The 118041-nt window shown below is 36.5% G+C and overlaps 3 protein-coding genes across 11 annotated transcripts; 2 read left to right on the forward strand and 1 right to left on the reverse strand.

The window, feature by feature from the left end:
- The first annotated feature begins 10163 nt into the window (after positions 1-10163).
- Positions 10164-70914, forward strand: CNGB3 (cyclic nucleotide gated channel subunit beta 3). Its single transcript, XM_071449452.1, has 18 exons — positions 10164-10282; positions 12670-12748; positions 22280-22391; positions 36960-37114; positions 38555-38770; positions 39747-39955; positions 41785-41835; positions 43819-43905; positions 45529-45593; positions 49075-49197; positions 56286-56427; positions 58332-58491; positions 58849-58946; positions 59981-60064; positions 61915-62033; positions 66428-66574; positions 69135-69315; positions 70443-70914. The coding sequence occupies exons 1-18, from the start codon at positions 10175-10177 to the stop codon at positions 70671-70673; spliced, it is 2367 nt and encodes a 788-aa protein (XP_071305553.1). The 5' UTR covers positions 10164-10174; the 3' UTR covers positions 70674-70914.
- A 2772-nt stretch (positions 70915-73686) lies between these two features.
- CPNE3 (copine 3) lies at positions 73687-103582 on the reverse strand. 5 transcript variants are annotated; one of them, XM_071421644.1, is made up of 18 exons: positions 102654-102794; positions 99938-99996; positions 95384-95476; positions 93110-93249; positions 92271-92450; positions 91035-91109; positions 90546-90617; positions 89682-89765; positions 88008-88097; positions 84587-84685; positions 83366-83452; positions 82730-82789; positions 81607-81740; positions 81127-81181; positions 80974-81025; positions 80208-80341; positions 77889-78125; positions 73687-76505 (listed from the first exon to the last, which is right to left on the reverse strand). In XM_071421644.1, the coding sequence occupies exons 4-18, from the start codon at positions 93239-93241 to the stop codon at positions 76395-76397; spliced, it is 1602 nt and encodes a 533-aa protein (XP_071277745.1). In that variant the 5' UTR covers positions 93242-93249; positions 95384-95476; positions 99938-99996; positions 102654-102794; the 3' UTR covers positions 73687-76394. The 5 variants fall into 5 exon arrangements, with proteins under 5 accessions (XP_071277745.1, XP_071277743.1, XP_071277744.1 ...); XM_071421642.1 differs by lacking the exon at positions 95384-95476; XM_071421643.1 differs by lacking the exons at positions 95384-95476; positions 102654-102794 and adding an exon at positions 100504-102431.
- On the forward strand, positions 102583-117055 carry RMDN1 (regulator of microtubule dynamics 1). Of its 5 annotated transcripts, none has more exons than XM_071421647.1 (10): positions 102583-103062; positions 103700-103811; positions 106498-106585; positions 107526-107685; positions 109003-109092; positions 109749-109804; positions 111861-111948; positions 113506-113536; positions 114724-114857; positions 116855-117055. In XM_071421647.1, the coding sequence occupies exons 1-10, from the start codon at positions 102598-102600 to the stop codon at positions 116891-116893; spliced, it is 1263 nt and encodes a 420-aa protein (XP_071277748.1). In that variant the 5' UTR covers positions 102583-102597; the 3' UTR covers positions 116894-117055. The 5 variants fall into 5 exon arrangements, with proteins under 5 accessions (XP_071277748.1, XP_071277749.1, XP_071277750.1 ...); XM_071421648.1 differs by lacking the exon at positions 116855-117055 and adding an exon at positions 114139-114256 and having other exon boundaries at positions 114724-114859; XM_071421649.1 differs by lacking the exon at positions 116855-117055 and adding an exon at positions 114145-114256 and having other exon boundaries at positions 114724-114859.
- Positions 117056-118041: the final 986 nt, after the last annotated feature.

The following is a 118041-nucleotide window of genomic DNA, read 5'->3' on the forward strand; positions in this document are numbered from 1 at the left end:
GCAAAATGGAAAAAGAAAGAAAGAAAGAAAGAAAGAAAGAAAGAAAGAAAGAAAGAAAGAAAGAAAGAAAGAAAGAAAGAAAGAAAGAAAGAAAGAAAGAAAGAAAATTCAGATCACTGTGCAAGTAAAAATTAATAACTGTATGGCTGATAACATGACTCATGGGTTTTCTGGGTTGACACTAAGTTGGGGATGAAAAGGGGGGAAGTTTTGTTAATCTAGTGAAGAAACATGTTTCTCACAATACAAAGGTGTTGAGGATGCAAAAACATGGGTAACTGGAGGCATGAGTAGATGCCATCCTCCGTGTTCTTCTTATACACACATGAGGGAAGTAGAAGAATGGGACTACCCTGGAGCTCACAGTTTCTAGTCCCTCTTATCAGTCAGGTGCCCTTAAAAATATGAGGTCTTTGCTAAAGACCAAACAGAGATTTATAAACCAACAGGAAAGTTATAACTAAGAACTTTTCCAGGATTTAATCTGAAGGAAAAGCAACTATTGCCCTGCTGTTTTATAACTGGAAAAGCTATAATTTTAAAGAGAAATATAAATCTTCTCTCTCCCTGATAAAATTTACTGCTCTTCATAAACTGCTTAATCATGAACTTACTAGTGCTTTTGATTAATGGCTGGGGAGAGAAAAAAAGTCATATTTTATCTGAATAAGAAATGGCAGTTTTGTAGCAGTTAGAACCATAACCAAGCTAAATCTATAACAGAAAGGAAATGGCTTCTTTCCAGCTTGTACAGCACTGATTGAGCTTTTACATACTAAATAAATCTATTTGCCTAAACTGCAAGAACTTTCATTTTTTCCAAGAACAATCTTAAACGTGATATCAAATATATTAGCAAAGCCTACTGCAGAAGGGGAGAAAAGATGTGCTCTATTTTATTCCTCTAAATTCTTCAGGTGTTCTTTAAAAGTTTTTTGTCCTTAAATAGAAGTACTAGTGACTTAGAAAAGTAAATATTTTGCTGCATTTTACCACCAAACATGCTATATCACCTTTAGAATCTCTTTACCTAGGTTTCTGTCCAGCACACACTACTGCAGTCTAAGAACATTCACGTATAACTCATAACATTTAAGACACAGTTTTTCAAAGACTTATGGACATGGTGAACTTTAAAGAGAAAACTAATTACATCACTTTTTTTTTCATTTACAACTTCAGTGAAGGAATTCACCTTTTTTAGATATACCCATATGCACATATCCCAGAAGAACAGAATCAAAAACTATGATAGATGATGGCAAGCAGAAAAATCACTCGGGCAATAACTGTCTTTCACAACTGTTATATTCCCACAAGAACCATTCCAGTGGTACACAGGAACACAGGAGACAGAGTGGTGTTTCAAATGGGTGCAAGCTTACTTCAGCACATTGAGTTAATGAAAGTTAAGCTACCCTCTCCTTAAATTATCTGACTGCTGTGTAGAGGTAACCTTAAAACTAATGAAAGATGCTTTTGGGGAGAGGTGGGAATATTGAGGTTAAAGAGATAATGAACTAAAATGAAGAGAAATCAGGTAAGTTTTAAAATATTGTTGTGGTTAGCAGGCCCCAATAGATGTAGAATTTTCTTATCTGCGGGATGGAAATGTCAAATATTGATGAATTATATTTCATTAGGAGAGGATGTGCAAGTAACAACCTATCAATTTAAAATTTCCAAGTAAAGAACACCTTTTCATTCACATTGCCCCCAAAATATATTATTAAATGGGAATATGTATTCTTCATAGCATTACCTAAACAGAAGTAAACCCCTTCCTGCAAACATAAAGTGAATAGAATAGGTCAACCAAGCCAATAAAGGACTTTTTTTTGGCCATGCAATACCCTTTTCAAATCTATCTCACTGTATTATGAGAGTGTCTCTAGCAACACTAGCCTCTACTACTTCCCTTGGAGCTGATCACATTTTACCAGAAGTATAATCAATGTTATACTTGCAAAAGAGAGGTGCAGGAAAAACTAGAAATGGAGCCTGGCTTACTTATGGAGTCATTGCTCTTCTGCCTTTTATTACTAAATCAAATGAGTTGCTAAATCAAGTTCATCATTAACACCAGACCCTCTTGAACTGCAGGCCAGTCAGGTCATGATTACTCTAGAGTCAAGGCTTATTAAAAGATATTTCCATTTGATTTTCACTCCTACAAGGTTTTTGTGTTTTATCCAGTAAGTAGAAATGAAATTATTTATACAAAATCTCCCATCTTTACAGGGGAAGTTACCAGTCTGCTCTATGCCTCCCAAATGATGGAAGTGCAGGGCTAACACTTGCTCTGGCTCTCCTTTCTGATCTTTGTGTTATAATAGAAACAGCAGACTTTGAAGATATTTATTTTCATCTTTACCAAAGGTCAGCCGAGTATTATGGAAGAGTGGGAATTGTGAATATGAATCCCTTTTTGTCAGAGGTCAAAACCAAAGACAAGTCCTGGATTTAAGCATAAGATAGAATTCACAAGATAATTGCACTAAAATATTCTCACTTCTCCCTTTCAAAAAAAGATGAGAAGAGAAAGCAGAAGCCAGTACAGAACTCGGAACAGTTTAATTATCTTAGACACTACTTTTCTGAGCCAAGCTATACTTACACAAAGAGTTAATATTTCCTAATGTGAATGTTTTCATAATGCACTATCTCATTAGAGGAAACTGGAGTGTTAAATACCATTAGCAATGAATTAAAAATTAGAATTCCTATTCCTTCCACCAGAGGTTTCCCCATCCAAACAACTTATTTGTCAAGCATGACAACTCTAGAAGTTGACAAAAAAAGGGCTAGAATTTTAAAAAGTATGCATTAGTCTTGATCTCTTCATGACAGGGAAAGCCTCCTCAGACAGTAATTACTTTTAAGGAGAGGAAAGTACACACAGGAAAAATGCAAATATTTGATGGACTGACTGAAACTGAGCTAAGTCCCAGTTCAATGCTTAATCAATTGTACCAAACTACTTCCATGTTTAAGGTGCTAGGGTTCTTTCTCTGCTAAGGCACTGTTTTTGCAGTACAAACTGCAGTTTGCAGTTTGTTACCATGTTGTTGACTAGATGAGGTAGCTTGTGCTGGTGGCATGCTTTAAATATTTATGTTAGCAGAAACAGAAGGCTTAGCACAACTGCAGAGGGAATAGGATGCTCTGAGGGTACATAGAAAATATGATGCTTTTAGAGGAATACATTACACACTTCTGAGAGTTTTTCTTCTTTTGATAGCATGATGAATTTCATCTTTCCAGAAGAGATGCAATTTATAACCAAGTTTCTATTTCCATTTCCCTCAGATAGAAGTGTTAACATACACAAGTGTTAATATTGCTGGCATGAAAGACCCTAAGTGTATAATCCTCTATTCCTCCCCTCCCCACAGTGATCATTTGCTTGCAAGACAGTACAGTGGCCACAGATGTTTTTCCCCCACACTTATTTCTGCTCTTCACCACAGGTACCTGTCTTGCACCTCTGGGTCCTTTTTCATCTAAATCAAGCTATCTCCACAGTCCCTCTTCAAGAAAGTATGTCGAGCTCTTATAACTAAAGTAATTGAGAAGTAGTCTTAAGAAAAAAAAATAGGGGACTGCATCACTTAAGTTGTCACATTTGCTTCTGTTTCTTAAAACTCTCATTTTTATTAGAAAAGGAATTTTCAAAAGCCCTCAGATATTGAACATGAAATTACAATTCTATCCTGATCACCTTCAGATATTTTTCAGTGTAAGAAACTATTTCTTTCTCTCTTCTCCCCACCCCCACTTTACTCCTATAAGAGAATATAATTGCAAAATGTTGAGATGATATTGGACAGAAACCTGGCATCAAGAATGAGATTATGTACTGCAATTATTCTGAGCAAAATTATTTCTTATTTCATTGGTTTGATTTGTTTTTTGTGTTCTGTTGGTCGGTTTGTTGGCTGTGGATTTTTGATTTTATGTTGTGATTTTTTTTAAAGAAAAAATGCCTTTTTTTATTGGGGGCTCATTTTCACCTCATATTAGATGGTTCTGAATTCCAAAATGAAGGATTTGGACTTCAATCTTATCAAAATTTGAGATCCAGGTATTCAAGAATATCTCTTCTTCTCATGTACAATGAAGTTTCCTTTTCCTGATGCACTCACACATGTGAAAGACAAACTCACCCAATATTTTGTTAGAGTTTTACTTAAGTGAATTAAATTCTTTTCTACCACTCTATCATCCTTGTTATCCATGGATAAAAGAAGCACTGATTTACATAAGAGAAGCAATGATCAGTGGTTAAATAAGTGAATGACAACCTACTAGAGTGGTGTGAAATCATAGTTTAATGCATAAATATAGTTACTAGAGAATAACCCTTGCATTTTTCTTTTGAGTATAAAATACGTGAAAAGCAGTGGTTCTGAAACCAACATCACAATATCAATTTTTTTAACTGTAAGAAGCATTCCAGATTAATGCTATTTTATAAGGCTTGAAAACAAAGCATCAGAAACACATTTTTGGAAGTCTTGACATTTTTCTGAAATTTTTGACAGCCTATTATTTTAGTGTGTGCTTGCACAGTTCAGAGACCTTACTGCTCTTCCTAGGAAGCAGTAATTTCAGGGAAAATAATTTTACCAAAGTGACTCAGTTTTCTAGCTCTTGATGTAAGTACCCTTCAGCAAAAAAAAACTACTTGTCCAGTAATTTTCAGTAAAAGTTTTTAAATTTGTTGCAAAGGCAGTCCATGCAGCTCCACACTGAAATGCTGGCTCAAGTCCAGGAGTCAGACCTTTCAAAGAAAAGCTTGTCTCTCCTCCCTGCTTTCCTCCTGAGCTTCCAACTGAAGACATTCAGCAAAGGAGCCCTTGTCAACTTCCCTACGGTAAACAGGTGCACTGTGTATTCACCAAAAAAATTTAGCAGTACAGAATGATGTTTGAACTCATCTCACATTGTTGTTGTTAGACAATGGTTTCTTGTACAGTTTCTAACACTGTTTAATTCTGTACCTATAACATCATGGCATGGTTTCAGCAGAGGCCAGTCTTCATTTTCCTTTGGGAAAACCACACCAGGCACTGTCTTCAGCAGGCATTTTTGTTTGTTCCGTGGTAAACACCCTTTTGTCGGTAAAACACTCTCTTGTGTACACTTTTATTCATGTTGTTGTGGTTATTGCAAATTATAAGCAAATTGTGATTCCATGTTCTACTCTCTCATAGTGTTTCATCCACTATTGGATGGGAAGAAAGGGGGACAGCTTGGGTGGGTCTGAAGTTCCCACTGGGTTTTAAACCAGCATAAGCATATTTTTAAAAACTCTAGCTCTTGAACTTCGTATTTTGAACTACTTCAGTTTCCCTTGAAGTGCCTTACACACAGAGGGTTTCCCCTGGGAAATATCCAGCAGACCACATACAGGCAATTTCCCATCTAAATGTTGTGATAGAGAATTTATTTCCTTTTATAGCAATCTATTGTTCTTCATAGAGATGAAAAATAGGAAAAGAAAGGTGACTGTGACCCCAGCAGAATAAAGGTACTAAATGGCTGAATATGGCATGAGACCACTCTATTTTAGGTTTTGTTTGCTTCTGACATGAGAGTGACCTCTCTCACATCCCAAACAAGTACTGTGTACCCATGAAGGTACTTGAGGAGACCCTAACTTGCTGGTTTGAGATTATGTGGTCTTCGTGGAGGGTCTGCAGGACTCCTCATTCTTTCAGTGATACAGCCCAGGCTGAGAATCCTCCAAGTAGTTTTTGCAGCTACCTTTCTGGAGGGTCTGTTCCTTTTTGGCTTTAGGTTCAGAGACTAATTTTGAATACTCATTTAAGTGAGACACTTTTGAGCTCTAGCTTAGCAGATAAAGCTTTCTCATGTGATGAGTCACATTTTAGGCAGTGACAATGATGTTACTAAAGAAATCCTGCCCATAAGGACATGTAAGAAATACAGACATAAACATCTATTTATGGTGCCTGGGTTTTTTGTTTTTGCTCTGAGGAAAAAGAGATGCCAAAAAAGACAGGAAAAAAGCCAGACATGCTAGGGAAAGTGTACCTTCTACTAGGAGACAAGAACCTTTCCTCAGCCTGCAGATGAATATCATAACTAAACATAAAGAGGTTTGCATTTTTCTTCTGTCTTAAATCCCACTCCTTTAACTCACGTGTCACTTTCATCAAAAGAGGTCACTAGCAAAAAGTGGCATCAGCCATTATAATTTTGGCAGGCTGACAGTCCATTTTGTCACCTCCTACAACCCACACATCACATTACAGCATAATTCCATGATCATACTCGAAGCTAGCCAGGATCTGCTGCATACTCTAGAAAATGAGCCTTTAGGATATGGTTCTCAACTCTACTAAGTAATTTTATATAGAGGACTGTGAAAAGGAATAGGAAATAACAACATTTTGTCTCTTTTCAGAATATTGCCGAAGAAGTGTTTTGATCTCTTCTTTGCTGTAAGCTGAATAAATCCTATCAGAATTAAAAAAAAAAAATGAATTTAAAAGGAAAGTCTGCATTCATTGAAGTCCAACAATCAAGATTATTACAAATTTTCAGATTCCTCCAGACCATAAGACTTATTATTGCCTCAAACTTAGGATTCAGAAGATTTGTGGCAGCATATAAACTGCAACATATGAAAAGCCTTATGAATCAGTGCAAAATTAGATATATTAAAATGGTGAAGGAATTATCCTGTAAGAAATCTTTTTAATTTCTTTAAATACCTCACTGAATACCAAAGTTGTAATACATACATCTGGCCATGACTGTGATAATATTCCTAAGGAAATAGATTTCCCTTGAAAGCATGAATTCATTTTCTTTATTAAGGTAGAGTTAGTTAGAAGATATTATCACCTCTGTTTGAAAAAGAAGACAATAAGTAGATATGAACAATCTGAACTTCAAAAACAATTTTAATCTGAGGAAAAAATAAACAAAGTCTTTTAACAAAACCCCAGCATTAAGGAAGGCAGATAAATTACTGTTACAATTTTCAATAACTCACAGAAATAGTAAAAATTTTCAAATATTTCACTCTGAAGAAACAAAAATTATGAAAAGTCCAAGATTCAGCTTTTTTCTATTATTACAGAGCTCTAAAGAAAGATGTGCTACTCTTAGCTGTCAATATCCTTAAATCACAAAGATAAACTGAAGAAAGATACCTACAAAAAACATCTACACACTACATTTTGCATCTAAAGAATACCTGAGCAGAAGTGAAACCCAGGCATTGGTCTTTTTAAAATGTTACACATGACTTAATACAAAATAAAGATTCCAAGTGATATCTATTGATCTGTACATTCAAACAAATGGAGCAAATGACACTACCTTTGGAGGAATGAAAATCAGTCCATGGAATTCAATCTATGCCTATTAACTACACTGGGAGTTAAATCTGTGCTCACAGTGCTTTCAAACATTTTATTACAAGTTCCAGGCAAGAAAAGACCAATAATAACCAAACCAAACCACCTCAGGAAATAGTCCTGAAAAAAAGGAATCTCTTCCAATTACCAACTCTCCTAATTATTCAGAAAAAGAAGTCACGTTTCCTTTTGTATATTCTTATGATTTAAGTACTGCTCTCTTTAAGACTGAAAATAAAATCCTTTGAATAAGAATCTTATCAAAAGTTTGAAAAGCTAATGCATATGTCACATTTTTTACTGGAAAACAAATATGTCCTTGAAGAAAAAAAAAAAAAGGATAGGAGGTAAATCAATAATAGATATAGGATGTAGTCATCCTATAGCTAAAGAATACATGAGGGAGGCTTGAAATCCCTGTACCCTCTGGGGTTTACCATAAATACAGCACCTAGTAAGCCCTGGCCAAAGCCAATGTAGCTAAGAAGCTAACTGCACACAGTCTATCTTCTTTTCTGCTGCACTCTTAATCTTCTTACTTAACAGTGCATCACAGTGCTCAATTCACTGATGTGCTTTTAGTATGTTCAAAACGTGGTAAAAATACCTAAATGGCCATTGCACATAGAAAAAAAATGGATACATTGAAGCAGATCAGTCATTTTACTGGGGTCAGACATGAATTTGTACGTCTATTGGTATCAAAATACAAGTTTTGTTGTAATCTGCTTATTCTTTACAAAATCAGATCATATGAAGGGGTTTTGAACACTTGTTTAATTAGTCACAGACTAAGCAAATCTAACATTCATTAACTGTGGATGTCCATAGTATGCACATATTCCCAATGGCACTTTCCTTTTAATGTCTGCTGCATCCCTTTTTCAGGCCTCTTAATTATAAAATATAAATTATATGCCAGCATAAACACTATATTTACAAAAAGCATTTGAACACATTGCTTCACATTTTTAAAAGAGATGACTGGTGATAATTTTGCAGAAATTCGTGAGAGATACATATTTCTTATGAGAGATTACATATGAATGCTACATATTTTCATTGCATTATGGTTTTTTATGCAGAACTTTACCATTTTTAATAAACAAGGAACAAAACAACCCATTCTAAAAGATTTTAGAAATTAATATTTTTTTTAATGAGAAAATGATTACTCCCAAAAAGGCTCAGTATTCAAATATGGTTTGGATGCGGCTATTGTTTAAATTTACCTGAATTGGTCAATTTAATTCACTGAAATTTCACAAAAGAAATTTCAAAAAATAACTTGTTGTCTAAGATTCTTCTGCTATGGCGCGATGTAAAAATTCACATCCAGAAGAAAAGCTACCTATTGTCCAGACCTGCGTGAATAAGTGAAAATACTGTAGATATTAATTTATAATTTACTTGCTCAAACACTAATTTTAAAAACAATGTGAAAGATTAGCAAGAATTGCATAGCTTTTAAAGTAAATCAGGTCATAGAGGCAAATAAAAAGGGGAGGTTCTGAGATCTTGCTGTATCTAACAAGTATGAATTAATCATGCCCAGGGGGAGGTTCCCAGTTACAAAACTGAAGTCTGGCCAACTATTACAAGGTTTGCTTCATAAGTTTCATTGGAAGGAAAAAATTTGCAATCTAATAAACATTTTTGGTTCATTCTTACAGTTACTATGTTAGAATAAGGATTAAAAACCTTCCTTGCCAGATGATAAACTCCAAGGAGGGACATTTTCAATACTTCAATGTAATTGCTAAATATGTCATTTAAAGGATAAATCAGAGGAGTAGGTTTCTGTAGTTCTTGAAGCCTTGATGATCAGCACAAATCAATTGTTATCTGTTAGCTCAAATTCAAAGCTCAAAGTGAAGGTATAGACTAGTAATACATAAAGTGAAATTAAGGATAAAAAGGGACAATTAATTTGTAAAGATCCTTGCCAACAGGAGCTTAATCTATATGGCATTAGAGATACTTGAAACTGAATTTACCTATAAACTAAACCATACCTGAATTATATAGGATGACCCAAAGCCTATAGAATCTCAATACCATGTTGCAGTTATAAACTATGTTTTACTAATTTATAGGATATTCACTCGCCTAACACTTATTCTCATCAAAATTCTAAGACACCAAAAATTGTATTGCCTGTAAGCACATTAGAAAATGAAGGACAAATTTTTTTTCCATGTTTTCAAATAAGAAGAATGAGACAAGGTATAAAGTTGCCAAAACAACTCCCAAGAGAAGAACTTTTATTGTCATTCACTTAAAAATAAGCTCAGGACTGCAAAGAAATTGAACCTTTTGAGACATCAGGTATTGTATTGTAGGTTATTTATTAATTAAATATTTTCATTTCCTGGTTAAACTACAGATATGATGACAACTTAAAACCTTATCTCTAAACATAAATTAAATGCTTAATATCCAATACATAAAAGATTAGAAACTGGTTTATTCTAAAAAGAAAAAAAAAAGTCACTCTCCTCTGACGTCTTGCATGAAAAGTGGAACTGTATATGGTGTAATGGTTAAGACTAAAAATAACTTACAAATAACTTACTCGACAAGATAAAAAGAAAAAGGGCTAATGTTGACCAAAAAAATGTCACTGAAATAGACTGTGCAAGAAATTTCTCTAAGGCACTAATCAGACCTAAACCTGATTAACTGTCTAATTGGCTTGATTACTGATGGCAAGAAAACGTGCTATAAACCTGTTCATGGTAAAAGACCCATAGAGGCTTCAGGGGAGCTGAAGAGGCAAGATGTTTAGAAAACTAAAATCAGTATTTTCTAGACCAAAATTAGCACCTGAGATAGCAGATTGCAAGAATGAAGGTGCCCCTCCACCACCAAAGGCATCAACAGGCCAGGTATGGTTTTTCTTGTCTATTACAGACTCATTAATAGTGTATTTTTGTTTAGAATGTATTTATGCAAGTAAATACCAAAGGTTAGAATTTCAAATATAGTTACTGAATATGGTATCAATCTTTATTTAGAAAAATGAAATAAATTTCTTTATTCTCCTATACCCTACCATCTTTTCTTTATGAAGAAAATACACTTTTCTCCTTTTGAAAGCTGCTTTCCAAATAGGGATAACCTGAAATAGTACAGGCTTATGAGAGGTCGTGATCAACATTGCAAATGGAGAATTAGAGATACAGGTACTGCTGCTTTACATATGATGATATATTTTATGCATCTTGTTTCCTTCTGGCAGGAAATGTCAGTGTGTCCTTTCTGAATATTAGAATGTCATGCAGGTATATATCAGCCTGCTTCCTGATAAACACTGGAAAGACAAAGTAATTTAGTAGCTTTTTAAAGAAATCCTTTTTTCAGCTTGGTTTTGATAATGTAAATCTTCTTGGAAAAATAAAGTCATGTTAGTCTACAGTCTATATTTTTATAAACTATTTCTTCACCATAAAAATTAATTCATTGTTTTCTATTTAATAATGAAACATTTTAAACAGGAGCAAAATGATAAGTACTTTTTCTCTCATTGCCTTTGAACCTTTATCTTTTCCTAATAATTTCCAAAAAACATTTTTGCTTTTTCCAACTTGACATAATCAAAACTTTGCAAGACAAAATGACAGCAATTTATGGCTTCACCAAATAATTATGGAAGTGACAAAGGTTCTTTAATATCAGCCTGATATTAATCATTCAGACTATTAATCATTCACGCCTATTGAAACAGTCAAAACCTATCCATTATAAAGTTAATTTTAAGTAAGTTGGCGTATCCATACTGTCATCCACAAAAAAAGGGCAAAAATGTCTATGTTCAATAACCTTTATATACTGCAGATCTACAGGCATTGTTCATGCTTTTATAGTTCAGTATTCTTCTGTCAATAAAATAATGTTTTGAAAGAAGAAAGCTCCTGGATGTCGAAAGGTTAGTTCTGTGCAGACTGATACCTCACTTGGCAAGGTACTTCAGTAAAACAGATCTATTTAGGTTTCACTGGAGACAAGGATTAGTCTTTTGGTGAGAATAATTTCGTACATCAGCACAACATTCAGGTTGTATCATCAGCCTACGCACTTCAAAACTCTGCTAAAATGGAGGCACATGAATGGATTAGGGATTAAGACATTTCTTGCCTGCATGGAGATGCCATCTAAAGAGTAAAGAAGAAAGAGAAGAAAGTACATAATATCTGGTAAATGGTTACTATACTGATTAATGCACTAATTTATGTACTTATACTATTAGGAGGGAGCCTGAAACAAAGAAAACAACTTTTACAACAAAATATCATGCAAAAGCCTTGAGTGTGTACAGACCTTGCATACTCAAAGATTGGAATTTTAATATACTTACATATAAATATGTATATAAAATTTATAATTAGTTCTCTATACATATGTATATTAGAACTTCAGTGCCTGATTCTTCGAATAAAAACAGACAGGAAAACACAAATATTTTCATAGGAAAAAAAACCACAAAAAACCAAACCAATTTATTCTCAGAAACACAAACAAAAAGAAGGTCACTAACCTAGGAAAGGAAAAGAAAAAAAAGTGCATGAAGATCTGAAAGATGTTAATGTCACATAATTTTTCCATATGCTGATACAACCCACCACTACTAATAATCATGCTGCACACAGGGAAAAATCATTCTACATGGGATAGCAAATGCTGATGGGCTTGATTAACACAATGCTGTTACATAGTATTGTGAAGGCCTAGGACTCCCCATGCACATCTCACTCCTTCCTCCAAAGGCCACTCTGTTAAAACTGAGATGAGTCAAGGTATAGGTACACAAGGATTTGGTCAATGGATCTAAGTCAGCAAGTGTGGGAGGAAGTTAATTTTTTGCAGTGAAAGTTGATACCATCTCAGTATTTTGTAGAGATTGAGATGTGTCATTGTGTTAAGGTAGCTCAAAATATGCCAGGTGTGTTAGCCCAACAGAAGGTTCAGGCAGAATCATGACTAACTCAGAGATGCACATTGGCTTGTGAGAGACAGCACTGAACAAGACAACTCTGCAAACTCTAAGCTGAGCAGCTGGGTTTGCACCAAGGATGTGAAGATTCCAGTGTTTGATTTCAATATCCATCACAAGTCCTTTGGCAAATCCATCTGCAAATAGACAGAACACCCAGGAACAATGGTCAATGTGTGGCAGCTTAATCAAATTCCTACAAAAATGTTGCAGACATCAAACTACCCTTATCATTCTGAACAATGACAATCTACAGTGTCTAATCTTGTGTATTTTTTTAAGGATGAAAATAAAACAACAAACGAGCCACAGAAAGCAGAGGCCAATAGTAAAGCAGCAGAGCCTAAACCAAAGCAACAAGGTCAGTAATTTATGAGTTTTCAAAGATTATTGGGACAGAGTATATGTATTCTCTATAGGATTGTAAATGAAACTGTTGTTTTCCAAGTGCTCTGGCAGGAGCTCTTATTTTTCCTTTGGGGGAGAAATTAAGATCTCTGAATTGTCATTGACCCCAGGCCAATGATTTGTTACAAATATAGGAACAGCGTCCAACAATAACAAACGGGAACAAGCTTTCAAGCACACAGTGCCTTCATGAGCTTGCCCCTTCTGATCAGCTAGTCTAGGAAGCTCTATGTGCTCTTACTGCAGTTTGGCTCCTTAAAAATCTTAAAATAAAGGTATTTAGTGGCTTAGAGAAAAAAAACCAAAAAAGACCATATTTTTAATGTCTCTTTTAGTCACTCTTCTCACCAGAAGAGGTACCAGAAAATAAAGAGGTACAAGAAAAGATAAGACAGACTTTTAACTATCTGACATTCAAGTATTTCACTGAACAGCCATTACAAACTTAAAAACAAAACAAAACAAAACAAAACAAACAAACAAAAAAACCCCGATAAAATACATCAAAATAATTTTAAAAAAAAGCAATGCTGTTATAAATATTTGCCATCCCTGTTCAGAAGCTATTCAGGACTGGTACTCAGGAACCTAGAACTCAGGGCAGTAAAACGAGGTAATTTTCTGCCTAAGCAGCCGGTTTCTGGAGACAGAGGCCACTGGCCATGGATATCCTGCCCCCCTCTTCCCCCACCTCCAGCAGCCAAGCCTGTTTTGTGCATACCAGAGCCTGAATGAGTGCTTATACCAGCTACCAAAATAAAGATTCAGGATGGGTGAAGCACCAAACACTGCTGGGCCATATCCCCCCCTCCCTCCGTCACAGCATGAGTGGTGCAGCCCTTTCCTTTTCCATCCTCCACTTCTGGAGAAAAACAGAGTCCAGTCTTCCTGTCACCTCATGCTTTTCCTTTAGGAGAGCAGCTCATGTTCATGTTCATTTCACTGAAGCAGCAAAGCAAAGACTGAGGAATCTCCAGCTTTTTGTGATAAAAAATAACTAAGAGTGAAGCAACTGGAAAAAGATTATAAGGAAACTTTCATAAACCTTACTTGTGTTTGTGTAATCATAGCAAGTGTCACAATTTGTTTCCTCATGTAATGAAACTTTAGACAAAGTCCATTTAATGCAATTGTCTTGTTATATAATGGCTGTAGCATGAAATTAAGAGAAAACAAAGTCTGACCTGAATTAATTGTAGCAGCAATGGAAAAAACCAAATTTGATATTTGGCTTTTATAGCAACACTAAATCACAGATACTACCTCATGACAGAATCGAGTATCAGTACAGAAATTTTTTTTGTTTCCCATAAAAACTTAATCTAATTTTACAGATAAATATAACTAATTTAGATATATTTTGGCATAATCAACTACTTTTTTTCCTTCTAAAATATAAGTGGTGGTATAGTAGCAACTACACCATTAGTTACTTCAGGAAATTTTAATAACAGGGTTAGGGTCCATGTGTTTTGGGGAATATTTTTAAATCTACCATTCTTATGGAAGGTACTTCAAATCTCATTTTCAAACAGCTGCGACAAGACATGAAGAGTATAATTAAATAGATAGACAATGACTATACAAGCCAGAAAATTTACAGGGACCACACCTCAGGAGAAACTTATGATTTTCACCACTCTGAATGTAAGTCCCTATCAGCTGAGCCAAATAAGGAACTTCTTTATCTCTGGACAGAAAATGGAAGCTAATCTAAAGCAGTTCACAGGAGGGTCCAGATAAATTTCTGCAAAATTTTGTGAACATTGTGTCAGACTCAAAATTGTGTGATAATCTTCTGGAAGAAGAAAATAAGAATTTGTGTGGGTAAGCAGAGGATGAGAGACTAGAGAAAGCATTTTATGCTGTATGTACAAATTTGGAGTACAGCCAGAGCTCCAACAACATTAGTTAAGGCAGATCAGCTAAATGGAGAACTTCAAATGTGTTAGAGAAAAGTCTTTCCAAGGCCTCTTGTTACTTTCTCTGGTGTAATCAAAATAAAATAGACCAGAAAAACCTGTAATCATAGTATCAGTTTGCAATTCCATAGTGCTAAATGCAAATCAACAGACTGAGTAGAGCTTATCTTCACCCCCTTCTTTTCGCATCACCAAAACCAGCCATTACCTTTTTCCTTTCTCTAACTATTTCACAAAGCACCACAATGTTTCCAGCACACATGAGAATCCAACAGGAGGTACTATTGTAGCCTGCTTGATTAAAACTTGGCCACTTAGGTCAGCCAGGAACCCCTGGTAATTTGGCTTCTTTGTTGAATACTCATTGCCCTATTTCTGCCTCCTCAGTTGCCCTCTCTCTCACTAACTTTCTTTATGATTAATTCTTTGCGTAATTACTTCACTCTGTAATTAATTCTCTGTGCTTAGTCAGTTTGTTCCATAATGGATTCATTTTTTTTATTTATTCCCTGCATTTTTTTGTGTACTTAACAAGGTGTGATTCACCTAATTACAGGTTCTCCGTGATATTGAATCCAATTGCTATAATTTCTTTGCATATTTATCATGTCCCATAATTGACTGGATATACAAATGCTTCCCTTGTTTTACGTGCTGCTGTTCAATAGCTCTGTTGGTGCTCTCTTTAGAAGGACATATCCAGCTTCCACCTGCTAGCTGCTGACTGCATTATCATTCTGTTTTATAATTTCTTTCCTTCTCCTGACATATAATTCCAGTTTGATTCTTTTCAACTACATTTTAGTATTTCTCTGAAGTCTGTCCTCATCTTTACATTTTTCCCTTACTAGAAACTTGACTGCTTCCAATATTTTGGGTTTTGATCTTCTACTAAATCAACAAGTGTGGATGCCAGCCGGTCAGGGAGAGAGAAACGGCAATTGTTTCTCACAGTGCCTTGTGAGGATTTTTAGGGAGTTGTAGCAATGTGATAAACTTCTTAGTATAAATAATCTACAGGTGGTGTTTTCCCACCTTGTTTTTCTGTTCTTCTCAAGGACTGTTTGTGAGAAAGATGTTTTTTATTAACTAGCCAATCAAGTGGAATTATCATATCACTCTATAAAAACCAAAGAATCTTTTGTTAAAAACCCTTCTTTTCTCCTCTTGCTTTGGGTCTCTCATCTGTTCTTGTGTCATTCTTGGCTCAAGGTAGACAAACAACTGTCTCAAAGATGTTTTCTAAAGTCACAGTCACATTTATTCAGCTTTTACTAAAATGCACATTGGCATTGCTTTGTTCTTGGTAGGACTTGAGTGGGAAAGCTAAAGTAAAACTACCACAGGTATTTCTATACATGCTGGAATTGTGCTTCTACTCTCTTTGGGGAGATTACCATGTTAATGTTCAGTGATATTTAGTATATTCAGAGCCTAGAGGCTTGGAAAGTATCTCAAGTGAGCAGTGCAGCCCCACAGAGGAAGGGCTGCTCAAAAAGAACTTCAATTCACTCTAGACTCCCTCTTCTGTTCAGGTACTTGAGGAACTGTCACTTTTCCACTAAGAAGACAAGTAAGAGCAGAAGCTGTTGGTAGCTGTCCCCTCTGATCTATTAGCCTACCTGTTACACCTTGCCTCTTTCATAATAAGAGGGTTCAAACCCATATCTCTCCCACTCTCGTAGAGCTACCTAACTACCTGTGTAAAACCTAGGCTAGAGAGCAGTGGGAGGAAGTTCCATAGCCTTCCTAGCCTCTAGGCCTTCGTACAGAAAAGAAAGCAAAACCCTATGGAATCCGAGAAATTGGAATGGAGCATGTAACTGACCTACACATGGATCATGGAATGAACCTAGAAGTTAAACAAAACAGTAACCATGCAGGAAGAATGAAAGACTTTTATTTCAGTATGTATTTATATTACAATTGTTGAATCTTTTAAAAAGGGGGTAAAAAACCCTCCCAACATGTATTTGACCCTATCGCAAATAAATAAGGCCCAGAGCCAAGAGGAGAGGCTTGATCACTAGCTGATATAAAGAATATGATTTCTCTTCCTTCCTGGCAATAGAAATAAAGAAGATGTACTTATTGAGGGTACCAAAATCTTGGCTAATTCTGGTTAATTAGGTACCAACTAACTCTGCATGGACTACAACTGAGTTAAAACTCTGAGAAGGGTGAATTGAATTAAACATGAAATCTTGCTAAAACCTTTGTTTGGCTTGTTATGAATTTGACTCTTAAATTGCCCTTAAGCAGCAAGACAAGACCTGTCCTGTAACACCAGGAAATCCAGACTTAAAGAAGGGGTTTTTATTTCAAAAAATACAAATGAAGTACGTGATTTTATAAGCTGCAGCCCAATAGACTGAACCTGCCAATCCATAGAGACTTTGAAATAATTTTATTCCTTGTCACCTTATCCTTTATGCTCATCACTGGTACTCATTACTGGAAAACAGGCAGCTGCTACTATTTCCATAAAATAATATAAAGAATAAAATATTTTTTCAAAGATTACCAAGGACTTGAATATGTTTAATCAGCTTTATTCACTTCTGCTGGTGTGAAGTCTTTTAACTCCTCTCAGATCTTCATTTCTCACAGGAGTGACATGTCTAAATGTTAGGAAAACAAACTCAACTTCTTCATACAATCTTTCTTTCATAGAAAATAAACTCAAATAATATTTTGTTAGCCACTGAAGTTGAGGGTTAAGACAGACCTACTTACTGATCTTTTATTTCACCCTTGTTGATTTCTGAACTTTTTTTCCCTGTACATAGCATTTGTTCAAGAAATGTTACTTCAAGAAATGCCATGCTTGCAGCACCATTTCACTGCTCTAATTTTTCGTATCAGAAGAAGAAGATTACAAAGGTGTGCATTTTCTAATGTCAGACCTGAATTCTTTTCTCTCCCTCATCCACTGATTTTCTGTGTTGTTATTCTCTCTTGAGATCTTTGGGACCCTATAGCCATTTTTAGATATTTTGGATAGCTCAAGAGCACCTCCGTGAGGCAAGAACAATCAGGCAAATGACTAACTATGTCACAAGCCTTACATGGAATTTGTAGACTGGTTCTCTTGTTTCCATTCCATTGCTCCAAATGCCAAGTCTTTACTCCAGCTATTCAAGACAACCTGCTCTCTATGCTACGTTGCAGGCAATACCACTTAAAAGCCAATCTGAGACTTCTAACATATTTTGAAATGTCTAACACTTTGCAAAAAAGAGGAAATGTCAAAAAAATCACTGATTTTAAGTGCTTAAAATTATGTTTCTAAGGTAGATAATACGTCACTGCTAAAAAGAACAGATTACTCAAACATTAGTCACTCTGCCTCCTACTAGCAGACTCTAACCATGTCTTTATACACCTTTTCCTGTTTCAAACAATGTTGTCTACCCTCAAGTGTTTCCATGAACCATTAAAATTGGCACCATTGATTGTATAATAAATTAATTTTATTAAATTAATGTTTTCATTCAGGCATGTTGCAGTTTAACCCCAGCAAGCAACCAAGCCCCACACAGCCTCTTACTAACTCTCTGACCAGCAGAACTGGGGAAAGAATCAGAAGGATAAAAGCTAGAAAATTTGTGGGTTGAGGTACTTTATCAGTTTATTAGGAAAGGCAAAAGCCATGCACACAGGCACAGCAAAACAAGGAATTAATTCAATTCCCATTGACAGCCATCTCCAGGAAAGCAGGGTTCCAGTCATGTGCAACAGTTACTCGGGAAGTTGGATACAATCACTCCCAACTTCCTTCCTACTTCTTTCCCCTAGTTTATATACTCAGCATGGTTAGTATATAAAGTATCATATGGCCTGGAATATCTCTTTGGTCAGTTAGGGTCAGCTGTTCCATCTATGTCTTTCACAGGCTTCCATGCATCCCCAGTCTCCTCACCCCTGTACAAGCCCTGCCTAGAAATAACAAAAACACCTCTGTATTATCAGCCCTGTGTTCAGCCCAGATCCAGCACCAGCCACTGGCGAAAATTAACTCTGCTCCAGCTGAAACCAGCACAGAGCACAAACATCAAGCTACACAAAGTTTTCAAGTAACCATCAAATATATATTCAACAGAAGAAATCTAAAGTATTCCTTTATCTTTGTCTTTTTGTCTACCATGATTAATTCTCTTCTGTGTTTCTGCCAAGTATTGGAAACCAGGTCAAGATAGTTCAGGCCAATCAGATTTGCAGGATTATTTTTCATTACTGAAGGAACAAAAAAGACCAACATTAAATGTTCTTTAAATCAACATTGCTTACACTAATCCTGGTAATAAACATCAGAAATGAGTGGTAACATTTACAACTGTATTACATACATAGCAACTCAACTATAATTAGTACTACACTATCATTATGCAACCATATAGTAGTTTTTAAGCAACAGTGTGTTTTAAAATGACCATATTTTTGTAAAAGTTACAAAGAAGTTAACAGTAGAAGGAAGTATTTGACCATATATATTTAATTAATATGAAATAGACATTATGTGTGGGTGTTCTGATGGAAATATTGCTTCCATAGATGAAAAAGAAGATAAAAGTGAGTCAATGCTTTGTGAATCACCCTATAAAACTATATATTGTGGATTCAAAGTTAAATAAGATTATGTCAGTTGATGATTAAGTTGAACTAAAATGTGCTTTTGAGCAGGCAAAAGAAGAAGCTCAGGAAACTCTTGCTTTTTATGTTAGTTACTGCTAGCCATGACAAGTTCTACATTTATGTATATCCAACCAGTAGAGATGGGAGGGGAAGCATAGATGTGATACTGGTCAGACTGCTAGAGCTAGACAGTGGAGCTGGCTGGGAATTCTAGGAAAGAAATTCTTCCCTTCCTGAACTATAGCAAAGCAAAAGCACTTTTTCTGTTTTGCACTCAAACTGCCACTATCCAGCTGCTGACATTTATTCATATCTTAATAACTAAAAACTTACCTAAGAGAGGTAAACAAATGGGTTTTATAAATTGCATCTTGTTCCTTGCTCCTTGAGGTCCTAGGCAGATCACTGGTATGATAAGGTTTCAGTGGGTTTATAAATTTAATCAGATTTATTTGGAGGGATTCTATTAAACAGTGTTTTTTCCACAAAGTGATACTTCCACAGCTGTCACTTTCCCCTTCCATCTTAAAATAGAACCAGCAATATTTATCCCAATACAGTTTTAAAATACATTATCCTTACAGGAAGGCCAAATATTTAGAATGTGTGGACACCAGTGGGCTTCATTCCTCAACTCCCACCACTAATGCATTGGGAACTTCATCCACCTCTATGCCAGTACAATGGGAATGCAAATAATTCAGAAAAACTCAAACCCATTATTTTGTTGAGTCAGCATGGATCTGAAGGTTTTCAAAAATTGCATTCATTGTTGGTGCCTTGGTAAGATTCTGCCTTTTTTCTCACTCAGGATTTCACTACCATGACCAAAGTTATGCAAAACTGTCCTGCAAACCTGCCACCTACCTGCTGGATCATTATCTATTCTGGAAACCAACAGCTGTAGTCTAATTTTTCCTTAAAATGAAAACAGTTGTAGTCTAATTTTTCCTTAAAATGCCCACACTCTTATTAAGGACATTCCTTTGGGCGTGGTTTCAAGAGTTAGAAGACTACAAGCTAGATTCAAGAGTTAGAAGAGCAATGGGTTTATTTTTTTTTTTAATATGTGACTATGCAGGCAGCCCTCTCAATTTCACACAGAAAGGAAAAATTAAAATTTGACACACAGCTATTAGTGGTGCTAGGCCCTGACGTTCTAATATTAATGCAAATAAGCCCTGCTAGAAATTTATTAATCTTTGTATGTAAAAATTTGGAATATTCATGGGATTGAAACGTTTTCCTTCAGTCTGGATGCAATCAGCATTTAATGGTCAGTGTGGGTTCAGACGTCAGACTGAATACCTTGAGAATATCTATCAAGCTCAGAAGTTGTTATCCTCTGTATGGGAGTGTTTGTGTGCAAGCACCATGTATTTTTACTGTGTGCTTTTTGTTTCTCATACATGTTGTCATTCCAAAGATGAATTTTCTTATTCAGGAGCCTGTTACACTAAAGAGTGTAACTACACCAGCATTTTGTTTCAATGAAGAATGCTCTTCTAACAAAACCCTCTTGATTGTCCCCTGATTTTCTCTATTTTTCTCCCCAAAAAAATCCCAAAACCCTTTAGGATCTCATAACAGGTTTGGTTTTATTCCTTTAGAATAAAACCAAACCAGAAAAATAACTCCATGAGTCAAACTACTTTATTCAAGCTGTTTATTGACATTAATTTCAGTGGATCACAATATACTTAATTTGAAATTTATCTGCCAGATATGCCAGACAAATGTCTGACAGATATAAATTCAATGCCATTCTTTCAGCACCATTTCACTGCTCTAATTGTTCATATCAGATTGTAGCCTACAGATACAGCTAGGAGTAACTACTATAACAAGGAAAATTCCCAAAGTGAGGTAATTACAGAAATGTTGAGATTACCTTTGCTGTCACTCTTGATTGAGTACTTGGCTTTTTGGATTGTGGAGACAAGGCAGAGAGAACTGGTAAACTACAAACCATGAATTCAAAAGGGAGCAGAAACTGCAACAAGTGCTGGAATTTTTTGCTTCTCTTCAAGGAATAACTCTCTAAATATGGAGTTTAACTATCAGGAAAGTAACTTTATACTATCCATGTAAAATATTCAAATTTTGATTTTCTTTGAGCTGTTCTCAAACTTAAAATATAGCACATACCATACACAGGCTCTTGATTTATTTGTTGCTATGTTTTGCTGCCAAGTTTTTCCTCTATCATCATATTTGTGAAGGCTGAGCTTGTTCCTCCATTATGAAAAGTGTCAGACTGATGAGAGCTATCACATTATTTTTCAACATGAAAGTTTAAAAGACATGGGACTAATTATAAGAAAGCATCATTTAAGGCCACTCAAATGGCAAGAGACCATGCCATTTGCTTCAAACTCTACAGACTTCCTGCTTAGATGACTTGAAAAAAGTTACTAGTAACAGAAATGAAGAAATAGACTAGACAAATGTACTGTCATGGCAGCAGAAGCATCATCTTTGATGCAGTACAAACACTGAAGCATAGATAATTTTATTAGCATTTCTATTCATAAGAAAATTAGCTACACTTCACTTTTCTTCCTGCATTTCTTAAGGCATTTCTGGACACATCTATCTGTCCTCTACCTTGCTGCATCACTTCTTGTCCCTCATAAATACAGAAGAGCTCTGAACTGACCATTGTTGAGCAGGTTATTGATGAATCTATTTAAAAACCACAAGTAAATTACATATTCTAAAAGGTGAACTTATCATAAACATGCAGTTACAGTTAGCAATGAAACAGATTTATGCAGGATACTTTTCAGAGGTCAGGTCCCAGAAGTTGTGTCTTTTAGTGCTTATCTACTGAAGAAATAATGTCAGACAGACTGTGATTCCTTCAAAAGTATTACTATAATAATTATTTTAAATTTCATTTTTTAAAATTAAAACCTTTTTTCTAGATACAGAATCTGCAAAAGCACCTGAGCCTTCAAAACCTGAAAAATCAACTGAACCAGCTAAGACAACTCAACAGGAAGAGCATGAACTCAAAGATGGGAAAGAAGATGCTAAGTGAGTAAATTCAATTAAAAAATTTGAAGATTCTATCTGGCATCCTGACTTAACATTTCTGTGTGCCATATATCTGTTCTTTAAAAGTTCCTCCTGTAAGGATCTGAAGAGCTTTATTTCAATTTCAAGGTAGCATATATATGAGGCATCTGTTTGTTATGTGCTTTTGATAGTTTGTTGTGTACATCATCCTAAATTGCAGAAATGAGGAAAAGGATTTTCTCAACTACAGTTATATGCAAATTTTAGCAGTGCTGCTGTTTCATTATTACTATATCTTAGCAAAAAAGAAAGTCCCAGAATGCTGCCCTGAATAACTGGAATGTTTGTCACATCATTTCAACTTGAAACTTTTTACCCTGCACATTTTTTTCCTGAGCTATGACATTAAATCAGCATTAGTCTCCACAATTAGAAGATTAGTACTATCTCTTGTTGAGAAGAGACAAACAAATGAAACAGTAGTATTCCTTCAGGGGAGAATCTAGGGTCATTCAACCTTTGTAAGAAGTTGAGGTGACTGTTTTGTGAAAATAAAAATAAATATGAAGTCTGGAAAACAATAAGCTTTGAATAGTTTATAGTAATTTCAGAAGCAGAGATTCATAGATTCATGGAATCATAGAATTCCTTGGGTTGGTAGGGACATTTAAAGGTCATCAAGTCCAACCCCTGTGTAATGAGCAGGGACAGCTATAAGTGGATCAGGTTGCTCAAAGCCCCATCCCAGCTGGCCTTGAATGTTTCCAGGGATGGGGCATCCACCACCTCTGCCTAACAGGTGCCAGTGTTCCACCAGTCACACTGTTAAAAATTTCTAGTCTAAATCTGCCCTCTCTATGTTTAAAAATGTTAAATCTTGTAATGTCACAAACGCTCCTAAAATGTTTGCCCGCATCTTTTTTACAGGCCCCCTTCAAATACTAAAAGGCTACCAATAAGGTCTCCCTGAAGCTTTCTCTTCCCCAGGCTGACAAACCTCAACTCTCTCAGCCTTTTCTCATAGGAGAAGTGCCCCAGACTTCTGATCATATTTTTGGCTCTCCTTTATTCCTGCAGATTACACCACCCAGCTTGGTGTCATCTGCAAACTTGCTGAGTGTGCCCTTGAAGACACTCTCTGTGTCTGTGGAAAATAAAGGTCTTGATAGAACAGCTCAGGCTGGGAGGCTTCTCCAGCAGGAAAGAGGTCCAAACTCTTGCTGAAAATATTTAGACATTAGACCCAACTCCCAGGTTAGATCAAGGCACCCAAAACTTTTTTCAGTATAATTGTGAATCTCTATCACCAAGAATGGAGCTCCATGGTTTCTCTGGGCAATCTGGTCCACCCTTTGACCACCCTTATTAAGAAAACTAAATGCAATTAAATTTTCCTTTGTTTTGACTTGCTTCTTTTGCCTCTCATACTCTTGCTGTGCACCTCTGGTGTTCTTTGTAAATCAGAATGATTAGTTAGCCCTCATTACTTACTAGAACACAGTATGGATTCATGCTCAATTTGTTGTCCACCAGGACCCCCAGATCCTTTTATGCAAAGCTGTTATCTAGTCAGTCAACTCTAAGCCTTTACTCTCATATGGCCCATTGCTATGCATCATGAAGTTTCTGCCTTTTGAGATCACTTTGAGTGGAGAAAAACTGATAGACTCAATACAGAAGCAGGTAAAAAATCCTCCTGCTTGTTTTTGCCTTCTATTATTTTGATTGTCCTAATGACACAAATAAAAATCTTTTCCTGACACGGAGTAAATTAACTACATACTTCCTCCCCCTCCCTATTCCAGACTTCATGTCTGGAAATAATCAAGCAAAATGCTACTGCACATACCTTTATAAAATAATAGATGCAATTAAAAATAACTCTGACTAGAAAGAATGGCAAAGTTATAAATAACTTACTTCAATGTGAATCAGTAGGTCAAAAATGACAACCTAGATAAGAATCTCCTTATTTTTGTCATCATACAATATGTTATTCAATGCTTACAGTTCCACTGGTAAATCTTGTAACCATGGTTAACATAATTATGTGCTTATGAAACAAAAGGGTATGTTTCTTATTAGTAGAAACAAAATCTGTCTGTTAAAAGAAAATTTAAAAATATTTACATTAAACATTGCTTTCTCAGAGGTGTTCTGACTCAGTGTCACATGTCTATCCAGATATACCTAGTCGGTCTAATTTGAACAACAGCTTCTAAAAATACAGTAAATATTTGATAAAGTCTACTGCCAAAACAGTTACTCACTAAATTCTGCAGTAGAGTCTGGAAGTCATGGCACTGGTGTCGTTGCACTGGCATGAAACCAAACAACAGATCTGTTGTATGACTGTCAGAGTTGAAGGGAGAATGATTTTTAAAATGTGCATTTGAGAGAATTTAATTCATTACTTCTTAAGATTCATGGAATTCTATTAAGACACCATTCCTTATCAAGGTAACTGCCTTATTGAGTCTATGAGTTCAAATTTGCTCACTAGAATATTTTTAGGGAAATCAACCACCTTTATCACATCTAGAAAAGCTGAGAATTTGAGTCAAATAGATACATGTGATCTACAAATGTGTAGTAAATGAAACATGCTCAAACCACTGTCTGGCACTGAGGCCAACTAAAACTATAAAATATGCCTCCTGAAGAGTTTGGTCGTTGCTAATTTTTAGGTATTTCCATACCTGGGAGTTATTTGGAACAGTGCTAGTTTTATTAGTCAAAGCCATTTCAAGGACTGTTAGGACAGTCAGGATAGTCAACTAAGGGTCCAATTGTCCAAGAGTTTTCTCTATTACTGTTTAATCCATGTTTGGATACTTCTCAAATACAGATTAGTAACGAGTGCTACCCCTTGGGCAACACCAAGCTGTGTGGTGCAGCCTACAAACTGGAGGGAATGGATGCCATCCAGAGGGACCTTGACAGGCTGGAGAGGCTGGCCTACACAAACCACACGGAGATCAAAAAGACCAAGTGCAATGTTCTGCACATGGGTCACACTAATTACCCCACCCGTACAGCCTGCATGATGAACAGATTGAGAGCAGACCTGCAGAGAAGGACTTGGAGATATATTGGTGAATGAAAAATCAGCTGTGGGATGGCAGTGTGTACTCAGAGAGTGAACTGTATCCCAGGCTGCATCAAAAAAAGTGTGGCCAGCATGTTAAGGAAGGTGATTCATCCTTGTCTACTCCAGCCTGCTGAGATTCCACCAGAAGTGCTGCACCCAGCTCTGGAGTCCTCAGAACAGGAGAGACATTGACCTGGTCTCGAGAGAGCCACAAAAATAATCAGAGAGGTGGAGCACCTCTCCTATGAGGAAAGGTTATGAGAATTGTGATTTTTTCTTGCAATTCTACAGGGGGTGATGATTTTAAAGAAGGCAGATTTAGACTAGATATAAGGATGAAATTTTTTATGATGAGAGTGGTAAAACACTGGTTTGTCAGAGAAGTTGTGGATGTCCCATTGTTGGAAGTTGTTCCAGTTCAGGTTGGACATGGCTCTGAGCAACTTGATCTATTGGACAATGTCCCTGTCCAAAGCAGATGGGATGGATTAAATGATCTTTAAAGTCTATTGAATATCAAACAACACTATGATATTGTTATGGAAATCAAGATTGGCAAAATCACCAGTAGAATTTTCTTAACTGAAATTTTATACTTTGCCCAGATGTATTTTAGGTTTCTGTAAGGAGTTCACTGGGAGGAGAGGAGATAAGAGCCAAGATAACCCCAGCACAAACATGTTCTTACCACCAAGGTTCAGCCTCACAGGGTCTGAACACAGCAAGCACAGCAGGATCCTAGCAACAGGCTCCATCAACAAGGCCAAGTGGTGGACCAGGTTTAGAGTCCATCCAGGGAGTCCAGTCAGGAGAAAAAAGGGTCAGAGACAGGGCTGGAGACAAGGCTACATGACAGGTCCAAAGTCTGTCTGGGAGACAGGACCAGAGACAGAGCTGGAGGTAGACACACCTAAACATTGCCCAGGCAGTGACCAAAGCCTGACCTGAAGTGGACAACAAAGATCCACGGGCACAGACTGTGGGTGGAAGTCCCACTGGGAGTCCCAGGGCAATTAATTTGTGTAGATTATTTTTTTATGCTAATTATCTTTCAAGAGTCAAAGTTTAATCAAAAGTCACCTGATTTGCAAGAAATAATCAGTATGGCCATATGCCTGAGTAATATAGATAATGAAATAAGGTTCATGGATATTTTTTTTTTCACAAATCATATGCATCCAGAGCTCATCAACTTTCATGGAAAATTTAATAGAAAAGTTTTCACCGTATCTGCTGTTACTGTGACATTTAATTCTTTAAAATACATCTGTGCAAGCTCAGATATATAGAATAAGGAAGTGGGGAAGGAAGGCAATTTTACTGTTTGGAGCAGCACATTTTTTAATTTCCTCTAAAAGAGCAAATTTTTTTTGCTTGCTTGCTAAGTGAATGAAAACTTTGTCAAATCCTGCATTTGCTCCTAAAAATTCCCATAGAAATTTTTTGTCCACAAAAAAAAAAAGAAAAAATAAAAAAAAAGAAAAAAAAAACCAACAATCTTCCTTTCCCCCTCAGTACATCCTCATTTATAAAATACTCCAATACATGGTGATGGACATTAATAAAGAGTAGACAGACACAGCACTGGTCTCAGCCACCTGAACACTATGTCTGAAAGAAGAAATCCACAAGAATGGATGATGTACCAAGCACTGAATTACAGCCTAGTGACTGAAACATTTAATATCTGTTTCCTAATGGTTTGGATAGAATTGCACACAAATTGGCTCTGTCTGCCAATTTATTTTTTCCCCCCCTGTATCTTTATTGATAATGTAACAGAGCAACAGATAATTTTCATTAATAGCTAATTGTTGAGCAATAATAACCTCTGGAAGGGTGGGCTAGGACTACCCTGTCTCTTCACAGCAAGAAATAAGGGAGCAGAAGAACACTCAGCACCTCATTTGCACTCTAATAGAAGACAGGGGAGCCTTATTAACAAGAAACTAGCACAAAGCTTCCAGGTATGAGGCAAAGTTTCGTCAAGTCCTGTAAAAGATAGAGTGTGGAAGAAGGTAAACAAAGCACCTGAGAGTAGAGATCAGAGGAAATGGAAGGACAAAAAGAGCTTCTGTGACCTCTTCTCTCCTCTGTGTCTTTTTAAAGCCTTTAAGCCCTGTTGAATTTGTAAGAGTATTTCATCTTCCCAGATTACCAAAGAGATTACAATGTACTATTTATACTAAGGCAGTACACTGAAACCCCAGTCAATGATCATGAGCCCTGCCATGCAAAATCCTGCATAAAATAATAATAATCCATATTTGGAGGCTAAATAGTCAAGACCACAGAAAGGAAAAACTTGCAGTAGGTTACTGGGACTTTCTATGCTTTTAGATTTTATCTCAAAATCTTACCCATTCTCAGTTATGTTTAGAGAGGAACAAAACATTATATCTGATATGCCACCTTCAGAATATAGCTATTACAAACAAAATATAAAAATAAAATATAAAATGCATTAAATACATTTTAATAAAATATTAAACTTATTTTTAAAATATCATTCCCACCCAGAAAGCATACTCATCTGTTTTTGCTTTTTCAAACAAGAAAGAAACACAGCTTTTTCAACAAGCAGAAACACAGCTTTCAACGTTTTCAAAAAAAAGGAATTCCTGTACTGCAAGCTTGCATATGACCATGGATGGTTCAGGCAAACTGAACTTAATGCTTGTGGTTTGCCATTTTCAAAGCCACGTCCTATTATTTAATAGTCCTTTATAAAGATTTTTTTTCCCCTCTTTAATTTGCCTAATAGCAAGAAAAGAAAACAAAACAAAGATTAAGAGGCAATTTGCTACATGGTGCATAGCCAGGTTAATAAAGAGAACTCCTGCTGGTAGCATGTTCTTAGTGAGTAATGCACTTCATTTACCTCAATAGCCTTGAAAAAGAAAATTACTGTGCTTATTAGTGCTTGCTATCCACTAGTTACAACACATCAATTCACCCAGTAGATGCACCTTAGAGAAACTATGTCCTACCACAAGTATAAAGTCTCAGCACATTAGTGAAACAGACCCAGTATCAACCCTCTGCAGAGTCTCCAGAAATCCTTGATTACTGTAGGAACGCCAGGGATGTACCAAAACGACACTCATGGCAATAATCTCCAGTCACATTTAGATGAAGTAAAACAAGGCCAATGCTGGGCCTTACAGAAAATCCCAGCTTAAACACAGTTCCAAGTACATTTTATGGAGAGGCTAATACATTTCCTTATTTGTTTTCAGCTAATCATTGCAGTACCTAAAATGGTAAACAGATAGAATGCATCTAATATATTTATTAAGCCTGACTGAAAATACATTAATGTGTTAAAAAATAAAATACTTTTCTTAGCACTTATGTTCCCTCTGCTTAGGCTTTTTTTTTTCAGAGCCTTTTACTTCTTGGACTTAAGTTTCTGAAATTACTACATTGAGAACCTGCAAATTAAATAGAAAGGTGATGGTGTGCTGTCTGTACCAAAATGGATTAGACTTGCTGTAATCTTTGGTGAGATGTATTTTCCCAGAGCCTTTAAATTCTATCCAATCTGCAGGATGCAGTTACCCTTGTTATTTAATTTCACTCACTCTGCATGGCAATCAAGTAGGTAGCCTGAAATTAAAAAGTAGTGAATTTAGCTGTTCTTCATTGAAGAATAAATGAAGTGAGGAAAGGATAAGAATGTCATTATGCAGACTGAAATGCAGGATTTTTTTACCCTTGCACTGTTTCAAATCATATGCTCATAATATTCATACATCTTTATTGCTAACTGTATCAATGGAATAAATTGGGGTTTTTTGAATATGTAACAAAGTAAGGGTATTATTTGTCATAATTTGCTGCTGATTGATTTCTTTGGTTACAGGCAATTTCTGTGCATTTTGTGTAAATCCTCCATTCACTTAGTATTTTTTAAAGCAAGAAACATTTTTGTAAAAAGATAAATTATAATTTATTCGAAATTTTATCTCTGCTATTATATGTTGAGTCATTTTCAGGGAAAAAAGCAAAGCAATGAGCATTGGGATACATACACTACTATGTGTAATATAAAACATTTTTATTTAAATTGCATTTGTAACAAACATTTGCAAATATATCAAGGCTTTTATTGATAAATCTAAGAGTGATATAAATCTAAAACATAATGCTTTTCATTTAGTAAAAGAAAACATTATTACTTCATGGTAAGTATAAGTCTTCATGCTTATGTTTAATCTTGTTCAACATATTTTATTAAAACACCCTGTCTCCAGTTATTTACTCTTTTTCCAAATCTTAGTAATTTAGGATGAAAACATCCCTAGTTGTACAGCCCAAGAGAGGAACAGAGGAAACAGTGACAGGTGGAGATATGAGGGTCAGATGAGAAGTCAGACACATCTGGCAGCCCAGGTTTATTCAGTACCCTGGGTAAATGATGCCCAGGAGGAGAAGTGGGATGAGCAGGGTCTGCAGGGAGCACACCTGCTTTGCTGCTGCATTTGGGAAGGAATGTGCCAGGGTCTTGCAGAAGGGGAAAGGATGGGCTTTAATAGCAGTGATTGGAAGTCATCTCAGAGGAATAAGTTCTTTCTCTCTGAGTTTCTGTGTGATCCTGGGAAAGGTACCTGTAGTCAGCTCCTACACAGGTTTCTGTACAGCAGTTTACCCTAGATTTGCAACAAAGATGGTCACACCAAGGTGATTTTATATAATTAGCATGGGCAACAATGGAAGTTTGAGAACACACTCTTAATTATATAATTAAATAACATTCTTAGTCATCATACAATTATTACCCTTATATCAAATCCTTTTTGTTTGGAAAAAAAATAAATTTAAAAAGGAAAATATTAAAATGTGCATATGGAAAAAAAGTGAGATAAAAGAGAAGGGCCCTTAAATTTTACCCCATGTTCAAAATGCATAAGACAAATTGTACCAAGAGATTTACATTGAGGAAAAAGAAATTATAAAATGAAGCTAGTGAAGCACAGAAATAAATTCTTTAGGAAAATTATGGAATAGACATGACTAGCCAAGACATATTTAAGAAAAGGTTAGATAAGAATATTTCAGGTGTACCTCATCCTGCTTTGAGCTGTGATGACAGGACATCTCAAACATCTCTAGAGCCTTATGGTTGTATGATTATTTTAGGGACTCCATGAAGACAGATGACAAATGAAAGCATGTATTGGAAATTAAGTTTTTCAAATTTGAGACTTTTTTCCTACCTTTGAAAACATTCACAGTGGGAAATTTTATGGCATTTTTATTTTAGTTTTTAATTCCCTGCATATTAAGAAAAACTTAAAGATAGAAAATAGGATGTGTTTGTGTTGTGCTCATGAACTCTGTACAAACATGTACTTTGATTAAATTATTTTAAAAAGTCATAAATTAAAGACTTATGTAAATAAGATATGTGTTTGTATTTAAATGCTAAAATGTTAAACATTCCTGATAAATGGCAGATGCCCCAGTCAGATTTAATTACTTACAGATAAGAAAGCCCCAATGACACAACAGCACCATATAAGGAAATAAATGAGAATTACTTCTTTAGATTATTATACCTTTGCTCTAAAGCAATTAGTATTAGAAATTATTCTGTCCTTATTTCTCACATCATAATAAATAGTGCAATTAAAAAGCAGTATATCACCTGTTACCTTAAGGAAAGGTGATTTTTTTCACAGCTAATTGAGTCTTTCAACATCCCTACTACTTTCTTTTTACTTCTTTTGTAGTTCCTACGGCAGAATTTTTAATTAAAATAAAGTCTTATTCACATTTCAATCTGGTACCTCAGTGAGAGTTCCATGTGTTCAGCATTGAGACAGACTTCTCCTTAGAGAGTACTGTAAAGAAGATTAGAGGATTCACAGATTGTTGAGACTAAATAACTAGGAGGATTGTCAGAGAAGCTGCTGTGAAACAAAATTTAGCTAAAAACCAGGAATCTCTGCAGCCCAGATTATGAGATTTCAGTCTGCATTGCATCAAGAAGTTTATTCTGAGTTCAATAACAGTAGATAAATCTGAAAGATAGTGCCTTCCTTGAACACTGTTGCTTCCATGTATGTTTTGCTTTATGAACACAACACAAGGTCTGGGAAATGGATGATCTATGCATTTTTTTTCAAGAACATTTGCTTAGGGCCCAAACAAGCATGATCTCTGTACAAAGATTCTGAACTAAGGGAAAATCATGCATTCCAATGGAAAGATTTTCTTATATGTTTTCTGCATGAAGCTCATAAATGCCTATGGCCCATTCTTGCTTATATATACATTAAACCAAAACCAACACAAATATTATGGTATCACTATGTTTAAATAAATGAAACACATAATAAAATACATAGTAAGACAAAGGAACAGAACATCAGTTTAAAATAAAATTTTGTTGTGAAGAACAACTCAATCCTAAAATGAAGTTAAATAAAAATGTGATTTATTCTGTTTTATTGCAAAGAAAAGTCAATATAATGCCAGTATTTTAAAAACGCAGCAAATAGAAAAGGACATAATCTTCTGTATCAGTAAAGATGGGTCTTTATCAGACACTTTCCCTTGCTAGGAGTTGTTCAGATTTGATATTAGGAAAGAAAAGTCATCAGTGAAAGAGTGGAAAAGCTTTGGAATAAAATGCCCAGGCAAGTGTCTGGATGTGGCACTTGGTTTAGGGATAACTGTGATGGTGCTGGGTTGACCATTGGACTACATGATCTTGAAGTTCTCTTCCGACTTTGATGATTCTGTGATTAAAGGAAAACATGATGGTTCAGAGGAAGACACTTGTTTCAAGACAGTTAAGGAAAATTACAATTTAATTAAGAGCTTTTTGAAAGTCCATGGAATCTAATGTGTGAACAGCTTGTTCCAAGACTTTAAGATAATCTATGTATCTTAGAAACTTACTTTCTTAGCACTTGAGGTGTTAAGATATTTGGAAGAAGAAGTAGATGGTAAATATACAGGTTAAGTCACATATCCACTTCCCAAACCTTTATATATTTCAGGATTTTTTGCTGAAAAGGATTTCATGTTAGACTGCATACATTCTTTTGCTTTCTTGGGAATCACAGCCTACAACAGTCTTCATGATCTTAGCTAATATAATCTTGAAGTCTATCACACTTCTTTCAACTGCTCCTCAGTCATAATGAAAGCTGCCTAAAATTCTGGTAATTAAAGACTTGGAAACTTTCTTCATACGTTTAACTCATGATAATTCACTGTTACTCTATTCACATTTATTCTTCTCACAATAATTTTTCTCAGCTCAAATACCTATTTTCCCATGATTCAGCACCAATTTTGATCTTGTAGACAGTGATCTTATTATGTCTCAATCTGTTTTTTTGTCCTTTTCAAAGTCATGTTCCCAGTAACCTTGGCCAATCTAAGAGACTTTCTCGTGTCTTAGATGATGGGAATGCACCTTTTGAGTATAGTTGGTCAGAATAATTTTCACATTGGGCTATATTCCAATGTTAATATTTACTAACTTGGCAGTATGTAATATGCATTCTACAGTTATATGTGCATCAGTGTTTTTCATAGCCAGATTATGTATGGCTCATACACAACTTCCCTTTGACTAAACACTTGGACATTTATCCTTTTGTCACCTGCAACTGATGATCTCAGCATTTACAAATGAAATTCTTACAATTTGATTCTAAGTACATGTCTGTAGTATGGGGCATTAGATTTGTCCTCATTTCTATTACTTGGACTAAATAACTCAAATTTTCCTGCATAGGAATCCTTCCTACTTTTTAATCTTCCAAATGCAATGTCCTATTAAACATCATTAGTACACAACTAGATTTTGTAGCAAAATCATGAAGGGGACTATTAAAGCTCACTCCTAAAATCCTGTCAGCATCCTGTGCAGATAAAGGAGAAAAATAGTCTCTCTGCACAGGCAATTCAGAGCAGAAACCTATCTCAGTCATTCTGAACCTCTCCTCAGGGAAGCCTTCTTTGGGCTATAAAGACAGTATAATAAAAATAGGGGAATTTAGCTTTTTGGAATACCTCTATTGCTGTACCAAGCAAGTGACTAATATGTTAGATTTTTTCTATTACTAGTTTTCCTAGTAATTTAGGATGACCGATCTTAGGCTTGGAACTCAGGGCTTCTACAGCATTACTCACACTGGGATTGTCAGCAAAAATTGGGCATGTATTTTTGAATCAATAAATTTCATGATACTTGCAAATACACTTTTCTGTCTCTCTAAAATCTTTCTCATCTGTGCCATCATGTTTTGTGTATTATCATATCCTTCTGAAAACTGATTATCTGAATCAGAGTTTCTCCCTAATTTATTCAGAAAAGACTTTTTTTTTTCAAGACACAGATTGTAAATGCAATCACAAATCACAACATCAGAACTCAATAAAAGCATTGAAAGCTCTATTGCAGGACCAAGAACTCTATTTCCCTGTAATTAGAAAGTTTCTTAGGTGCTGCAAAAAAAAATAGGTTTATAACTGAAATCCTCAAAAAGTATTATGGATATTTTCCAGGCAGCATACATTTATGAAATACATTTTCTCAGGGGTCACCAGGTAGATTAAATGTGAAATTGAACTCAGGTATTTGGTGTTCATAGCCAGAAACAGAGAGGAATTAAAACCCCAGATTGCAACTTAGAAAAGGGCAAGCCTTCTGAACTATTGCATTTCTTATCACTGTTTATTTGAACTTTTAATACAGAAAACTTTCCAGCCACAGTCCTTAACAGCAGTTGCATACATTAGTATACTCAATACAGTATTTCCGTAGCCTATTTCAAGGTGATATTCTTTAACTATACTATAGGTGTCTAAATCTTCTCTTGTGGCTTGGGGAGAATAAAGGCACTGCAATTTTATCACTGAACAAACAAGTTTAAATCTACAAGTAACAAAAATAAAATCTAGAAGTGAAAAATATCAGAAAACTACATTATTATTATACTTCTCATGTTACATATATTGCTATCATTAAACAAAATATGTTTGAGATAGTAACAAGACTGTGTGCATAGTACATGAGTTGCCATCCTGATTTTCATTTCCTAGGCCACATGAAGTTACTTGTACAGTTCCACTCTGCAAAGGACTACAGGGAGAGTTAGTAATACAGACCTAGGCCTATTGTAACATACTGCACAAAGGTCAAAGATAAGATGAGACAGAAGGAGTCAAGTTTAATTAAAAGTAATTTAGTGAAGTTTAAATGGGCTTCAATTGCCCAGGCAATTTAAAGTGCACCCCCACACAAAGTACATATACAATAAACATCCTCAAATTAGCAGTGTTCAACATGCAGTCTCTTCCATCTGTATTAACCCAAGAAAATTTAAAGTAAGCATCTCGTTACAAGAAAATAATGGAGTAGGAGGTAATGCAAGCCAAATGAGAAGTAGGGCAAGGAAAATCAATTTCTCATCAACTGCAGGGCAAATAACTTTAGACTAAGTCACATAGATTCTAATCAGTACCAAATGGAAACATGGCTCCTCTGTGCTACATTGTACCAAATTCATGATAGAGGAGATTTTAACTTTTGTTGGAAAATCTGTGAAATAAGAGGAGAATCTCAAGCAATTTGTAGCTCATTCCTAGAAAGAAGTTAGTAGGGGCCTTGGTCATGACACTTGTGGTAAGGGTACCTAACTATAAGATAGGTAATAACCTGAGCAAACACAGCAACAGCAAAGACTAAGAACTATTTTAAATTCTTTGCATAGAAGCAAAAAATGAATTGTGAGATGTTAGCTCAAAACCAGAAATGTCATTACATTACAGATGGCCTAAGCAAAGGGACAATGTGACACAAAAGGAACTGTGATGAGATTACAAAATGTATCAGAACTGTTTTGATTAATCTCCTGTCTGAGGAGTTTTAATAGACAATATACAAGGCTTAAGATAGAGGAATGACAAGCATATAATTCCAAACTTTTGCTTCTGTTTCTAAATGGAGCATATCTCAACTTTATCCAATGGTTTTATTGCTGAGGGATTTTTATATGCTTAAATTATACTTCCTTGGGCTCTGTGATTTGTGTTGTGTCTCCAGAAAACTGCTTCTCAAAAAGCTTGACGCATCCCACTCTGACACTCTCCTTTTTTAGCTACAGCTCCTTCTGTTAGAAATTTCAAAGTAGGTTTAGATTTTGAGGAGACACCGTGTTTATTCAAAGAGCACTTTTGCAGCAGTGTTCATTTCTTCCCTACCCAAGGTACTGTCATACCACTTTTCCCCTACTCACATTTGGGAAGATTTTCTCAAGAATCTGGGCATTTCAAGCATATGTCACTTTTGATCTGCTGCTACTCTTGCTGTAGCCATATCCCTGTGGTACTTGAGAGAGTTGAAAAACTGTTAAGGAAGAAAGAACCATTTCCTGCTGTAGCTCCTATATTGGGCATAGCTTTCAGAATTTCCATACAGGGTGGCAACTGTGACCTGTGGCAAATGGGAGAAGACCTCAAGCTGCCTTGTGTCAGTCACAGCCATTTCCAACCATCTCTGACATCCATGCATCACATCAGCTGTGAAGGATTGAGTCAAGGATACAGAAAAAGAATCCCATGTCCTGGTCTCTACATGGAGGAAGTCCAAATGTGTGGCCCAGCTGCCAGCTGAGTTGCACTCAAAAACAACCCCAGTGTGCAAAATCAGACAGTAGCAAATAATCAAGGATGAAATTTCAAGAATAAGCACTGAAGAGTTGATCAAGAATCACTTTCACCTGGATGTTATATTCGACTGCCCAGCATGCATAAAACCTAATGAAAACATTAGTTTCAGTGCAGAGTATGAGTCTGCAAGTGTTTGAAAATCAATAGTTCTCAGGTTTGAACAAATGCTGTGAGTGCTGCAGTATCAGCTTAGTGTTACTGTGACCCTGAGCAAACTCTTAACAGAAAAAGAAGAAACCTCAGCAAGAAGACCAGTATTTTGTTTCCACTGAAAACAGATGCAATTGTTTTTTACCTCATGTAAGCTATAACAAACCATAAAAATCATAGATGAAACAAATTTTCCCAACATTAGAAAGTGTAAAGTAAGCATAAGTCCCTCCTCCTCCACCTGCATTTCCTGTCCTCACTAGGATATTGCCATATCACAATGAGCACATTTTTATACACAGATGTGAAGAGGATGCTGTGTAACTTAGTGAACACATCAGGAAAACTCTAGGCCTTACACAGCCACAGTAGAACTTGGTGAAAAGCATCAGTGGGAAGCCATCAGTGCAGCAGGCTAAACAGGGTACCCTGACCTCTGCTTGAAATACAGACTGCTGCTGACATGAGCAGGAGGAACGAGCAGGTAACTTTGGTTTCCACTTAGCATGAATGAAGTGATATGAATGAACACTGTGCTCACTAAAGATCCAATCTCAATGCCTGAATTCAGTTCAGAAATAGAATTACCACTGTTTCCTCCCATTGATTTCCAGTACATTAAGCCTTTTTCCCCCTTTTGTTTTAACCAGTGCACAGAAGCCAGCACGTCCGGGCCCCCAAACAAATGAGTACGCTGATGCCCAGCTTCAAGAGATTGTCAAGAAATTGCGTGAAAGGGCAAACGTCTATAAGGAAAAGCTGAATGACCCAGTGATATCTTCACCCGAAGCAAGTCCTCCAACTTGTAAGTGCTCTAGAAATAGCTGTGCATTTGCTCAGTTTAAAACTGAAAATAATTTTGTAGTAACAGAAAATACGGTGATAACTTTTTTATAAGTATAGTGTGTTTATCCACTGGAAAGGATCACTTTGTGCCCTATGAAGTCAATTTATCCCTATTTCTCTACAGTAAGCCATAATCCTAATGTACAATTTCCCTTTGAATGAGATCATTGAAGAATTTGGGGAAAAAGCTTGTAGAGGCAGTATCTAGAATCATTAATGTCAATAAGTTTTCTGTATTTTGAAATAGCTCCCAGAGATGTTTATTCATGAAGATGAATCTGAAACATATGAAGAAACATATATCTTATGAGTGGATGTTAGTCACTTTGATATGAGATCTTCTGTGTAAATAAAGTAAATAAAATTTTAGTCTTGACAGAAATCTGGACACACTGAAGACTTTAAGTCCATGCTTTAAATACAGCAAACTCATCTGATATTAATCAATCATTGACTTTTGACAAAATATGAAATATAAATCAATTTTTCTCCTTTTCAAAGGAAAGTTTGACTTTCCACAAAGAAATGGGTGTGGTGGGTTTATGGTCTGGAACTTTTTAGTAGCTGTTCTTTGTGTATGTGGTTTTTAAAAAGCTGTAAAAATGGTCCCTGAAGAATAATTAACTATATCAACTGATAAAGGAATTGTTTTCCTAAATTGTATATTTGCTGATCTACATCTTTTGTTCTCTTTGTAGAACTTATGAACTTTATTTCCTAACTTATTATAGATCCAGTTTGTCATTTTACTGCTAAGACTGTGTATCTTAATCAGAGGTAAAGTCACCAGAATTAATAGGAAACACATGCAAACAAGATTATCCAGCTCAAAGATGGAAGAACTGGGTTCAAAAGAGTGCTTCAAGACTTTTATAAGCCTAGAAATGTAGACTTATAAAAGGCTATAAATGTAGGCTATAAAACCACAGGCTTCCCACTAGTTTCACCTGCCACATCTTGCATATCAGCTCTCAGGAGAGGGGAGAGATCAGCCCATGACACAGCTGTCTTTTCTTATCTCCATCCTCATTGCATTCATTCTTTGCAACAGTCATGTAAAGAGAAATGCTCAGTTGTGTTAATGAATGTTAAATTATGAATTAACAGTTTTATTGTCAGTTTTATAAAAGGTATAACTTGTAAGCAATGTCCAGGGAAATTCAGCAATATAGATATTGCACTCTGAACCTAAGTTCAGGATAGCAGATGTACATGTTTATACCAGTAGTGATTTTATTCTTCAAGTGGTTTTCTATGTATTTAATATAATGAATTTAGTCACTGCCCAGTATTTTTAGAAGATATTTTAACATGATGAGGCTTATCTTCATGTTAAAACAGGGTGAATTAATTGAGCCATTATTAAAATGCCTATGTTTTTGCTAATCTATGTGTCTAGCACCAAAGAAGCCTCCACCCCCAGCAAAAGATGACAAAAAAGATGAAAAAAAAGATGAAAAAAAAGATGAAAAAAAAGATGAAAAGAAAGAGGAGGCAGAAGCAAAGCCAGAGGAGGATCATTACTGTGATATGCTGTGCTGTAAATTCAAAAAACCTCCACTGAAAAAATACATGGAGTATATGAAGCTACCAGATACCATTGACTCATACACAGGTAAATTTAAAGCTGTGTGATAGAATGGGGTAAAGTCATATTGAAGTGACCTGGCATTACATGGTGGCTTACACAGGCTCACACCTGTGAGGCACCATAAGATACACATTCCAGTTTGCAACTCCCAAGGACACAGAGGTCCTGTCCTAAACAACATTTATTCCAAACAGGGAAAATTAACATCAATTTTAAAGATGGTGTGCAAAAAAGTATAATGCAAACTGACAAGAATTAGAACCCAAGCCTTCTGTTTCTTGATCTGGAATTTGTACCATTCATTAGGGCCAAATGTGGAATTTGCAAGCAACCCAAACATGAGAAGAGATGAAAATCTTGACTCCATGTTTCAGAAGGCTGATTTATTATTTTATTATATATATTATATTAAAAGAAAATTATATATTAAAACTATACTAAAAGAATAGAAGAAAGGATTTCATCAGAAGGCTCAAAAGGAATAGAAAAGAATGATAATAAAATCTTGTGACTGACCAGAGTCCAAGACAGCTAGACTGTGATTGGCTATTAATTAAAAACAACCACATGAGACCAATCAAAGATGCACCAGTTGCATTCCACAGCAGTAGATTATTATTGTTTACATTTCATTTCTGAGGCCTCTCAGCTTCTCAGGAGAAAATATCCTAGCAAAATAATTTTTCATAAAATATGTCCGTGACAGCCAAATAATTATTTTATCAGTTATAACGAGCAAGATACAATATCTTATATGCAATAATTATATTTGATCATATAAGTTTCTTTAGGTGCACTGAATATCTCTCCTTTTTGAAAATTCCTTGTGTGACTCCTCTTTCCAAGCTATATCACTTTAGCAGCATTCCAGTTGCAGAAGGGAGAATGGTAGGTTGATCTGGGCTGAAGCATTCCCAGAGGCTGCAGCAGAATGAAGGTGTCTAAAACATGGCAACAGGCTCCAGGTTCACACCTCTCTGCTCAATGCTCTTCCTTGCAGATCGCCGTTACGTGGCGTGGCTCATGCTCGTGACAATCGCCTATAACTGGAACTGCTGGTTCATTCCCCTGCGCTACGTGTTCCCGTACCAAACCCCCAGTAACACCATATACTGGTTTGCCATTGATGTCATCTGTGACATCTGCTACCTGTGCGACTTGATCATTTTCCAGCCCCGAGTGCGGTTTATCAAAGGGGGAGATATAATAGTAAGTATTGGAAGTGGGACTTCCAGGGGAAGTAGTTCATCCAGGCTGACACTTCTTTTTTATCACTATGTCAAATCTATCTAACTTTTTCTATCTGTCAAAGGGTACATATATTTTTCATCACTGACCTTCCATTCTAGACTGGCATTCCATTATCCTGTGTGGGAAGAAACATATCCATTACCTGAATTCTTAAAAATTAAAAAAACCTCAAGATTTCAGATTTGAAAGTAACAGATGAGAACAGCTGAAACAGACATACAGCTCTAAACAGATTCCTCACTGGAATCAGTGGTCATATGTACTTGTACATATATTTATATGCACAAATTTGTAAGTTTTTGTGAAACTTTCACCTATTTGCCTTGTACCAGAATCACAGTTGAAGACAGGGCTTATTCTGCTAGGGTTGGACAGAATATGTATGCTTTGTAACAGATATTGACATGGTGGTTTCATTTTTTTCCAAAATCAGAACAAATCCCTGTAATTTTAGGATACTTTGAAAATAACTTATGTGAGATAATCTCTTTTGGGGAAATAAGTATGTTCAATTTTGATTCTTGCTACAATTTTTGTGTTATCTTTTTATAGAGAAATGTAAAATAAAATTTTAAACAGGTACCTGAAAGTTTGTCTTTAATCTACCAAAGGCTATCTAGAATGTTAACTTTTCTTTATTCTTCCCTGCTTTTGATTCTTTGACATCTTATAGAGAAAAAGATACCTAATTCAGAAAAAAAAAGTTTTGATTAGTTCGACCTGACTTTACTGGGCCCAACAGACAGAAAATTCAAAATTATATATCTTCAAATCTAATTTGGAACTAGCTTTACCTCAGTGCTTTTACAAAAAAAAATATACATTGTACATATACGATATTACTGATACCTTTACAGACCAAGCTGTGCAAATATCATTTCAATAGGTATTAAATGCAGTGCAGTGGAATGTATTTTTCCACACTAAGACATTCAGTAACTAGATTTGCCTAAATCCACAGAACTCAATTTTTATGAACAAAGTTAAAACTCTAAACTATGAAGCTCAGCTTGTATTTCCCTTGAAGCTGTTTCTACAGTTCACAGATTTTAGTGCACAGAAACCATCTCCTGCCTCATGTCTTGCATTTAGTTTAATGTTTAAAGGGATAATAGTGACAGTTGGAATGGAAATATGATTAAGATTTTAAAGTTATTTTTAAAGTTTCCCTGATATAAACACAGAAAGTACAATAATAGATAAATTTCTTTATATACTTGTGATTATCCTTTCTTATTATTATATTAGCATCAGTTCCCATGAAGAACAAATTAAAAATAAAAAGCTAATCATTAGTAATGAATGCAGTGTTGATTACTGTAATGCTAGTAATGCTAGCATGTTAATGTTAGCTTTCAAGGAGCTAATTTTGTACAGCACCATTTGAAACACTCTTTGAGTTTTTCTTGGAATCACTGCAGATAAATGCATTTTTTGCCAGGAAATTGAAGGGGTTGGGTTGAACATGAAGTCATACAGATGTCTTGAGAGGGAAGTTTTGTGGAAAAAATGTAATGTACTTTTCTAGACCAACACCCAGATTGGAAAAAATCAGACAAACCCCAACTTTCATTTTTTCAAGTGATTCTAATAAAATCTGATCTAATGTAAGCTGTACTAATAACAGTACTTCTTCTCAGAAATACATACAGATATTTCTCCATTCATACTTTTAGACCATCATTAATTTAACTCTCATCACCACTACTGTACTGTGGAGTAGCAGAGGCTCATCCTTGACATTTTGATCTTGACTATACCCTTTTCTCCTTTCATTATCACTGTAGTCAGACAGAGCAGAAACAGAGAAATTCTACCGCAGCTCTATGAAGTTTCGGGTAAGTAGAACCTGTGTTACTGATGCCAATATGAACGTCTGGCTGTTCACAGGATATTTTTTTTTCATTCACTGAAAACCACTGTTGGTTTAAGAATATCACCAGGAAACATTGGCTCAATGGCATATAATGTAATGGCATATAATGAAACAATGGCTCACCAGCTGAAGACTGACATCTGCATAAACAGTGTTTAACTGGAAGAGACAATATTTATAAATGCAATTTTAAATATTATTTTGGAATTTTAATAAATTAATAGAATAGAATTTGATTAGTTTTTGAGAGGTCATCCCAGTACACTAAAGACAATAGCCAGAGATTTGTTTAAAAAAATTAAAACTCCTGAAGAGAGATGATAACTATTCTGTAAACTCTTTTGAAGTACCTCATTGTAACGAACGTTTCATAACTCACAGGAGTCACAAATTCAAACTAAGATTTTTTATGCTCATGGCACTTTGTAAAAACAAAGATGCATTTGATTTAGGAAAATTCTTAATGTTGCTTCTAAATGTTGGGGTTATCTGTCAGTGGAAGATAGGTAATTTATTGAACTCCTGATGAACTTACAGCTCTGTTGCTATAAGCACACATGTCAGTCATTGCCCTCTCCTCCTCTCTACTTTTGCACCGGCGTTGTTCAGAGTTATTTTTTTTCTCAGCGACTGTGGTATCATTACATAAATACTTGATATTAAGCTATCCAAAAGTGCAGGATATACACCATACAGTCAAAGTGGATTTGTAGGGGTTTATTTTAAGTTCACACTTGAGGTATGTTTAGGGCTCTTGATTTCTGAAAAAACTAATGTGAGTTTTCTCATGACACGCAAGATATAGATATAACGTGGGAATTTGTCATATGATTAAGTACTAATTAGCAGTTACTGATATTAATGCACTTTTGACTAAATTTTCCCTCCTCTTAGACATATGTCTGAGTGGAAAAGAAAGAGAGACCATAAGAGGTTGTTTCTCTCAATCAGTTTTTTGGTTTGCTTTGCACACTGTTCAGATATTAATTGCTTCTTACCTGCATGGAATAAAAGGTCAGAGCTGCAGGCTGGCTGCTGCCAACACAATTTACACCCCTCAGAGCAAAGGCATTTCTGATTCAGTGAGATGAAGCCCAGAGTTCCACATCCTTCTCTTCCAAGCAATAACAGCAACAAAGCAAGGTATCCCAAGATCTCTAAAAAGGAAAAGATAAATTTGCCACAGCTTTCCTTCTCTATCTTAGGAAAGAATAAAGATACACATAAGAAGAGTAATCACATAGTTGATGGACTGCAGGGAGATGTTGAAAATCTTTGTGGTATGGGAAGAAGCAGCATGAAAATTTGATAGAAGAAAAAAAACTGCAAACCAACCAACTAACCAAACAAATAAAACAAAAAAAAAAAAAAAGGAAACAAAAAAAAAAAACCAACTCAGTCAAATTTATTATCTTACGATGAATATAAACCTGTTGTTTGGAACACATGCCTTCTGCAGGTTGCAAGCAGGAAATCTAACTCATTGTGCTCCCTCAAATTGCTTTAGGCAGCCTTGTTCTAAAAGCTTTTAAGAAGGACCTTTAAGAAGTGCTTTTAAGAAGTGTTTTAAAGGACTTTTAAGAAGTGCTTGTGTAGTGGCCTCCCCACCTGCAGTCACCAGCTCCATGCCAAACATTTTAGTCTGATCAGAACTACAACTGAAAAAACAGAATGTATAATAATCAGATATATGAGATATTGTTAATAATCCACATGAAACAGATTAAAATCTCAGGCACAGGGGACTCAAAAGCAGGGCAGAGCCAAGCTGTTGGTGTTTTCAAGGAGATAATCTTACCTGCCAGTAACTAGGAAGCTACAGGCTTAGCATGCTGACTCTTCAAATATTATCACAGTCATGATTCAGTCTAAGCAGGCTTTTGACAGCAAATAAATTCATCATGATTACTATGAAGTTTAAATTGACCTCTCTGCTCTTTAACAGCTTGATGTGATATCAGTGTTTCCATTTGACATTTTATACTTCTTCTTTGGATTTAATCCAGCACTTCGAGCAAACAGGATGCTAAAGGTAAGATCTGTGTTAGTGATGGATTGCTAACCATGCCTAGATGTTTTTGCAATGCAACAGAAATTTTTTTATAATATTTAGGAATATGAAATTTAGAAACTGTAAAATATCTTCAGGCTAAGGTACAACATAACTTAATAAAGAAAGAAAAAATACAGGGCATAGTCTAGCCAAATTAAGTCCTCATTTTCTTATTTTTCTTCTGACCTTATTATTTCCTAATATTAAAAAGTATTTTTTGATTAAAGTTATTTTTCACATTATTGAAATTAGATCAATCTCAAATAACCTGTTTAGTTTTCAAAGATTTAAAAAAAAAATCACTAAGTAATGCCAATGTACCTTCCCCTTGTGTTGCTTATGTCAGGTGTTTAAAAACATAGGAGGTAATTTTGAGGACAAAAACTATACACAGAATACCTATCAAGCACAAACTAACTTTTGTTATCAATTACAAAGACCTTGGAGCTGTGTAATGAAAGGTCTGAGAAGGGATTAGAACACAGGCCACTGTGTGGCTAAATGCATATGTCTGCACATAATCAACATGTTGACAAAGAATTGGCTTTCACTTAAAGCTGGGGGAATACAGAACTCTGACAATAAAGCAAAGGTGTTCTTCATTTTGCTATTCAATAAAACTTCAAAAATTTCTTAAATCAGAACCAAAATAACATGAAAGAGTGAAAAGTTAAATAGTACCTTGTATTAGGCAACCAGCTGTGTATTGAACAAAAACAAAGGAAAAAGCTACATGCAATCACTAATGATCAACTGCAAATGCTAAACAGGAATAATTTGATACAGCTGCCATTGATACAGAGTATCCTCTAGTGTGGGGCTGTTGATACATATGATCCCTTAAGGAAAGTTACTGGAATTTCAGGAAGAGAAAAAATCATGTAATTCTTTGTGATCATGTTGCCCATGAAATTATATATGTACGAGGAAGTAGAAGTTGTTCACTGAAGTACTCTGACCCAAACAGCAAGGTTATTTCTGCAATCACTCAACACCCAGAAAAACACTTGACTCAAATTTATCTTTGTTTTTCAGCTCGTATTTTTGTTAAGTGTTTGCCATGGTTTAGGAATAGTGTTCTCCAATTTAGTACTCCCACTAAAACTGCATGCCTGGTCCCTCTCCACCTTCAACTGGAGGCACAAAAGGCAATGATCAGGTTGAGATAAGAACAATTTACTGGAAACAACAATGAGACAAGAAAATGACCACTAACAACAACATTGCTAATGACGACAGAGGGTGTAAGAAAAGAAATTATTCCCATGGAAAAACTCCCCAATAATAAACAATACCAGACAGCTCCCTCTGCTGGATTTTCTCAACAGAGAGGTGCACCTTTCTTCCCTAGAAGAAACAGTCCCTTTATCCCACTCAGCAATGACCTGAGATTGTATAGAATAACATGAGTCCTAGCCATGCCCCTCCCAGCTACTGCAAAAATTAACCCTGTCCTGGCCAGAAACAATATTTATAGAAATTTTGATTGCTGAAAAATCCATTTTCAAAATGTGTATGTGAATTAATGCCAGTACTGTTATAAAAAAAAAAATGTGTACTGAAAAATAATGATTGGATTACTTTCATTTGTTTTCCACTCAGCATAACACGTTCTTTGAGTTTAATGATCGTTTGGAAGCTATTATGGAAAAAGCATACATCTACAGGTATGTGCTGATAAAACTCAAGTAGCATGCAAAGCCTGGCACAGAATGAATTTCAAATGATTTCATGAGTTGTCAGTTAAGCATTGGGTGAAATATGATACATCTTTAACTGTTCCATTTAAAGTTGTTTTTTTTTTAATATCTGCCTTTATGGTAATCATTAAAATAATATATATATATATAAGGCCTCACTTATGTATGAAATCTAGCTCAGTTCAGCTGGCCTGCTTCTGGCAAAATTTTCACCAAACTGAGGCTTCTGCCAAAATTTAATTGATCAGAAGTTTCAGAAAGTTTGTTTACTGAAAGAGCTAAAGAACACTTTCTTTAGATTGCTAATAGTGGTTCCAAATCCTCAGAAGCTGTTTATTTGTACTTAATAGGAGTTATGAGCCTGGGCCTGTGTCAACATTTTTCTTCAAACATGCTCTCCCCGTGAACCTGGCATGTACAGAAACTTGATCCTCCACTGCATTGACTACAGCTGGAATGAGGATCAATTCAGCACAGTTCACAAACAGTGATTGTAACTGTAGGCTGCTGAACTGTGTTCTCACCTTCTGCATTGACAGAAAGAATTTTGGATCCAACTCAAGTAGTCCAGGGACACAGCTATGGCAAGATTCATAGGCCCCTCAGCTGCCAGTGATGCCGCTAAGGTCCAAGGAACCCATCTGCTTTGTTATCATTATTGTCAATGTCATCAGCACTGGTTTACCTTGCATAATTCCTACACCAACAAATCCTTTTTCCTATGCTAGTTCTGGGGCATGTATTGCTCCTGTTTTCTGGTGCTGTAGAAATATGTTGGTTACCATCTTATTTCATTTCAGAGAGTATTGCACTTATACAGCACACTTGATATTAATACATTCCAACAAGATATTTTATGAGATTTAAAAACAAGCTAAAGTTCAAAAGAAGGTTCAAATATCTGCTCTTTCATTTTTCCACGTACCTATGAAATAAAACAAAACTTAAAAGTTTGAAAGTTCTACTAAAATAGTTTTGATATGCTGACCCTCACAAAATTTATTCTTATATTTACCTCTCTTTTTGCTTATGGAAGATTCTGTTGTGGTTTGATTTGGGTTTTCCTTGGTTTGGTGTGGTTTTTGATTTTTTAAAAATTATTTTGGTTCAAGAGAGGACTGAATTTCCACAAGATAAAGAAATTTCTTGTCAGTTTCTGAATCTCTGCCCTCTTCAGTTTCTTATTTCATTTTTTTTAAAAATGGGCCTTCATCTGCTTATGGTATTTAACTTGTTCTAATATTGATAAGCTTTAAAATTAGTAGTTTTAAAATTAATTATTTTCCATATTATATTCTTTGCTTTTTGGAGTCATAATTCAATATTTTTTCTGTATTTCCTGTAACATTTGCAGCGAGTATTGACAGATACAGTATATATAATATAGATAACATATAATAATATAGACAATTCTGCATCAAGTAATTAGTTTTTATATAACAATACTGTTATAAGTACATGGATTTCAAAGAACTGGGAACAAATTTAAAACTCATTTTCACCCAAATAAAGTTTTTCAAGGGACAGAGTTTCACACTATTATGAAAATATGGAATGGGAGATGAAGATTCAAAGGAGAAGTTGTAAAGGGGATGTGTATATCCTCAAGCTAGACCAGCTTTGAAGGATGTGATATTTATATACATGTCAAAAACAGGAAAGGTGCTCGTTTTGAAAGGCTGAGACACACAGAGCAAGATCTCACTGGTCCTGTAAAATGCATGCAGTAGCAGAGCCAGCTACTCTGCCCTGTCAGAGATTTTTTTTAGCATGATATTGGTTAAGAACTACAACTGTGTTTGCTGCTTGTGTCTTTGCTTCCTGGCCAAAGGCCCACTCAGATTTTCAGTATTAAATCACTTGCAGAATGTAAACTCTAGAATCTAAATATTTCAAAATGAATCTATTTTCTAATTCATACTTCAGAAAACACTGACTCCCGATTTTCTCATTGACAAATGGAGAACAGAGGTAGTTTTACAGAAGACTACAAGCAGGAGCTAAAAATCTTTAAAACCCCCAGTCTTTTTGTGCAAACGACTGCATCTAATTTTAATGTGACAATCATGCTTTGGTCTGAGATTGGTATAACCACACTTTGAGCAACAAGGCACCAATTAACTAGATAATATCAAACTAAGCTTCTACAGCAAGGGGGATTCCTTCCTCAAACTAATTAGTTTGAGTTTGTAGAAATAGAGCTAGTATGAGTTATTTACATCTTCTCATTGTGATATATTCAACATATGTCTGGAGAAATATAACACAGCAGAGGTTTCTGGAATCTTCACTCAAACCTCAGGAGTCCACTTTCATGGATTCAAACTTGAACAGAAGACCTAGCATGGACAATATTGCAACATTACAAGATCACAACAGCTCTCTGCTGTTCTCTGTAGCTTGCAATCCTAAACAGAGCTGTCCTAGAAGCACACCAACTGTTAAACAGAGAAATAGCATTCATTTGTGAGCATCATAAAGAAGAATAATATGATTAGGTAGATTATCTAATGGCAGGGAAAGGCCAAGGAGGGCATAAAAAGTTACCTGAAGAAGCACCAAAGGAGTGCTTCATGAAGTAACCACACAGATATTAGCTCCCATTACCTTTGTTTATAGATCCAACTCAGTTAAATCTTATTAAATTCTCATCAAAGCACTTAATCAGTTATTCTGTACTGCATAATGCATTGAATTCTAGCTGTAGCAGGTAAACCTATGAACTACCAGTCTGTGTTTAGGCAAGTCCTGCCCTTTTCCTTCTTATTTATCCCCTGCTTGTATGAATATTTCAATAGCTAAATCCAGGAGACATTTCTTTTGATCCCCATGCTCTGAACAGAGGTTATACAATGAGATCATTATTGTGTTAAACAGAAAGCTGCTTGGTGCTTAATCATTGGTATTCTTCAAAGCACTGGCCATAAGCATAAGAACTGGGATTAGGAGTGATATAACTCCTGCTGTAGCAACTAAATCATACTGTTTAGAGGATCTACTGCAGGTTTTATACTACAGGTCTTGTAAAGCAGCTCATTTCTGACCTCAGACATTTCTTGGCTTTAGTTCACAAGTTTAGAGCCTATCTTGGATAGAGTCTGGGAAACACATTATTTTTTACCGTGTACCCTCATTAATATAGCTTCAAATTTCTGGAAATATTCATAGCCATTTAAAGAAGTGGACTATTAACTCCTCAGGGAACCATAATTTAAAAATTACCCCATGTCAAATATTCTAGGGAAGATATTTATTTGACCTTGGACAGATGTGAGAGATGGGTAACTGCCAGCTATTTTTTCATAGACTCAATACAGGTGGGGAGCTACTTACCACAGGCTTAACATCAGTACTGTTAATCCAAAAAAAGTAATGGGTTCTATATTAAAAAAAAAAAAAAAGAAGGAAAAATTTAAGTTGTTTTACAGGAATCTGTTAACTTTTATAGGGTCATTCGAACAACTGGATACTTGCTGTTTATCTTGCACATTAATGCATGCCTCTATTATTGGGCTTCAGACTATGAAGGAATTGGCAGCACTAGATGGGTGTATGATGGCGAAGGAAACATGTAAGTCCTTGTCTTTTGCAAGAGATTTTTTTTATTTTGCTCATTCCTGCCTCCCCATCCTTCTCCCATGCCACTGCTTACTTTTTAAGTGCTTGGATAGCAAATTTTCAGTATCATGACTGCTGATAAGCAGCTTTCAATACTAACATCTATTTGGAGGGTAGGGGCAGTATATAATCAGTTCACCACTTTCAGCTTTTATAGGTTTATGAGTCAGTGCTAAGTGCTGACTTAATTAAACATTTAGAAAGCAACAAGGGTCATAAATTAAACTTACTGGTTGCATATGCACATGGGAACTGTTAGAAGGATTGTATAGCAATTCCTCAAAGGAAACACAGGGAGAGTTAGGGAGTTTTCTTGCTGCCACACAGCATTAAAGTGTCATTAAAGTGCAACATTTTAGTCCCTCTACTCACCCTCGATGGTGATTAGTCTGAAAAAATTCCACCAGCTCTCTCTGATCTTTTGAGAAGGTCATGCTTAAACATGTGGCAGAGTGTCTTCAGAAGAAACAACGATTTTGGCACAATTTTCCACAAACTCCTTGTGACAGCACTGGTTGGGTGCAAAGTAAGGACCATTTATCAGGAAGATGGAGAAGATGTAAGAGAAAAAAGCAAAGTCAAAATATTTTCTTTGTGTAGTTCTGCAAAGATATATATTAGGTCCAGTTGTATGAACATTCGTTTCTTTCAAAGGCTATAATATAAAGCCACAGAAGTTCAATTTGTTCTTTGATTACACTCCTTGCAAAACCACATATAGTATCCTAATGCTGTCATAAACTGCCCTCTAAACAACTTTTCACCCTTCTCTTGGACATGTGCTCCTCTTGTTTGTAGTTTTGTTAGACTTCACAAGTTCGGTGTCAAGTCACTATCTTGAAGAGCAAAACAGACTCTTGGTAAATCAGCACTGATTTTTCATACATAGGGTTATCTCTTGGAAAAAAAAAAAGACATATTTGAAGTTTACACACACCATTAAAATACACAGCTTGAGTGCTGCAGTCAGACATGTGCAAGCAGGATCGTGGAGCTTAGTGGAACCATTTAAGTAAGTGAAGCTATAGATGGGTGTTTATTTGCAGGATTGAGGTTTCCAGAAATCTGACAAGAAAAATGCAGAAGCAATTTCCATTATAGCTATTTTTTTTAATGTGATTCTTAGGAATACTTGTCTCATACACGAAAAGTAAGGTACATAAGAATAAGAAACGTGTAAACTCTGAAAGTAGAGAGTCTTCAAGTTTTTAATGCTACTTCAGAACAGCCTAGAGAACAGGCAAGAAAGAATTACCTGTTTTTCACAGACAAAAATATTGCACATTTTTCTCAGAAAAACAATTGATCAAAATTATTTACTGGCTTTACTACAGACAATGCCTTGTGTGTTCACAGTGGCCAGTTTTTTTGACATTTTGTGCTACTTTTTCCATGAGGAGACAAAAAAAAGTTCTCAAATGAAGTCACACTGCAATCACATGGAATTTAGAGCAGATTTGTTATAAAGAGTGACAATAAAATGATAATTCAAGTTCTGCATTAAACTGAGATTCTTAAATAAAATGCATGTTTGGATATCCAAATAGCCAAATGCAAGAAAAACATTGATCTGTTGGAATGAGTCCAGATGAAACCACTAAATTAATCCCAGGGCTGGAGCACCTCTCCTGTGAAGACAGGCTGGGGAAGTTGGGACTGTTCAGCCTGGAGGAGAGAAGGCATGGGGGGAACTCATAGCACCTTCCAGTACCTAAAGGGGAGCCTACAAGGAGGCAGCACAGGGAATTTTTACAAGGGCGTGCAGAGATAGAACAAGGGGGAATGGCTTTAACTGAAAAAGGACACATTTAAATTAGATATTAGGAAGAAATTCCTTACCATAAGGGGGGTAAGGAACTGGAACATATTGCTCAGAGAGGCTGTGGACTCTCAATACATGAAGGTGCTCAAGGCCAGGCTGGATGGGGCTTTGAGCAACCTGATTTAGTGGAAGGTGTCCCTCCTCATGGTAGGAGGGTTGGAACTGAATAATATTTAAGGTCCCTTCCAACCCAAACCATTCAATGGTTCTATGATATATCCATCTAAACCTCATTAAGACATTAATCCACTTCATTTTGATAATTGTTTGGTGAGTATATGACTTTATTCTTTTGCCTGTATCTAAGTCATACTGGAATATATAATGCCATGAACATAGAACCCCAAAGAGTATCCTACAATGAGCTGCATTTCATAAAATATAGCTTCGTATTCCACTAACAGCAAATGCTGACTGTGTAAAATAGTCATTGCCTCAGAGAATTAGGCATGACATAAAATCTAATCATCAAATGTTTGAGGATTTTTTCACACACAGAAGCATCATGTGAACATTAGTTATAATTAAAGATGTAAGTGAATTTAAGCTTATCAGACAAGATACTTCTAGGTATATTCATTTATTAGGCAAGCAGATATAAGAACAATTTTTCAGGAAAAGTGACAAGTACTGCAGCATATATTATGGCACAGCAGTGAACTTATAATTTTTCTTTCACAGAGCATTCAGGGTTGACAATATTTGAACTCAAATATGCCAGTAGACTCACAAAGAATGGGAACATATTCAGAAATACTATTAGGGATACATAGCTACTTAGCTAATTTTGAAAAATGATGGTAAGCAGTTTGACAAGTAAACCAAAATTCTAGCTGTCTCAGATTACACTGATGCACAGAATATGATCTGGCGCTGATTTAGTGGCCCTAATGCTTTATGTGGAATCCCTGCTTTGTGCATAAAATATTGCTAGTTATGGCCAAAACCAGTTCTTAATAATGTCAACACTCCTAGGATGTTTTTTTCCCTTTTCCAATCTAAAAATAATTAACAGACAGTAGTTCCCATTATTAGTTTGATTACATACATATTTCTGAACAGGCACACTAGCTGGTGAACTAAATCTATAACTAACAGCTATACACAACACTCAAACCACAAGCAAAATTATCAAAGTAGCTCTTCTGTAAATTTCTGCAAGCTCTATTCTTTGCTGGCTTTTGTCCAGGCTGTAAAGTGCTAGTGTCGGTCCAAGATTTGAGCTCTTTTGCATAGCAGCTTCCAGTCAAAGCCTTTGACTTGAGATGTAAAATGCAGCCAACTTTACCTCCCTGCAACACACCCAAATTAGCCACACAGGGTGTTTCCAGCAGTAAAAGCGCACAGCTTGAGTTAAGCAAGACCTCAGTCTCTCCTAATGCAGATGCACAGCAACAGCAGAGCATAGAGCCTATGCAAGTACAGTAGCAGATAGTGAAAAGATCTCTTAAGTGGACAATTCCAACTATATGTGTTTATTTACAATCTAATTTAACTACCTAAGTAAAAGATCAATCTCCCTAATTCCTAAGGAAAATGCACAAATCTTTCCCCTTTCAGGGATTCAAGGCAATGTCGTTGTTCTGAATTATTCCAAGGAAGTATCTCTCTTTCATCACTGTTCACAGAGAAATTAAAACTAGGCAGCTGAAATTCTCATCCAAACCCTCCAGGTCAGCAGTTAGTTTAGGCAAAACAAATAAGTTCACTTTGCTCATGGTGTACTTCTGCTGTTTGCAAGAAGTTTGCAAAATTATTTGGCAAATTTAAGACATCTATTTGCATCCCAATGTTGTTTCTCTGTAGCATGCTGCCTTCCTGTTCTGGGCACAGACTTAGTGGATATCTCTAAGTCCCAGAAAATGGTCACTGTAAGTGTCTAGAACAAATCCACTCCTTTGGTATGCATTGCCCAATGCACAGTGAGACTGGCAAATCTTGAAATATGTCTCGTGGGTTTCAGCTGTGCATTGCTCTTGCAATAGGTCTGATGTGTCACGATCTCAGTGCTTGCTATGCAAAGACGGTTTTGTGCCTCCAGGCAAGCTGTGAATGCACAGCCCAACTCATATGTTAGACTTTCAGACTTTCACCTTTACTTACTTTTTTAAGTAACTACTTTGTAGTTTGCCCCGCTGTGCCTGAGATCGTCAGACCCACAGGCACCTGATGAACACATCACTCTAGAAGAGGTACCAAGAAGGAGGCCATTAGTTTATAAAGGCTGCTGCTTTTCTCTGCTTAAACCCATCCTGGCTGTAATCTGAGAGGAGTCAAACATGATAGTCCTGAAACAATGCTTCCCTGGGCTGAAATGAATATGTGAATATCACCTTAAAAGTTGAGAGACACATGTACAAGGACTTGATTTACCTGCGCTAACCAAAACCATGACAGAAGTTTAGTGCACTCTGAAATGGACTTTTCTGACAAAGATATTTCTATTGACATAATATTACAAGTTATCTTATTTGCAGTGTTTCTGAATGTTTTCATACCTAGGATTTTTTTTTAAGGAAAATCTAGTACTTTGATTGCCTGAAGGATAAACATACTCTCTATGATGTGCAGAGGAAAAAATCCCTTTCTTGTCTCATGGCTGCTGTTTACTTCAACAGTAATTTTATAGCAGGCTGGTAAGCTGTGTAGTGAACAGTGAGTGTTTCCAGACACATGCTGGTAGGAAGCAGAGCTGCTAATACTGTTGAAATAGGAGTTGTTTTTTCTGGCTTTCCTCAAACAAAATTTACAATCTCATTTCCCCCCTTCTTAGGGAAGAAAAAAGCTGATCTGTATTTCAACTGTGCAACTTCCATTTCAGATTAAAATAAAAACAAAAAATGCATAAATTGAGAAAACCTGTTCCAAAGAGATAGAGAATATTGTGTATCTTACCAATAGAAAGTTTCTTTTGAAGCAAAATCACAGAAGAATACAGTATATTAACTAAATCTTAGGAAAGGGTAGAAAGATATAAAAACACTTGCACATTTTGGACATACAACACTGCAAAGAAGAATGTGACCCCTAAATTCTTCTGAGGAGCTACTTTCATTCTTTGTAGACATTCCCAGAATAAAGATTATATTGTCTGTCATGGTGGAGTTTGCAAACTTGGCACACAGAGCCATTGAGGGTGAGTGATTTCCTTAATTACTTTTTTTTCCTAAAGTACCACAGAAATATTGTTAATTTCTTTACTTTTATATTACCCAATTATACATGTTTCAAGCACCACAGCATTCTCAGTTATGGCAAATCAATATATTAATATGTTTTACATAATTACACTCAGCCAAACTAGAAGCATCATTTTATGCTTAAATCTGTAATTCTTCCAAAATGGACCTCAGTCTTTTTCTTATTATTTGTTTATGCTACAGAAGTCTAAGAAAAAGCTGCCACTTATGCATACTTTGCTGGAAACATGCATATGTGATTTTTTTTATCCAAGTGAAAATATTATTGTGGCACAATCGAGCAGTTCATTTTGCATCCCTAACAAGCAAAAATGTTAAGATGGAAGATATGCAATGAATTTTTGTATTTAAGGACTCTGAATGAAAATGGCCAGTTCTGACTGCTAACATCTAAAACTAGAAAACTATGGTAAAAGTGATCATTGTTACTGCATTTTCTTAGTCTGCAACCAAGTATAAAAGGGGCTTTGTAGTGAAAAGCAGATATCAATTACTTGGTAAAGGCTTGTATTTTGGGTGAAAAACTTGAAAACACTTTCAAGTGATTTAAGAAAAAAAAAAACTTCATTGGAATTGGTTGTTTTTGCGAGTTTATTTTCTCATATTTGCACGAAACAGACCTTGCAGCTGTATTATTACATGAGCCTCATATTATGGTGTAGTTCATACCTTACAAAGAGAGGAGTCTGAAATAGACCTAATGTCTGCAAGCAGACCAGGTGTCCTCAGGTTCAGAGCAGGCATGAGAAGAGGCACATGAGACTTTCTATTTCAAAACAAACTTATCTCCAAAAGTATTTGTTCTGTGTCTTAGTGCTGGGGGTGGGGGGGATTGTTTGGGGTTTTTTAAATTATTATTTAAAATGCAATAGAATTCAACTCACATAAGGAATCATCGTTGCTTCAGAAGCAGTAGTCACAGCTAAAGTAATAGAAAATACCACTTTATAATTAAGGAATAAGAAGTTCCATTCCTAATCATCAGCAAAGATGAAGTCTGATTATCCAGAAACTTGGGAAGTCACATTCTAATTAATAGCAGGCTTTTAAAAATACATCTAAACCAGTCACTTGTTTGCTCAGAAAAGAAGGAAATTATAGCATTCTCACAACAATGATTTGAACTAGTTATTCCCCACTGCAGTGCTGCATTGCTTGCAGTTACCATGTTCTAGAAAGTGATTTAAACCAGAATTTTAGAGATGCCAAGGCACTTTTTTAAAGCATTCTGTTCAGGTCCTTCGCTCTTTTCATAAACTTGTAGTAGAAATAGACGACTTGAAGGCAAAAGGCTCTGTAGTGAAAAAGGCATGAAAGATTTTGTTAAGGTGACAGAAGGAGTTGTGGAGATGAGCAGCTAGGAGATATTAACAGAGGAGTCAACCTTTCAGTGCTGAATTAGTGGTTTGGAGAAGGTGAATTAACACACAGCTTGTGGAAATATATAACTTTTTAGGCATAACCCAGAGGTTGAGCCAATGAAGGGTGCTCAGACGCAGAGTGGGAGGAAGACCAGCAGAACAAATGGAGTAAAAATGGACACAAGAAGAGTGGTATTGCATTTGTCATTCTCACCATAGGGCTTTACACTGGTGTCCTCACACTAAAGAAAGGGACCTTCAGGTGTTTGAGCACCTATTATGCTGCTACAGAGAGCTTCTGGGAAGTCTCCCACACTTTTACACTGCTTTTGACCATCTTCACTGGTAGCATTCTAACACTGTAATGTCCATCTTGGCTATTTTGTACACAAATCTTCTTTAATGCTACCTAGAATTACTAGAGAACAGTAAATTATAGCTGCATGCCCCATTCATTCTTATTTTGCTGTGAGTGAGGATATTCAACTCAACCTGGCCTATGTAATTGTATCATTTATAGATTCACAACCCTTTATAAAATGCTGAAAGTCTTTTGGACTGAAAAGCATCACTGAAAGGCCCAACTCAGGCAGGCATATGCTTAACTTCAAACACATAAGTAGCTGCAGTCTAACAAAAATGCTCTTTGTATCCACAGGTACCTGAGGTGTTACTACTGGGCAGTTCGGAGCTTAATCACCATCGGTGGCCTTGCAGAGCCACAAACGCTGTTTGAGATCATTTTTCAACTGCTGAATTATTTCATGGGTGTCTTTGTCTTCTCCAGCTTGATTGGTCAGGTACATAAAAAAATCAATAACAAGTTAGACTCCAATTACTGTAATGTAGTGATAATATATTCAATTTAATGGACTTTAGTTCTGAGAAAAAGTTTAGTTTCCATCCTCTATTTTAACATCAAACATACTTATTTTTCTGATAAATACACGTGTTTAATCAGTTCCCTGTTTTGCAGCTCTTTTGCACACAAGCTGATTAAAAGCCAAGACTCTGCAGGACACAGATGACTCTTGAAACTATGTTAATTCCTTTTTTTTTCCCTTACTCACAGCCAAAGAGACAAATCCTTGACATTCACATTATACTGTTAAATCTGAAATAAAAATTGTGATTGTTGAATAAGTCATGTTTAGTACTACTCCTGATAGGATTCTGCTAATTGAAATCCCATTATTTTTGTTAAACTAGACCTCTGGTCTCTTCCACAAATGATAATATATTTGTCAACCTGAAAATTAACTGGTTTTCATTTCTCTTGCTTCCCATTTGGCAGGAGGGAACTTAAAAAGCCCATAGCACAGCAAATCAGTTATATTTCCAAATGAACATAACTGAAATATTTCTGGTTTGTAACTATTAAACTTGGGCTTTAGATCATAGGTTTTAAAACACATTGCCTACAGAAAAATAAATGCTGAGGTGTCTGAGTGAGACTGTGCCTTATCCGTTTCTGTAGAAACCATTCTAGACTTTTTGATTTCTCCATGCCTGTTATAAAATTAATAATTTTAAAAAAACTAAATTAAAACTGAAATGTAATTCTTATTTTGAATACAGCATTTGAAAAGTTCAATCAAGCAGCTAGAGATTGCATATGTCTCTTGCTCTCCAGAACTGCAAGAAGGGGTCGCTGTCACTGAAGAGACTCTTCCTTATAGGATTTAAAATTCCCCCATAAACCACAATTACCAAAAATAAAACAATACATACATATAAAATATTTCTTCTGGAAAACAACTTAAGCTTCGGAGCTTGCATATTTATAACTTTTCCCCGAATTGTTGTAACTATCAATGAAGGCCTCATTTCCCCAAGAAGATTCTACAGATGACTTTTTGTAACCAGTGGAGTCATGTGTAGTCTCAAACTTTAAACCTTAACACACAAGCTGCTTCATTGCAGTTTGTTGGTTATAATTTCTGTTTACAAAGAACCCTTGAAATTATTGAGTTATTTCTGCTTTAGCACACGTGCCTAAAAATTCTTATTCCCATTACAATCAATTGCATCTCTGTAATAAAGAGCAAAATTGAGCCCATGGCACATTAATCCTTGGCAGCTGCCACATGAAGCCATTCCAACTAAAATCACTAAAATCACACAACTAAAATCACATCTGAATACTTATTCTTTTGAAGAAGGAACATCTATGAACATTAACTCATCCACTTTCTAAAAACTGAATCACATTTGAGTTGAAATGTTAAATGATGTTCCTGCACTAAAAACTTTAAGGTCACCTTTCAGCTCTCAGAGCTTAGGACTGATGTCAGCTATTTAACAGTGGCACAATCTTAGTTTTAATGGTGTCAGATGATACTGTTACAGAAATTCAGCCCAGTTTTCTTTGCTTCTAAGTTGCATTCGCATTGCATGCCAAATACAGAGTAGCTTTACTATGGATTTTTAAGAAAAGTATTATCTATCATTTTCAACCATGTCCAAAAATACAAGACAGAAGTATAAGCTAAAACCCAGAAACAATTCCTCTAAAAGCATGTTACAATCAGACAATCAGATTAAATCTGCAATGTTTCTGAAAAAGCAGAAGAAGCACCTATTCAAAACATGCAGCCAAATGCATAATTTTTTGAAAAAAGCACTATATTTCATAAGTTGCTGACAAAATAAAATCAAGACTATTTTTTCTGAAATGTGTGGTAACAACAATTGATGTTTGCAGATGAGAGACGTAATTGGAGCAGCAACAGCAGGGCAGAACTACTTCCGTTCCTGTGTGGACAACACTGTCTCCTATATGAACACCTATTCTATTCCAAAATTGGTGCAGAATCGTGTTCGAACGTGGTATGAATACACATGGGACTCTCAGGGAATGCTGGGTGAGGATTTCCAGTTTCTTAGCATGCCTCAGTGAGAATGGTTGTACAGATACAGATATAGGGTGAAATTCACATTTCTCCTTTTCTGAATTGCATGTGGGAAGTGAGAGGAGGCTGCTCAACTTATTTTGGAAAAGAAAGAAACCACAAGGCAATATGATTCTTAATACTCTACAAACTCTATTCATTACTACAATGCTTTGGTAATAATTTTAGACAAGATTTATTAAGCATCTTAGTAAAAGGATATTAGCTGCTTCCTCACTTGAACTCATAAGTGTTAGAATAACTCCATTAAGTTATTTTTGCTCATTTTTGTGGACATTCCTAAATTTGTCTTTTTTTTTTTTTTCCCAGATGAATCAGAATTACTGGAGCAGATGCCAACCAAAATGCACTTAGCTGTTGCAATTGATGTGAACTTTGCCATTGTCAACAAAGTGGACTTATTCAAAGCAAGTAGTTTTACAAGAGAATACAGAAATATGTGGTATTCCATACAGAAACTTTGTTTTGTGCATCTTGAAACTCTTAAGTACATGTTAGTATGCAAGGCAAAATAAATCAAAGAAATATCTCAGGAATGGAGACATCAGAACAAACCCAAGTGCCTGCATTTGGATTTCTTTTTGTCGAGGCAGTGATCTCAAAAGAAACAAATGAGATTAGAACAAAGTCCTGTTATGACCACATCCTATAGCTGATGGTAGGGTCATCAGACTGTCAGTGAGTTTAGAGTATAACCCATCTCAACAGTCAGAGAACAATCTAATTTTTGACACAGTCACCTTGCTGTGACCACCCAGGTCTGCCTAAGAGATCACCCATGCTCTGTGTTCTGTCAATGTAACATTGGTGTAGAGAAAGTTGCATCATAGTCAGTTTTTGTGCAAAGGAGCTTTCTCTTTACTTACCATGGTCGTTTTCCAGAGCTACACTTTAAATGTGTACTTAAAATTGGATTTCTGGGAAAAAAACAAGGAGACCCTAAGTTTTTAGAAGTACAGACAGAAAATTTTCTGGTTAGAATATTTGTAAGAAATCACATGATACAGCTATATAAGAATTACATGGCTGTACATTTTTTTCTACATCTGCTGAAGACATAGAATTTATAGATTCATATGAGCATTTGACAGAATCTGTTGTTTTCCCCTGGACTGGTTTAAAAAAAATCCCATAACATCCCCATAAAAGACATATAAAGCTCTGAATATAACACTAACTGAGCTTCCTCAGAAAATCTAGATGTACAGAAACTCACTTTATAAAAAAAATGGAAATATGTTCAACCCATAGAGAGCTTCATCAGTATTTGAAACAACAACTCTTTCAGTTCTTTCTCAGCTCTAGTAGCTGATCTTTATGATGTTTTGAGTTTGCATTCCAATCAGGAAATCTCTGGGTTATTCCTGTATTGTTGGCTTTTGAGGCACTAATAATCACTTTTAATACTGAATTAGCAGAGTGATCAACTCTATTTTAACAGGGCTGTGATACCCAGATGATATATGACATGCTGCTAAGGTTGAAATCCATTGTATATTTACCTGGTGACTTTGTCTGCAAAAAGGTGAGAATTCTTGTTTTATTCAAATAAGAATTATATTATGTGTTTTAGAAAAAGAGTTCAGACATCGGTCAACAATGTCCTTTAAATAAACCTAATCCTGACTGAATTAGAAAGCATAAAATTAATTAAGCTACTCTGTGTAATAACAACAAATATGCTCTCAAATTTCAATCTAGAACAAGACAATATGAATTTTATTACTTACATTACCAACCATGAAATTATAGTAATATGGGAAAGTATTTAATGTAAATATGGTTTATCTAATGATACCTCATGAAATTTTAATATTTAAAATGGATCAAACATAATGTTTCTATACTTCTATGCATATAAACCCAGCCTACGGGTCTCAGCCTATGATGCTTTGTCTGTGCTTCATTTGTGTACTCAGACACACTTAAGTAGAATTATTTAAGAATGTAGAAAATACATTCCATAGAGCTCCTTCGAGCAGGATCTGCTCTGCCTTCACTCACAGCTCTGAGCCATCTCCAGGTTTCCAGCTGATTGCTGTCACATTGTCTCTTAGCAAAGATGTCTATCTTGTCTCAGCTTTTTGGCTTAAACCTGGCCAGACAGGTAGTTCACAGATAAATATCTCAGCCTCTGACCAGGGAGCCCACGTCTCTTTCCAGGAGGCATTTAAACACAGGGCAAAGTCAGATGCAATCAAAGCTTGGGGGGATGAATAGTAATCCATACTACTACTGCTCTGGCAAGTGACCACAGGTCCCACCACCTACACAAGTGACCATCAGAACCCCTTAACTTGTCTTTAGCAGTTCTGGTCCAACATGCCCACTAAGGTCCTGCTCCATCCCAGAGTTAAGCATACAATCCTCCCCCAAAATGCTGGGCTAGCTTCACTGACTCAACTGTGCAGAAGTTAAACATTTGTGAATACACTGAAGGATCAAGTGTGTCCCTTCAAAGACCAATCCAAGAACTGCTGTTGGCTAAGAAGGGTGGAAGAGTAGTTTGGTGTGTTGCTTATACAGTGCACAGCATAAAAAGATTTTAGACTACAGCTGGGACTCTGACACAACAGAGGGAATAAAGGACAGCAACAGATTCAATGCCTTGATACTGCAGTCTGATGCAAACAGTTCTTCACAAAGACAGGTTATGAGAAATTGAACTATCAACTTATTGCTGCTTGATTCAGAGCTAAAAGTCCTCTCATTTGTATAAGTCTACTATGTGACCAACTGTCACCCTGGTTTTTTAAGATTTTCTAAGCTTTCTGATGTTGACATTCTTGTAGTGAACTTTTTCACACACTTTCTGTAAATAACTCTTTGTTTCGCATTCCTTTATGGAAGAGGAGAAAGTTGATAGACTGTTGGTTTGAGCAGTGTCATTGGAGAGGTGTCACTGTCACCCTCCAATCCACTGTCACTTTTGGAAAACTATAAATGTTAGAGTCAGAAAATAAACTTCCCTCTTTTCTTCACCTTGAGAACAGCAGTGTGAGCTTGTGTTCTTTCGTGTCCTATAGTGACAACCAACAACCATAGCAATCTTATTAATGCTGCAACATGAAGTAGGGAATGTTGGAACCACCTTCCCCCTGGATGTATATCAGTCTCACCCTATTCACCAAGGAGATATTGCATGCAAGCTTGGAGCACCAAGTGACAGGAAGTGCAAATCCCTTCATTTTCAGTCCTGGCTCTATGGCTTCTGCTTTTTCACTTTTAAAACTAAATTGCCGCTTTGCCTCATGATAGTGGTACACCCTCTGCTCATGAGAGAGTAGAAAGATATTTAAAGAAGAACCTGTAATACAATTCTAATAACAAAAACCATTGCTAAAACATGGGCTCCTCATGTGTTTGTATACCCAGGGAGAGATTGGCAGAGAGATGTACATCATCAAACAGGGTGAAGTTCAAGTCCTTGGAGGCCCTGATGGTACCAAAGTCCTGGTTACTCTAAGAGCAGGAGCTGTATTTGGGGAGATCAGGTAGGTCCATCACAGTTTTGAATACTTTTTTTAGAGCTTGCCAAATAATCAGTGATTGTTTAACTTCTCTGTGGTAAGTGTGACAGTGGGGAGGCTAGAAAGTGGGTAGGATCAACAAAGAGCCCACTGAGCAAGGAGATGCATGTAAGTGAAGGAAAATCTAAGTGAAGCACCAGTGATTAAAAGGGTAAGATCTGAGACCAGTGTTTTGATCAGTGCACACAGGGATATAGAGACAAATTTCTTCTTTAGCATTTTAAAGATTTAACACATCTCTCTGTTATACTGTCTGCAATACAGGAGGACCAAATGTATTTTATTGCCTGTATAATAAGACTAGGTGCCTTTAAACGACAGATGGCAAAGATAAAAATTAATCTCCAACAAAATAGATAGAAAAATCTAAAATAGCAATTAAAATAGTTAATTTAAGAGCTGATTAAATTGCAGAAAATCAGACAACCCAATTTGAAAAAGTATTCATTTAAAAGCATACAAGACAAGAAAAAAGGTGGATAGACCAGATTTTTTTGTCTGAATTTATCTGGATGAGAATTTTTTGCTGGTGGCTACAAATGGTTTTTATATTCTGCATGTACTTTCTATGCAAAATCCATTAACTTGTATGTGCTAAGTTCCCCAGTTAGCCAATCAAGTGCTAATTTTTAGGCATTGCATCCCTCTGCTGGGGATGGCCCAAGGAAAAGTAATAAAATAAATGTGCTGCTGCATGTGATAAACTGGATCCTTGGTTTCTTCCAGCTGCCTTCCTGTTATTGTTAATGCTCTTGCTGGTAGTTTTAATCTGCTTTTTGAAAAGCAATAATCAGCTCTGGTCCAGGTTTAATTTGTCCTCTAGTTGTGTCTCCCTTTGTATTAGGGGAAACATTCCTGTTTATCCAGTGATGTGAGTACAGAACTTGCTTAGACCTCAAGTGGAAAACATCTGATATATCTCAGTTACAGAACTTGTTCATTAAGTGGGAAAGTGAAATTATATTAGTTCTTGGAGAAGGTTATTTGGGAGGCATTTCTCTGTGTGACAATATAATTACCTGAGCAAAGCGTCCAAACAAAAGGCTGTATTGTAAGTTATGCAGAAAGACTGAGAATGAACCCATCAATAAGGGCTGACTAATGAAAAGACAGAAGAAAAGCTAAAGCAGCCCCCATATGTAACACACACGTGGTTCTCAATTATTTATTAGTCTGGTATTTGAAGTGAGAACTTTGTATTTTAAACTGAGAAATGATAACTGTTGGTTTCAAAACACGGAAGGGACTTTTACACTTTTGATCTAACACAGGTGAGCGCTTGTTTCCATGAGAGAACCACACAATGACCTTTAAAGATTCATTTCCCTGTACGTGTTACTCTTTGCATAATTGCCAATATGGCCAGCAAAACCCTCAGCAATGCTATAACACTACACTTCTAGTCTTGTTTTATTCATCTCTGACCTACTGCAGCAGCAAACCCATCCAAACATGTGTAATTTGCATATAAAACATCAGGCAGTGGATAAACTCAAGGAGAAAAATCCACAGCAACTGGCAGACATGATGCACTAAGCTTATCAGTAGAGATATGCTCTTCCTAGTGGCAAGGTGCTAGAAAATAATGAGTTTGTATTGTGCCTTTCTATATAATTTTTTTCAAGGTCTTCTGAATAGAGGCAAATGGAAAGGAATATTCTTTAATGGATTACGTACTACTTTTTCTAGGACATCCAAGTTTTCCTCTCACTTTATAAAGGTTATAACCTGATATCAGGCTGATTTCCTTCTGATTTCCAAGTCAAGATTTATTTGGAGAAATATGTCAGCTTCCTTCTGAATGGTTTAGGTATATGATTTATATGCTATTGCTATTTAATCTCACTCTGTTCAAAATGCATGTCAACGATGCTTAAAATTCTCCAGGAGCAAAGGAATTGAAGAAAATAAAACCTGTTTATTTCCAAAAATTCTCTGAATTATACTAGAAAGCCAATATAAGAGTAACAACCAAACAGGTCCCTTGACAATTTCATCCTTGAAAATTATTACAGAAAGGGATTAAGTAATGGGAGTTCCAATTAACATTTTACCCTCATTGCTATATCTATACTTTCCTGTATAGATATCAGTTTGGGGACATAAAATAATTTCAGAATCAGAAGCAAACAGATTGTTGTCTTAATGAGAGCCCATCAGCAAAGACAATTCAGAACAAGAGAAATTCAGTTATAAAAGCATTTCACTAGCCCAGAGAAAGTTGTACTTGAAGCCAGATGTCCTCATTCATCCATTTACTGGTATTTCCTATCAGAAAATGTAAATTCTGGAAAAACTAAAACATTTCTCCATTTTATGTAAATTTTTGACAGGAAGATCTCTAAATGTTTGATCTCAGCATCAGCTTTCAGTTGTTTTGTAATTTTAAACTTTATGTAAAAAATCCAAACTACAGGGACTATTTAGTTTTGTGAAAGATGTTTTCCAGTACTTTGGTCCAGGATTTCCCTCAAAGTAGTAGCTGCTATTTTTCATAGTCTCTGCCCTTTGGAGTTTGACATCCTTATCAGAAGCAAGATCCAGATCTCTTTCCCTTTCCTGACTTAGCAGTTCTCCTCATATGCACATAGGTGCCCAGCTGAGCTGCCACAACCCTGTGCATGTTCAGCTGATAAAACAAGCCATTCCCCAATTTCTATTAACAACAGCTTCCCACAGAGATCAGCTATAAAAACAATAGATAAGCTGAGTCATCACTTTGACAACTTTATAGCTTGAAATTTAATTTGCTACCATAAGAATTCTAAGGTTATCAACTTCTACTATTATTAGAGCATTTGACACTCAAAACTGGAGTGAAAACTGTGAGGTAAAAAAGCAAATTTTGTGATTAATATAGATATTGCATTAACAAGAACCCCTGCAAGGCAAACGTATCTGTTTTAAAAAATTTGGTCATGTAACTCTTCACACACTAACCAAACCAGATTGAATGCTGAAGTACCATAACTTTGTCCTTAGTCAAAGATGATTCTGTTTGAACAAAGACTGCCTTACTTCTAAAATTCACCTCACAACATCACCATAATGAAAAAGCTGATCTCTTTAGTCCCTGTCTACCTTGATAAAATGAGCTTTCTGTTAGGAAAGCCTAAAAATGATTGTTCAATGACTTGTTGAGAAGTGATTCATCAGAGCTCAAAAGGTATTTGCAATTTTCTTTAGCAGATTTTCCTATTGTGCAAAGAGTTTTATTCTATCTCAAGAATCATAGAGAATTGTTTAAAAAGAAGATGATAAACTGCATTTTCAGCTTCAGTCCATGTATTGATTGCTGTCTTGAGTTGCAGAAAAGCACACTGTGGGCATGTAAAACTAGCCTTGCACACACAGTTGCAGAGGTCTCCTACTATCCTTTATAAATTAAATATATTATCTATATGATTCAATACTTAGAAATATGTTTTATAACTATCTTTAATATTAAAACAAATATATATCCTTTATTATTACTTCAGATGGGTATTGATTCCTGTTTACTGGGGTCCAGAATATCTTTTTTTAATTACTTTTAAATTTAGATAAACCTAAATGCTCTCTAAAAATATTAATTCACTGGGAAATCTTTAAAGGAAAAATTTTGGGGTAGATCTTGAATAAAGTGATAGAGCAATTTTAGAACTAAAAACAAAATGCAAATTCTCTTACTTGCCAGCAGAGCTGACAAGTGAAGTCTCTTTAATTGCTTGGTGCAGGATGAAGAATTTATTTTTATTTGTACATCTAATTCTTTCTTACATGTCCTACCTCCAGCCAACTGCTGCTAGCTAAACAGGCTTAATATCTTTTTTGTTCAAAACAAAATAGCCTTCTTTTTCTGGCAGACACATTTGTAACTGTCAGCCTGAAAGACCTTCCTAAACTGTATAGTTCATTGCCAACATTTAAATGTGAGATGAGGTATGTGAGAAAACCAAAAACAAGAGTCCCGCAGAAGTTATTCACTCAGGAAAAAAATCCTTGGGGGAAAATCACTCATTCATTGTAAATAATGCTGCTCTAGTACTGATGCAAATAATTTTCAGCAATAAAACTGAGGAAATGCCAAGTTCACATAAGAACTAAAGCAAGTGCAGTTTGAACTGTGGGTATCTCTATTAGCAAAACTTTTCACAGTCTTTAGCATCCAGTCCTTAGCATCCACCCGTGACAATTTACCTTCCTGAGATGGAATTTCTAATCCCAACTGCACAGGGCCTTTACAGAACACTGGACAGAACAGCCAGCTCCATGAGCTTTACAAGGACTTTAGTGGAGAAGCACCAGCAGAGAGATTCCTCACTAGCCAAGGAACACTGTGACTGATGGTGCTTATTTTGTGTTTATTTTCATTCCAGCCTACTGGCTGCGGGCGGAGGAAATCGAAGGACTGCCAACGTGGTGGCTCATGGTTTTGCCAACCTTTTTATTCTGGACAAGAAAACACTCAATGAAATCTTGGTGAACTATCCTGACTCAGAAAAACTTCTCATGAAGAAAGCAAAGTATGTCCTAACAACAGTTTTTAAATCATACCATTTAGCTGCAAGGTGGACAGTTGTGACTTCTAGACGATTTGCATTCCTTTCTTGGAAAATAACAGTTGTAAACACATTTGCTATTAGGGGTCAGATTTGCCTGGTAGTTTCTAGTTGAAAGCATGGTCTTGGAAGGAATCCCAAGGATTGTGGAAATGTGGTAAGTAGAATGAAATCCTCAATATAGTTGCCTTATGCATTATATTTAAGGTAAAATTACAAAAAAAAATAGGAGATAGGGACATCTATCAGGACACCTTCTTACATCAAGAAAGAAACCGCAGGACAGACATTGGTTAAGGAATAGGTTTTCAAAGATGCAACAAAACAATTAATTCTACAGATATGCTTCTGTAGAATTAATTCTACAGATATGCTTCAATGCATCCACAGACTTGAATGCATTTCCAAAACCTTAAGCAGCAGTTAGGAATGGATTGAAAGTAAGGCCTGACAAGATGGAACTACACAGATTAGATACCTGTGCATTTCATTCAAAAGCATTCCAAAATGGGATTTCAAACCAAGATTGCTTTTCACCTTCCTTTGGCTGTAGCTTGCTAGGATCATCATTTTCGCAGCTTTGAAAATGCAAAGTATTGTCAGATTTTGTCATAAAATTATGACAAAATGAGTACCTTGCTACCTTGTAAAAGATCCAAATATTTGAAACAGTTTGTCATTATTAGTATACTTCAGCACCCCTAGTGGTCTTTACTGTTGTCTTTACTGTTGTCTCAAATTGCTGTCGAAGGTTGGAAGGTTGGTCGCAGACTTGAAATTCCCCCAGAGAAGACTAAACATAGCACAGGAGAGACATTTTGTTTTTCAGAAGTGCTAGCAAATGGCTGCATTCATCATGTTGTAACAGCCCAGGTAGTCAAACAACAGTATCTTGAGAATCATGATGCCCCTGAGGAACAAGGAAACCAGACAAAGAATGGGCTGACTGCTCAATTTTCAAAACTAGCATTAACAGGTAGAAAAGGGGAACAAATACATGGACCAGTGATCCCTAGCATTAATCATTCCTGACTTTTCTCCAGCTTCTATCTAAACAGTAGTATGACCTTGTTAGTCCTTTCTCTCTGTCCCACACTGCCTCTTCTCTTTCTTGCCCACCCTAGGTATATTCTGCCCATCCATTAAATTCTGCTTCCTCCAGACAACCTTTCTCAATGGTGGAGCTTAATCATACACCTTTTGTATCTGCACTGCCATTTGAGCTCAAAGACCTCTCTAGATACCAGACTAAAAACAAGATATTCTGTTTAATTTTAAAGATATGCAGTACCTGCCCTGTGCAGGAGGCCATGTTCCCTACCAGTCAAGGCATCCACAAATTCTGCCAAAACTAGACACAAAGAGGAATTTGTGCACTGTTTTCATAAAGATTGTGGTTATGCTCAGTTTTGGAATGAAGTTACCAGTTGCTCTGCCCTGGAAGGTTTCCATTAAAGTTCTTTTTGGCCATCTGACACCCTTAAAATAAGGGATCCTTGAAATAAACTGAAAGGATTTATTCAAGAAAGAAATTTGTTCTATTATCACCTGCCCAATAACTCCTGTATGTTTTTTGCATAATAAAGCATTCAAGCTACTAAAGTATATCTTTTTATAATTTGTGACAATGAAATTAAAAAAAAAAAAAAGTAAAAAAAGTAAGTAAACCCTTCACTTCTGAAATTCCCAATGTACAAGATGCTGGAGAAAATGATAGTATTATGGGATTTACTATACAGACTGCAAATATAGTCTTCACTCACAAAGAGCCTTAAGTCAGAGCTTTTGCAAGGATAGAAAAGTGGCCTTGAAACCTATACAGTAATCTAATAGAAACTGAAAGCATGGGAACCCTCTGCTTTTTACTGGTCCCATCTATCTCAGATCTTTCATCTAATCTTTACCCTCATTATTCATTCTCAGTTCTTGTCATTATGGCTGCAAATCAGTACAGCTACAGAATGGTGTGAAAACCTAGTCTGCCACAAGGCTAGCAGTAGTGTTTGTATTGTCAGGGTGTCTTCTTCTACTGAAGAGGACCAAAACCAAGTACCACTGTCTGACCTGACCTATGAGAGATGAGCCACATTGGAAGTTAGTTTGGTAAAGTATTTCCTCCAAAAGTACCAACTGGAGTCCTGGTGGAACACCAAATGCTCCCTGGATTTGCATCCAGAAGACCAGATAAGAAACTGCCATCTCAGGATGGGGCACCCATCCCCCTCCACACCTCTTCTTTCCTTATCTTTCTCTTTGATCTCTTTTGTGACACCTTAATTTGAGCCAGCCCTTCTTTATACTCCAGGATATAGGTAAGCAACTCCAGATTTGAACACTTGCCTCCATCTCTACCAGAGCCTAGGGCAAAACCTTTACTGTTTCCAATTTTGCTCTTGTCACTTGACTTGGGAACCAAATAAGAGCCATCAGATCTTCAATACCATAAATGTGGTATTCCAGCTTTGCAGGAACTTTACTCAGTTTCACAGCACCACTGTGTGTTCTTATCCACTGCTTTCTCCAGGGTGCTGCTGAAGCAGAAGGGGAAACCTCCTCCAGGACCACCAGTGCAACAACCACGGGGCTTGGCCAGTCTCTTTGGGCAGAAACAGGAAACTCCGAAATTGTTTAAAGCAATGCTTGGAGGAAAAGGAAAAGAAGGCCTTGCTAAGCTGCTGCAGCTGAAGAAACAACAAGAAACTCAGGTAAAGCCACAGAAAACATAGTAGAATCTACTCAGAGGGCTTGGGCAAACAGTGTAGATGAAAATTCAGCCTTTCTGCAATCAACAGCAAAAACTCCCAGTAGCTGAGATATAACCACTTTCCCTAATCTCTGTAAACACTAATTCTAAAATTTGTCTTGATCTTTCTGAACCTGGACTTTATGCAGACCAGAGAAAACAAAAGCAAGGAAAAAAAGCAAGCAAACAAAAAATCCTGTAAGAAAGTAAGGATAAATGGATTTTACAAAGGTCTTAAGGGCATCTGATCTTCTAATTTTATGCAAACAACAGTAAATACAGAAATACCCAAACACAGTAATCTGATCCAGCTGACTCGGGCACATGGCGAACTTTCCAACTCACGGTCAGATCTCTGGTTGTTAAAAATCCTGAAGAAAAAAAATATAAAGTGTAGCCCACACAGCTAAAACTGATTACATCTCTAATATCTTGCACTTATGAGAAAACTATTGTTGTTACTGATGAAAAATAATTCCCACATAATACTCTGTTCTGAGAAATGTTAATGTTAATAAGAACCTGCTCACTTCTACATATTTACCCAAAGGTGGTAGGATTATTTTCTTTATAGCTGAAATAGCTGTGGTTATATTTAAGTTAAATAAAGAACTTTGCACTTTGCTCACACCAATGACTATAACAGTATGATTGGAGGAGAAATACTGCTCATTTTAGTGTGTATTTGTGAACTTATCAGCAAATAGGCTTCGCCAAGGAATGGGGGCAGTGTGAAGTATGTTAAGGTTTACATAACGCTCTTTCTTTCTCCACTAGTTTAAAGACATAAAGGAAGGAGAGACCTAAGGGTTCTATGCCCCAAAACAAGTCTGTTTCATCCCCCTATATTAGTAAGAAGCACATATTTTTAATATCCACAAGTGTTTTCTAGGTTTTATACTGATATTCTGATTCGGAAATTGCATTTTTCATTTAGAAACCAATTCTCAGCATCTGAATAGAAGTTTACATGTGTTGCATACCATTAATACAGTTGTCATGCTGTGCCTGTCCATGGCACGTGCAGAATAGAACTACTTCCTGAATTTCTTTTGCAGTATTGGAAAACATTAAACTTCTTGTTTCTAGGAAACTAAAGCTGAAACAGAGACCAAGCCTAAAGAAGAGAAGAAACCTGTGGAGCCTGCAGCCCCCTCTGCACCCCCTGCTAAAAAGGAAAAGCCACAGACAGATGCTAAGCCTGCAGTTATGCAGAGAACAACGAGTAAGGAGTCTCTGATCATTAGTATGACACCATCCCCCAGAGCAGGAGAAGGAGAGATTCTTAAAGTTGAAATTAAAGAGAAAGAAAAGAAATAGATGGTGCTGTGGGGCGTGGCCCCATCTATTTGTCTTGCTACATTCAGAGGCCTGGCCGGACTTTGCTTTTGGGTATAGAATATAAAAGTAGAGGCTACGTGTGAGAAAAATCTACACCAGCTCCTCGTCTTCCTGCCCTCCTCTCCTGGCACAACTGCACAAATTATTTATATTCTTAACCATGACACTGAAGAGAGAACTTTTGGTGTACTAGAAATTACGGCTCAGATTGTATTTCACGACCACTTATTTCTTGTTTTATTCATGCTCTCCCTTTTCTCTTACTCTGTCTTGTTCCTACTTCTCCTCTTCCCTCTCCTCTTTATCCTTGCTTTCTTCCTGTTGTTCTTGTTGCTCAGTTTGCTCTTAGCTTTTGTGTGTATTCTTTTCTGTTTTCTCTTCTGCCTCCCCATAGTTATCCTTTTCCTTGCTGCTGCCCTACTGTTGCTAAGGTTCCTTATGTTTCTCTCTATCCTTCTCCCTCCTCCCCTTATACTTCTAATCAGTGACCTGGGTTTGTGACCAGCATGGCTCAGAGCAGACAGCAGCTGCTATGTGTTGGGATGTTTTACCTTGGGACAGAGGGCAACATAACAAAACCATTGTGAAAAAATAAATCCCCAAATCTGCAATAGGGAAGCAGATTATAGAATTATTGCCAGCCCTCTGAAAGCATAAACATCTGCTTCAGCTGCCTTTGATTCTGACAAATTAACATGGGAAAGAGTTCACCCTCCAGATGTGACATATAATTTTGGGCTGCTGATTTACTTGCTTGATCTTGTCAAGGGGTTGGGCATGCTCTCTGTTACATCTCATCAAGTAAGCACTTGATAGAGCTGTCTGAAGAACCTTGGTATCTAAACAAGCTACTTCAAAAATAAAGGCTATTTTATAAAAAGCAGGATTTACACTTTCTGGCTCTGCATTGCAAAGTTGCAACCAATGCTCCAGTTGTTCATCTACATCATAGACTAATGGTGCAAAGAGAAACCTGTGTCTCCATGTCTTAGCTACATCACATTTGTGAATTTCATGGGTGCCACAGCTGGGGGATACAGTCTCCCATGCAGGAGCTCCCACACTGCCAACCTTCTACATCGACTCATCAGTCTCAGATGCAGTATTAAAACACAAAAGCTTGAAGCTGTGTTTTAAGATAAACTCCCAACTACATTATTTTCTTCTATGGGTTTGCATCTCCTCTCTCTCCCAATCCCCTTTCAGATACCACTGGATGAACAGTTTTGTAAACAAAAAACATTATGCAGAGGCCAAGCCAAGAAGTGAAAAAGCAGGCTTCACAGCTCCCTGGCTGACCAGCCAACCAAGGCACCATGCCAAAATAAAACACTCACTTTGCAGGCAATGTATGACCCTACAGGCTATGCATTCTGTAGGCCTGTTCTTCAAAGCCTTTCAACTTCTGTAATCACAGGCAAAACTGGAAGCCTAACCAGAATCAGTGGGAAGTTTGCCCAAGTAAAAGCTGGATGAGTGAATTCCATATGTTGCATATTCCACAATCCTCTGATGAGACCCAAACCATAATCTCTTTCAAAAGAAAGTTCTGCTGCATTAGCAGTGAGGTGAAGGTTCAACTGCTTTGTGGAAAGAACCATCTTTTTGTATGCAGCTTGTTATTTGATATGTATAAAAAAATGACATCACAAAGAGGGAGAAAATTTTAAATTGTTTCATAAAGAATTATTCATCTATTGCACATCCAGGACTGTCTCAATGAAATCTCAAGATTAGAAATACTGCTGAACTGTTCCATGAATGAGACCTTCTATGAATAATAATACTCTATGAATTGCAATATGTAGTTTCACATCCTTTTTTTTTTTGAGAGAGTTGTCAAAGCAGTATGGAAGGGGGAAAATATTCCCCATATTTTAGCATTTTTATATGAACGAGTAAAGCTCACTCTCATTGAAAAGAGTCGATTCCCTTCTGCCTACACAAATGCTACCAGGTAATTTTGAACGTTTTCTCTGAGCGCATATTTAAGTTCATCAATCACACACTGACATAAATTACAAAGTAAAGGCTGAGACTGCAGCACCAAGTGCTTCACTGCAGTGACAGAGCTTCCCACAAATTGCTGCTTTGCTACAAGCTCAGGTTTGCAGAAAAGTTTGACAGTTCTGTCTGCAAGACTACTACTTATACATAGCTCTTGAGTTCCTTAGACCCAAAAGAAATTAGGGGAGGTATCAGTGCAAAAGACAGTGGCCACACATAAAGAACATCCATCTGGTTTTCTGTAACATCCTACTTTTCTATTGTTGGGGTACTTTCCTCTTCCCACAATTTCTCAGTTCTCAGGGTTGGCAGGCACAAGAAGACTGCACAAATCGAAGTTGCAACTATTTGTATGCATACATCTTACAAGATGTAAGATGCAATAAATTCTTTCAGGAACTAATTCTACCCTGTAGATTCTTGATTAGTGAAGAAGCAGAATGAATTACTCTGGTGCACTTAGAAGATGCAGTTTCCAGTGTCATAGTTGTCTCTGTGTGGCATCACATTCCACTGCAACACTGGCTCCTGTATCTTAGTGTCCTAATTCAGTCCCTCAGACTTGACTACACTTGAATGTAAAGAAACTGAAGGGTAGAGTAGGATAATGTATTTGAAAACTACAAATAACCTTCTCTCTATGCCCCTCTAACTAAAATGTAGAGATTGTTCTGGGAAAAGAATTTTTGGAAAACCTGATAATAATTGTATGAAATAACATGCATGGGAGAACTCTAATGTGGCACAGAACATCAGTCACAGTTAAAACTCTCCAACTTCAGAATATCTTCTGGCTAGAAGCCTGTTTATGATACTTATGAAGAATGAAATGCAGAGTCATTACCACTAGAGTGGAAAGGCATTTTTTTTCCTCTCCCTTTTATACTTGTTATAAATCCGTGGCATACTCACCATAGGAATCACAAAAGCAGGATTTAGCATTACACAGGATATGCTGAATACAAAAGTACCACAGAACAGTATATTGAAATGATAATTTTAATGCAGAGGTATTGTAAATCATTTAACTTCATCAGAACTGAAATACATATAAAAGTAAAAAATTCTGGTTACAGGTGAGCTCTCTGTTGTGCATATGTATATATTATGACCAATACATGGCAAAAAGCATCTGATGACAAAGACTGCCATACATCACTTTTATCACAAGGTGGTGCCAGTGACCTACGAGCACACTCACTTTACAAAACTTGGACAATATTTTGCTTTGTCACCCGCAAGCTATTAGGGCATTTTTCACATGGAAATATAAACAAAAAATGGCAAAACAGCACAGTAACTCCCCTTCCCCTTGACTCACAATCTGCTGCATTTCTTCATCCAGAATATCACTTCAGCCTACCCTGGAAGTTTTCAACAGGCATTAGCTGCACATCTCTACGTTATACCAGGTCCTGTCTAAAACATTTAATTTACAAAGAATAGGGCACACTGAGAATTAGGTGTTGTTGATATGCTATTTAACTCCCTAAGCTTGAGGAACAGGGAGCAATTCTCTAATAAAAGAAAATGAAATCTCTACTGTACAAACTCAGAATTTATGTATAGAATACAGACAAAACAACAGGTTTTCTTTTACATGCAGCAGATACTTAGTATAATAATACATACTAACACATTTAAATGCACTTCCATGGCAACTTAAAACAGAATTGGTAACACATAACCCGGGTGCAGCATTTTATCTTTGGCAGACAGCTCAGAGGAACTTCAGTAGTATCCCGTACTTCTATCAGTAGTACTCCTATCATCCACTACAATCAATGCAGACAAAGTATTAGTATTGCATCCAGTTCTCTCTGTACATGAAGCAGATAGCTGTGAAACAGTTTACTCTTCCAAAATAATTCACTCTCAATTTGCAGCAGTGTGATTTAGGTTTATTATAGTAACTTCCTTGATCTCAATATTTTGAGTTGCATATCTGATATGACACTTCATTGTAATTTATACATAAAGTAGTAACGGATTTTCACTACACTGATAAAAAGATGATTACAGATTTTTTTTAACATAAATATATGAATTATATTTTTAAAAAAGAAAGAGCTTGGCTTAACATGAAAAACTCTCATCCTTAACATTTCACTACTTGATAGCATTTAGGATCCCCTTCCACCAAGAAAAATGGAGTGGAGACAATATATCCATTCATGATTGATTGATAAATGTCAGCTACAAAGCATTTGGTATGTCTTGTGCAAGATAATAGATATATCCTTCACCCATCAATGTTAATGTGAATTCAGACTTTCTACAGGATTATACATGTAAAACAAACAAAAAAAAACCCAACAAAAAACAAACCAAACCAAACCAAACCAAAAAAGCAGCACACTATGCAGCTCCAGCAGCTAAAAGTCAAATACACTATGACCTGGTGAAATCTTGAGTGTCCATGTGTGCTAAATTTAGCAGGAGCCCACTCTGTTCTTACATACTACAGCCAGACCATCCACATGAGATAAGTTGGATGTCTAACTCTAAACCACTTCAAAGGTGAAACTGCAAAATTAATGTTCAAGATTGGCATTCCAGAAGTGATAAATGTGACCTTTCCATCCACTTATGTTACACACAGTGACAGGCTCGGAGGGGATCCTCAGCAAGCAGTATGCAGCTGGAGGTCAAGAAACCTTCATTTATCCACTAAGCAAACACATGATTTACATTTGGTATAAAAGGTGAAGGGAAAACTCAAGCCAAGTAAATCAGAAATTGTTTGCCCTAGAGAAATGCAGTATGATTATAGGATTAGGGCTTGAGAGACTTGACTTTCTTGAGTCTTCCTAAAAGGAGAGAAAAAGGGAATATCAGGTTTTTTGTCGGCACTTTTCATTAGTGGGCTCATGGAAAAGCAGCATGACTCAAAATATGACAAAAGTAAATACAAGTAGCCACTTTGAAGGACTTTACCTCAAAATATGCAGTTCTAAATCAGAGAAAACTTTTAAAGTAAAAACCAAATTCCTACTTCACAAAAAGCCCTTTAAAGATCAATAGTCATGACTGTTTTATGGGGGGGATAGAACCCCAAAACAAAACCCTTACCAAAATAAATCTGGAATTTCCATTTTCCAGTACACTGCACATTGGAACACATCTTACAGCCTTTACAGTAGTAGCCTCATAGGCCAGTACTACTATTCTGAGATGTCAGAGGTTTACCTTGATTGACCCTAGTTATTCCCATACTATCTTAAGAGAAGGCATAGTATAAAATAATATATATTTTAATGACTTCTTTGGCTTATGTTCACACCGCCCTGAATCCCAGGCATTGCCCAAAGGCACTGAAGTGACAAACATGAAGCAGCTGTGCAAGGAGGGCCTTCACACTCTGTGGCACTTGTCTGAATATGAAACACCTGTATCAAAATTTTGTTATGGTGGCTTAATAGAAACTCTTCTTTCCACTCTTTTCAAAATCAAATGCATCCATGTAAGCACTCTCTCTCAAATCAACATGAAACTTAAATACCATTACAATTTTGGCCCTTAAAAGGCACACTTGGCAAAGTGATTTGTAGGCAAAGTGATTTGTAGGCAAAAGCTAACATCTGACATTATGATACAGAGGCATGTGTACACATATACAGAAGTATATAAAGAACCAAAGTCTGTAGATCAGCAAGTAAAGCAAGCACAAAGTCTTTCCTCTGGTCAGCCCACTCATTTTGCAGCAGGATTCTTAGGAGGCTGAAGTTTGTAGGTGCTGAAGTAGTTCACCACTTGCTGAGGGACTTCTGCCAGGACACACTGAGCCAGAGCTTCTCTGGGAGACTTATAAAAAAAGAACACCAAGCTTCAGTTTCCACCAACTGCTAATGAAGATTCTAAGGCAAGTAATAAGCACCTCCTCTAGAAGGGCAATTTAAAGTCTGACATTTTACAGAGGATTTACACAGTGCCCTTGTGTGACAGACAGATGGAAGCTTTCCTCTTACCTTCTCACTCCTGTTACCATGAATCAGATGGCTGTCTTGTGCCACTGAAGTAACAGGAGCTGAGTAAAGGGCTGCCATGTCTGAAGACACCTTTTGTCATGTGAAATACGCAGTGCAGATATCAGACTTCAGCCATGTAAACATACTTCCACTACCTACTTAAGATGACCCTTCAGGGATTTGTCTAAATCCTCTGCAATCTTTTGTACCAAGTCTCATCCACAATAACTGTACTTCTATGGAGCAGCTCTTCTGCAGATACTGTTTTTACTGTAAGACTAAGTATCCATAAGAAAAAAAATCTCTTTTTCTAGAAACTGAAAGCATTTGAATATATTTATAATATATAATATTATACTGAGCAATGACCCTAGTTAATCTACATCCAAGTGCATTACTTGATTAGCATATTCTGTTTTGATTTTGCTCTTTCCCATTTCAGTTTGCCTGAGTTACTCAGATTAAACTCAGAATTTGTATTAAAAGTAAAAATATAAAAGCAAAATAAGAAGTTGTAAGGAGTATTATTAACAAGTTAATACTAAGACATGAAACAAAATTAGAATATATATTAGGATGGAAATAAAAATATTGATCTTATTCGCCCATCCTGAGGAAATTTTGGTGGTTTTTAAGTCAACTATTTTCAACATTATGAGGCTTAAAATTTGACTTCCATTGGCCTACACATACATTATTGGATTTTACAGAAATTAAAAAATACCAGGACTTTATTGTTTCACCACCTTTTTTAGGTATTGACTTTTATGAAAATGAAAACTATCACCACTACTGTGGCCACACAGAGTTTCTACTGATTTTGACCTCCCTGATTATGATTTAGCCTTGAATTTTAATACTGCACTAAATCGTGAGACTAATCCACATTCATAAAAGGGCATCCACAATAAAAAGAAAAATTACCATAAGAAAGAAGTAATAGTAAGTTTTTCCTCACGAATAAAAAAAAACCCAACCATTTGCTTAATCAAGTCTGAGGGAGTTTTACAAGGTCATTCAGGTGCAGAAACTAGCCAGAAATGCAGTGCTGGAACTAGAAACTGAGGGATTTGGGCTTTTTTTTAGCATTTGATAAAGACTTGTCTTAAGAGTACATATTGGATACACCACACAAAAGCTTAGGACTAGATGCAGGACATCCTAGCAAGCCCAGCATACCTCTACAATATTTATTAAGCATATCAGTAAGATTACTTACATTTTGGAACTTCCTGAATGGCACAAATTGGACAATGTCTCTGACAGCTGGTTCTCCCGACGAGGACCTAAGAACTCCATCATCACCATCGAGGAACTCCATGGCATCAAAGTCTGCTCCTCCCACACCAACAATGATAATGGACATGGGCAACTTTGAGGCATTAACTATGGCAGTTCGAGTCTGATCAAGGTCTGTTATCACACCATCCGTTATGATCAGAAGTATAAAGTATTGCTGTCAAACCAATAAACACTGTGTTATGACAAAGAAATAGCAAACATTTAGCCATGTACACTTAGAAAAACCCACATACAGATACACATACAAACCCACAACACTACACAGTGCTGTCACTTTGGCATGTCTAGTGTGCTCACTGAATTTTACAATCAAACGTCTAATTTGTGGTCAGGCTTCATCTGCACAGTCTGAAAAAACTTGTAAGGACAACATAATCTTTTAAAAAAAGGTGTCAATAAACAGCCACCATCCAAAACTCCAGTGGTATCACCCTTCTTTCCTCTAAAATCCCCAGACAAACCAACAATTAACCTATTTTGCCATTATTTGTTCTGGGATAGAAGGCAGTTTACTGAGGTTCTGGAAAGGTAACCCCTTTGAAATTTGTACTTTTTTCTTTTCTGGTCTATCAATACTTTTATGAAACACTACCCTTTACTTCATTTATTGTATCCAGAAAGTCCTAAATCACACCTTTCAGTGTTGAAACACACAGCCATTTTCAAATTCCTCCAATCATGTTTTCTAGCTGCTTCATGAAGTTAATTATCAAGGTGTCTTTGTAGTACATCAGTAAATTAATTAATTACCACCTGAGTTGCTTCCACTATTCTGTCGGGGCTTCTAAAAGTTGGCATCCTAGTTTCTGTTCTGGATTGGAGCACCAAAAATGAGCTAGAAGTACCAAGTCTGGAAATTATCAAATGCTTTTTGAATTTCCAGTCTTCCCTCACTTCATTTCATATGATTACTGAATAGCATAAATTCAAGTCCCAAAGATACTCCCAGTAGTCTTGCAAGTCTCTCTTCACTTCTTTCCTTCCCATCTGCCTTTATCTGCCTTCAAATAATTGTTCTTCCCTCATCTTGTCTGTTCAGGTATCACCTTTTTTCCCTGCTTTCTGCTAGTCTGTTCCCCCACATCAGCAAGAATCTATAAAGCAGTTATGACCACAGAAAGCTATAAGCAACTGTAGCAGGACAGCACATCACACTGGATTTACTTCTCTCTTCTAATACTTCCTCTATACAGGAAAAAAAATCAGCATCAGAATCAAAAACCAACCCCAAATGACTATGATATGTATTAAATGTCAAGGTAGCAAATTGTCTTCAATATATCCTTTCAGGCAGGAAAAACAAATCTCTTGCTAGGCATACTACATAAAAGTTAAAAAAAACCAAACAAAAACAAAACCAACAAGAGGTTTGCTCCTTTCCTAAGATATAGACATACATACATATACATATATTTACATATACATATATTTATTTTTTTACAGCTACTAGTGAAAGACTACCAAGGTTAAACCTTAGCAGCCTCATGGCATATGAAAATCCATAACTCTTTTTCAAATTGGTTTCTACAGATAAATCTACATTTAAAATAGCTAATTTTATTTCCTGATTTTACATGACGTCAAATACATTTGTATTTGTCATCAGTGATTTAGGATTTTGTGAACTTCCACACATTATCAACATGACTGAATACTCAAGACTTGGTCTTCAGAATTTCTATTTTAAATATGGTCAACAACTCATGTATAAAATTTTAACATGGAAGAGGGCACAGCCCATACAGCACCTAAACCTTTATAGTGCAGTTAATTATCTGTGTTGGTACCTAGGTGTCAGGAGCTATACCATCCACTTCTTCACTACCTTAGTTAATCTTCTCTCCCATCTAATGTGAAACAAGGGCCAGTTGAACTTTTTTCTCAGCTGAGGTTAAATCACTCTCTTAGATATAAGGGCCTAAATTAGACTTTAGCAACTGTATAGCACTGCAAGAGCTTTCAATAGAAGATACCATAAAGGTGTTGTGTACTTTTAAGTTTCTATTTCAAATCTGAAGAGTTTATTTAGTTAATTGATTAAGAGGACTGTTATGTATAATCTGCAAAAAAACCCTAGTTTTTCTCTTGTTTTAAGGGTAACAAGCATTTATTCACAAGGTAAAGGGCCAACTGTCAAATAAATACACTCACAAATTTAAAAGAGAAAAAAAGTATTTATAAACAAGAAGGAAAATAAAAAAGTAGAGAAACATAGAGAGTACCATAAAGAACTTACAGATGCTGTTTGCTGCTGAGTAGCTGCAGCAGCAAATCTTGCCACATGATTTATAATTGGAGAAAAATTTGTTGGTCCATATAACTTCACTTGAGGAAGACAGGCTCGATATGCATCAACAATGCCTTGTATCCCTAGAGAACAGAAACAGATCTTTCATTTTTTTTATATTAGATTTAGGGTATTTTGAAGCACCTGATTTTTCTAAAGCTGTATAAATCAGTTACTTGAGGTGATTACGCAAAGATTTAAAACAAACCATGGTGGGAAAAAAAACCCATGAGTGATGGAAGCTTTCAGTTTGACCAACGCCTAAGGCACATACATAACATGATTTGCCTTGTGTGAACAGACAGGCCAAATATTCTATGCTCAAGGGTGTGAAACAACTACAGCAACTCTCTTCACCTGGCAGCTTGTGGTGGTTGGTAGTCTGATCAGAGAGGCCGCACTGAACAGGCATTAGCAGCAGCACATTCAAACCAGACAACTCCACACCAGCAGCAAAGCAGCATAAAGTATCTTGGCAGCACAAGAGAACTGTTCCCAGCCTTGTGTTTAAACCACTTCTTTAACAAATCATTACAGAAGACAGATGCAATGCTATTTCTCCTAAATAAGAAATTGGTTGTAAAATTTTTCCTGCTACAGGACTAAATGAATTAATTAATTACAACAACCAGTTTCAGTTCACTTTTCAAGTGTCTTGATGTTGTCAACTTAGGTATTTTATTCTCTAGGTCTGATGTTACTTTCTCAGACTTACCATTACAGAATGGGTTTGAAGGATTAAAATTTATTGGAAATTCATGAGATACCTGTGAAGACACAGAAAACATAGTCAGGACTGCATATACAATCTCCTCCTGAAGTAAGTGCTTTCAGCTGTCTTAGGTAGTACATTTACACATTCCATTACCTGAAAGGAGGGAGGAATTTGTGCACCAAATCCAAAGGCTGGAAACATCTTATCTCTAAAGAAGCATTTTTAAAGAAAACAAAGTCAGTGCCTTCCATTAAAAGCTGCCATAGTTCAGTAAGTGTAGTTATCAGTGCTGCTTTTCATCATTAAAAGTGTTATTTAAGGGGCAAAATTAAACAGAAGTTCCTCACTGTAATTGTTTCTGGGACCAAAAGTAGTCTTTAACACTGAACTGGCAAGAATGCAAGCAGATATTTAAATCAATGCTGCTCTTTTCATCAATTATGAAAAGCCCTGCTGGTCTGCAGTAGATACAAACTTATACTTGCAATTACATGATGGTATTTTAGTTCTATAACTTAGCTCACAAGTTTCATTCCAGTATATCTACAGGCATATTCAACACTGGTTTAAAAAGCTACCATAAGTGTCTATACATGTCTAAAAACATGATCCAAATAAAAATCTAACACTTACGTATCATAATCCTGAATGACCATCCCGACAGACCAAATGGCTGTTAGGTATTCATTAACTCCATTAGGGCTGAGGTAATGCAGAGAGTCCGGAGAGCGAGGGTCTCCATTGGAGCCTGTAAAATCTATCCCCACCTGCCAAATGCAGCATTCATATCTCATTGCTCTTAAAGGTTAAGTTATGCTTCTTAACTCTGGCAAAGCCAAAGTGAAAACCATGAAAGAGTAGTAAACAGGACATCTACAAATCTAACAGGCACAGTACTTGGATGCAGGTTTCTTGGAATAGTAACACTCTTCAAACAATGTCACAACAAAACCCTCAAAAGCTCTGCATCTCTCCAGAAGGGCCAAAATTACTTTCATCTGAATCACAGAATGGTTTGGCTTGGAAGAGGCCTTCAAGATCATCTAGCTCCAACCTCCCTGCCATGGGCAAAGAAGCTTTCACATGACCAGGTTGCTGAAAGCCCCATCCAACCTGATCTTGAACACTTTCAGAGACGGGGCATCTACAGCTTTTCTGGGCATGCTGTCAGGTTTTCACTGTGTTTACTTTCAGTTACTATTCACAGCAGTTCTTCAAAATCTGGTGAATTAATTTCATTCTGTATTATGATACACACACACCCCTTTCTTCTCAGAAGTACAACTAGTCAGGCTCCACAGAAGCCTAGAGAGCTCTTTCTCTGACTTCAACAGGTCTCCTTTGCTTTGGTGATGAAGCATGTTAATAAGGTGAAGATATCATACTGTTAGTTGTGATGCATTTGGTTCACAAATTACATAACTTAAGGGTTCTAACCCATATGATGATCTCTGTGTGTTGCTTTCAAAGAACAGTAAATTTCTCATTGGTCTCCATCCACACAACTTAGCTAGTTCCTAATGAACATAACCAGAGATTCAGAACCATTTTCCAAGAGTAAAGACTATTTTTTTCTTGAAGCAAGAACAGACTAGAAGCACTCTGGCAAAATAGCTTCCTGCTCCATGCTACAGAACAAAAACAAAGTTGACAAGAAAAAAAAATACAATAATCAAATAAACCACACAGCCAATCAATTCTATACTTCAATTTGCTCCAAAACTCAAAAAGTATTCATATAAATGATTTAACTTACGGTGAAATTCAGCTGACACCCACCCATGATGTAATCAAGGAATGTGCACTCTACAATAATCTAAAAATAGAAGACACAAATTTTGGTTTTTTCAATGGGAGAAAACCCAGCCAATGTTATTGTAGCAACTTCTAAGGTTCCAAATATGTTGTCTTTACCCATTAAAAGCATTAGTTTTGCCCTAGAGCTATCCCACCCACCCACTGTAACCAGGATATTTGCAACACATGCTACCATACAGTCAGTATGACCACATGACAGTATCAGAATCAGGCCTTTAACAAAACTACAGACATACACCAAAGCAGCTCCAAAACAACTTTCATTTATAAAATAACACATTATGACAGAGTTTTTTACTTTGCCATAAAACAGTGATTTGGGAAATGCATTGGTTCAGAAATTACTTAAATCAGTAAACCACTTTTCTCTTCAAGATAAAGGGACAAGGGAGAACAGCTGTAATTCAGCTCTCAATTTGTCTTCTTGTACGAATCAGTGTCCCTTAAATATTTACTGTATGTGGAACTTTTAGACATTTTAAAGTTTCTTACAATTTGAGGATGAAGATTATTAAATGAGAGTTGTTACGCCTTAACACTTAAAACCAGAATCATTCCAGAATATATTACTGACCTCACAATGTTTAACGCTCACAATGCCAGAGTTTTTATAGTTCTTTTTCTTCTGTCTTTTCTTTTCATTGATGCACTCAAATTCAACCTGCATGAATGCAAACAAATCCAACAAAAATATTATAATATCATTATCATTTATGCAACAGGTTTAATTATCTTTTATTTCAGAACTGATACTTTGGGCTTATATTAAAAATGTAGTTCATTTCATAATACAGCAAAATTAAACCCAGCCTGCCCAATATCAGCAAGGAAAAAACATATTCTCAAGACAGAACCCAAAAGTCTATAAACACATTTGTTTTGACAAATGTATTTCAAACAGAGAAAGAAATTCTGTACCATTTTCCCTCCGAGGATTCTGCTAACAGCTCTCTTTTTGGTAAAGACATAGCAATTCAAACAAAGCATCAGTGTTCCAGAAGCTGTGGCTGGAATTATTATTATTTTTATTATTTAGTATAAATACAACACTCAAAATATTAGGAAAGTACAAGCATGCACTCTTGTTTATAGATCCCAGTATTTTTAATGCAGAAATAGTTCTGGAGGTTTTACAGGTCTAAAGGAAAATATGGCAAAACATCTTGATAACACATCTATCCATAAAGCAAATACTTTTATGTTGTATTTGCTATGCCAACTTTTGTCTTCAACATGCAAACCCTGCCTATTAAAAGGTTTGGAAACTATTATAGTTCATAAGATCAGGAAGGGTAGCATCATTTTAGGAAAAAGCCACCTAATGTAACATAGCTGCATTTTTGTGCACTGTTGTAAATACTGAATTTTCTCATATTCGCTGAAGTATACATAATAGTTAATAAGTGCCACATTTTAAAATAAATTTAAATTAAATAATATTTGAAAAAAATACTACAAGCTTTGGTCTTTTAACTGTAGTTAAATTTGTGCTGCATTCTGTCTTTTGACAATACAGTGGTTTTTTATTTCTGTATTTTTATGATTAGTGAATTTTTTTTTGTGGTGATGGTGGGGCATTTAGATACATAATAATAAACTGTAACCAAGATATTAATCCTAGGAAAATGGATGAACAATGCAAATGCTGTTTCAGCCTCAACTGCAGTAGCAGTGTCAAGGTGTAGCCTAGCCCAACTTGGAGGTCACCTGTGGCCAGGTGATCCAGGTTTTGCTGCAATATGAATGAAACAGCTTATCAAGAACACCCAGGCAGCTTAGACTGTGTAACACTTACAGGTGATGACCGAGATGCTTCCTTCAGTTTTGACAACGTTGTTTGAAAACTTCCTATGAGATCGTGAGACCCGTCACTATCATAATCATAGCATTCAACCTAAAATGCAGCATTACTTACTGTTAGTAACAGAAATGGCCCTACAAAAACAATGAACACTGAAATGGCAAACCTGAACATCCCAAATATTCCTGTATCTTTTATATACAGAGTTTTTCTTGCATTGAAGTTTTAGAACTGCATAGGGTTGCACTTAAAAAACATTAAAATTGGGTAGATGCCAATGCACTCAGTCTTGAATCTAATCTTCTACTCAAGTGAAGGAGAGATGAGAATACTAAGTAGTGTCAGGTCTTACATGAGCAAGTAACATCAATTATATTGAAGAACTATGTTTTGAGAGTGATGGGGTGTTGGGAAGAGTAGGAAAACAAGACAGGGTTTTTTACATTCATCATGAATCTGAGCATCCAGCTAAAAATTTAGTAAATCAGTTATGTAAGCAATCCCAAGAGTTTTAGCAACACTTTTATGTTACTTCATTAATCCTTAAAATAACACAGAATTCATAAGCATATGAAGGTTCAGCCCTAAAGCTAGAAACAATATATGATTTTTTATTTTTTAAGATTAGAAAATTAAACAGTGGATCTGTTAAACTTTGATCTACACTTCATGGATCTGAATGTCAACTAAAAATCTCTTTTCTTACAGTGAGAGTTGAATTATAAGCTTTATTATTTAATCAATGCACTCTTCTAACAGCCCAATCTGCCAAACAAGGCAGAAGTGAAAAACAATTGTTTTTTTTCTCTTTGAAAACATGATCAATCTGCCTTTCTACATAAAAAGCTGGTTATTTATCTATAAAAGCTTATGTTCATTTCATCCACTTCTGATATTTTATTTCAATTCAGCAACACAGACATGAGAGCTAACTTAATCAAACACACATAAAAACATACTAAAATAATTTAATAATGATGATGATAAATAGAAACAATAATAAATCAAGAGTCAAGTAGGTATCCCACATTACTTGGAATCAAAATGCAAACTTCGAGAAAAATGTTCAGAGTATGTATGGCTTAAACTGAACAGCTATTTGCATGCCCATCTTTCAAGTCAAAAATATTGTAACTTACATTCAAGAATCAATTTAACTGATTACTTGAGCATTTCAGATAGAAATAAAAAAGCAAAACAAACAACTTCAACATACACTTGAGTTTCTGAAAGAAATTAAATTTCTGACAACAAACAGGAATATTGAAGTACAAAACATGATGTGTAGATTGGAAGTTCTACTGCACAGAACATACCTCTATCTTGCAGTTTGCACTACTACAATATTTTGAATTCACTAATAAATAAAAAAATGCATGCACATGCACTAAATAGCACCTTAAATTATGCAGGCAGCCAAAGAACCAACAGGCTAATTAATGTTCATGCCAGATGCTATGTAAATTCTTCTGAATGTCATAAATTATGCCAATCAAATACTCAGTGAAGTGCTTCAGTAGCTAAAATTTAAAATTGAACATATTTCCTGACCCAATAGTTCTGATACCTGCTAGCACAGTTAGTAAATGTATCTCCTTTTTATTTCAAAGGCATAAAAATTTGTCTTTGCTTGATATGTTTGACTATTTAAGCCAATTTTTAATATTTATTCCAGACAAGAGAGAAGCATTTCCTTTTTTTTCCATATATGCCCTCCTGGACATGCCATAGCAGTAGGGAACAATGTGATTTAACATATTTTTCCCAGCAGAATTAGGCATGCATGCTCCAGCTGAAAGACTCACATTTGAGACAGAAAAACTTCACCGACTGCAAACACACTCACATGGAACATAACCATGAATCCAGAAGATAAAGGATCAACTTGGTTTGTGCACTGCTGGGTCTACACAAACTAAGCCTTTAAAGAGGTGAAAAGCCACTCATAGAAAAATTGCTGGTTTTACTTACTATGCCAAACAGCCCATTACACATGCAACTGTGTGCATATAAAAGTGTTAAAGGCATTGTTTAATTTTTCAATAACATTCCATAATACAATCCTGACTACATTTTAATGTTTGAAGTGATAGGTCCTGCATTTCTAAGTTAAGGTATAATCAAACTGCCTGTCTGCAAGTCTGTAACTATTCCTAGTCAAGTCTATTTCCTCTGGATAAAAACCTGCACTTCCCAGGTAAGATTTCAAAAAACAGACTTTATTAAAATGATGATAGAGCTGAGAATAACTCTTCAGAGATACATTTAGATCAATGGTCTATAGCTTTAGTATGGCTGTTTAGTGAAAAGGAGAAATATATTAATAGTATATGGAGATGTAAGAGCTGTCACAGCTCTTTTGGGGACAAGGGAAGCTGAAAAGGAATGAGATGGAAAAAACACAGAAGCAGCAAGAGAAGAAGGTTCTGGGCTTGTAAAGTTGTTCATTAGTCTCCTCTATAAATATGTATTTAAATCCATTCAGGCACTGGTAACACCCAGATCCCCGTGGCTGTTAAGGATTTTCCAGGACTGCCTCAAATCATATGACTAATACCCATTTCATGCAAATCATGCTCTAAGTTTTCCTTCCCAAAGGAAGAACATCAAACATATAGCAGTTTGCTGCATTTGGGTTTTCAGGGGTCTTTTTCAAATGCTAAAATACCAGGTTTCTAACATGATCATAATAGCTTATAAATGGCATTTTGATCGGCTGTTTAGCTTCAGTTCCACCCCTAAAGGGAATTCCTAAAGAAAAATATTCAATAGCTAAACACAATTTATTCAAGATAAAATTGGAAAATAGAAAATATTAAAGCCCTAGTAGAAGTATTACCTCACAGGTTTGATTTACTTTCTGACAGAAAATTCAGTTTTATATGAAGAGGAAAAGTTGCTTAAACTGATATTCACAGGTTATACCTGACCCACATCTGTTAGCTAGTATATTAAATGTAATTTATCAGGCAGTATATTAAAAATTTCATTAATGTTACCTGTTGCACCAATAACAAAGTACTACAAGACCCATCACATAGAACAAAGCATATTCTAGCCTTTAACATGCTTCTTTCACTGCACAGTATCTTTAACACCAGCAGTATTAGCTGATGCCATGCTAGAACTGTACAATAAAAATAAGAAACTGCATTGGACATTTCAAAGATACTTGTGTTCAATTGGTTTCCCAGATTTTCAAAGACCAGCTTCTACCACATAATGCATGACAAAATGTGCAGGGTTTTCCTCTTTTCCCCTAAAACATCTATCTGTGCCTTTCAAATAAGAAACCTAATATTTTCAATTAAATTTGAAACAAAAAACCTGCAGTAACTAGAATAACACATCTTCCCCTTGTTACATATTTTAACTTTTAATGCATTAATTTATACACACATTTAATATATGTTACCTTGATTGACTTATCCATGTCACTGTAACACAGAGAATTGAGAGAGATTTTAAAGGGCCTCCAAACAGGATTCAGGTTGTTTTTAATAACCTGTTGGGAAAAAAAAGGCAGAACACCATTGTTCACAGGGGTGGAAAGCAGTCATCATGATGGATCATACCTTCACACCATGATTTTTGTATGCAAACAACAATTGACTAATGCTGCTGTCAATGCACTCTAAATCCCAATACACAGGATATAAATCAAACTACTCTTAACATGCTATTGTTCAAAAAGAGATTAGTCTCTTTCAGCTCCATTTTTGCTAGACTTCCCTATCACCTACTTATATCCTTCAGCTACTGCACTGTAAAAAGTTAAGTTTATCATTACAGAAATAAGATACTGGTTGCTTTCTTTTAATAATCACACATATATACATACACATTTAAAGCCATGCATTACCAAAAACGTGTGTAAAAACATTACATTAGAATTTCTGAGTACATCAGTGCTAAAGAGATTACAACACACTCCCACATATTATTTATTCTGAAATGTCATTTATGGAAATATGCTCTCAAATAAAAGACATTCATGGTGTAGTAAAGCAAGAACAGTGCATGAGGATAAAAGGCCTCTCAAGTAAAACACTAAAGTGTTATTTACAAATAATACTGAAAGATCTTCAAAATTTGTCTTTATCTGTAAATACACCCAATACACCAAATAACGATCTTACAAAAGTACAAGAAAGTACACATAATATGTACTACTTAATTAATAACACCTTACAATAGCAATACTTTCAACACTGTAGGAGTGTTGTGAAAAATCTCTCTTGAAAATGAAACCAATAAAAACAGTCACTAGAAAAAAGAGGTTTTTTTTGAACCAGTAACATAAAGAACTAATCCACTAGACATTTCTAGGCTGAAACCACAAATTCTGGATTTACTCCTTAAGTTGATGACTGGAAAAGATGCACCTTAAGCAGAAGAATGACCTCATAAGAGAAACTGTAAGTCTGACAAAAAGGATTTATAGTTCTTCAACGCCCATACTTCAAAATGAATACAGTCAGCACTTCCTATGGGTACAGCACCTCAGCTGTAATGGGGCCCCGAGCTGCCAGTGCAGTGAGACATTCTGAAACTGCTCTTAGCCTGTCAGCTGCTGTCAGAGGACCCCTACGCCTCCTCCTGGGTGAAAGGCTGCTGCTGCTGCTCAAGCACGTTTCCCCTCACTCTGCATTCTCCTTGGCTTGCCCTTGCTATGCAAGCATTTAGCACCATTACTTTCACTAGGAAAGGGTACAGCCAGGTGACACTTTCCTAAGAACAGCAGAGTCAGGAATGACCAAGTCCTACCCCAGCACTTGGTAGAACTAAGCAAATGTCTCTGAGTATGTAGCTCTTTTTCAAAATATTTCTTTTCTCCTAGATTGCTGAAAGTTAGGGGGAAAAAAAAGTGTTTTCCTTCCAAACAGAACGGCATATATTGAAATCAGCATAAAGAGAATAAGGTAGATTTCCCAGAAAAGTCAGTGGAAGAGATGATGTAATTTCTAACTAGTCTGCACATCAACTCCAGATAGTCAATTCTTTTTGTAAGGCATTTTATCTCTAGTGCTGTGACACACTGGAAATTAAATAACCTGAACCTCTTTGTTGTTAACTGAAAATATCCTACCTCTGTTCTGTGAACCATCACCCAGTTTCCATCTCCAGTCTGTTTGTGGAATTCCAGATAAGGATCTGACTTTCCAAAAAAATCCTGTATTTAAATAACATGCAATTATTTCAGAACAGCCTGTAGAGTGAATACCATTAAATTCCAGTTAACACACACTTAGATTAACAAAAAGTAAATTCAGGGAACAAAAGCTTTAGATGATGAAATGCAAATCTGATTATATTACCACCTGTGAAAGAGGAAAAGAAAGTGGTGAATGTCCTTCAGTTTAGAAGAAAAATGTCCACACATCAAATACCTGACAGTTCAAGCAAAATACTTATACCTTTAAGTACTACAGTGGATAGACAGGAAACTAAGGAGTTAAAAAAATATCATGAAATCAAAAGGTAAAAAGAGAAACATTTTTCTATTATTTTTCTAATTTTATTTTTTAAAGTCTCTTGGTAGCCAGCCCTACAGTAAAACATAACAAATTCATACACACCAAGTACACTTTTCACCATTTATTTCAGAGAGGTAATGGGCAACCATTTACATATCCATTGAAACCAATGGATATACAAAACTCCCTTTTATTTATGAATAAATGTAAAGATTTACATTTTAACAACATTACATGTTGCTCACAAATTACCCCTGAAATGCATTTATCTTACTTAGAAATACATTACAATTCATTTCAAAACAGTCAATGAAGTTACTCTGTAGGAATCTTACTTCAATTTCTTTTTTAGTATAAGTAAAATCTTAATGGATTTTATTTTATAAGCAAAAAAGAGAAAGAATACTCAAATGTTTCCTGCTTTGACAAGACTCTGATTTACTACTTTATCAGAGAAACAGCAACCACTTAAATACCTTATTGTCCAGTTTCCTTGCTTCTAATTCCAATACAACCACCCTGTTATCCTTTACTTCTTCTGCTGTAATCTAGGTAGGCAAACAAAATATTTCAGTTTACTCATATTCACAGAATTCCTATGACATGCCCATTAAAAAAGCCCCCAAGTTTTCTCACAAGTGAAGCATTAAAAAATGGGGGTGGGAAGGAGAGGAACAATTTGATTTGGCACTGGGATTCTATTCCATCTATTTGCCATAAATGATGGCACTGACAAAGATATGCCCCGAACAGAAGCCCATTGGATGCCCTCATGATGTTTGCAATGGGACTTATAATTCAGAAGGCGGGCTGCTATTTGATGACAAAGACAGATTAGTGGAGGAAAAAACCATGCTTTACAGCACTATAGAATAGACTCACTGTATTCAAGCCACTAACTAAAAATACAACCCAGAAACAATTAAGGATGAACTCTGAAGACATTTATTTCTTTACTCTCTTACCGTAATGCTTCCTCTTCCAGCAGGTTTGCCATTTTTAAGTACTAATGGTTTTGTCAGAGTCCTGCTAGAAACGATCTGCCAAGACAAAATTGGAGTATCAAGAATTATTAACACAATTTAATAGATTTTCAGAGGAATTAAACGAGTTAGTGAGGTATTTTCATTTTAGTAATCTTCCTCTTTGTGAAGATGACAGCATTACATTTACTTACCATAATCTTCTATAAATAAATAGGTTATACTTTATTCACTTCAAAATTTTAAAACACACATGCAGATGAACATATGCAGAGCTCCAGGAGTAATAAGAATTAAAATGTTTTCTAGTAACATGACACACATTCATGGACAAAGATAATACCTTAGGTTCCAATGTCAAATTGTTCTTTAGGTTCTCCATACATACCTTTAAAATGCATGCAAGGCACATTTCATAAATGGATTCAGGAAATAGATTTATAAACACAATGCCTGTCACTCAAAAAAATCATCAGCCTTCCCCTGCACAGTTTCCAGCTGATTTTATTTTACCCTATTCAGGCAATGCTTCCTCAGAAGTGTGTCTACTCCTCCTTTACCTTAAGAATGAATTATTAATTTTTAATTGACATTGAATTTCAGTTCACAATGCCTCTTTATTTTAAGTGCATTATAAGGATAAAGGCTTAAGACACAGGGGAAGAAAAATCCCAAGGCAACTTTTCTGAGAAGTGCCTTTGAAGGATCTATTCAAAAGAACAAGTTTAAAAGAAGCTGCCCAATTGTCATAGCATCAATAGCAGAATATGAGTGGGAAATAAAAGTAAATCTACAGCTGGCAGAGCTAGGATCATTGCTTGCATCAAGTGGAAAGCAGATTACAAGGATAACATGGCCCTTGTGAGCACTCATACATTGTTCTACACTGATTCTCTTTTTTGGGAGCATAAAAATAGGAATTTGAGTATTAGAGTAAATAAATAGCAATTACTACAATTTTGTGCTCATTGAAAGCCCACTTACTTTTAGCTAGCAATCCAACAGTCACCATCCTAGAGCACATTTCAGGGCATCACCTCAAGACCTTTTGCAAATAAAATGCATATACACTGAACTGAGACTTGAAAATCAAATGAAGAGCATCCTATTCAACTTAAGAGTACTCCAACTGCACAAGAACATAGTGATAAATTCAAGGTAAAAGTGGCTAATGATTTTCAGTAACTTAATTCTAAGGGAAATCATCTGCATGCTTACCTGTCCCAGCGTACATTCTAATTCTCCTAAGAAGTCATCATCATTCAGATCATAGGTCTTGTTATCAATGTCATATATTCCAAACTTAAGTTTCTGAACAAGCTCAAAATAATAATCAATTAAGAATTTCTTGGAAAACTTTGGGTTCAAGGAATTCTTAACTCTTTCTGTGCGATCAACCTGAAATTAGAAAGATACCACTTTATCCAGTATTTCCCAAAGGAAACAAGCAAGCAAATCAAATATGGTATTATTAAATATATTCAAAAGTTCTTAAAGTACAAAGGAGTATCTTCCTATAAACCTTTTCATTAAATATAAGTTATATTACAAAATACTATATTATATATATATACATTATATTTCAAAATCCACTGCTCTAAGTTAGGGATACTTGACCTATTTTTCATCACTCCTTCTAAGGTGGGACCTATTCCTGCACAGAAAAGACCAACATAAAATCTTGTATTGTCAAATCCAGGATGAGACCCCAGTTATGGAATACTGTTTATAAATTTATAAAAGCACATTAAATCTCTTAGAAAGCTTCTTATATTGGTCCACATATGGCTGGGGAACAGTGTTAAAAATCAGACAGTTGTAAGTATTTAACAGCAAATGATTATTCATGTGCTGCCCATGTAACTAATTGTTGTGGTTTGCCATAGCTTGGTTTTTAGTTAAGGGAAAAATCCAAACCTACTAGACTATTAGAGTTATCATCTAATAAAAAGTACTCAAAAGTGCTGGTACAAAATTAAAAATATTTTAACAAAACCATATGCTGTAGTGTTTTAAAAGGTCCAGCAAGCAGATTTGTGAGAAGCATCAGGATGTACCTCATACCACTGCTGACCACTTGTGTTCTGGAGAAGCACACACAGGGGGTCTGACTTGGAACCAACATCTTTATCCAAGAGATTGGTGCAGGCAATAGTCAGCTCCACCTTTGTCACACACTGCGCCGCCATTTGTTACACTAGAAAGCAGCAACAGAATTCATCATTAAAATGGACTAAAAAGCAAACAATAGGATTGTCACGATGATTAACTCTCTAACTGATCACAAGAAGTGTTAGCTTGTCAAAAGTGAGAATTTGAGATTACAAATGCAAATTTTAAAATTTATGATGTACCAACATTATTATAGCATTATTACTGCCACACTCTTGTTTTTTTTCCACACAGGTATAAAAGTTAATTTCAAAAATCTGCTCATAAAAAAGAAAATCAGGTTTCTGAGAATGCCCAAGGAACCAAATGAAAAATGGGATATACTTCAAAGAAGGCACAGTGGTTTGAATTGCTGACAATAAAACTTCAGAAGCTTTAAATGAAATCCAAAAGCCCACATAAATGCCAGTATCTCAGAGATATTATTAATAATTGCATCAATAGGGAAGACACATTGTATTATATAGTCCTCTACCAAATCTTTGTAACAAAGTGCTGAAACCATAAGCATGGCAGAATTGGAAAAGTCATTTAAGCAGATAACAGGTTATCTTGCTTTAGTAAATCCAAAAAAAACAACTACAAATTTTAATAATAAAGATAAATACTTTGAAGTCAAGTAATAACAGAGAAATTGGGGGAACTGTTCTTTCTGAAGATCCGTTAAAAAAAAAAAAGAATAACTGAAAGCATTTTTACATTTTCTCTTTAAGTACCTCCATCATTGTCCACTGGACAATGTCCACTAAGACCAACACATATTACAAACCTACAGAAACAACTTGATTATCTGTTATGAGTCCCACATTGGCATAACATGCATTTGCAAGCCCAAGAAGGTCTGAGCACCAAATTATTTTCTATAGATACACATATATATAAAAATATCCATAATGATACACTTCAAGGATAGAGTTGATAATTTCCATCAACTCTTAGGGAAGTAAACCTCTACAGTGCAATTGTCCTTGACTCAGAGATTAAAACTTCCAAATCTTTCCACAAGAAACGTACCCTGAAAGCTCCCAAGCCTCTTTAGTTTCAGGTTTGCCTTCTTTCCAGTAAACCCACAGTCTAGACCAAGTATCCCTCTGGATTAATTTATCTTACAAGTGCATGAGACATCAAAGAGAACAAGGCAGAAGGAAAGGCATCTGCTTCTATCTGGTCAACTCCCTAGCAACATACATATTCATATTTGAATATGAAACTGTACTTAAGCCAACCCAGCTCCATTCCTTTCACTGTATTCATAAGACTTTTCATGAAAAGGAGTGATTTTTTAGAGGAAAAAAGGAAAAGGAACATGGAAAATACAAAGAAGAAACTGAAAATAGAAGAAAGAAAATGTTGTGGGGTCTGAGGAAATTTTCCTCAGGCTTCTTCTATTCCTCTAGGGCACAATTCACATGTCTCATCTTCATTTTGCTATCTCAGTGATGAATCTTTTGGACACTGAAGTACATATAAATTACCTGTAAAAGAAACACTCAAACATCCATGCACATATTTTAAGAAGCATGTCAGATTCATAGAAGTCCTCATGCACCTCCCAAAACCTAAATGTGATTTCTTCCTTGAGTATCTTTTTGTTCCCATGACTTCCATAAAGTTTAATTCATTGACCTTGAGGAGAAAAGAGTGAAGGTCTAAGTACTAAAATAATTTTTAGACCAATGCTTTTTAGGCTTAGAAAGCACACCTCTTAAAAGCAGTCTGCCCCTTTATTCCTAGTTCTCTTTTTATACTGGTATTTTCCACTCCCTATTGCTTTCCTGGCTGCCAGACTGAGCTCATTAACAGTCAGTGCCTTTCCCACAGAATCCAGTGCAGACCAGTACCTGACCCCTTAATGACAGTTTTCAGAAAAACAAATTTCTGCTGACAAAATGATGCTGTAACTCCCACTGATGCTGCAACAGCAAGTAGAAAGGGTTTGCATGAAACGCAACAGAATTTAAACTTGAACTGAGATGCATTTTCAAAACAGTCAAAATTTTCTTGCGTCAACTGTCTGAAACTCCTCATTATTAAGAGTTCTTGAAAGCACCCAATTCTTTTTTCAAGGTAATATTTCCAAACTCACTGGTAAATGGATAGCATTGAGTCAACCTAAAAATATGGTCAACTTTTTCCTCTTTGTCTGTGTGTGTACTCACACTTCTTGTACAACTCAAGTACTTTCTCGCATGGACACATCAATTCTGTTACTTCCTCGCCTCCTCCATGTCACCAACTCTCCCACTATGCATCTAATGCAGGAAAAGAGAAGATTAAGAAAGAGGTGCTGTGCAAAAAGCATCCTTTAGCATAGAGAAGGGAAGAATAAAAAGGCTGATTTCCCTTCCCTGAAATGCAAATGCTCATTTGAGATGCAACAATTGTGTCCATATTAGATAAAAGACAACTTGTAACAAGAACATGCATTTATTTAAGTGGAGGACACTTAAAATTCAGATAAAGAGCAAAACTTCACAAGTCACAAGATGGTCCTTTAATCTTTACCATTTCCAGTTTTGAAAAATCCAAGATGAAAAATAAGGCAAGGCATTTTTCTAAGAAGTTTGGAGACTATTAGGAATATATATTTGTATAATAGGTTGAAGAGGTCTGTAATACAAATACATTTCCATAAATAATTTTGCTATTTTACTAAAAAAAAATGTTTCTCAGAAAAACTAATACATTTTACTGCAAATAGTTATACTGATTTTCAGTAACATTATAAATGTTAAAAGTTAGTAAAATACTTATTAGCAAGAAAAAGTTATGTCTCATTAACCCAAAGCAGTATTTAAGGTAGTGAAACTTAGTAAATAAGAGATACTTCTCTTACTACATTGCACACCTTACAGACTTTGCAGAGGGCACACATGCTTCACACGTGTGAAGTCAGGAGTCTTTCAAACAGCACTATCTGCTAGGGTTCTGCTCATGCTGCACAAGCCCTCATCATCCCAAATGCATGAAAGAAAGAATTACACCAGTTCCACCCAATTCTCCTCACTTCTAAAAGCCCATGTTAGCTGAAAAGTTCCCAAGGTTTGAGAGGTGGATGGTAGGGTTTCTAAAGATGATAAACATCCTCAAGGATCAGTCACTGCCAGGGAAGCAAGCAATCTCTTCTTGAGGACTTGATGTAAGAAAGTCTGGCAAATTGCCATATTTTCAGGATGGTGAAAATAAACCATGGGTGCATTACCTCTTGAAATACCATTCTACAACACATCTAGTCGGCAAACCAAATGTAAAATATTTTAAATACATGACCAGATTACTTGAACATTTGGAATTCTGGAATAACTTAACATGGACAGATTATATTGTTCAGACAATGTAGGATAAGCCTCGACTGCCACTAAGTTACAACACATAACAAGAAATTTAGTTCTTGAATTACTTAGTGTTATTAAAGTAGCTGTGCTCCACGTTGGTCATATTTAATTAAAACCTTTGCTTTTCTCAAACTATCAACTTGCCCTCCAGGTAGGGTACCATAAAGGGAGGCAAAGCAGTTCAGAATGTGTACAGGTGATAGCTCTGTCATTCTTTTTATTGAAATAGCTTTTATAATTGCAGAAGCCAGGCTTTAAAAATATATATCTGGACAGGAAAAGACTGAAAATTACTATATATAATGTACATCTGAACTGCAGTGATGTACAGTCACAAGGGACCCTCTGCCATGTCTAGGCTGCTCGAGAGCATGATTAGGTCAACTAAGAATATGACAAGTCTTTCTGCTTGAGCTGTAATTATCAAAGCAAAAATCTAAGTCAAGGACTAGTCCTGCCTTGCAGTTTTATAGATCAGAATGTTCTTTGAACTCCAGTGATGATTCTAATGAAGATAAGTGGCACACATCAAACAACTGAGTCATTGTCTATTTTTCAGCAGAAACTGCAAACATGGCATTCTACCTGGAAAGGAACAGATCTATTATCAGAATGATCTATCAGCGCACTTGGGAACTGCTAGACTGTAGCAATCCTCTCTGTGCTGCAATGTCAGAGGACAGTACTGGCCTGCCCAGATAACCTTGCAGAGCATTACAATGACATTGTTCCGAATTATAGGTGCATCCAGTCTGACAAGCAGAGATACCCAGCTAAAACACAGAAAAACTATTGAAGTGGGTTTGGCATCACTGTCTTTAGTCACAAGCCTCAAATCTGTTCTGACAGAAACTATTGCTGTCATTGAACATTTCCTAGCTCCTGTGAACTGCTAATGGCATTAGACCAAAAATCCATAATTTTCAGATATCTCAGGGCTCAAATGAACACAAAACCAGAACGAGAAACCAGAAACTTGCAAATGAAGTCTATTTCTGATCAGCTAATCTTGCCATAATGCTACACTTTAGCATTTTATGTCAGCTGTGCGCCAGACTGAAAAAGGCAGGAAATGCTATGTCTGCTGCAAGAAGCTGACAATGAAATTATGACAAATGGATGCTTCTTCTCACTGATAGAGCTTGTAGCAACACAATTGCTAGTGATCTTGGGCTACATGCACATAAATATACATTTTCTAAAATCTCAAGGTAACCATTCAGTTCTCAAGGAAACAGAGTGCTTCACAGGAAACAGACATTTCATATGAGGTTACAAGAGCTAAGACTGTTTCACAACCTAATTTCATCACTGCATTTGAAAGAAATCCCCAAGAAACTGCTTCTCTAAAAATCCTACCTCCAAATTGGAATTATGATGCCTCTTTTCAGTTTGTTAACAGACAATACAGCTGGAAAAATTGCCAGCTGATGTGCTGATAAGCTAAGTACCAGAAGCAGCTTGAGTCATTCTGAATTTGAAGAATCACACAAAATCTTGAGTGTAAGCTTTATCTTCTACTAGAACTGATACAGCTATCACTTCCTGAGTAATAGCTCAGGAAGTATGTATGAGGTTCACTAACATCAAGTACTGCATCCTGCACTTGGGTCACAATAACCCCATGAAGCACCACAGGCTTGGGAAAGATTGGCTCAAAATCTGCCCAGTGGAAAAGGACTTGGGCATACTGGTTAACAGCTGGCTGAACATGAGCCAGTGTGTGTCCAGATGGCCAAGAAGCCCAAAGGTATCCTGGCTTGTAGCAAAACAAGAACAGCCAGCAGGACAAGGGCTGTAATTCTGTGGTTGTTTCACTGCACTTGGAACTGGTGTGGCCACACCTCGAATCCTGTGTCCACTACTGGCTCCCTCAGTTCAGGAAGGACATTGAGGTGCTGGAGCATGTCCAGAGGACAACAGAGCTGGTGAAGGGTCTAAAGAGTAAGTCCTATGTCAAATGGCTGAAGGAGCTGGGGGTGTTAAGCCTGGAGAAAAGGAGGCTCAGGGATGACATTACTGCTCTGTACAACTCCCTGAAAGGAGGCTGTGGCCAGGTGGGTGTTGGCCTCCTCCAAAGCAACAAGTGACAGGATAAGAGAACATAACCTCAAGCTGTGCCAGGGGAGGTTCAGGTTGGACATCAGGCAGAATTTCTCCATGGAAAGTGTTGATAAGCATTGGAATGGAGTGCCCAGTGAGGTGGTGAAGTCACCCCTCTCAGAGACATTCAAGAAGCATCTCATTGTAGCACTTAGTGCTATGGTCTAGTTCACAAGACACTGATAGGTCACACATTGGACTTGATGATCTTGGAGGTGTTTTTCAACCTAAATGACTCCATGATTATCATATTCACAATTCAGTATAAAGGAGGGAATTAGAACATTCTGAACTAAAAAAGTAAGATCAGGCTGATAAAACCCTAATAACCACACCACTCATTTGACTGGGGATTATGTCAATCAAAACACAAGCTAATACTAAAGAAATCTGAGATACATGCATGCATGAGAATGGAAGCATAGTTTTCTGTATGGGAAATGAATCACCTATTTATACAAGCTTTATAATACTCTACTGGATTGGTAGCACACTGGTATAACAAGTTACACAACTATTTGCAGGTTGTTTCCGTATATAAAAATCTGTCAGTAAGCTACATTGCCAAAGAACAAGTTTAGAATTCTATTTTTAAATAAAAATTCCACTGCAAAGAAATTATTAATTTGACTTATAGGACACCTGCTCATAAAATTACTTCAAAACAGTTATTTCTAAATATCTTTCTGTTGGTCTTTTTTTATATATTTTATTTTTTAGTCCTGCATACATGTGTTTGCCCTTTAGACACATCTTTAAGGCTTAGTTCTTCCCAGCATCTTCCTCACACAAAAGCATTTAGATGATGTTTCGAATGAGCTAAACTGTAAAAGGTAATATTGTGCCTTGAACAAGAAAATTAAGAAATACAGATCTCCTGACTTCAAAATTCAATTATTTTAAGCATACAGCAGCAAAACAGAGGAACACACATTCCTTGCATATATGTTTATATGCTTTATCAGAGTATCTTTATACCAATTATTTCATGTAAAACCATCCATCAACTATGCAACGTGAATAGTATCTTAAATTGTGTGTTCTTCATTGCAATTTCCCTGTGTAGAGCCACTGACTAATTGACTACATAATTAACATTAACCACAAGAAAGAAAAAACCTTTATCTCAGTGAAACTTGCTATACTTTACTGTAGAAACAAGATGCAGGTGAACACATGCCTTAAACTAATCCCATTAACAGTTCTTTTCAAGGGACGTTGTCCCTCTTCACTGTTACAAATATTAGTTCTTAAATAGGAATTACAGTAACGTACCACAGAAGTCTGCCTCCAGGCCTCTCAGCAAAAGGCTAAAGCTTCAAGCAACAGTAGCACTAAAAAGTGAAATGAAAGGAAATTAAAACGAAGAATTGTTATTCCCATAGATCAATCAAAGTAAGAGGTTTGAGGAACTACAGTTTCTCTTAAAATAAATAACCTGTCCAACAGTTTTATGTGTCCATGACAGCAGCACTGTAGGGATTACTCAACGGTAATTTAGAGCCTTTATTAGAGAATAATAGATACTAAATATTATAAAAGTCCAGCAAGAAGAGCCCTTTAAGATTTTAAGAATGAAGATCCAATTACTGGTTTTGTCCTATTCATTTTTTTTCCAATAAGGTGACAGTGGATTAGAGTAAGTAGATCAAAATCAGTAGCCCCCAACATTGTTTATGCTATAACTAGCCTGTGCATCCTTACACAGCTAAAGGATGACAAAGGAAAGTCCATGAAATCAGTATTCCACAGTGGTCCAGCACATCTCAGTATAAACAATAACATTTTGAAACCAGCAATTACAAAATTGCACTTTACAGTAGCCCAGAAGTATTTCAAACCTTCCTGTATGTAAACCAAGTGCTGTCCAATCAGCTGCTCTCCAGTTCTGTATCACAGCAGCTACTTGCACTCAGCATTCTCTGCACCTGGAGGCATCATTTATGCTCAGCATATCCACAGGCAGTGGGTCCTAAGACAGGCACACAGTAATCATGCTAATTCCTGGAACCATCACATATGCTAATCACTTGCCATGAGGATTTTTTCAAAAACCCTCCTGGGTAGGGGAAGTACCAGAAGCTAACTGCCCACAACTAGAACGAATTCAGCTGCCTCCTAACTGTGCCTTTGATAAAGCACTGAGTGAAAGTGCCCTTGATCCATCTACAAGACAGAATGGATCTAAAGTCTCCTTCAATCAGAGAACAAAGCATGATTCAAATCAGTAAAGACTATTCCTTAAACAGAAGCTTGGATCCAGCAACCAAGCCCCTAAAATTCCTCTATTCATTAATCCTTCAGACACTTAATAATGCCCTTTCAAAATGTCTGAGCAAAAGCATCTCATCTAAAGCAATATCAAAGATAAACCAAAGAAATCAAATAGAATCAGAGTTGATGGAAAAGACCTTTAAGATTATAAAAAAACCCACACCACAATTCTACTTCCTCCCTACCGGCTTGCACAAGCCATACCACACCTTCAAATGTCACGCTAGGAGGGGCCAGTATTAATCTTTGCCTAACTGATCCAGGAACAGAAATAATATTCTTGGGTTTAACAGGAACTAAGATCTACAAATAATAAATTGATCATATATTACTTATGTTGGAAGAGCATCCTGACTTTCACAGGAAAATAAAACAGGAAGGAATAGAAGGTATCTTACTCCCTAACTTTGTTCCTGAAAACCATGTAATGACAGCATTTGTTCCTAAATCAAATTTAAAAAAATTAAATTCCATCCCAAATATGTGTACAGTTGAGATTTTAATTTTATTACCCCTAACACTAGCGCTTTCCTTTAGCATTCAATACAGGAGAAAAATTTGGCATAAAAGAAGACTGTACAAACACTGTGGTACCAATTCTGCTACTATGCATTTCTGGACATTTAATAATAGCTTAGTTATTCAGCCTACCAGAAATAGCTTTTTGCTTTTGTTACCTGAAGTGAAATTAGTGTAACAGTCACCTATAATGAATCTGCATAGTTTAATTTTAAGACATTTAGCACAAACATACTTGTTGCAAAAACACTGCATTCTTCCTAACACCACATAACAAAAGATAACAAAAGAACTCCTATCTTTTACTCCTTTAACATCTTTCCTACTTTTTTCCCCTTCAAATGCTTTTTGGTATTCTGCATGCACTTTGAAACATCCTCCCTCTATGAGTATACACATATAATGTCAAAATTTAAAGCTCCAACTGAAAAAAAAAAGGAGGGAAAAAAAAGCCGGGATTAGGTTTGACTGCATTTATTTTATTAAACAAACTTTTTGCACCACCACAAAAATGTTTTTAACTCGAACCTTCAGGGACATAACCCTCCAGGAAGATAAATGAAGGGTTGGAGGCAGGGCAATATTACTTTGAGGATACTTAACGTACTTTGAAGATAGGAGTATGTAAGCAAAAGTGAAGAGATTTCACATTTTAAAACTTTTCCCTAGTGGAAGAGTAAGTTATGACAACAAGAACATTATCTAAGATTTGTCTTGTATATATTATGCAACTACAGTGAAGAAAGAAAACAACCACCCACTCAACCAGCAGCTCAGAAAGAACAGCCTGCGGTTTTCAGGAACGATGCTGACTCTCGAAACCCTCCTCTCTCAGAGGTAAGGGTGCTTTTCAGAGCGGCGTTTACACCGCCACAGAGACCGGCACTACGGACTCAAACCTTCAGGCCCACAGCTTTAACTTCACCGAGTTCCGCCACCCGCGGGACGGCGGACGGGGCAGCGATTTCTCGATCCCCGCAGCAGCCGCAGCTGGCAGCGCGCTCCGCGTCCCCCCGCAGGAAGCGGGGCCGCAGCTGCGGGGACGTTTCACACGAGGAAGGGCGAGGATAGCAGCCGCCCGGAGCCCTGCCCTGCCGCCCCAGCCCCGCACGGGTCCCACTGGACGGGGCAGAGCGGCCAAGATGTCAAGCCCCGCGGGACACGGCGGCCCCAGGGCACGGCCGGACCCCACCCTCACCTGCAGCGCGGCGCCTCCGGACCCCCGACCCGCGGCGGCCACACCCACGCAACCGGACACGCCCCGCCCCGGGGCGCAGGCGCAGAGCCCCCGTGCGCGCCCCCCCTCCCCGCCCCGGCCGGGCCAGCGGCCGCTCGGGCCCGGCGTGGCTCAGGGCCCGGCCGCGCAATGTCCGGCCCGCGGCACGGCGGGCTGCCCGGCCGGGCGGGCGGCCCTTGCCCTTGTGTGCCCCGAGGCCGGGCAGGGCCGTGGGGCGGAGCGGCTCCTCCGCAGGCGGGGGGCGGTGCTGGTAGCGGCGATGGCGGCGCTCATGGCGGCGCTGGCGCGGCCCTTCCGCCGCGGCCCCGCCGGCCTGGGGACAGCACTCCGGCGAGAGGCGATGGGCGGCCCCTGCGGCCGGGGGACTCAGGTAGCCAGGGTGCCGCTCGCTGCGGGGAGTGCGGCCGCTTCCAGGGCCTGCTTGGAATGCGCTGCCCGGGGGCTGGGGAGTCACCGAGCCTGGAGGTGTTTTAGGGAAGAGCGGACGCGGCGCTTAGTGCCGTGCTGTATTTGGCGTGGTGGGGTTCGCTCGTAGGTTGGACTCGGTGATCTCAGAGGCCTCTTCCAGCCTAATTCTCTCCGATTCCCACGGGGTGTGGCCGCCGCTCGCCCCCGCGGAGCCGCTCCGCCGGCAGGAGGGAGGCGGGTGGAGGCTCCGGCACCGCGGGCGTAGCGAAGGAATGGTTTGTTGGTGCGAAAACAGACCTGGGCTCGTTTGAGCAGTACGCATTTGATTTTTGCTTCATACCTTGTGTTTGCTCCGTACTTACGGTTTATGTCCAGTCTAGTGCTCTGTTCGTTTTCCGACGTAATCGTGAGCTTCTGGTGAATATACTTCAAATCCTTGCTTGATGAAGTGACATTTTGTCATATGAAGATTTTTTTAAATTTTAAAGTCTTTTTTTTTGCTCAGAATCTGAAATATAACCGGTGATACAGACAAGAAAAAGCTTTTTTTAACTCGGAGTGATAATGTTCATTAATACCTATCTTATGATCCTACACAGGTGCTTAGGAAAAGCCTTCAGAGAGGAGTCGTGCTTTCAACAGGCTCCTTTTTGGTTTATGAAGCTCATAAGCTGATTTCTGGCTTTGCTGAGGTTCATGCAAGCTTCAAAGGTAATATTTTCTAATTTTGAAGTATATTGCATATTCTGATATGAAACTTAAAATTTTTAGTACCAGAATTATAGAGGAAAATGGTGTAATGCTTTTGATTTTTTCCATTAAGACTGCATGCAGTGTAATTTCATGACAGAATGCTTTTGAATAGGTTATGGGTGATGTGGTAGCACTTCAACAGGTGATTATTTCAGGTATAACTGAAAGCAGATTAGTAGCTCATCCTGTCGGGGATAGAACACATGCACAAAGTGGATAATAACTAATTTGTTGCCCAATCTTTAATTACGCTTATTTACTCTTACTTTAATTAAGTCTTAATGGATCTGTTAGGAATGCAAACCAAAACTTAATCTATTTCTAGAAATTTTAGCTAGTTGAGGTTTTCCGTATGAACACTGTGTAATTTCTGTTTAATCTAGTTGAGCAATACCAAGATAGTTCCTCATATAAAATTGCACAAAAATGTCTTCCGTCTCCCTAACACTAAAATGCGGGAAGCAAAGCCTTGCTTTACCGACTAGAAAACAATTTAACAAGTGGTAAAATGTTTTCTTGTATCCTTTGCATAAGAATAGACTCACTGTGGGAAGGACAGTAACAATATCTTAAAAGGGGATATTGTTGCAGAATTAAAACTTCCTTGTCTAAATAAGGAATTTCAGAGTAAGCCTGACTGAAAGGAGAATGAGCCTAAACTGGATGTGTGCTCACTGTATAGTTGAGGTAGTAGCCAGTTCAGGTAACCTGTTTCTGCATGTCTTAAAAAGAGGAAGATCTTAAATGTTTATGCAGAGAGAAATAAAAATTCAGATAATAAATTTATAAAAGGATAAGGAGCATTTCATGCGCAGGAGTATCAGTGAGTAGATCTGAAGTAGCTACTCTACACAATTAAGAAATAATAATAATGAGGAATAAAGAATTCATCATTTCTCATGAGGAATATAAACATAAATAACACTGCTTAGTTGGTCTTTTCAGTGCTCCCACATGAATCTGACATTTACATTGCCAAGAAAAGCAATGCTAATGCACTTTCTATACAAGACGTGATAAATATGGTAAAAACAAGGGTAAAACAGAAATACCTGAAAAATACTCTAAAATAATAAAAATATAATAATGTGTATAAAACACCTTGTGGGAAATGCATTCAGAAGTTTTGAGTTCTGAGCATTTAGTCTTTAGATATGTTAGTAGTGTTCAGGTTAGCAAGCAAACATAACTATTTAGTGAAGATCATACTGAAGATGTACCATGAAGCTCATTTTGGACACTAAAATCCAAAGCCCACATAGACCATTATCTTATCTTTGAAAGGGTTGAAAGAAGACATTTAGAGATAGCAAGGTTAAAAATTATCCAGAATGCATTGATTTATATTCTAGAATGCTTTCAAGCTGAAGAGGAGGCTTTTGTGTTCAGTCACCTTCAATGTTTTGCTTCTTCTGTGCTGACTTTAAATTGGCTACCATATTTAGTAGGCAACTTGAAAAAGGAAACCTTATAAACATGATTAATTTTTATGAAAGGGGTTAGAACTTCTGTTTTGACTTCTTAAGTTTGATCATGGACCCAGGAGTAATACCAAAGAGACAATAAGCATAGGTAGGTCTGTAAAAAATTAGACAAGGCTTTTGACTTAACAGGTGTTTTTTTAATGCTTTGATGTTGGCAGAAGAGTAAACTTGAAGCTTGTTCTTCTCCTGTACAGTTACATACATGAACAAAATTACCCATCTGCTTCCCTTTGGGTATTTCTCCTTCTACTTCTATCCTTTTTCATGCTATAATCCTCTATAGTGTGGTGTTTGATAATTCTGTTTCCTGTATGCTGTTCCAAGTGCTATATTTATTTATATATTATTTGTATATTATTATATTTTTGCAGTTGTGGAAATTATATTTCCCCACCACTGTTGTGTTTCAGAGTATTTTCTAGAAAAGGCATAAAAATAATGGAACTTAGCTCATAAATTGATATTCTAGAAAGCCAATTCTGATTTTCAAAATTATTTTTGCTATTAGTATCTTAAACACACAGGAGTTCCAGTAGATTGTCTGTTTTGGGGTTGTATTTGGGAAAACCCTATGGACTTCGGTCAGAAAACCTTAAGCAATGTTTTGTTTTGGCTTGTGAGTAAATAATAGGACTCACTCAAACTGCAGTAATGTTCTGGCTAAACTGTGGAACCATAATGAGAATGAAGACTATTTTTAGAAGTTGAGGGTTTTTCATTGTTATTGTAAGATTTAAATTCTTTACATATACTAATGAAGGGGCTTTGTTACTTTCAACTCTGTACTGCACTTGCTCTCCTCGTCCATTTTCCATACTTTTTTTTTCTTTTCTACCATTTTCACGAGTTAAAAAATAACTTATTTCTAGTAGTCTGATGCACTGAGAAAGACACCTTGGGATGTTAAATCTGTCCAGCAACCAAAGCTGTCATGCTGAAAGCTGTTGTAGTGTCACTGGAGAGGCACTAGTTGTCATCCTCATTGTGCATTATGCATGTTGCTTACTCAATCCTGCTGTGCTTGTAAGTTTGAAGTGATGGCCTAAAAATGAGCTACATAATTTTCAGCTAAGTTGTCTTGCTTTAAAATGTTTTGGTGATAATGTCTTAATTAACTACCATTCGTTCTTCTGTTTTCACAATTTTAATTCCTTCATAAGTGGAAGATGTGATTGAACAAGCAGACTACCTGTATGGGAGTGGAGAAACTGAAAAGCTGTATCGGTTGCTGGTTCAGCATAAAAACAGGTACTTCATTGCCCTGGGACATTAGTGTAGCTTCTTTTCTGTGCTCTTCTGTATAAGTTTATCAACTGATATACTCATTGTGGAATGCTGGAGAACCTATTTTTCACCCTTAAGTAAGTAGGAAGGAAGGACTTGTGATGTTTTTCCTCCTGATGGAAAAATGAATGAAGAAAGAACTGATAGTTGTAGGTGAGGGTTAACCCTCAAGTTTTTTAGTCATGGTTGTTCATTACTCTAAGAATCCCTTAGAATACACTGCAAAATTCTGAAAGACTTTAAAGTCTCTATTAAATTAGTAAGCCAATGGTAGTTATCTAAAGTATAATGAAGTGTAAGCAGTGTTCCAAAGCAGTATGTTAACAAAATTAAACTTAAGATCCATAAGCTTGGACTGTAACCTACAATACACCATTTGGTAAATGATATTAATAAATACTTAGTTACAGGTTTATGTGCTGGTGGTACAGCTCATCTGTGGTTTTTACATTGTTTTTCTAGGAAGAATTTAATAATTTAAATACAATTAGAAGGGAAAAAACCACATAATAATTTAAATATTCCAAGTGAGCATCAATACAAATCAGCAGAGTGCTGGAAAAAAATACCATCTAGCTAAGACAAGAGTAGCCCTCTTTTTCCTTCTGGTGTTTTGAGTGGTACCATAGGGCTTTCTTAAATCTGTCTTTCTTTGGAGAAAACAAAAACCTTTCCTGCAGATGTGTTTGCTTTGCAGACCAGAATGACAGACCAAAGATATTTTCAGACAGTCTGTAATAGTGGACTTTCATTTGCTGTTTGTTACCTTGGAGTTGTACATAGCATAGCATGACAGATGATTCACTGTTGTCCTATCACCCACTTTAGATATACTTTAAAATATTACTTTTTTGCTTTGTTTCTCTGATTGCTTTAAAAATTCAGTGTTTCTGTTCCTAACCAGTGACGATGCAGAGTTGTTATGGCGGCTGGCACGGTCATCACGAGATCTGGCTCAGCTTGGTAGTACTTCTGCAGAGGAGAAGAAAAAACTGACATATGACTCCCTTGAGTATGCAAAAAAGGCACTTGAAAAAAATGAATCAAATTTTGCAGCACACAAGGTGAGACTTGCAAAATAACTGAAATCTTGTTTAATTTCTGCTTATAGAAAACAGAACAAATGTCATTGTGTTGTTTTAGGAAACTTCAGCATAATATAACTTTTCAGCTGTGAATGAATGACACTTCTAATTCTTCCTTAAGTTTTTGGAAGATCTGAGTTCAGACTTTTCCAGGTAAACTTCCTCTAGGGAAGCAGAAACATTCAGTGCAGGACCATGGAAAGAAGTGACTGGTCAGGATGATAACAGCTGATGAAATCAGCTCCTCCTGCCCCAGCCTCACCTTAAAGATGTTGAAATGTTGTACGTCACACATTCCATGCCTTTTCTGGGCTCTGTAGAGTTTCACTGGAAATATTTCAGGCCCTGGCTACATTCTGCCCTCGTTTTTTTGGGTTTTTTTTGTTTTTTTGGTTTTGTTTTGGGGTTTTTTGGTGTGTGCTGCTTTTCTCACAGGCAAAGAGGTAGGAAAATGTAGTCACTTGCCTTGGTATCTTGGATCAGGAGAGGACATTGATTCCCTTTACACCTGCAGACCAGCAGCTTGCTCTGATGTTGATCGAGCTGTTCACAACAAATCCTTACTGCTTTGCCAAAGCTCACTGGAACCCAGGCTAGCTCTGTACACTCCAGGAGTGGGGAACAGCTGGGGTCTGGGATTTGCCCACAGCCAAACCTAAAGAGCTGCAAGCTCTACAGTGCACACTGCTACAGCCACAGCAGGGACCAGGTGAAGAAGGAAGGAGGAGACTCTTTGTCTTGAGGTTCCACTGGGAAAGTTTATTCTAGGTGGAGGGAGGAGGGCAAAAAGAGTGCCTTGCCCCCATGTGGAGGAGGTTTTGTTCAGATACAAGTCAGGGGGTGGATACAAACAGCTAACCAATAGGGAATCCTCAGGGGAGGAGTGGGGACTAATCAGGACAGGGGGAGCAGAGGGAAAGGTCACATGGGCCAATGGATGAGAGGATGTCTAAGTGGGTGTTTCAATCAGGGATTGCCCCAGGGGTGAGTGGCAGGGCACATTCAGGAAAAGGGGAAGGGTTACCTTGACAGGCAGGGAGGGGACTAGAAGGAAGGGAGGGGAAGACTTGAGGGACAGCTTTAAGGGAGGGTACAACTTATGGAAAAACCAACTTGGGGAGAACGTGGGAGGGTAACAAAATGAACCATTTAACTCAATGAAATAAACATGAACTGCAACACTGCTTGTGGTTGTTTGTGGCAGGGGCACAAACAGTTCTACTTGGAAGTTTTTTTAAAGGCTCTGTTAATATAGTGCTGTATTAATTTTTTTTGTTGTTGTTATTTGAATTACAGTGGTATGGAATTTGCCTCAGTGATGTTGGGGACTATGAAGGAATCAAGACTAAAATTGGAAATGCTATTATCATCAAAGAGCATTTCCAGGTAATGCAGTTTTTTGCATATGACAAGATTAATGTGTCCAGTATGTATATTGTGTGACAGCTGGTAACTAATTTTTGATGAAATATTGAAAGCATACTTCTGTTCAGACTTCCTAGTAGCACTTTGGTTTTCGGGTTACTGTGACATATGCTCCAGAAATGCCCCAGAAACACAGAGTAAAAATTCTCTCCTGCAGTAAACTAAGTCACTTTAGATGGGAGTCTTGAAATAGCTGAAGTGCTTCACACACCTCTTAGGACTAGATTAGTTGTAACTGTGATATTGAGAAATGGCAGTCTGGCTGTCCTTTTAACTGTGGATTATGTAACAGTAAAGGACAAATACTGGAGAAGATGAAGAACTACTAATTTTATATCACCAGAGATTATATCAGAATCTGAACATGCCAAGTCTCACATGCAAGGTTTAATAACCTACTAAAGAGATGTGCTTAGACATCTGTCAGTGTCATCAGACTTTTGGAGGTGAGCTGATTGAGTTGTGCACTGAATAAGTGGTGTGTTGCCTTGAAATTCTACACACCACAGTCTGGTTTAATTAACAGTATGCTAACAAGCCTATATTTAAATATATTTTAATCTATGTGTCAGAACAACTTCTTTACATATTGTGTTGTTTTTTTCTTCCCACACCAGAGAGCCGTTGAACTGAATCCAAAGGATGCTACAACAATTCATCTTATAGGGATTTGGTAAGATGTATTTTCAAGCTAAAGTTAGCACATGGCAAGAGAATGCAAGAGAATAAAATACCTTGCATTAATTACAGAACTGCTTGGAATAATATAGAATATACTTGTAATTGATGCAAGCATGAAAACGTATTGAACAGATATAGGATGTCATGCCTTGAAAAAGTCTAGCTATTCTTATGCAGTTGTAAAAGATGAAAAATAATTGTTCATTTAATTTATTTGTATGGAACTGTTAAAAAGTCCTTTTACAGATGTTAAGTTTGCTTCATGGAATCCATAGTGGGCATCAGTGATAGCAAGTAGTAGCTCATTTTTTCTGGAGTATGAATGGGGTCAAAACTCAGCACTGACTTTACATTGAATTTCAGTGATGGCTGCAACTTAATACAGTCCCTGAAAAGCTATCAAAAATGAGATGTATTCTGAAAATACTTTTGTTACTATCTGTCAGGATACAGTATTTTAAAAGTTATATGAAAAAAAGGGAGCTTATAAATGCATATATATTAACCAAAAGTCATTGAAATTGAATTTACTTCTCAATGAAAATGATACTAAGAATTACTGTTACATAGCAGATAAATGGACTAGAAATAGAACTTTCCATACTAACCAGGCTATTCTGTGCAAGTGGTGTGATGGAAAGCAATAGCATGCACATGTTAGTGGGAGACTCTAGACGGCACTTTTGGTTATTTGTCTGAAAAAGACCAAAGATGTCACACTGATTTACCAGAGATCTCTATTATAAGATTGAGAGATTGAAAATAAAGAAAGGCAATGTATTTTTAGCCTAAAAGAATACTAAAACCCACAGTCAGTTTTTCTGTGGTTTTTTTTGATCCTAAGTATCAAAGAAAATGATAATGATGAATGCTCCAGAGTTTTTTACTAGTTCAGAACCTTTGGAATCCACCATTCATTCCCATGTGATCTAACACTTGCAATAGTCCAGATTTTTAAGCAGAAGTATATGCTACCAACTGACTAAGCCTCAAAGTCTGTTTTGAGATAGGAAGCATGTTCTGGAAAGTACTTCAGACATTGTTCCCTAGGAAAATTAGAAAATATTATCAGAAATGTTAGATTAATGCTGCTTTTGGCTCTAAAATATTCCCATGTTGTCTATTTAAATCTACTCCTTACTGAATTTCAGAGCCATCTTGAATTGAAACTGGCACTTAGTATCAGCCAGTTCTTGGGTATTTCTCTTTCTTCTTTTTCTAATCTGTCCAGGACTAAATCTGTTTCTGATAAGGCACATCTAATGACATAATTTCAACTCCAGCAGTGTATTCCCTGTCTTGCCTGCCTCTCCTCCAAACATTTACAGTTACTCATTTTTCACCTCCTCTAGAATGCTCTATTTTACACAGTGAATAACAATTGTAATCTCATTGTGGGAGGCTGCTAAAGTGAATATCATTGTTTAATGTTTGCACCCAGAATGTTCTGTGCACTTGAAATGCTTCAATAAAAATGTTTAATCCTTCCAGCACCAATAAGATAGGTGACTGATTGATTACCTGTGTTATTTAGTAGATAGAAAACCAGCATAGCATGGCTTAGCCTAGAGCACAGTGGTTTGATTCTTGAATTTATTTTCATTCTTATAGATCAGAGTCTCAGGAATGTACTGCAGATCTACTTTATACTAATAATTGAGAAAAGCAAAGTAGTGTTGAGGTAAGGCAATGACATTATTCAGTTGTGTTGCTTTTGCAAATACATTAGAACAAAATAAACATAAATCATTAAAATCATTCAAGCTCAAAATCTGTCTCATGCTTAGTAATTGTTCCAGTTTTAGCTACCATAGGTAGTTCCCAGTAAAACACACACCAAAACTTCTTTAGTAGCAGCTTCAGACATCTTGCTATTTTTTTTACAGGTATAAGAACATGCTTATGGAACTTGCAGTGTGTCTGCAGTTTTGACTCTTGGAACCAACAATTATGACATCCAGTTTTTATGTCCAACAACAATTCTGAGACTGTTGCTTGAAAACAAGTGAAATGTGAAGGGTAGATATAAATGTTTCTTTTTCCTTCAGGTGTTACTCTTTTGCTGAGATGCCATGGTACCAAAGAAAAATAGCTGCAACACTGTTTGCCACACCACCAACTTCCACGTTTCAGGAGGTACAGTATGAAAATATTTCACAGACTGTTATTTCACCCACAAAGCTGATGATACACTTTGTACTTATTTTCCTGACAAAAACTGACCTCTGATTATGCAATAGGCATGGAGTTGTGAGTTTACAACTGTCAATAATAAAATGAGAACATGAGAGTGAGAGGTATCTAAAAACATAAAAACCTTTCATTTTCTTCAGCTGTAGCACACACAGAATAGTGTAAATTATTTTAATAGTTTTTGCATGAGAAAATAATAAACTATATGTAACTTAGTTTGTAATTGCTGTTGTGCCCTGTTGGAGATAATTGTCTGTACTAGTCCAATGCTGATGATTTATATGGTGGTGTTATGCCATGTACCTATTTGCTAGTTAACAGAATTTGTCCCCTTATATTAAATGCAAAAAGCAACAGCTCGCTTTGTTACTTAAGATGAACAAATACCCTTTAATTCTCTGGCCACATGTGGTGTGGGCTTTTTTCAGTTGAAAGTACTTTTGTTCCTCTTTTCTATGAAGATTCCTGCAGTCATACACCCTACAACATACTATCCACATGTTAATCCTTTAAAATAGTGCATCTAAACCAGTGTGCATCTTATTTAAACACCCCTACATATATAGAAGCTTGGCAGTTAAATTGGTAATAGAAAAATTTGGTGCAGCTGTTTTAATCTTTGTTTGTTTAGAGCAACCAGTAACTCTTTTGTTCTCTTAAAGTGGGGGTGGGCAGGCTGCTTGCTGTTACATGAAAAACAAATTAGGAGCTGTTTGAAAAATAAATAAAACTCTCTAATAGAATGTCAAGCTTGTAAGTTTTCCTGAAAAACCACTCTCAGAAGAATACAAAGTGTCAGCCAGGATTTCAAATATTGCCAAAATAATGCCAGTCCCAGCATTCAGTTCTGTAGCACTTAAACTTGCTGAAGAAGTAAACTTGTACCAGTAAGATTTCTGCAGTTTCAGTACAAAAACTGTTTTGTAGATACATCCATACTTTCAAGTTCTGTGAGAGCTTTTTCCCTCCCCCTGCTCTCATTAGGAAAAGGTAGGGATGGACTGAGATTTTGGATGGGAAACTTATTGAAAATGTGTGGATATCATAGATGTTTATCCTTATGTAAGAGAGGTTACTGACTGGTGCTCTGTGGGAGTCAGTTCTCTCTCCAATATTTATTAATGACCAAAATCGCAAGACTTTTTTCATCTATTAAATTTATACATGAGAAATAGATGGGGAAAACTGCAGATGTGCTGGATAGTACAAACAAAATTAAAAATTTATCTTGACAAGTTGAACTGGAAAAACACAATCCAGTTTGGTAGGAACAAATAGGATGTACTACACTTATGGGAAAAGTAGTAGGAGGATAGTTGGGTAAGTACTAGTTCTTTTGAGATGATGTCAAATCTAATTGGACATCAGTAGCATTCTGAATTAATAAAAAAACATATCATGGACAGGAACTCCTTCTTCAGGTGTGTGCATAAGACTTTAGTTTGACTATTGTGTTGAGTTTATTCTCCATTTTAAAGAATACAACTTTGTCTTTTTCAGGCTCTCCGTTACTTCCACATGGCAGAAGAAGGTAAGACCTGTGGCTCATTTTGACTGAAAAATATCGTTTAGGATTGATGACTTCAGTAAACCTCTAGCTGTCAGTATTACCTTAGTAACTGTAGCCACCAAACCCAAAACAGTATAATATGATCAGCTGATAACTGTGGTGTGCCCCTCAGCACACTGAGCTGTTACATTGCAACATTTTATCACTATGTTACACATCTAGTATAAATACCAAAGTGAAATTTATACCTTCCTGAGAATAAAGTACACTTCCCTAAGGAATTCAACAGGAGTGCAGAGAGGCAGAAGAAATAAAAAAAGGGAATTCTGTGTTACTTTTTCAGAGTTTTCTTAGGAGTTCGAAAGTCCTCTTTATTCTAAATAGAAAACAGAAAAAGCAGACTTTTTATTATTTCAGAATGTATTATGCCAATCTGACAGTTAAACTGTACACATGATATAAAATAAAATATGAACGTGTTATTTCTCCAGGAGTGAAGCCATAAGCAAAACTCGCTAGCTGAAAGATACAGGAAGACAAGGGAAGGCAGTGTTCTATGAAAGATTTGTACATAGTTAAATTATTGAAGATTAGAGGAAAGGCTCATAGTGTGTCTTCCTGAGTGTCAGGTAATGCAGCTGTGAACTGGAACAGTGAACTTCATCTCAAAATTTGCCTCCAAAACACCTCCATATGTTTTGAAACCTGACCTTAAATCCAGCAGTAGAGAAAGCCTGTGCTGTAAGTATGAACAGCAGGCAAGATTAGTCTTTAATAATGAATGATGCTTTATAAAAGCAAGGTTAAAATCTCTCCTTAAAAAATGTTTCTTCTGTGCAGCAAAAATTAAGCTAGTATCTGTATGTCCTAGCAAATGTGCCCTATTTTCCCTTGCCTATACTTGCTAAGCTGGTTGCACTGCCTGTTTTACCTCCTAGGTCCAGAAAAGCCCAAAATCTGCAAAGCAAAGCTGTTATACTTTAAGCTCACTGCTTTGCTCTTTGTGAGGAATCTAGTGTCATTTACTATATTAACTAGTAAGCTGCTAATTAATATAATTGTTTATGAGAAGAAAAAAAAATCTAGCAAGTGAAAATTTTACATTTGCTTCCTTCTGATCCAAAGCCAAACCATGTTTTCTAAAACAAGTATCAAAGTATAATTTGCTGCTAATTTTCATCTGAAGCTTTTCTCCTGTCTCTATGCAGCTGATCCAAATTTCTACAGCAAAAATTTGCTCTTTTTGGGGAAAACATACTTGAAGTTAAACAATAAGAAAATGGCTCTTCTGTGGTTAAGCAAAGCAAAGGAGTATCCTGCACAGACAGAGGAGGACAAACAGGTGGGAAGTTAAGAACTGTGATCATACACATCATATATCATATCCAAGATGTATGACATCATGGCAGTGGAATGTCTTATAACAGTAACTCAGGGCAACTTACAGTTCAGCACCTTTAGCTCAGAATCACATCAACACCAAAAAAATTCTAGTATATTACTAGCCACCTCTGGAAGCTGTGGTTGGAAATACTCTGTTTTATTTCATAGCAGAGAACTGTTACCCTTTCTTCTTCATGGTAGTTCCACAGTGCCAACAACGACCCAGCCTTAGCTGTGTTACTGAAGGTCACACAGGTACCTCACTAGCCTGTTCCTGTGTGAACATAGAATCACCTTTCATGTGCCTGAAATGGGTAAGGTAGGAATTACATTTTGGAATAGCTCACAATCATGTGAACACAAGGAAGAAAAAACCCAGATGTACCAAAACTTTAACATTACAGTCCTTTCCAGGCCCCTAGGGAGAGATTCAGATGATCTGAGTAAGACAAATTAAAGTAATGTATCTTTGACAGCAGATCTCCAGGGCTAGATGTCATGAGTCACTTAATTACCCTCTGAAACTGTGCAGAAGGATTTTGGTTGGGAGGGTAGGCATCTGCTTCCTACCTAAACATTCAAAGTACTTCCAGGAGAGATAATCCATTAGACTTGTTCATACCTGATAATGCATTCAGTATAAACCAATGCAACTGCAGTTACCTTTCAAAAACAATCCTGTTAGCATCATGACTAACAAAGCCTCAATTTGCATTTGATTTTTTTATGGTTGATTGACCTCTATTTCATTTAGCATTAAAGCTGCAGTTGAGATGCAGCACTCTGAATGTCCAACATAAGAAATACTTTGGTAGGAGTTTGCATTTCACACCTTAGAAACAAACACTACCGAGACAGTGTTTCAGAATCCCTCTGTAGATTCACTAGTAAGCCTTAAACTGTTTCTTCCAAAACTGAGTTCCTTTAGTAACATCTTTCAGTGAAAGAACAAGTCTTGCATTCCTCTAATGCCTTGCACAATGTTTAGGAATTTAATAGCCTAAAGGAGTAGTAGTCTCAGGTGTGTAAGGAATTGGTCATTTCTTCTGACAGTTACCAGTAGCCAGAGGCACACATGAAACCAGTGATCACAAAAGCTTGTCTTTAGGAACCATTCAAAAAGTATAGTCAGGAGTGAATTCTGTGCAGTGGCCAAGTTGTTAAACCACTGATCTGCTTCAGCTACTTGTGGCCTCCTGGTACTGACATCTATTTCTTAATCTTTTAGAGGGGTGCAGAGCTGCTGAACTGAGAAAGGCAGCATTCTCTCCATTCTCTGGGTGAATGTGTAAAATGCAAAATTCATTGGAAACTAGACTTGATAGTCCACTATGAAGGAAACTGGCCTGTGCAGACACTTGAATCTTGTCTCAGCATAACTAGGTTTTCTGAACATTTGTTACCCCAGATACTCAGAGGTTATCTGGCTTACACTGTCTGCATGGCTTGCTGTGTTATTACCATTGTTAGGATGGAAGTTTTTTGTGGTTTGAGAAGAGAGGAGAGGGTGTTGAGATTTTTTTCCTGTTCAGTTTGTTTTTGGGGGGTGTTTTAATATGAATGTTAGAACCATTGCTCCAAGCAAACAGAGCCTCAGAAATGGTCTCACTTCTTAGTTGCTGTCTAAGGTGTTGAAATCCCTAGGCTGGTTTGGTATGGTCAGAGGTAGGAGTTTCCTGCATGCTCCTATTGGACTGCAGCAAATCAAGAACTAGTGTCTGTATTCAACACAAATCAACTTCATTTATGTAGTAAATGAATGACACTGAAGACACTGGCTTAAGTGATTTATTCTGATTCATATTTCAAGTATTTAGCATCTTAAACTATGGAAGAAAAATGACTCGTCCTAGGACTGTCACAGCTGCAGGGAAACATTTGGGTGCTTCTGAGGGAAGTTTTGCTAGAAGAGTCTGTAACCATCTGGGACTCTTATGTTACATTTATTTCTTTCAGGTGCAGAAAGAAGCTTTGGAGCTGCTTAATTCTATATAAGAAGAAACAAGATAATGGGAAGTAAGTGCCTCAGGTTTGAGCAGCATAGGAAAAAGGCCCCAAATACTACTTCAGTTTACTGAAGCTGTTACTAAAAGTACAGCTCAGACCTTCTATCTCCCTCTCATTTCTATTAAAATCTGAACTGAAAGATCTGTTTCATTATGTGATCCTGTCTGTTCATTTACATGGGAATGAAGGGGTCTTCATTCACAAGCAGGGTTGATAGTTAGAAAAGGCTGGGAGAGTGATAGTTAGAAAAGGCCTGGGGTTTAAATTGAGTTTTTTACACTTCTAAACTACAAGTTATTTATGAGGAATAATAAGAAATGTGACTAGTGTAAGTTTAAAGAAAGGAGGGACAGGATAATGATAATAATTATAATCCTGCAGTTTTTTCTACAGTGTTTTCTTGTGAGGTTCAATGGCCTTCAAGAGTAATAGATGCTCCTACAGATTTATCATTAAGCTGCACCATCTTAATTCCAATGGTCTTAAATGCTAGTGTTTGACTTTGCAGAAAGTGTTGTGGTTTAAAATAAAAAATGAATGAAAAAAGAACAAGTAGGGAACATCTAAGAAAATCCCTTTATGGGTGATATCACCATGTGCAGTGAGAAGCTTTGTGATGATTTAGTGGCTGTAAATGTTTGCTGGGCACACACTCTTTACCCTAGACTGTAACAACAGGAGAAATACATACTCCCAGTACATTAGAAAGTAACTACTGTGGAACAATATGGACTTCTGTTTGTAGACATAAAACTTTCTTCTTGGTCCTTCTACTGTGTTGGCAGGAATTTTCACCAGAAATACAAAGTCATCTAAATTAGGTGTCCAGCCAAACAATATATTCCAATTACCCAAGAGAAAAAGTGGACCAAAGAATGAAGAAATACTAAACATGTGGTATTCTCAATAGAACAGCCTAAAAAAAAAATTACTAGAAAATACCTAGTATTTGCTTTACTAGGAAAGGGTATTGTAATTCTAGGAGTAAGATGAAGAACAGCATAAATTGCTTAGACTAACAAACCAAACAAATCTAACAAACCAAACTAAGTCAGTAGTAAAATTTCATGATTGAGAGAGAATCTGGGGCTTGAATTAAAGCCTGATGCCACAAAACTACAGTTAAAACAGGGTTT

The sequence above is a fragment of the Agelaius tricolor genome, unplaced genomic scaffold, assembly GCF_023055355.1.
Source record: "Agelaius tricolor isolate 1412-34295 unplaced genomic scaffold, bAgeTri1.0.p SCAF_2, whole genome shotgun sequence".
In the NCBI taxonomy this organism is placed as follows: Eukaryota; Metazoa; Chordata; class Aves; order Passeriformes; family Icteridae; genus Agelaius; species Agelaius tricolor.

Excerpts from the sequence above, each read along its gene's own strand:
- CNGB3 (XM_071449452.1), top strand. The coding sequence starts at position 10,175 with ATGTTTAGAAAACTAAAATCAGTATTTTCTAGACCAAAATTAGCACCT. Across the intron at positions 56,428-58,331 it reads TCTCCAGCTTGATTGGTCAG|ATGAGAGACGTAATTGGAGC; the intron begins GTACATAAAAAA and ends TGATGTTTGCAG. Across the intron at positions 62,034-66,427 it reads GCTGTATTTGGGGAGATCAG|CCTACTGGCTGCGGGCGGAG; the intron begins GTAGGTCCATCA and ends TTTTCATTCCAG.
- CPNE3 (XM_071421646.1), bottom strand. The coding sequence starts at position 93,241 with ATGGCGGCGCAGTGTGTGACAAAGGTGGAGCTGACTATTGCCTGCACC. Across the intron at positions 82,790-83,365 it reads TGAGCGTTAAACATTGTGAG|ATTATTGTAGAGTGCACATT; the intron begins GTCAGTAATATA and ends TTCTATTTTTAG. Across the intron at positions 78,126-80,207 it reads CTCAGCAGCAAACAGCATCT|CAATACTTTATACTTCTGAT; the intron begins GTAAGTTCTTTA and ends TTGGTTTGACAG.
- RMDN1 (XM_071421647.1), top strand. The coding sequence starts at position 102,598 with ATGTCAAGCCCCGCGGGACACGGCGGCCCCAGGGCACGGCCGGACCCC. Across the intron at positions 103,063-103,699 it reads CCTGCGGCCGGGGGACTCAG|GTGCTTAGGAAAAGCCTTCA; the intron begins GTAGCCAGGGTG and ends GATCCTACACAG. Across the intron at positions 109,093-109,748 it reads TCATCAAAGAGCATTTCCAG|AGAGCCGTTGAACTGAATCC; the intron begins GTAATGCAGTTT and ends TTCCCACACCAG.